We start from the raw sequence: 144179 nt of genomic DNA, 5'->3' as shown, positions 1-144179 counted from the left end.
GTAATTTAATAACCACATGTATAAAAATAACAGAAAAATCATAGAGACTATACATGGAAACACGTAGAAACCAAACAGAAACTAAACAAAAATCCCAGGACATTCCAGATACACACAATAGTCCCATTTAAAAAACAAAAAAGAAAAAAATAATGTCACTGCCTTGGATATCTGTATGCAAAATGATTGGTAAGGAATACAACTATTCTCTACTGTTTCTATTTTATTCTTGAAAGAAGGAAGTGCCTTAAAGTATTTCAACTTAAGGGAAAATAAAATGATGACACAAATAGCTTATTACAGTGTGAAGTGGAAAAAGTAATCAGATACCACCACATGAGGTCAATAAATAAAAACGTTTCAGGTAACTTGCAAATGATACTTTCCAGGTGAAAAGAGAGAGACACAGTACAAAGTCAATACTGGTGGGGGTAATATTGCATTAAAAATGAATGGGACAGATCTGGTGGAAGAGCACTGATACAACTTGGCCTATCTCAGACTTTAAAAGTTAATGATCTAAATGAAATGTAGTAACTCTGGGCACACCCCACAGAATTAGACATTTTAGTTGCTTCGTATCCTGATTCTTTCTTTGGTGAAAGAAGAAAAGCTGGGAACAGGGAAGGAAAAAAGATTACTTAACATCCTCTAACCAAAGGACACATTGACACTATTACTATTCATACTATTATAGTAATGTGGTTTTACTTCTGTAAGGCAGTTTTCTCACATTCATGTATCTGTTGCAAAATTCCTTGATCTGTTGTAACACATTTGCAAAATGCATCTTTTCTCAAGAATGATTAATAAGGCTGGGCATTTAGTTCAGTGGTAGACAAACCACCAGGGTGTGCCTGCCTGGCAAGCACAAGGTCTCAAGTTCAATTTCTGGTACTCAAAAGAGAGAAAAGAGACAGAGAGACACAGAGAGAGAGACAGAGACAGAGAGAGATGCTTATGTCAAATTTTCAACAATGATTAACAATAAAATTAGTTAATATATTGAAAGTCCTTATGCCAAAAAAGACAAGTTCAATTCTTATGGACTATGTGTGATTCATTTTCAAACAGTAACTGTTTCTGCACAAAGAAAGCAAAATAAAATAGTCATTATATGTACTAGAATGTGTCTCACTTTGTATCAAGAGCTCAGTTTTATGACTTAAGATGTTTAAAAACTGTAACAGTAATTTGAAAATTATCACTGAACATCAGTTAGCTCAAAACAAAGTAACCAGGTGTCCTAAAAAAAGCTTGCAATTGTGAGCTTAATAAGTAAAAGATAGGGGCTGGGGATTTAGCTCAGCGGCATAAGGACCTGCCTTGCAAGCACGCGGTCATGAGTTTGATCCCTGGTACCGATAAAAAGTTTTAAAAAAAAGTCAGAAAAAATAAGTAAAAGACACATTCCAAGGTTATTTTAAATATGTCTAGGCTATTTTTTCTAGTCTTCCATACTGGGCATTCAATTTTAGCTACAGTTTGAAAATGTTAGTATTAATTACTTCTCTTACTACTTTATACAACTGCTTGTCTACAGCTTTTGATTTATCTACTTGCTACTTTCTATCATTCCTTAGGTATCACAACATTCTTGAAAGTATTTCCAGAAAAAGTACTGACTCCATAGTCATTTTTTCCAGAACTCCAAATAATGACAACGGATAGAGCAAGTGCGCCTTTGCACTTGGGCTTATCCTCCGCCTGGGAGGCCTCTGCTCTCTTGGTACAGCTCGCTCTGGTTCCTCTCCTGAGTGGACTTTCTCCAAGCCAGCCCAGGGCAGGCACAGCGCCCTGCCCACTTCTGTACACCTGGTGCACAGTGCAATTCTTGGCACACAGTAGATATCCCATAAATATCTGCTAACTGAATAAATTTATTCTAAGCGAATAACTTTTGTTCCTCACAAATTAAAATCCCCATTTTGCTATGGACAGAGGGACTCTATTATGCTATGGCATTTCCATTTTGCAGTTTTCTTTGTTCTCATGTTACAAAGAGCTTTTCGAGCTTATTGAGGGCACCAGTGAGAAGTCTTCACATCCCCTTTGAATAAATATTTGACAGACTGATCCAAGTGCAGGTGCTTTCCTTACACGTAAGTTCCAATAAAACTTGGGAATAATGTGCTTTGCAAGTGCTTCTGATAACAGCAGAAAACAATTTCATAGTAGAATGAAAATCAACTATTTCAAAATATAGCGTTAAGTCAGCTTTCTTCTTTTTCTCTTTGCTGTCTTCCTCCTGGCCAGCTTCTTCAAGTTTGGTAGTTACAATCTCTCCGTGAATGGAGTAAAGTTTAGATGCAATCTTCTTTCCTTGCTGAAGTTTGGTAACAAAGTGAATTACACTTTTAGTAGCCTGGGTCATTCTGATGGCACTCAGGAGTGCCATCCCACACTATCTGTAGGAGCACAGAGCAATGTAAACATGGTCCTGTGGTTGGAATATGACTTGAATGTGTCCCCTAGAGATTGGTGTGTTAGAACCTTGTCCTCAATTCTGGGAGGTTCTTTGACTTATAAAATAAGAGAGTCCTGGGGAGGTGTTAGGTGGCCAGGGATGTGCCTTTGGAAGGGACTAATGAAGAGAGCAGATTGTACAAAGGCCCTCGCTAGGGTTCCAGCTTCTGTTCAATGATGTGATCTCTCCCTCCACCATCCCAGTGTCACCACTGAGGTCCTCCACATAGTATCAGGCTGTTTGGACTCTCCACTGAAAACCGTGAGCTGAATAAACCTTTTTTCTTTATAAATGGCCCAATCTCAAGCACTACATTAGAAAGCGGGTAATATGCATAGCAAAATCAAAACCTGATGAATTTAAGTATCTATTTAGACTTAAAATGTTTCTGTTATGAAGCCTGACCTACACTGAACAAAAAACTGAATACAGCTTCTATGTCTCGTGGAGGAAAAGTAGTTAAATGTTATGCCTGATACACTTGAGCAGTTTAGAAGTTTAACCAAGAGACTTAGCAGGGAGTCAGGATCCTTACTTTGTAAATATCCTCATCCTGTGCAAAAGGAGGACAAGGAGATTTTGTGAGTGCTACACCTACTCTGCAGGGGACAGGTGGCCTGTGTAAAATATAAGGGAGAAGGAGAGGCCTGTTCCCCTATTTGCTCTGGCTGCTGCCTTGAAGTGTTGCCCCAGTGCCATGTCACCCTGCCTTGCAGCCAACTGATTATGGACTGAAACTTCCAATAACTGTAAGCTAAATAAACCTTTCCTTCTTTAATTTGGGTGTTGGGTATTTTGTCCCAGCAATGAGAGAAAAGTAATCAGCAGTAAATAAATCATAGAACCACCGATTACTAAAATACTATGCAGAAATCAAAACAGTTTGATATTTTCAGTATAAAGAATAGACCAAAAGAGTAGGAATCATATAGTGCTATTTTTATTGAATACTTATATAAGATATTACATATAATATAAATAAATTAACAAATGGCAAAAGTCTTATTTTGAAAGATCACAGTATTTCTACAATTTTTTCTGCAATTTTTTTCCTACACTGTGGATTGAATCTAGGGTCTTTATATAGAATTAAACCCCAGTTTTTTTATTATTTTTTTTGCAGAGCATTTTGTTTTTGTTTTTGTTTTGTTTTTTGTACCAGCAATCATACTCAAAACCCTGTGATTGCCAGGCAGGCACTGAGCCTCTGAGCCATATCTCAGATGACAACATGGCCTTATGTTTGTCATTTTGAGACAGGGTCTCCTTAAATCACTAAATTGCTTGGGCTGAGCTCAAACTTGCAATCCTCTTGCCTCAGTTTCCCAGAGTGCTAGACTATAGGCACCCTCCCCTACTCTGTGGAATAAGGCAATCTTAATTTTTATTTCTATTTTCCATTTTTTATAAAGACGGATTTTTTATACAATAATTTCAAATAAAATCACATAAATTTTTCCGTTTTTTCTTTTTTTGTCTTTTTATCAGTACTGAGGATCGAACTCATGACTGCCTGCTTGCAAGGCAGGTGCTTATGCCGCTGAGCTAAATCCCCAGCCCCTCCATTTTTTCTATAAAGATGGATTCTTTATACAATAATTTCAAATAAAATCACATAAATCAAAAATACACGTGCAATGTTAAATATGGTTGGATTTTAGAAAGTAAAATCTTTTGCACATAAAAAGAGGGACCAGATAGATTTAGTTCCTAAAAATTCTCTGTAAAGATTATAATCATGGCTTCTCCCTCTTACATTTCTGACCCTTAAAGCATACTCTACAAATTACGCATGACGTGGAGACAGTGAGAGGACAGAGAGACTGAATAAGTACGGAGGAAATAAAGAAACACGTGAGAAAATGGAAGACATTTCATATGGCAACTGCATGTAAAAAGAAGAAACCTGGGCCTAGAAAACTGGTTTTGACATCTGTAATTCACTACGTAAATGTAATAATGCATGCAACTATAATAGGCAAAGATATGATGAGATTTCTTCCCGAAAAAGAAGAACTAAAAATTCAAGGATGCTTTTGCTAAAATTAAATATATAATAGTCTAAGGAGTAAAAACTTTTCAGGCCAAGGAAAAAATGACTGATTTAGAATGTCAGTGTGAAACTCAGAGGGGGAGAAATCAGAACACACTGCAGAATTCCAACACATCTTGCATCCTACACAACCCTTTACACGTTCTGCCACTGCCATCTGATGGGCGCCCGGCAGGCTCCACCCCGTCTGCCAGCTCCATGGCCGCCTCCTTCTTCTCTTAGGTCCATCCAGCCTGCTGGCCTAAGGCCTGATGCTTCCTCTGGAGAGCACACTACGTTGCCGCTGCTAAAGGAGTGGAATGCTATCACCTGGAATTGAGGGGTGAGTTGCCTCCAAGATGGCAAACTGTGATCAGGGAGAAACTGTGGAGGACCGCCAGGACAGCTCTCTTTGAAAGAAAGAATTTGTCTCTATTTTGGCTAAACCTGGCCCTATTTCCATGTATTGATAAGTGCAGAGCTGGTCAAGATGCTTATCCCAGCAGTCAACTTTAAGCAACACAAATAGGTCTGGGGGCAATGATGTGGAGCCTTTAAAGTGATGTGACTGGTCAGTGGTGCCCCACATATAACTCCCAAGTAATATATGTGAACCAGGCCGAGTGACCAGTGATACTGCCAGCTGAGACTGAGGCTCAAGGAAGAATCTATGATGTCTCAGGGCATGAAGACTAAATATCAAAGTTCCTACCCCTATCCATGAAAGACTTACTCTATCTGGGATATGCAATTACTCTTTCTGCCTCTCTGTCTCTGTCTCTCTCCATATTGCAGTGAGTTCAGTCCTCCTACCTAGCCCAGCTCACAGCAACTCACATCTAGCTCTTAGAATGCCTTAAAATTATGTTAAAAATACACAGGTACATAATCCCCACCTCAGCCAATATAGTGAATGTATATTAATCATTGTAAATACACTAACAAAACCAGAGCAGTGTCTATTGTGTAGTCCACCAGGTTACTGTGCATATTACTCAGGCACCAAATCATTATAAAACCTTAAAGGAAATCTAACTATATTTTTACACAGAAAAATTCAGAATTTTATCTCCTAACATTTCTCAATAATCCATGAGATGATCAAAATTGAATTAAGATGGAAAGTAAATATCTCTTTGAAAAAGGAGTGATTTAAAGTAAGAGAACTGTAAGAATTAATATTGTTGGAAAGAAATTGTCTTTCATAACGTTGAAAAAAGAACAAAGATTTAGGGGAGGATCCATACTTTCAAATTTCTGTTTTTGAAGAACTGTAGAGCAGAATAAACTTACCTTCATTTTTGCTTGTTCAATAAATTCAAAACATTCTGGAAAATAAGACAGGATACTGGTTTCAGGCAGATCCAGTATAGAGATACTCTTATACGTGAACTCGTTGGGGAAAGCATTTTCAACTCCATATGCAACATTGAGAATATGAGTCACCTTAAAGAGAAAGAAAAACAAAAGATGACTTTTTAAAAGTCTCATGAATTAGGCTACCTAAAAAGAGGCTGCAATGGTATATCAATGACACAAATAATGAAAACTTTCAACGTGATTCACTTGAATGATACTTCTCCTGGGAGATTTCTCTGCCTCATCCTTCAGAGGTGCTCCATCTGGACTTTCTATTTGTGCCTCCATCTTTGAGTTTGTACACTGGAAACCCATCAGGGTAGGGACTTGCTGAATTTTCCTTTATAAACAACCCTTGAGTTAGCAGTGAGTTTAGCAGAGACAGGGGGTGTGGTCACTCCCTGCCCTGGGGCCCAGGGAGCTCCCTGAAGAGTTACACAGCTTCTCTGCCCTTGCTCAGTTTGCTCAGACTGGTTACTATGCCTCATAAACAAAACATTGGTGACTAAGGCACTCAGTGGGACCGCTTGCAAACTGACAGCCATCAGCCACTTGTTACTCTAAGGGCCTGCGGAAGAAAGACCACAGCAGAAACCACTTCAAAGGTCTACTTGAGAAAGACTCTTCAAAAAGAAGGGTTTGGAGAAATTAGGAAGGAAGGAAAGGGAGAGTTTTTAGAAGATAAAATCTGAAATACCTTTTTGCTTTCTCCAGGGAAGTTTAACTACATTACTGCTCTCTCATCTCCTGTGTATTCGGCTAGGGTGATGTGATTCTGCCCTTCCTTATAGATCTTCTTTACATGACCTTCCTATCTTCTGTAATACTTGTGTGTTTGCTTTGCCTTCACAACCATACCTATTCGTACTATTTAAAGAATGTATTAAAATGAGGCCATACTTTTTTTTTTTTTTTTGTCTTTTTGAGACCGGGTCTCTATGCAGTTCAGGCTGGCCTTGAGCTCTCTTTGTAGCCTAGGTTGCTCTCAAACTCGCAATGATCCTACTGCCTCAGCCTCCCAAGTGCTGAGATTACAGTTGTGAGCCACCACGCCCAGCTGAGGCCATACTATTTAAAGAACGTATCATTACCCTATATAATTTACAGGAAAGATATAGGGTTGGGGAGAAGAGAATTTTGGGGAAACACCTGGAAAGGTCAGAGTATGCTACAAATACCATAGATTTTTTTAAACTATCCAATGCCTCAGTGATTTCACTGTTAGGAGGCAGTTTAGAATGTTCCTATATTATGGTAATGCCCTTAACTATGCTCCATCTGTAAGGTCCCCTCCCCTTGTTCCCAAAGTGTTTCTATATTATGATAAACAATCCCTCTGTTTGAAGACTAGCCTGCCTGTCAACATAGGATGCAATGTATGTAGCCAATTATGTAACAGTTTGTCACTTGCTTTGTACCTCCCACTTCTGAATTCCATATACACTAAATTCTTCCTAAATTCAGCACTGTTGCCTTTGAGGAATTACCCCCACAACAGTTGGAGGGTGTAAAGATTAAGGGCTGCCTTCTTATCTCCTCTGTACAAAGTCTTCCTTTTGGTTTCCTTTGGCTTGGCTTGCTTTAGGAAACAGTAGTGGCAATGAAGGGCACAAATGAAAACTTTTCTAGTAGTAAAACACACTTCTAAAGCTTCATTGCAGGCCTCCTAACAATACTTGTTGTTCTTAGGTTGGAATGCACTTCTTATCAAAGACAAAAAGCCTAAGTCACTTTACTGGATATTTATTATATACCAGCCATATAGGTTACCTCATTTAATCTCCAAATGTAGGCATCATTATATCCATTTTAATAAAATCTTATTTCTAACTGGTTCAAAATTCAAACTGTTACAAAAGAAGAAACATTGGGAAGTCTTGTTCTCACCCTGTCTCTACTCTCCCTATCCTAATGGTAACCGCCTTCACTGGTTGCTTGTGTATTCCTTTGGTTTTTATTTATGTAAATAATTATTAACTTTCTTGTGGCAGGGGATCAAGCCCAGGGCCTCTGTGCCAACCTACAAGGAGTGATCAAAAACTGCAAAAAATATTTTAATTTACAAATTTATTACAGTAAAAGACATATTGTTAGGAATCCCTTCAGAATACTCCCCCCTTTCTTCAAACATACTTATTACCTTATTTTTGATAAAGTTGTGGAGGTCATTTTTTTTGTGTGTGTGTGTGTGTTTTTTTTGTGTGTGTGTGTGTGTGTGTGTGTGTGTGTTTTTCATTTTTATCAGTACCGGGGATCAAACTCATGACCGCCTGCTTGCAAGGCAGGTGCTTATGCCACCGAGCTAAATCCCCAACCCCCGAGGTCATCTTTTGTGAGTATCTTTACAATGTCTAATTAAAAAAATATAGTCAATGCTGCTGCTAAGCACTGTCCAATGAAAAGGCAAGCTTGTATTCACTGGCTCTGGCACCATGCAACTTCTGGCTCTTCCCCAAAGTCAAAATGACCATGAAAGGTTCGGAACCAGTTTGGAACCAGTTAAGTACATCAAGGCAACCACAACAGTGCAACCAAAGACACTCACAAAAAAGGACTTTCAGAACTGTTTCAAAAAGTGTCAAGAACAATGGGATAAATATTTTCAAAGCTGGCAGGAATATTTTTGAGCGGAATTGAGTGTCTTATTGTAAAAAACCTTTTAAAATTCAAACATGCATTGTGTTTTTCAATCACAGTTTGTACACCCTCAGCCCTTTGTTTTTTCTGTTGTGACAGAGAGTCTTGCTCCACTGCTGAATTACCCAGGGAGGCTTAAACTAGCAATGCTCCTGCTCAGCCTCCCACAATGCTGAGATTACAGGTGTGTGCCTACCTTACATATTGGCCTTCTTACACAAAGGACAGTGGGTCTATTTAAATATGTCCTGAAGATCTACTCAGGCTATAGAGAACCTTTTATAGCTAGTAGTATACTAAGGATGGGTCGACTGTTGTCTATTTAACCAGTTTCCTACTAATGGACAGGAAGGTTGTTTTCCATAATTTGCCATTCCAAGCAATGCTGCAAATTGGGAACTTAGTATATGTTACACTCTTCCAAGTTCCTTTCTAGGCAGATACCAAATATTCAAGGAGAACCTTATTAATAATGCAACCATTATTTTTATTTCTAAACACTAAAATTAAATTCCAATAGAAATTTCCGAGGGGATATAGGAAGGGGAAAAGGAAGGGAGAGAAAAGAATTAAGATATGTAATGCACATGTACCAGCTCCCCATGATCAATGTAATTATGTGAATGTTCTGCAAACATGCACAAATGAGAATTTTTTATAACAGGAATTTCTGAGGTAGTACTCCACAACAGCACTATTTATAGCACTTTACTTAAATCCTAACACAGCACTTTGAATTGTGCCATACATTTAAATCAACAATTTTGTTTAAGACACCCATGAATTGTTCTAGAAATTCTCTCTTCACTCCCTCCAGACATTATTAAGAGTCTCTGTATACAGAGGCAGCACAATCTTTTAAATCGCATCTAATTCCACATCACCAGGATGAAGCTGAATTTGAAATATCGTAAGAGGCAGAGATGATGAAAGCACTTGCCAATGCAAAAGTTTATCCCATTGTACTTGTCACTTCACCCTAAGGAATACTAATTTGTTAATGAAAGCAAGCCATGGACATTAGTTCTGCTTTTTTAGAAATATTGATATATGTATTCCTGATAGGATACACAGAAATTCTTATAATCTGGTATAACTGAAGCTATTATTTCTCATTGTTAGTGTTAATAAGTAAAACAAACCAAGGAGGATCCAGTTTAAACACAATTCAGTAAGGCGCAGAGTAAAAAGTACCAGACTAGTGAATGAATTAATAGCATTTTCCTTGGAGACATAACTGCAAGCATTGATCAACTAATTATTTTTATCCTCAATTCAAATCAAACCTTTCCCTCAGAGCTGTAGGTAACAAAGATGAATAGAACAATGGCCTTATCCTGGCATCTGTTAAATAACAGAAGGCGAAGCCTATTCATTGGTTTTAACAATGGAAGGCAGAAAGTATCAAGAGCTAGGAAAAGGAAGCCTTACAGGACCAAAAGGGAGGACAGGACCCGCTGCCCGCAGAGCCTGGACATAGCTGTTCTGTCTGCATAAACTGTTCTTTCTCCATCTAAGCCCTGGCCCATGGTTACAAGGTCTAAGTGAAATGTCCCAGCCTCTGAGGGACTCAGCTCCATTCCTAGCACTCCCCTGAAACTTCTCTCCTCCCTTGTTTTGATTCTTTTAGAGAGAAAATTCTTATCTAAAAGCATCATGGTTTTTTCCCTTTCAAATCTACTTTATCTTAAAGAGAAAAAAATGACACAAAATTTCAAAACAGTAACTACAGGGTAGCAATGGTATATGCATTGCATGTTGTTATCTTCAAATTAGAGTACAAGATATCTGCATTTAATTGTGCAAACAATACTTGTACAAACCTTTCCCATCAATGAACTCAAGAGAGATCAGTAGTATAACTATCTTAACTATCATACATATGTATGCACATATATAGTTTCTTTCAGTTTCTCACACTAGGGAAGCAATACAATGTTTATACACGCACATCTGATTTATTTCACTTATGAGTATGGTCTCAAGTGGCATCCATTTATCTATAAAAGTCTCAAGTTTATCCTTCTTTATGGCTGAGTAGTAGTTCATTGTATAAAAATACATTCTTTTTATCCATTCCTCAGTGGATGAGCATTTAAGTTGTTTCCAAGTTCTAGCTATTATAAATTATGCCGCTATAAACATAGGTGCACATATATCACTGTGCTATGATATTTTAATTCTTCCAGGATAAAATACCAGACACAGTGTTTCCTAAATGAATATAGCAATTAAAATACTTTCTATATGTGGTACCAGACTTGAAGTTTTTTTTTACCTTGTGCTTTTTCAGTACATCCAAATCATGGGCAGCATCTTGTGACCCTAGAAGAAATAAATCACATCACCTTGAACATAAATATAATCATCCTGACTTTTTATATAAATTTATGCTACTTAGAGAACTAAAATTCTGTTAGTTACTCTTTAAACACAACTTTTTTTGTTGTTGTTAGTTACTCTTTAAAAGAAAAAAGAAAAAAATGGCACAGGAAGACTTCAGTTCAATTTTCTGAAGGAAAGTTAGGTAATATTCACTATAAAATATTCACCTTCTACAGAATATATTCTTTGACTTTCCACTTCTAAGAATTTGTCCTAAAATTTATAGATACTTCAATGATTGTTTTAAAGGGTGTTCATCATAGCATTATTTGTTATACCAAGTAAAAACAAACAAAACCCAACCAAACAAAAAAACTCTAAAATCCCAACATAGGGGCTCAGTTAAATGAAAGACGGTATGATTATGCGCTGAAATACAGCCATAAGCACCATTAGAAATAAGAAGTAAAGAATATTTACGGCACTGATACATCTGCTCAACATACTAGGTAGCAAAAGTGCATTATGAAATACTATCAGACATTTTTATAAAAATCAAGTACGTGTATTTCCTGTTTAAAGTGGACAGGAAGTACACAGAACAAAATGTTAACACTGCTGTTACAGCTAAGTTCTCTATACTCATTTGTATTTCTTGCAATAAACATCTTTTTATTATAAAAGGGTATTAAGAAAATGAAACCCCCACAGAATCACAGCGCCAGCTGGTTTGGGAACGAAGGTCTGGAGGATCCACCCACGCCCCAGGTCCCACTTGGCTGTGCCTGTTCAGTCTCTTTCCAGCTTCCCGGATCTCCCACACTTTGCAATTAACTCTAGTGAATGAGCAGATTCCCCAAGGAGAATGAACTAACTCAGATAAAGGATGGTTCACTTTTCAAAAAAATGGGCCACTCATATTTAAAGATTTCAAGCCTTTTATTTGCCTAAATTACTTTTTGTTTCCTTACACAGTGCTTCTCTCACCTTCCTTACCTGGGATTCAGCCAGTGTTTATTATCTGATTTTAGGTACTGTGGGGGCAGCAAGTATGGCTTGATCATTACTCTCTTAATACCAAACTCACAGGCTCCTTACTCAAGGCACCTTATTCCACACTCACTCTGCTTTACTCTATTTAAAATTTGGTCTAAACCAGGCAAGATGGTGCAAACCTGTAATCCCAACACTAGGGAGGCTGAGGCAGGAGGACCAACATGAGTTCAGGTCAGCCTGGGCTACAGAGTGAGTTCAAGGTCAGCCTAAACTGCACAGCAAGACCTTGTTTAAAAAAAAACAACCAAAAACATTTTTGGGTGTATCAAAATACTAGCTTTTTTTTTCATCTTTTTCCTTTTTATTGGTACCGGGGATCGAACTCATGACTGCCTGCTTGCAAGGCAGGCGCTTATGCCGCTGAGCTAAATCCCCAGCCCTAATATTAGCATTTTTTAAAACTGCATGGTATTATTCTCTGTAATTTTCTATAAATCTGAACTACTTCACAACCTTAAAAAAATTCTCACTTTTCTACTGTGAGAAGTCTTAACTATTTCAAAGGGGGAAAAATTGGCTCAAGGAACTTAATTTAAATTTGGTGATTTAATATGCCTATTTTAAATAGTAATTTTCATTTCTTAAAGTAGCAAAAACTGAAATATGACTTAAATGAAATTCTTCCAGGTTTTTACCCTACTCCATTGTTATTATAAATACTCTGATCAATGCTGGACACTTTGATAATTTCCATTAGACACAAGCACACATCAAACAGGACAGACTTGGTTATGTTCCAGAGTTGGCTGCCATATTTTGAAAGTGATTTACAAAACATGATTATGCTGATATAAATTAAAGTCTTGAGACAAAACATGTAATTTGTATGTTCTGCCTTTTCAAACTGGAAACAGTGAGTGTTAACAGTGTGGAGAGAAAATTTACACTAGCAGAAGTGTGCTGTAGATAATCAGCTTGTGCTTTGTGTCTAATACTCAGCAATATTCATTTCAAGTTAATTCCCTCTACATTTTAGAGACAAACATCGTCTTTTCTCCCATTTTAAATGAATGCTTTTTGAGACAGTGTTGTGCTAATCTTTTAATGTAAAATAAAGAAATTATAATTATATATTATGAAATGTATTTTTTAAAATCTTTGTTTTGGAAAAGCAGAATGTTGCCCTTTTGTAAGCTATTTTAAGTAAGATCAACAACCAAAGACCACTTTCATAGGGTTGGAGAATTAGCTTAGTAGCATAAGTACCTGCCTGGCAAGCACTAGGTTGTGAGTTTGATCCCCAGTACAAAAAAAAAAAAAAAAAAGACCATTTTAAGAAGTTAATGATTTTAACACTGGTCCCATGACTACATGCATGTGTTAAAATGCATAGAACTATACCAAGTCAAGTTTACTATATGAAAGTTTTTAAAAAGAATTGAATAGGAATATAGCTCAACAGAGACCTAATTAATAAAAAGTTATATTTAACATTAACGCCCTATAATACTCATTATCTTAGACAAGAAACATTATACAAATTTATAGATGTAGTAACTGATCTTTTAAGTATATGCATACACAAAGACACCACTGGAGCTGGAACTTCTAACACATTTAATGTTTTGCTATTATAGCATATGAGTTGTAAAACATAGCCTTGGTAATAGCTCTAGAACTTTGTATCTGAAAGGGTTTTGGCCCAGACAGGACACTGTAGCCAGGAAAGCCTCAATCAGAAGCAGGAAGCCCTATCTCCCCCGCCCCTAGGAACTTACGCCATCTTCCCATCCCTGGAAATTTACATATGGCACCAAACCTGGGGCAAATGGGCTACCTGTGCATCCCTAATGCCCGCCTTAGGTTCCACCCCAAACGGAGGCTATTTACATGCCCCCACACCCACGTGTGGCAGGAGAGATCCCCCGACACCAGTGGGGGTGGGGGGAAGTGGGGGGGTGGGGGGGTGGTGCCGGGCATCTCTCTCCGTGTTGTCAGAATAAAGGCCGCTTTTTATTTTATACTTCTCATCTTTTGGAAATATTTTTCATCTTTTGGAAATAATCCTAGCAGTATCTAACTTTCAAAGAAATCACTTTAATGAAAATACCAAATAATGTGTAAATTCAGATGTAGCATGTAGACGTGACTTGTAAATTTAACTTTAAAATCTCGATTTTCACAGTCATAAAAAGGAATCAAGAAAAGTTATAACATTACTGCCAAGGAAAATAAATTACTTCTTTTGTTTTGTTTATGGGGTGTTTTTGGTTTTGGTTTTTTTTTTTTTTTTTTTTTGGTATCAGGGATCGAACTCACAACCTCACGCTTGCCAGACAGGAGTTTGTGCCACTGAGCTAATCCCCCAACCCCAATAAATGCCTTTTAAAGAAATGTTTTATTTGAAAAGTAACATTCATCAATGGATAAAAAATTCATCCATGGATGAAAATAGGAGTATTAATTACTATGAGGATTAATAACATTCCTGAAAAACTGACATAATAAAGAACTATAAGAGTTTAAAGTATTGGGGCTGGGGATTTAGCTCAGCGGCATAAACTCCTACCTTGCAAGCAGGCAGTCGTGAGTTCGATTCCTGGTTCCGATAAAAAGGAAAAAGACCAAAAAAAAAAAAGAATTTAAAGTATTTGCCTCCCAAGAATATTGGGTTTCCTAGAGCTCAGATATATAAACCTTATAAAATATCCCAATTGTTTCACCATGAATTGAAGAGTTCAAAATGTTACCATTTTAGATTGGTTTTTATTTTTTGACATCACAGGGGATTGAAACCAGGAGAACTCTACTACTAGACACCTGTACCGTTTTTGATTTTGGCACAGGGCCTTGCTAATTTGCCCAGCTAGCTTTACAATTCTGCCTCAGCCTCCTCAGTGTCTGGTATTAGTCATTTTGCCACCAAGCCTAGCTCAGATTAGACTGTTTTGTTTTGTTTTGAAGATGGGGTATTGCTATGTACTTCAGGCTGGCCTTGAACTGACTCTGTGGCTCATACTGGCCTCGAACTCATGGTAATCCTCCTGTCTCAGATATGCATGCACCACTGCATCCAATAAGGCTTCTTAATTGAATAGGTTTAAAAGTAAAAATTGTGTTCACCTTTTAACAACCCAGAAAAAAATGGAAATTTCTATTTATGGCTCAAAGCCATGGGCAAGGCTTTTGTCTTTGTGACTATACTTTATTTTTCCAGTGAATAAATCATTTCTTACACAAAATAATAATTTAATGCTAGAATTTTGGGGGAATTTTTTGTTTCCACTTTCTATTATTTGCTCATTTTTTCCTGCTTTTTTAAAAATTAGTGAATATTCATTATACAGATTAGTGGTTTTGTTTTAGCAGATTTGTTCACATCCCTACCGCTTTCTCCTCCCTAGTTTCACATGTTTTGGGAGGACGGTTAATGTGTATAATGGTTTTGTTGTTGTTCTTGGAAAGGTGACAGGAAAGAATCTTTAATGGATGTGTTTTCATGCAAGAGAAAGGTATTACAAAAGTACAACATGTTTGGAATGTTAACCAAAAAATAAAAGAATAAAAGAACTGAAAGGCCTATAATGACAAGGGGGAAAATAGGTCAGCATGTATAATGTATTGTGATTATATTCATACTCCCAGATTTTTAAAGTGGTACTAGGAATTAAACCCAGGACCTCTGTACTGAGCTATTTCCCCACCCCATTCCCTTTTAACATTTTTAAAATTTGAGACACAGTCTTACCAAATCACTAAGTAGCCGAGGCTGGGGTGATCTTGCAATCCTAGCTCACTAGAGATTATAAACTAACTGCAAACGACAGAATACATTTCCCAGCTGTTTTCACCACCAAAAACAAAAGTTGTTTGGTGTGTAGTACTGGGAAGTGACAGAGATACTGGCACGGGAGAGGGTGCTGTTAGAATTAACCTTAAGGGCTAGGGATTTAGCTCAGTGGCATGAATGTCTGCCTGGCAAGCGCAAGGTCGTAAGTTTGATCCCTGGTACCAAAAAAAATTAACCTTGAAACAGTTTTCCAGACAGAAACAAAGGGAGGTTTTGCCAGATGAAAGTGCCCTGAAGATTCTTTCAATCTGAGAACATTACCTTGATAAGTTCACTTTGGATAAATTCACAGAAGAAAATAGCACAGTTAATGAACAGTGAATTGATGAATAATACACATGAATTTTATCATAATTACTTTAAACCATTATAACTAAAATGGAAGCAAAATAACTGGGGGGAAAAATGTACCTAGACATATTTTCTTTCCTAGGCACAACAAGCCTTGGGTGAATGAACTTTCTGAATTAATTTTAAAAAATACTTAATTTTTTACTCGATGAGAATATGGTATGATTTTTTCCTTGGGCTGCAAAAACAAGTTGGAGACAATTATTCAGTGCTTTTTCTTTTTCAGTACTAGGGATTGAATCCAGGGAACACTAAGATATATTCCTATACCTTTTTATTTTTATTTTGAGACAGAGTCTAAATTGTCCTGGCTGGCCTCGATCGAATTTGTGACCCTCCTGTCTTAGCCTGAGTAGCTGGGATTACAGATGCCCACCAGCAAGCTTGGCCTACTATTTAATAAAAAATACTTAATAAAAGTTTATACATATGCTGTGGTTAATATGTCACACACACACCTACGAACACCTTTTACATCAATGTCACCACAATCCTACAGGTACAGGATTTTTAAATGGCTGATCTACATTAGAAGAATAGAGTGGAAAACTTGGTCCAATCTGAAATAGTTTGGTGTAACAGACAGCCGCGGTCCATCGTGCTGGATGCCCGGCTCCATTATTCACCAAGTGTGTTACCTTGGGCAAATTACTTACCCAATTCCCATTTGTGCACAGAGCTGATAACCCTGTTTAGAGTTTTTATTTGAAAGGACCGACATGCTGCAAGCTCCTCAGAGAGTACCGGGACATTTATGACCCCAGTTCACTGTTCTTTCTACTCAGGGGCCCTAGGATGCATACAGTGGCAAGCCATTACAACCTACTCAGGTCTTAACTTCTCTACTCACAAATGAAAAATAATTCAAACCCAATCTATTCTTGACAAGTTAGTAAGGTAGTACTTATACAATTTCGCTTCTTTTGCTTTGTGTGGGCTGTGCTTGTACAGGGATTCAGTATTTCACACAACAGGAAATCATAAAACCATCCGACTCAGCTGTAAAAAAAGTCTTCCTCCAAAACACTCCAAAAACAGCCTCGAAGCGCAGATCTGGCCACAGCAGGCCTTTACTGTATTCTATATACAGTTCCCCACAACTGAGCGGGGGGAACCAGCATATAGCTGCAAACATCAGCTTTTCTACAGCTTTACTCTTGTCATTTGTTGTGTTGCCTGATAAAAGCTACTGATTCTTGATTATTAAAAAAAAATCGATGGCCCTTTATCATGCAAAAAAAAAAAAAAAAAAAAAAAAAAAACATAACAGCCAGAGAGACATAACATCCTCCATAGAAGTTAGAAGAGGAAAACAAGTTGTTTTTTTTTTTTCTAAAATCCTAAGGGCCACTAGACTCCACGCTGCTGACGGATGGGCAGGGGTGGAGCACGCGTGTGGCTCTCTGCCAGGGAAAGTCCTGTCTGCAGAGGAAGGCAGCTCGTCGGATGGGGTGAGCCGGCAGGTCGGGTACTCACCCAGGAGCAACCAGGGCTTCACCACGCCAACCTGCAGGTCCGAGCTAAGGTCCTGCACGTAACCACAGCCAGCCCCGCCGCTCGGCTCTACTTCCTCCACCACATGAATGCGGGCCTCTTTCCACGTCTCTATGATGCGTTTTCCAGTCAGCGTGGTCACCCTGGTGCATTGCTTCCTGAGGTTACTCCGGGAGAACGCTTTGATTTCCTGGTTCAGGGAGTGCATTACATGAGCAGTGGCTGGGAACAAATACGAGCAAACTCAGAGAGCAGAGAGGTGGTTCCGGTAACCAATGCAGCCTCTCGGGTGCTCGGCCTTGCAAGTGACAGACGGGGCCACCTGGCTGGACCAGAGCCCAGCAGCACTTTCCCAGCGCTGCACTGTAAGGCGAGCTCTGATTGGCTGCTGAGACTCTGGCGCCGATTGGCTGATGGTTCGCTTTCTTCCTCGTGGTGGAAACCTGCATTTTCCATGTAATGTGTTCTGCTGGAGAGATTTCATATGTTACTCTTGCAGTCTAGCCTAGTTATACACGCAGCCCGGTAAATTTTAAGACAGAATTGGAGAGCGACTGATGTCTCCTGGCCCTTTGAAGGCCATGATTGCTGCCCATCATGGTGGTGACCTCTGAGAGCCTGTGCACAGTTCCCGCTTTGGAGCAGCCGCAGGGTGGAGTGCACAGAGCCTCAGCCGGCGTCGGATCCTGGCAACTGATGTGAATAGTTATTTCTCATTGCTTGTGTCCGTCTCACTTTCTGTTGTCACTGCCAACAGGAACATCAAGTAGATGAAATGTGCATATATTTGTGAGACAACTATTTAAATAAAATCTGAAAATGGTATTTGATTTTTCAAATTTGTTTTCCTGAGCCAATTAGCAAGGTTTAAAATGTGTTTTCTGACTTCACACCTACATTTTGGCCTGCTGAAGGATTACTGCAGAAGGCTTAGTGCAATAAAATGAAGCACTTTTCATCGAAAGCATAGTAGCAAGTCCATCTATACAGCTGAGAAAAATTAAGTGTACAATATCTAAATTTACAACACATAAGAAGTAAAATGATTCGGATTACAAAACAATGTTTTGTAAAAGAAACCACGAGATTCTTTGAATTTCCCTAGCCCTTATTAGAATAAAATCTAATTTTAAATGGATTTAGACACAACAAATGAACATGGTATAAAATGAAGTTGCATTTACGAACATTTGTTCTGTAACACCACATATTAAAAATTGTCACTGTTGTGGAAACTTTCTGGCATAAAGTTAAACTTCTTTGGACTGTTTATGGTCCATCAAAATACATACGTTGAAGGTGTAACTCCCAATATTACAGTATTGGGAACCCTTTGGGAGATAATTTGGGTTAGATTAGGCCACAAATCAAGGACACTCATGATGGGATTAGTGGCTTCCTGAGAACCCAAAGACATCTCTCCCCAGCTCTGCATGCACCAGGAAAAGGCCATGTGAGGACACAGAAAGAAGCACATGTCAGCAGGCTGGAAGAGAGCCCTCACTAGGAACCTTGAACAGGCCAGCACTTGGTCTCCGGCCAAGTAACCTCCAGACTATCAGAAATAAATTTTTGTAGCCACACAGTTTATGGGAGTTTGTTATGGCAGCATGCGTACATTGAGTTATAAACCAAAAGTTTTCCTCTCAAAAAGAGGAAATTATCAGCCCAGGTTATCAACAAGGCACTCTCAGCTGGACAACTGGAGAGATGATTTGCATTATCTACATAATCATAGGTTCCCCAAAACTAGCTATAGCCATAAACCATATATTTGTTAAAACAATGATTAAAATTATCAACTACTGAAAATTTGCTAGGCATTGTACTTAAAAGCAATGTTTAGATTAAGTTAGTGTTTATCCATTAGGCACCTAAGAGTGTTTTAGACATGCTACTCCTGTGATTTCACCACAAGTCTATTATATGCATACTGTGGGAGATGATGGATCTAAATAGTATAGATCTCAAATAACAACTGAAAATGTTTGGGCTTATAGAATTTATGAGTATTAAAGTGGTCTTTACCCATTATGATGCAAATCATTTTCTCATTTACTTTCATTTTCAGGCCAATTAAACTGTTTTCCTCTCCTGGTCCCAGATGAGCCCAGGAAACCATGTAATCAAATATTACATAGGCTAAAGAAAAAAGTCTGAAGACTAATTAGGAAGCTAAGGTATAGGACCTCAAAGGATATAAAGTATATGCAGGTGTAAGGGACAAAGCAAATTGAATTATGTTGATGCTCAAAAAACAGTTGTGACTCAACGGTCACTTTAAAAGGTTAAGCTATTGAAACAATATAGGTATTGAAGAAAGAGGTTATCAAAGATGACTTAATGGTATCTAGTTAGGGAAAGGTAGACACTAATTACAAGGGTTATGAGTTATATTCTTTTAAGACAGAGCTCCGCTTGTTTATTTAGTACCTGATACATTGTGAACTTTCAGAAACACTTTATGGGTGGATGAATGAGTGAAAGAACTTAAGACATCTGAGTTGAGTTAAAGTTATTTATAGTGAGATGATTCATGGGTGAATGAAAAGATAATAACTTCTCAGAGAAGCTAATTTGGAGAAAACCCAGCAATGGATAATGCCTTGGGGTACATACTTTGGAGATCTGAAAATAAGGGCCATGAAAAGATACCAGAAATGGCTAAGTTAGAGAAATTAGTTGAAAACCTAGACCACAGAACCAAAGGATCATAGAGTTTATAATGTCAAAAACCAAAAAACACAACAACAACAATATTTTCCAACGAGGTAAAAAAAATTACAGAAAGATCATCGATACAGAGAACCAGCAAAAAGATAAGTTGATAATGTAAAATGAGGTCAACTGTGTATGTGTTATAAAATAGTTTTAGAGTGTTAGAGTGGTAGGAAGTGTGTTAAATTAGATTGAAAGGAATTGAGGAACCATAAGTATCAGAACAGCGCACAATGGGAGGGACTAGAATATCTGACACCAAGCTGAAAACAAGTGAGAAAGGAAAGGGGTGTGTGTGTGTGTGTGTGCAACACAATGTGTGAGTCTGAGGTTTCCTGGCCTCATCTGGGACCAGGAGAGGAAAGCAGTCTAATTGGCTTGAAAATGAAAGTTAATGAGAAAATGATTTGCACCTTAATAGGTAAAGACATGGAAACATTGCTTAACTTTAGTGCTTGAGGATGGACAGATGGAACGCTGCAGGCAGGCTGATAGAAGCAAAAAGAGGAGCACCCCATGAAACAGGGTGATGACAGCAAGCAGCTCAGATGGGGACCACGACTAAGAAAATGCCTGAGGCAGCCGGCTGGGATGGAGGCACAAAACAAGAGATGTAGGTCCAGCTGTACCTGCTGAGATTGAAGAGTGATACAGGGTTGTCTTTTCATTTGACAGTGAGCACGGAGCAAGACGGAGCCCGGGGTCTCCTCCTGACTTTGGGAGCCCCGAGGTCTGCTGCTGCTCAGCTTCACCAGCCTGGCACTGTCTGCAGGTCTCTGAGAGCCAGAGCAGCCCCTACCTGGCACTGAATGACCAAAGTCTTCTCCAGTCTAAGGAGAATTTACAGGAAGAATCAAATAACAAATTTTAGCTAATTGGCAAGTGTACTTTTGATTTGCAATTTAAATTAATACTTTTGTTTAAACTGTAAAACATTTCTTGTGTATCACAAATTCTTAAATTGCAATTACAGGGTTAGCTTGCTCTTTGCTCTCTGTTGCTTTAAGCTAACTCTGATTCAAGGTTACTCAAAGGTCTACAGGCAGTTGGTCAAATTTACAAAGTAACCATCTGAGAAGAAAAAAAGGACACTTTAAAATCCAAACAGCTGGGGGCTGGAGGTTTAGCTCAGTGGCATAAGCGCCTTATAAGCAGATAGTTGTGAGTTTGATCCCCAGCACTGATAAAAAAAGAAAAAGACAACAACAAAAAAAATCCAAACAGCTGCAGTTAAATTTGTTGTAAAAGTGAGAGAGAAAAATACTATGAAGACCACAAATACAAGAGATACACTTTTGATATGAGAAGATTCTATATGATAAAAGTTTTGTCCTGCTAGATAAAAAGAGATACAAGACTGGAAAACTTATGTACCTTGAGGAAACTTTGTGTTAGTAGTTTATTTAAAAAACAATCTGTGATTGTTAATTTGGTGGAGCTCAAGTTTTTCCTTCTAAAAACTCACACAAAGAAAAATGATTAAATCACATAAAATAAAAATGCTTAAGAAAGTGATTTACATTACAACAGAGTAGATATGGGAGGGAAAACATCAAAATGTGTGTTGACTAACTTTAAAAGAGACTATACAGGAATCTATGAAATAAAGCTGACCAGCCCCTGCCCCCCCGAGGTTAAGGATTCTTTATGAAGTAGATTGACCCTCCTCTGATGAAAAATGGACCCAGGGACACGGGTACAACTGACAAACAAAATGTGTGTAAGTAGGATAGAGACTGAGAACAGAGGAAATCAGGACCAGTGCCCCTACATTGGTTAATGGCTAAATACAGTTCAGGCTAGACCCATATGGTTTTAGCCCTGTGTAGCTGCTTATTGATAAAAACTGGAGGGTTTTGTTGGCATAAATGTGACCCAGCTGTCAGAGGTGACTACCAAAGTGTACGCAAATTGTGACCAGGAGACTCCCCTCCCCCCAAAAAAACTGACAAAAGGCTCAGAAAGGAAAAAGGAAAAACCCAGAAACAACAATAAACAACAAAAATGATCTGTTGATAGTAGCACTCAGAGAGAAAAGAACAAGATTCACTAAGGGGAAAACGTGAGGACACTGACAAAACAGGAGTCAAGCCAAGTGGGGATCTGCCAGTGGAACAAAGCTAGATTGAGCTCATTGTGCACAATGTAAAAATATGGACACTGGGAAAATAAATGCCCCAAATGATGACAGAGACGATAAAAATTCCAAAATTAGGAGGATGTCTGCAAAAGCCTGTTGCTCCTGAGAAAAAAATCCAGATGCAGGCCCATTTTACTGATAGAAACTAAAGGTTAACAGAACTAGGACAGACTGGGCTCCATCCTCTTAGATACCCAGAAGCCCATGGTCACAATGAGAGTAGAGGGTCAACTGATGGACTTTCTAGAAGATGGTAAAACTAAACACTTGGTAAAGACACAGCCTATTGGACCATTTTCCAAAAGTCTATGAATACTGCTAGGGTCACTGGAGTCCCAGAAAGAGGCTGTGGTTTGAGAGATGTAGCATAAAAAATTAGGTCCAACATAAGTTCCTGTATTTTCCAAACTGTCTAGGTCTTTTTTTTATTTTATTTTGAAAGTAATAAAAATGCAACAGCACAAGACAGAACAAAGCCAATTGAGACAATGCAGTGAACCCGGTACAGGATTTCACAGTAGGATACTGGGACAGTAGTAATAGGTACTATGGTATATCTTGTTAACTTCACAATAGTTGTCCAGTCAATTAGGTGTAGCAAAATCAAACCAAAAATAGAACATTATAAAACCAATTGAGAATACTGAATAGAGCAAAAGAAACATCACAAAACAAAACAGTGAAAACAACCTTTGCCTTCAAACAGAAGATAGAAGGAAATCCCCATGTTTGCTTTACTGCATATGATCATCCTCCCAAGAGATGCTGATAGTTTATCCCCAGTAGCTATGGGGCACGCGGGGTGGGGGTGCTTGATTTTCAGCCCTCATGGCAGTAGGCTCACAGGTAATTGTTCTCCTCCAGACCCATACTGCAGGTGCTTACCAAGAGGGCTGGTGATTGAGCTGCTAAAGTCCCACCATGTCGGGGTCTCAGGAGTGCTGGTTCTTCTCCTGGCCCTCTCTGTGGCGCTTACCAAGAGGGCGGGTGAATGGGCTGCCTGAGTCCCACCATGGCCGGATCTCGGCAGTTCTAAACTGTCCAGTTCTTCTTCTAAAAAGGGATCTACTCTAAAACTACAGGCCCAAATTACCTTTGGGCCACAGGAATAAAGAAAGACAACACAGCGCAAGGTTGACAGTGAGGAATGCCTCACCCAGGGATGACAAGGGCTGACAGAAAACACACTGAGGTAACGGCAATGAATTAAAAAGATTTTCACACGAAGGTGTGCTTTGAAGAGGCTACTACCAACAAGACGGAGCTAAAACAGGAACAAGGACGCACCGCACCTGCGGCAATGCTGAAAACACATTGCACCACAAGAAACGACAAAACTGGGAGCTGCATGGCAATGACAGTTGGCAGTGGAGAAAAAAACAGTGATGCTAAGAGGCCAAAGCACATATGCAAAAGAGCCTTGACACCTGAGGAGGAAGCTAAGGCAACACAAAGCTGCCCTGGAGGAGTCAAACAACTCGAGGCCAAGGTGAAAGAGGCCCAACACCTGCAGGAGTGAACGGGATAAGAGTCAGCGCAACAGCTCCAGAGTTTGCTCAGAAGGAATTACAGGCAAAGGAGCAAACACGTAGCATGCTAGAATAACTACGTGATGAGACAGAGGCCAAAAGTATGCCAAAATAGGGCAATACAATCTTGCTGGCAGAAGAAGAAGCAGAGCAACTAAAACTGTTGACAGAGGCCCAAACGAAGGTACGAATGGAACTGAAAACACAAAATCTGCAACGGCACATATGAGAGGAGATAATACAACAGGAAAAAAACAACAGTAGACATGAAAACACAGTGTCTAGAAAGACCTACAACATTTGCACTGGCATTCAGAGGCAAAGATGCAAGCCAAAATTTAACAGGTGAAGACAACCAAAAACAGCAGGCTGCACATCAGAAGGAAGATCCACGTGGTACAGATCCACAGGGATGCTGAAGGGAGCCTTTGAAGCTGGAGCTGATCAGATGTGGGGCTAAAGCAACGCCAGCTCTACAAACTCAGAGAGCTCAAAACAAGCCAGACAAACAAGCCTTTCCAGCTCCAAGAAGGCAAGGGGTCCAGCCCAGCCAGGCAAACAAGTTGCTAGGCAGTGGAGTTGAAATTGACATTCTTCTTTGGAGGAGATAAATGAATGTGCTACGGAGAGTAAGAGATTCACCAGGCCCCAGCTTCCTCTCTTTTTCTCATCCTCTCACTGTCCTTCCCCCTGAATACCTAAAGCTGCAGGCAGCCGCCACAGTATGCCAATGGCCGGAGACAACTAAGCACCAGTGTGGTAAGGCTGAGGGTTAGCTACAGGGTCTGTTGCACTTACAGAGACAAATGCCAGAGGAGAGGCAACACAGCGTCCAGCAGGGAAAACTGGGTCTGCATGTGAAGACTAAAGCTGATACAATTCAAAACATACACACATGGGGCTGGGGATTTAGCTCAGTGGTGTAAGCGCCTGCCTAGCAAGCACAAGGCCATGAGTTTGATCCCTGGTACCAAAAGGAAAAAAAAAAATATTACACACACACACACACACACACACACACACACACACACACACAAGGCTCTTTAATCATTGGAGGAACTGCAACTACAAGCCAGAGAGGCAGTGAGGCAACTGGAGCAGACAGAGACAAGGCAAACACACCGAGGACAGGTAACCCTACAGACCACGCAGTGTAACAGAGACAAAGCCATGAGGCAAGCATGCCTCCTTTGCAAAACGTCTACACAGCTATAGGAAAAACATATAATAATGCCCCAGCTGCAAGAGAAAACGAAGCAACAGGAAGAGCAACAGACAAAAGCTAAATGTGCTCATGAAAAGGCTGAACTGGGACTAGATTGCTGACAACTAAAGACCTGTGAGACACTGAGGCTACACAACAGAAGAGCTTAACACGGGTCAAAGCCAAAACAATAACAAAAAGATTGGAAATTGTGTTAATTCAGAGATGCCACCAAAGCATGGAGAAAGGAGTTCCTCCTCTGGAAAGCTGACCAGGAAAAAACATTTAAATAAACCCAAGAGGATCTGACTCAGGCCCCAGCCTTAGAACTGTCAGATATAACCAAGCCTTCCTTCCTATATGTCCATAAACAAAAATGAACACAGGAGTCTTAACCCAGATCATGGGGTCCTGACTTTGTCCAGTGACATATTGTTAAAACAGCCTGCAGTCCTGGGATGGCCTCTGTGCTCTGGAATGCTTGCTGCCACTGCTTTGCTGGTACAGGAAGCTAATAAGCTGACTTTGAAACAACAACTGACCACTCCAGTACCACAGTCAGTTATAACCTTCATGGACCAGAGAGGACACTACTGGTTGTTGAATCTGAAGAAAACATAGTATCAGGGGCCTGTATGCAAAAATTCTCAGATAACTCTGGAGAAGGTAAAGACCCCTAACCCAGCTGCCTTGCTCTTAGTCGAACCAAAAGCACCCTTACCTCAACCCATGACTCTATGATTATACTAAAAAGAGTCCAACAAACAGAATATGTAATGGTAACTCTATGATAAAGACCCAGCCTTTCCCTGCTGGAACCTTAGTCCGGTAGGCAAAACTAATAGCCTTGACAAGGTCTCTTTTGCTGGTAAAGGACAAAAAGATTAACATCTATACTGACTAAAAATATGAAAAAGAGGGCTTATGACAACTAGGAGAAAAGAGATAAAATATAGAAAAAATTTACAGCTGCTAGGTATTGTATAGACCCGAAGGACAGTGGCCATCATACTCTATAGGAAACACATAAGGACTGGAACAATAGAAATCAGAGAAAACCAACTGATAGGGAAACAAAGTGGGCCACTATGACAGCCCCATAAAGGGGGAGCCCTAGGTGTGCCCTCATCTAGCCACCCCTCCCAAAGACCCCAAATTACTCTCCAAATAAAAAAGCCTGGCTTACTGGAGCAGCTGAGAAATACATAAAGAGGGAGAGCGATAATAAAAGTTTGCTGATGGGAGGCTAGCGATTCCCGAAGCTCTGGGACCTGGGTTCATAAAACAATTCTATCAGGGTTCTCATGTGGAAATACCAACATTAAAAGCATTACTAGCCCAGCATTTCTATGTGCCACAGCTCGCTGCAATCACTCAGACTGTTCACAGACAATGCTTAACCTGTACACAAAATAAACCACGGCAAGAGCTCAACTGTCCCCTGGGTATCCAGGATATAGAACGCTCATGGAAAAACTTGCTTATGGATTTTACTAAATTGCTTCAAGCTGGTGGTGATCAATATACGTTAGTGCTTGTCTGATGCTTCCTGGGATTGGTTGAAACAAAGATCCAAACAAAGATATGAGAAGTGACCAAGGTGCTAGTAGAAGATGTCATCTCAAGATTTGGACTACCCTGACCTTAGAGTTAGACGATGGATACACATTTGTGGCTGAGTGTTCAAGAGCCCACACATATGTTAAAGATAAAATGAAAGCTTCATGTGGCTTACCAGCGACAGCACTCAGAAAAAATAGAATCCCTGAACCAGATACTCTAAGAATTGCTGAAAAGTATTGCCAAGAAACCCATGTGAAATGGGACCACGTTCTGCCCATGGTCCTCCTTCACGTTTGGTGCACCCTCACTAAACAAATGAAATATTCCCCTTATAAAATTCTATTTAGCTGGTCATCCCCAATCATAGATCAAATTAAAAGAGATCTCTGTGAACTAGTAAAATTGTCTCTGAGGAGACAAATACAGGGATTGGAAATAGTCATACAGAATGTTATGATTGGGACAGGAAAAATTCCCGTAAGCCTGACAGACCCAGTACATCCATTCAAACCTGGGGACTTTGGGTGAAAAATAAAATAAAATCTAACAACTCTAAAGTGCACATGGGATGGGTCTCATGCTATAGTACTGTTTACACCTAATGCTTCTAAAGTTACAGCAACTGTGCCTTAGACACACCACAGTGAGCAGAAGCCAATGACCCAAGACAGGTGGACCAGCTGGCAGGACCCAGACCACCCAAACCACATGATCCTGTGATGAGATCAGACTGCCACCCTGTTCTAGGACCCCAGAAGCTGACTAGTCTATGCACAGTCAAAACTTGGTGATCAACATCCCAGTAAGGGAGCCAATTTCCCATTGCAAGATAAATTTTAGTGATAATGATACTCTATATTAAAACTTATTTTGGAAAGCATCAAAAGAGGGAATGAAACAGAACTTAAAGAACAATCCCCTTCGAGCTTCTTCCTCACCTAGAGCTGTAAGTCCTTGATCTGGTATAGATAAGATTGGCAACTATGTCCTGTAAACAGAGCTTACATCATCTTGGTTTTGTTTTTTTGTTTTTTTTTTTTTGTCTTTTTCCTTTTTATCGGTACCGGGGATTGAACCCACAACTGCCTGCTTACAAGGCAGGCGCTTATGCCGCTGAGCTAAACCCCCAGCCCTTATTAATTTTTTTTTATCTTTTTCTTCATCTTGTTCTTGCAGGATTCATAGGGCTCTGTCTTCTTTCAAGCTAAGTTGTTAATTGCTTTGTCCTGCTTCTGTACCCTCACTTACCTCCCCCAGCCCCGCCAACTTCTAAAAACTGGTCCACTCAGCCTAATGTATAAAACTAGAATCTTTCCTTTATCCTAACTCCAAGCACCCAGCATGAGTTCAACTAGGTCCATGTGTACCTAAAATTCTGGAAATAAATTCTTTGCCCATTGGTCTCTATGATCTCTTGGATTCTGCAACAAAACGACTAGAGAAAGAAGTTTGAATTTTAAAAGTATTTTTATGTCTACTAAAGGACTTGGGGTTAGTAAGACTGTCTACAGTGTCTTATCTGATACAGGCAAAAAATAAAATAGTATTCACATAACTTTAAAAATGTTTGAATCCTTGCAAGCAGGCGGTTGTGAGTTCGATCCCCAGTACCGATAAAAAGTTAAAGTTAAAAAAAAAAGAAAAAAACATGTTTGAATCATACATGAATTGATCCAGCTTGGTAAGAAAACCACCTATATTTCTGCAATTTTTAATGAATGAATTAGAAAACTTCAATATGTCTCCTCAAAATGTAATTTTGATTACCAATATTTAGCTGGATAACTAACTGGTCTTCTATTTCACCATTAATCCTCTGTTTTTTAACTGAGGTACTACTAACTTTTTCCCTTTAAATATAGTCTGAAATAACTGTATACTTTTCTGGAAACTCCACTGTAGATATTATTTAATGGTTAATAGTAAATCTAGAATAATCAGAGTTATAAACATAGGTGAAAGCACTCACTATTTTCAAACAGTGGTTACTAAAACCATATCATTTAATTTAGGATAAGCCTATGCAATGTACAAGTCTTTTTACCCTGATCACAGAGAGGTCTTTCATTCTATAATAAAGCCTTTTATTCCTGAGACTAAGATTTAAAGACATCAAATTATCCATATATTGATAAATAAGTACTTAATGTAAAGAGAGAAAACGCTATTAGAAACTGATGAATCTGGGGAAAAATACAAATTTCTCCGATTTTTTTGGAGCTAAAATTGTAGAAAGAAGTGTGACAGCAGTACTGAAGTGAAAGAGAGTAAAAATTATCGTTATGGCTGGTGTTTAGACGTCCCTCCCAAACCTCACGCAGTCATAGGAAGGACTGTTTAGAAGTGGCTGAATCTAGAGTGTGACACTGGAGTTAATTTGTGATGCAAGGCTGAAAGAAACGGTTAAGGACAGAGTGCTACCTACCCTAAGAAAGCTAGATAAGCTACAAGAGGTAAAAGGTCTCTGGTCAGCACCCTTGCTGCTTTGCTTCCTTCTGGAACCTTCTCTGTCCTCTGCGATGCCCGTCTGCCATGCCACCCCGCCTTAGAGCCAGCCAATGATGGACTGCAACCTCTGCACACTGCGAGTTAAATGAACCTTTCCTCCTTTAACTTTGGGTTTAGGGTATTTTGACTCAGCAATGAAAACAAGTAGGACAGTTACATTACCAGCTTTTCTTTTTAGTATTTTATTGATTTTCAGAAGAATTTATAGCCGCTACATGCATGATGCTTCTGTTTGAAAATGGTAGCAAATATTAAGAACTTCATATGGCTTTTTAAATAAAAAGACTATTAAAGATGAGATACTGTTTTTATAAGTTCGTTTTAATTTTTGAATTTTAACAATTCAAGTAAAAGTCAGCTAGTTAACATAAATACAGAATAAATTCACATAATTTATAGCCACTACATAAGTGCAAAAGTTATCAACTCTTTTGAAGTTCACTATTTAGCTATGATTTATTTCACATACACTGGGGTATACTTTCAAAAGGTTTATTAACTTAAAAACAGAACTAGAGTAGCAAAAAATCAGTGTACAGGTTAATGGGAAATTTAAATACACGATGCAGAAGAGATTTGAAAGGGCAGAAAGCATATTGTATTTTATGTAGTAAAATTTCTTTCAATTTAAATCATTCAGAAGGGTGTATATTCTTACAGTCATGATCAATACTACAGGAGAAAAAAGCTGAATTATTTATCAGCTCCAGAGAGGTCCCTAAAATACTAAGTTTGGACAGAAGAGCGTGTAAACAACGAAAGACAACAGGCATAAAAAATTCTAGAAAAAGAAGGGGTAGACAGATTTCTAGCACTTAATGCCTTCAAATTCAAACAATACATTTTGTCCCTTAAAACATATCTAAAAATGCCAAAAATGTTTATATTCTAGCAAAAGAGTTCATTACTGTATTTTGAATAACACAAACTCTGCAGGTCCTAACACTCACAATGAGTATTAGATTTTAAAAAACAAAAGGCCCTATCATGGTTTCAGAGTTGGAAGCATATTTGGGCCTCACCTAGTAGAGATGATTCTACAAAGTTACACAATGGGACTCATGACAGAGGCTCAGGGCAGTTTTTTCTTCTGGAATTTAAAGCACTGTGTAGCACAATCCCTGAGTTGGCAATTCTCAGATTTGGAACCATTTGCATGAGTTTCAGGCAGAGGAGTTCTATCTGCCATGAGGGTGTGCTTTCAATATCTACTGCTTAAACCTGAATGAGTTCAGATCAGTTCTCGGAGAAAACTGTAATGAAAATTCATACAAATCTGGAGTGTTGACCACTTCTATTATCAGAAAATTTTGAAGTTATCTGAGGGCAAACAAATGAATGCAACCCATAGCTTTAAAAAAATCCAACTTCCGAGTATGCATCTTTCTCCTGAAATAGAATCAATTTTTTTAACCCTTCAGAGAAACTATGCAACCCTTATACATAGTTTTCTTTTTTGAATTGTCTTTGCCACTTGTAAATTATGTCAGATTGTGATTAGAGGGAAAAAACAGTAAAACAGACTTCAGTACTGCTTCCCAGCTGGTGCACAAATAAAATCTGAAACTCTAAAATCCCTTTTCCTTCTAGAATATACATAATACTTTAAAAAACCAAAATACAGTGCACTAAAGTTCAATATAAGCTTTATTAGCTAAATGCAAACAGAAGAACACTTGTTATGAATTTGCTATAACTAAATAAGACGTTCCTTAGCTGCTGGTTTTCATATCATTCTTCGTCATTCATGGGGCACTGTGATCAGTTATACCAGGAAAAGTGTGTCCTACATTCAACACAGTAATATTTATGCATCTTCACAAGGCAAATGGTTCTGTTTTAGGCAGTATAAATGGCTCCTGAAAAGGCAAACATTACAGATAGAGACCTTCTTTACAGACTGAAGTTAGAAACTTCTGTTTTGGGAGGGATTTTCTTTGGTATGTTCTTACAATAAATTCAGAGTTGAAATTTATCAGAAAATAAATAATAATGAATGATTATTAATAAATTAATAATTCTGAAGATAATGACTAAATTTGCCTTTGCTCTCCAAGTAGATTAGAATATTTCAAATTCTAACTGAGCACCTCAAAAACTTTCAGTTATTGTTGGTTAAAAGCAATTCAAGGTGAGAGAATTTAATAGGGTATTTTGTTCATTAGCGGAGAAAGCTTGCAACAACATGACTTGCTGCTTTTCCATGTTGTGGTATTCTGTGTCATGTCATATTTTAAGATCTTCAAAAAATATACAACCAGAACCCTGAAAAGTGTTATAAACATACTGTTTCTGCCTAATACATGACCAATATTTTTTAAAAGTCTTAACATGAAATTCTCTTCTAACTCTCTTATGCTCAAAAAAGGCAATAAAGTACATTATAAAAAGTCAGTCTTAAAGCCATCGCACAAAATGTGAAGTTCAGATATATTGAAATGAGTACCAAACTGGAGTTTAACTGTAGAAATCCCATACACCAGGACACCAATATCTATAGGCAAAGTCTCTTAACGGATTATAGCAAACATCTTCATAAAGGCCATACATATGATACATTTTAAGTATTAAAAGGTACTGATGACTCAACAGCAAAATTTAAAAGTTATATCCTATTAGCACATTTAAGTCAAATTACCTGAATCTTTCCATGAGAAACCATTCAGGAAACTAGAATAGGATAAATTTTTTTTTTATCAAAATCAGCTGTTCATTTACAAAAGTCAATTAAGAACACAGCTTGCTGAGTTCGACAGCAGATGGCCCCTCTTCTATAATATTTATTCTGTCCCAGATATTAATATCACCTTCAAAAACTTGTAAAGATCAAACTGAAAAGCAACATTTTCTCTACCAAATTAGTGTAGCCTACAGTGACCTGGAAATAAATTGAGGTCCATATTCTTATTGTGAAGCAAACAAAAAATCAGAAGCAGTAAATTTTTCTAATTTAAGTAAATGATACCTAGATATGACAGCTAAGTAATAAAAAAATGTTCTGCTGAGAAGATAAATGCATTTATTGATATTCCATAATATTAGAGAAAATACTAGGTGTGTTCAAGTCACTGAAATGGTAAAAAATCAATAGATTATTGGTTAATTTTATATTCTGCAAGGTTCTATTATGGGAGTTATGCGCTAATAATTCTAAGTCCACATTATGCTAAAAAAATCAAGTACCTGTTAGCTGAAGACACTCAATCATTTTAAGGCACAAAACATATAGACTGTCTTTCCTTGGTTGCCAAAAACAATAATTACTGGTGCCAAATAATTAAATTAAAATGTTCCACATCATCTCAGCAAAATGGGGATGCTGGGGAATCGACCAATTATTGTTATCTTACAGTATTACAGAAGTCAAAAGCCAGAAATTAGACATTTATGTCGATACTACCTTTGGATAAGTACAGTATAGTATATATTTAAGGATGGCTTTGTTTAGAAGAGTAGAAAAATGCTCATGGAGTAAACACTATACTGTCAATGTTATAGGTCAATAACACACAACTGTATCTGGTGGACATGGTAGGTAAATGACAATTTTGACAAAGGAGTGCTTCCAAAGGCATTTTCTTGGGACAGGACTGAGGTTTTTCCACATTACAGAAAGTCTAAGTAATTGGTGTGGCTATCTTAACCAAACTTCCATTTAGTCATGGTGCATGTTCCCAGACTAGTAGTCCACTGCGCCGGCTCCAGTGTTCCATGATCCACTGCAATCTTTGGTCTTCCCTCTTTTGTAGCGTGGCAGCCTGTGCTGTTATCCACCTAGTAGATAGACTACGATCCATAGATGGCCATCCTCATGGAATCTGTCTTACCAAATGATTTGACCACTGTAGAGGGACTCATAACTTTCTTCCTGAACCATCAAAGGCCTGCAACAAAACCCTTAAAAAAGATCCATATTTTGCTTCTTTCATGCAAAATGTTTGTTCTTACAGCTTCATGTGGATATGCTACAGTTTGCTAAGTTTTTGAGGTGGCAGTAGCAAGCATGATTCCCACAATATCTGATGCTACTTTCACAGACTCTTCACCACTCTGTGTCATCAAAGCAGTCTTATGTTCCAGGAGTTTTTGCTTTATACATTCATGAATAACAAAACAGATAACCATCTCTGATATGCTAGCATAAGAAGCAGACATGTGCCCATAAAATCCTTTGACTCCATCTATCAGATACACTTCACAGACATATTCAAAAACAGCAATTTGCCTTTCCCCACAGTTCCTTGCAACAAGTCGTAACCAAGTATTTTTTAGCCAAATGGGGTTGGTTGCAGTGACTGTGGTAAAACAAGGTTTAAGTTAGTCCACATTTCTAGAGGAAGTGACCTGTAGATGTGAAGCATGAGATGACACAATCTCACTCTGTTCCTGAGAAAAATGCACTAAATGTCTATCATTGCAACTGACATTGTGTGAACCTGGGTAGAATCAGGATGAAATACACCACTTTTTCCTTCAGTGAGTGCAAGCAGCAAAGTATATTGCTCTGGAAAGAGCCTGCACAGCTCATGTGAGATTCTGGTTTACAGTTGCACTTTTGTGCACTTTTTTTAGCAATTGCTGGGTGTTTGCTTGCTAATCAAATATGGTAAAATAGCTGTCTTGAAAAACAAAGCAAAACCATATTTATTTAAGGTACATTCTCATGCTTTTATAAAAATAAGTCAAGGTATGTGACTTCCTTTAAATTTATTTTTAAATACATATGCACTTACTAGTCTTCAAAATTCATTACTGTATTAAATTGCTTCTATGTTGGAGAAAGTATTACTATGCTAGTTCTAGGCATAATTACTGACACTACTGAATTTATCACTTTCTACTGCAACTCTATATGTAATGAAACCTTTGAAATTTCAAAGAAAAGTTCAGAAAACTCCAAATTATGGAGTTTTATATTGGCAAACATAATTACTCAATGAATATTTATCATGATATTTTGCATTTGATCTAAAACGATGTGGGAAAGAGGTTTATAAATCAAACAGAATTAGCTTTATGAACAAGTATGGAAGTGATGGGTCCATGGGAAAGGAATTCATTTTACTAATCTGTCTGCTTTTGCTTGGATATTTAAAAATGATCATCACAGAAAGTAAAAATAGATTGATCACATAAATATTTATCAGCATACATGAGTTGGTGATCGCTTGAAAGTGGCTAGTCTCTTGGGAATGTAAGCATTTAATACAAAATATTTCTTGAAGGGAAAGTACAAACAATGCAAGGAAAGGAAAAGCATTATTTTTAAAAATGTAAAAGGAATTGCTTACCTAGTTAGATAAATGGGAGTGGTTATGCTTAGTGTTACTGTGCTTGGGGAAAAAAATAACTCAAGAATTTTTTGCAATGTTTTGAGGGCTTTTATCTTCTTATTTTTATACTTGTACTTTAAATAGCAGTGATGTCTAAGCAGTGACTTTCATTATTTATTTTATTGTTAAGTATATTATTAGCCATTTGACTTGACTCAGCCTATTTGAAGACGGCTTCAAAAAGTGGTTTTGATTCTACTGTATATTACTTTTTAAAAATGCCTAGAGTTTGCAGGCTTTTCTACCACCAGAGGTCAGCATGGCTTGAACTCTATTAGTATTATTTTAGGAAAAGAAAGGAACACGACTTCAGTGTGCACGTGTGCATGGGCTCTTGTGTTTCTGTGTGTACACTTAGCTATTTATGTCTTAATAGCAGAGATGATTCTAATTTGCCAGCTGTAGAATCACAAAATGTGTGCTCGTCTCTATGGTAACCATTTCTAAGATAAATGCACTCCTGAACAGTAACCCCAAAATAGTCTATTACTCATTTTTGTAGATTTCCACTGTGGCAGCAAAAAACAATTTTGAAAAACCTTGATCTATTCCTTAACCAACAAGGATAGAGGCAGCAAACACACATCCAAACCTACAGAGAAAACATGGTTGAGCATAACGATAATTTCTTCAATAAACTCAATATGGCACGGGGTCTGATTTTCATTTTATAGATCATCTGTACTTTTCCTGCAACTTTTTAACTTCATATGTTTACCTAGTTACCCTTCCTGAGATGTTTTATGTACAAAATGAAGGAGAAGAAACAGTTCCCCAGGCCTCTTTTAGCTCTAAAATGGTATGGCTTTACGATTTCTCCACTCATTTGAACCATTATGAGAAGGTGAGCAGGGACCATAAAAATAATTGAAACTTAAATAATCTTTTCCCTTTGCTAGGTTAGAAAAGGAAAGCTTAAAAACTACCGTAACAATGGAACAGTAGTCTTATAAACTCTAAATACTTTTCTCTTTCCTATTAACGTTGATTACATTTTCCTTAAAGTGTAGGACAGCTTAATTTCCTAAAATGAGGACTCCTACCCTGGGTCAAAACCCTTGGTGTAGTTTTAAAGATGCTCATTCTGTATATACCTAGCCAGATGCTGTGGATTCTCACTTAGCACAACGTGTCCTGTTGCTGAGGATTCAGTGTCTGGCTCCTCCAAGAGCAGTAAGACCTTTGTAACTCTGAAATGGCATAGCCAGATAAAATCAGTGCAGAGAATGGCAAAGCAGGGCTGATTCTACCCAGCCCATTTTAATGCCAGAGAAGCCCAGTGCTGGCTTCTGGGCTTGCGAGGACTATTCTCTTTTACACCACCACTTCCAGTGCCATTAAATTACCCCTCTTCCAAGATTTAGGGAGCGATAGGGAGGAGATAAATCTTTTATTTCTGTAAGGGTTAACTTTAAGAGCAGCCTTGTTAACCTTTATTTAGAGCAGAATTTTCATTCCATCATGTTTCCTTTGAAAATGATCCTTACTTCAAGACCAACTCTGAATAAGTTTCTTTTAAATGGTTTCTGGATGTGGGCTTTGCAGCATTCCCAAGTGCTCACAATTGCTCCCTTTGTGCTCTCTCAGGAAAGGAAAACGTCTTCCTTACCTTGTCAGGGCACAGGTACTTCTTAGAGCTCCTGGTCTGCCCACAGCCATCGCTGTTAGGTGGTCTTTATCCAGTCACAGATTCCTCCCAAATACCCTCACTGCTCTGTAGGTCCCCACTGCGCACAAGGCTAACAAAGGGAGAGGACAGCCTGGAGAATCCATGCCCAACTCTTGGCTACAGGTACATTTAAAAAGGAGCCCTTTGCTGTCAGTGCTCCTAGCTTTTCTGGCTAAAGTAAAAGACAATGGGGGACTTTTAAAGGGCAGGGAGGACTGCAGAATGGTTATGAAAGGAATGATTTAGGCAGCAGGGTAGTTATGGTGTAGATCTAGACTGTCGCCCCAATATCTTGGGCATTTGGAGGTCAGGATTTTGGAAGGTGGTTGGGTCATAGGGGTGCTGTACTCAGCAGTGGATTCATTCACTGATGAGTTCAGTAGCTCAGTGGATTATGGGGAGGTGAGGTCTGGTGAATGGGCCACTAGGCCTAACCTAGAAGGGTCTGTCTCCCAGCCTGGCCCTTCCCTTCTCTCTCTGTTTCCTGGTTGCCATGGGATAGAGCTTCCTTTCCTCTAATTACGCCTTTCCCATCCTATTTCTTTTTTTTTTTTTTCTGGTACCGGTGATCAAACTCATGACTGCCTGCTTATAAGGCAGGTGCTTATTCTGCTGAGCTAAATCCTCAGCCCTTCCCATCCTATTTCTTCCTTGAAGTCAGCTGATCATAGATTGAAATCGTGAACCAAAACAGAATTCTCCTTTACCATTATGTTAGGTATTTTGTCTCACTGAAGAGAAAGCAACTAAGGCAAGGACCCGCGATTTTTTTAAGGGGCCCTAGAGGACATAAATTATGCCAAATACAAAACTTCATTTTGAGGCTGGGGATTTAGCTCAGCGGCATAAATGCCTGCTTTGCAAACATGTGGCCATGAGTTCCATCCCTGGTACCAAAAAAAATAAAAATAAAACTTCATTTTAGTGCTCATAAATTAGCTCATAAATTTGCATATTACAAGTCTACCCCAGTTGTTGTGGGTCCAATGGGACAGAAGATAACTGTACCCTGCCTGTCCTCACCCTTTGTTAGAACCACCTGGAACAGGTGCCCTTCTCAGAAGATGTCTGGTCTGAATTATTCCATCATCACTTATAATCTTAGGATCTTTAAAGAGACGGATACATGTTGGTTTTGGTAAGATGTGGTATCCATGTTTTCTTTCATTAACATAGAATTGCTTAGAACTGTCTAGGTGTAAGTAACACTATAACTCTTTTAATTCCTCCCTACTATAAAAGTTTAGATTATGTCTAAAATTAGTGTATTTATTTATTAAAATAGTGTATTTATTTATTTATGTATTTTTCCTTGGGGACTATTTCCAAGAGTGGAGTTATTCAAATGAGTGGATATTCATATCTAGAAGTCATGAATAATTTGTGTGCCCTTGATAACCATATCTGAGTTGATCTCTAAAACCACAGCACTGTGTGGAAGTGTCCTTTATACTCAAAGGCAATTCATTTTTGAACTTAATTTTCTTGTTTTCTAAAGGATAGCGTCTCACCATTCTAATTTTTGAAGACTTTTTTTTTCATCCTGTAAACAGGTGAAGAAAGTAGTTTGGATATCTTTATAAATAAAATGACTTTGTAGTTTTTCTTGTCAATTGGTATAAATATTAACAAATGCTTAATACCAACTGAAATGATATTTTAGTCCATGAAATACTTCACTGTGATTCTGAATATTATCCGATTTTCTAAAGTTGTTTTGCTTACATTTACCTAGCAGAGAAAGAGTTTTTTACATAATCAAATTTCTTGCTCATCATGAAGTTGCCTGACATCAAAATGTACTGCCGTGGGTGAGGCCTACTGTGACAGGCAGGACAAGGCCTGGTGGCTTCATGCCTGTAGTTTTTAAAGAAAAGTGAATTACCTAGAGAGAAAAAAATGTGATTATTCAAGTGATAGTTTATCTTTCTCTCTTTCAACCAGTGAGTTAGCACAATGAAAGCAGTGGCTACATTTTTCATATGCTCTGCAAGAAATCAAGATTTAGGAAGCACAATCATACAGTCATGATATCACATGCTGTTCGTTAAGGTTCCGTTTGATAGAGAAAGAGAGATGTATTTAATTGATATTAGTAAGTTTCACCCCTTCGCATGGCTATTTCCAGGAATGTGTCTTTGATAATTGTTCTTACAGTCTCTTCTTTTAAAAAGTACCATTGCTAAAAATTCCATTAAGAAACGAGAAAATAAAGTTAACTTCATATTGAAAATATTGTTTTCAATTCCAATGTCTTTTTGAGCAAACTCAAAATAATCATCTTTGACAAAATAATTCAGAGATTACTTTCAAGAATATCCAATTACTTATAATATTTTATAAGTATATAATATTTTATATGTTTAATTATTATAAGGTAAATAAAAGTTTTGGCTTAGATTACTGATAGACTAAATGTCTCTACATTTAAATGAGGAAAAATATCATTAAGAGTCTAACCTAAGTGATGGGTATATGGAAGGTCATGCTCTTTTTTCTCTTTTTCTCTTGAAAAATTTTGTAATAAAAGGCACTTTTTTGTTTTTTGTTTTTAAACCTATAGCCAGGGCCAATGATATAGCTCAGCACCACAGCACGTCTCTGGCAAGCACAAGGTCTTGAGATCAATTCTTGTTACAAAAAAATATCATAAGATGAACATGATGGCTCATGCCTGTAATCCCAGCACTTGGGACGTGAGGCAGGAGGATCGTTGCGAGTTCAAGACTAGCCCAGGCTACAAAGTGAGCTCAAGGCCAGCCTGAACTGCATAGTGAGATCCTATCTCAAAAAAGACAAAAAAAAAAAAATCATAAAAACCTATAGCCAGATTGTATAACTCTTTCACTTTTAAAAGCCCACAACTGTGCTGCCATCAAGAAATCAACCAATAACAAATGTTGGCAAGGCTGCAGGTGAAAAGGAACATTTCACTGTTGGTGGGAGTTACACTGGTGCAGCCACTGTGGAAATCAGTATGGAGATTCCTCACAAAACTAGGATTGGAAGTTCTATTCTATGTAGCTATTCCCCAGGAAAACTGAAAAGTGATATATGTGCACCCATGTTTATAGTGATGCAATTTGTAATAGCTAAATCTTGGGAACAACCCAAATTCCCATCAACTGCAGAATGGATGAAAAAGATGTGGTATTTTTATATAATGGAATATTACTCAGCTATAACAAGGATGATCTTGAGGCTTTTATAGGTAAATGGAGGCAACTTGAGACTCTCTTCCTAAGTGAAATAAATGACTCACATTGGTAAATATCATATTGTCTCTCTAGTATAAAAGATAATAAAATTAAAAAACTGAAAGAGTAATAAGATCCAAAATGTCTAGTAGATATTGTAATAAAGCAAGCAAAAGTACTCTAAAGGATATAACTGCATGTATGTTTAAATGTGCAAGATAGATAACCATATTACTAAATTTTTGTTAGTTCATCTAACAGAATAGTTTCTACTGTCATTATTTGATTGCCTACTTTTTATGCTTTGGTTTTGTAATTTGAACTACTTCTTTTTTTGTCTTTTTTTTTTTTTTATCGGTACCAGGGATCAAACTCACGACACAGCACACTTGCAAGCAAGGCGCTTATGCCTCTGAGCTAAATCCCCAGCCCCTGAACAACTACTTCTAAGATAACAATATGTAATTTATCAATTAGTTATTTCTTACTATTTTTTAATAATTCTATACTATTTTTACTCTTTTTTTTCTGTTCTGCTTTTTTCTCTAAATAAAAAAACAACCACAACTGTCCCACTAAAAGCAAAAATACCTCATGAAATGAAAGGTCCATAAAAGATAAAAAAATCTTTCAAATGGATTAAGCTTGTTTCACAGAGAATTTGAGGCAATTTATCTAATACCTATTTACCTTGATGAGGTAGTCAAGTTCATTATTTTGTTTCCAATTGTTATTTAATGTTGAATGTGGACAGTGGTGATGATATTCATTATATATTTACTTTTTCACTACCCAAAAAAGCAACATCAGAATCAAACAAAGCCGTAATTGTGTGTTGGTGGAGTGGGAGTTGCCACCTGCCATACAAGTCAAGAGAGGAGGTGCTTTGCTTACAAGAGAATCTCCTCAACTCTTAAAGACATATCGAGGTATTTGAAACATAACCAATAGTGAATTTTCTCTGAATGGTTGCTGCTTCTTCCATTTTTGTGATCCTTCGCATATCTTATGCTTCTCTTTTCCTCATGCTGTTTTATTTCTTAGGAATACACTGTGAGTGAGATAGGTTTAAAAATGAAGAGGGTGTACCAGCAGCCGATTTCCAAATGTGCTGCTTTACACTGAGCAGCTTTGACAGCTGAGAAAGCTGGCTGGGTCTACTTTAGCAGCAGGTTTCTGAGACTAAATTTCCAATATTTCTGCAATCCTTCTGAGGCACACTAACTGTGGCTTATGTCGCGTGCGTCTTTGTTTTTTGTTTGTTTGTGTTGAGACAGGGTTTCTCTATGCAGTGCAGACTGACCTTGAACTCACTGTGTCTCCCAGGCTGACCTGGAACTCACATCAATCCTCCTGCCCTGGCCTCCCAAGTGCTGGAATTCAGGTGTGTATCACCACACCCAGCTCAGTTGCTGTATTTGAAACATTGTCTACTTCCTTAAGGAAGCAAACAACCTGGGGTTCCCTGTACAAGAAGAGAAAGGGACAAGTGAAGAGAAGGGACAAGGAGGCAAGTCAGATCTTGTAGACAGTTCAACACTTTGTGCCAGCTGCGGTCTTCATTTCTTCCTTTCCACTAAATTGTTTAGTTCGGGCGTTTGGCTGAAGGCAAAACAAAGCAACCTGAGTTTCATGTTTTCGATTCTTCCAGCTTCTGGTAAAAGTGCCAAAGATCTGACAGCCACAGAAAGGAAGATAAAGAGAGATTACAGTGGGATCTTTAGATAAAATATTGGTCACAGAGGCTAGCCATTTACCAAACGCTAATACACCGAGCTGATCCGGAAAAGTATACTTCATACAGCTCTGAATGATGTTATAAAGTTTGCTTTCTGTCATTATATCTAGTTAAACCTAGACACAAAGTGTGATCAGGTAGGTATATAACTGTTCCTATGATGCCTGATTCTGAACCTAGAGTCCTTAAGCCATTGTATAGATTTAGAGAAACCATGAACTCTTTAAAATTGTGCTCAAATTTTGTACTTTTTCTCTGTGTGCATGCGTTTGTGTGTGTGCGTGCATGCATGTTGGTGTGGGTGTGTGTGTGAGTGAGACAGAGGTGCTGGGGATTGAACAAAGGGCCTCATTCATGCTAGGCAGTCTCTCAGACACTTAGCTACACCCCTAATTGTGTACATTTTTTTGTGGCCAGAAGGCATCACTTCTTTGGACTTCCATAGCAAGAGTGCATGACCCGAAGCTAATAAGGAATCTTAGTTAAAACCAGCAGTTAATTTGGCAAATAAATACTCTATCAGCAGGTAAAAAAATTGATTACAGCTGTGTTCTCCTCGCTGCTTTGACTCCTTGGGGAAAGGAGTAGAGGAGCTGTTCACTTCATTCCTTCCTTCTGACTTAACTCATGGACTTTAAATCTATCTCACTGTCATCTAAAACCAGAATGTAAGCTAGACTGTGTTTTTCCTTTCGTTTCATATATAGCACAAATTAAGACCAGAGAGTGGGAGAAATGCGAAAATGTGGGAATGTGACTAAATTTTGATTTTAAAAATATATGAAAGAGCAATGAGGTGAAGCAGTTAAAAATAATGGCAGAAGGGCTGGGGATTTAGCTCAGGGGCATAAGCACCTGCCTTGCAAGTGCGCTGATGTGAGTTCTATCCCTGGTACAAAAAAAAATGATGATAATAATAATGTAAGAAATGGTAAAACTTCAATATGCAAATAGCCTGGGTGGGATAGTGTCTGTTCATGGTTTTAAAGCAGAAAAACCAGGGTTTCACAGCAGCAGCTTACTTGGTATGATTGTAGTTTAGTAACTGGGTTTGAATTTACATGAGGGTACAAAGTTGAGTTGAGTAGAGAGGTGAATTTAAGCACCAGTGAACTTAACTTGTTGTAAACATTTATACTCCAGTAATGTTTTAATGGGGAAAATCATCTTATAATGAACTTGTAATATTTTAATATTGTAATAAAAATGTAATATCCTTGTATTTGCACAAAATCAACACTTAGAAGCAGAATGATTACGGTGTGTGGCTAACATAAATAGTGAAAATGTCATTTTCAGAAACTATTACTTACTTAGAAGTTTGTCAGGCAAAGTAATTTAATACAGTTAGGTAGGCTTTTAATTTTTGTAGTTAAGTGGTAAAACACAATGAGTGACTTTGGTACTTAAGGTAGGCTATTGTTCTATAGACACTACTACCTTTCTCCTCTTTTCCTCTACGCCACTTATTTAAAAAGAACCCCACACCCTCTATAAAGCAATGTACCAGTGGCAACCACAAAAGTAGGCAGACAAGAGCAATAACAGCAATAATAGCAATAATCGTAAGAATAATAAAAACAAGCTCATGTAACTGTACAAGATACAACTGCTAAAAATGATCTTAGACATGCCTTGTAAAAATCTAGTGAGACAGGTATAATATCTCCACTCTGGAAAAAAAATTGAGGTTAAAGGGCTTTAGCCATAGGTCAAAGGTCACACAGGTGGAGGAAGCAAAGCCTGAGCTGGGCAAGGCGGCTCACACCTGCAATTCCACCACTCAGGAGTCTGAGGCAGGAGGATCACCCCAAGTCTGAGACCAACCTCGGCTACTTAGTGAGTTCAAGGCCAGTGTGAACTACATAGGAAGATCCTGGTCCTCCTCACCTCACCAAAAAAAAAAGGAGAAGAAGAAAAAGAAGAGAGAAAGAAAGAAGCAAAGCCAGTATTCCAACTCTCTGAGTTAACTCCAGAGCGTCCAGAGTTCAGGCTTTTCCTCTGTTAACTATTTGAATATATGACAGAAAAGTGAAACATTTAACATGTTCAGATCCATGTCACCCCTTTTAGGGTGAAGAAATATTTCTATTTTATTGAGAAGTCAGAAAATGCTAAAAACAATACAAAACTTGCTCATCTTCTCCAAGCAAATTGTGCTGACCTAAGCAGTTCACACAGCAAGTGGATAAGAGGGGGACGCAGTCTGTTACTGGCTGTGACCTTAGGTACAACTTCTTTATCTACGCAACTGGAATGATAAAGTGTACTGACTTCAAGACTTTGCTATGAAGCTGAAGCTCATTGATATGTGTAAGCCAGTTGGAACACTGCATGCAAATTATAAGTGCTTGACAAACAGGAGCTAATATCATTTTTTTTTTTTGTCTTTTTCATTTTTATCGGTACCGGGGATCGAACTCACGACCGCCTGCTTGCAAGGCAGGTGCTTATGCCGCTGAGCTAAACCCCCAGCCCCAGGAGCTAATATCATTATCATGTCTTTCCCTACTCCACTCAACCCTAGCCCCAGTAAAAAATTAATCTGGCCTATAGCATCTGCTTCCTTTTCCACTCTTGCCCTTATGTTCTACTACAGCTGCTGTTCCTTTGATTGATCTTTACTCCTCTACTGAATCATAAACTTTTCTCTCTTACAGGAGAATCATGCACCTTCTGTTGAGAACAAAATAAATAAGACCCCTGTCTTAAAACTGTAGGTACTGTCCCATTCTCTGGGCCTCTTCACAGTCAAAAGTCTCAGAAGACTTATGATATTTTCACATCTTTTATTTTTCATTCTAACTTTAACTAATCTCCTCCACTCTGCTGAAACTGCTCTTTTCAAGGTACAGAAAAACCTTATAGGCTACCAAGTTCAGTGAGTATTTTTCTGCCCAGCTTTATCCAGCTTCTTAGTGGTAGCCCAGCTGGTTGACCACATCTCTTTGAAATACTCTCTTGTCCAGGCTCCTGAATTCCATTTGCTTACAATTCGGTTCTATTTCATGGGTCATTTCCATTCAGTCTCCTTTGCTGATTCTGTTTCCTCTGTTTGATGCCTTGGAGTGCTCCAAGACTATGTGGACAAGACCCTGCCTTCCTTTTTAAAACTACTGTTGCCTGGCATGGTGGCACATTCCTGTAATCCCAGCATTCGGGAGGCCGAAGCGGGAGGTCATCATGAGTTTGAGTCCAGCCTGAACTACCTAGTTGAGGCACTATCTCAAAAAATGTAAATAAATTTTTTAAAAAACTAGTCTCAAAATCTGGTCTCTTTTATGCCTATGGTTTCAACCATATTCTGATGGTGCCAAAGTTGTATCTATCATCTAGACTTTTCATTGGGTGAAGGATACATCCAGTATACTCAATATCCTTCCCAAATTTTTGAAAAAAATGTTCATCTTTGGAGTAGTCCAGATGTAAAAATGTTAATAGAACATTTGTGTTTAGCTGGAAGTTGGTATCGTAAGTTTAATCTGTAGCCTAACTTGAATTTTATTTTTATATTTCCAAAATTCTGCATCACACTCTTGTTTTGTGTGTGTGTGTGTGTGTGTGTGTGTGTGTGTGTTTACATGTATGCTGTTGCAGATCAAGCCCAAGGCCTCACACATGCTGGGCAGGTGCTATACAAATCAGCTACACTCCCAGTCTCAAATTCTAATACTTAAAAAAAACACACCCCATATTTTGTGTATTGAATTGGACTCCATTATGTGTATGCTTATATGTATAAAGCCAAAAACTCTTATGAGTCCTTTCCATTGTGAAGATAACTGAGAAAAGATGAAAAGTATTCCTATTCAGTACATTAGAATTTTTTCCATAGAGAAAACTGAAGTTCTTTGAATAATTTTAAAAAGAAAGCTCAGTCTATCGTTAGTTTTGTAGAGCAGAGGCAAATAAACATGCTTGAGTTGTATTATCAAAGATTAGGCAGGCTATAAGGTGAATCTAATTAGATATGAATGGTCCAGATCGAGGCTGTCATTAATTTTTCATTGTTTTCTTTTTGAACTTTTCGGGTCGGTTCTATTTCTGGCATCTGCTGTGCTGACATCTTGGGTTTCGTTCAGCTCTGTCTTGGTTACTCTTCTGCCAAGGCCAAGTTGCAATCTCTGGCCAAGTCCTAATTTCTTGCTCCCTTTACTGCAGATAATGGGGTACAGTTATTCTGTTTTTCCTCCATTCTCTTTCTTAATCATGGCTCGTGGAGTAAATTTCATGCCTTATGAGTGTTGCCATGTGGAACATAACAAAATTCTGATTTAATGTGTGTTGTTGTATCTATTCTTTCTAGGACCACCATTAAGACACAGTGAGATCTTCTGTCCTTATTCACAGGTCTTCTCCCAGTGTTAATTCCTCTTTTTACATTCCAGTCTGACTATACAGGGCCTTTTAAACCATTTAATCCTAGCACTGAAGAGGCTGAGGCAAGAAGATAGTTGAAAGCTGGAGGTCAGCCTGGGCTACAAGCTGAGTTCAAGGCGACCCGAACTGCACAGAGAAACCCTGACTCAAAAAAAAAAAAAAAAAATCCATTAAAAAATTGCAACTTCTTAAAAAACAGAAAGCCTGCATTAATTTGATATTATGCCTGAGCTTTCCCACGGTTTGACATTCCTTTTCCTCACTGCATTCAATTTGTCAGAAAGTCGCACTTTGCCAAAGGAAGGAATGGAGGACATATGAAACTAATATATGTCTACAACCCTGTTCGATTATTTTGAACAGAAATTTGTTCAGATATTTTTATTCATACCAGTCTATCAATGACTGCTTTGAAGTCTGCTGGGGGAAAATGTTTCACATCTTTAAATTGCGGGGAACATTGCCTTTGGCAGGAGGCATCCCAATCAAAGGTTAGCCTAAGATGTGACTGTCATTCTCTTCCTTTTCCTTTCCTTATGTTACATAGGTAAGCAACAGAGGAGTGGGTCAGCTAAGATTTTCCTTTTTGTCTTTTTGAGACAGGGTCTTATGATGCAGTTCAAGCTGGCCTTGAGCTCACTTTATAGCCCAGAATAGTCTCACACTTGAAACAATCCTCCTGCTTCAGCTTCCTGAGTGCTGGGATTACAGGCATTTGCCACCATGCCTGGCTTCAGCTAAAAGATTTTTTTTAAAAGCAAACTAAAATATTCTGCATGGTTAGCAAAATGCATTACAAAAATAGTCTTCATTTTAGTTGCTGGAGAAAGCAAAGCTAAAGAAAGCCATCTAAAAGAGCTGGTATACCATACTGTGGAAAAACACAGTAGACATTAGCTGTGAACTGAACAGTTATAGTTATTTGAAGGTACCATTTATGAAGGTTTGGGCAGGATAAGGGACTGTGGAATCTTGTTCACCAGATGTACAAAAAACGTAGTGTCATCCTATTGGTCTTCAGTGCAGTCACGATGAATGAGCATCTATGAACTTTGCAGTCAGACTGACAAGAGACCCAGAGCCACACTTCACGCTTTGTATGTGTGTGACTTTTAACGACGTAAAAAAACCTACTGCATTTCAGTTTCCTTATCCATAAAATGGAAGATAACATCTCACAGAATTCTTGAGAAAGGTAGCTGAGATAGAACTGTTATATTAGCACTCAGTGCAGTATAAAATGCTTAATATATATATATATATATATATATATATTTTTTTTTTTTTTTTTTTTTTTTTTTTTTTTGGTCTTTCGTTTTTATCGGTACCAGGGATCGGACTGCCTGCTTGCTTGCAAGACAGGAGCTTATGCCGCTGAGCTAAATTCCCAGCCCCATGCTTAATAAATATTGATTACTATTCCGTATAGTTTCCCAGTAGAGGTACTCAAATGTTGGCTATAAAAACTGTTTGCATTTAGACTGGAGTTTTGTAATAGAACAACCCCTCCCCTAAAGAAAAATGAGTTTAAATCAAAGTTTATTTCTTTTTCACATAAAATCCAGATCCTCATGGGCCAGGTTCGACTTGGCAGTTCAGATCTAAGAAACCAACATACACTTTTTACCTCTATGTTCTGAGTGCCTATTTTCTTACAGTCGAAGATACTGGTTGTTGCATCCTTGTTAGAACAGATGGAATAGAGGAAATGGGGAAGAACTGGCGAAAGGAAAGCAGCCACAGTCTCTTATGCAAGGTTTTTGAAAGCTTTTATTTTATTGGCCAGAATGTCAATCAGAGGCCACACCGTGTTGCAAGGAAGGCTGGGAGATGTAGTCTTTATTTTTAAGGAAAAAAAGAATACACTCACAGCCACACAGAGAGGATCTTAATAACAAAATTCTTTTTGATGTAAAATTTAGAGAAATACAGTCGGGCTGGGGGTGGGTGTTGGTGTTGGTGGTGTATATATGTGTAACCACAACCAATCGGAGGGGTGAGGCAGGAAAATGATAAGTTCAAAGCCAGCCTGGGCAGCCCTGTCTCAAAAATTAAAAAAAAAAAAAAAAAAAAAAAAAAAGCTGGAGTGGTAGAGTCCCTGCCTAGCATGTATAAGTACTGGGATTTGGGTTCAATCCCCAGTACTGGCACCACAAAAACAAACATGTAGCTAAAGCAAAAACTGTGAAATTTAGACCTTCATCAAGTTCATATAGCCTATTTTAGAGTGTAAAGCTAGATGTCTAAAAATAGTTATAATAAAGTTAAATAACAAGGCTAATATCTACAGGGTTTTCTTCTACTATGAATTCAAGATAAGATGGAAATACAATAGAGGCTTTTCATAATGACTAAGAAGTGGGCTCAAATTTAGTAAATGATGTATTTTTTTCCTGTCTACCTAGCACTTTTTCTAAAAAGTGAGATAATCTTGCACTGGTATGATTTTGTAATTCATCTTCTAAAATTATTTGAGATTTCACCAAAAGAGCACACATTATCCCCAATTTCCACCACCTTTAGTTTTTGGTTGCCTCCCCCCTGGTGGTGGGGCTCCTTTCCTAGCTCTCCTACGATCCTAGGCTCCAGATCTTTGCTTTTGCTAAATTAATATATTATCATTTTGGAAAACAACTGGATAAATTAAACCCCCCAACTAGTTCATTACAAACCGTAAACGGATCTCTTGGAAGTGTGTGCAATTTTTTTTTAATTTTGAAGACTACATATGAAGTGTTCATTCAAGCTAATGCAACTCCATGACCAGAGTTCAAGCACACTTGCGGATATGATTATGACTTTTTGGGAGCAATACTACTCTTTTTAATATTCTTTAAATCCACTCCATCTACTCCCTCTTACTTTGGGATACTGAAATGAAACAACAGTGGCTATAACCCGTTTTAAAATGTTTTAAAAAACTATTATTCAGTTTTCCTTTTAAGAAAATATTTTGGTCAATTCAGTGATAGCTTATTTACGCCTAGACTGTCTTTTTTTGAAAGTGGTATGACATTGTTGATTTATGCACATAGCATAAAAGATTAATATATAGACGATAAAGCTCCGAGTACCAAATTGGTCTGCGTGCTCTGCGCAGAATTTTCCACCCTGGTGATTTCAGGTAAGGCCCTGACGCAGTCACTGTGGAGCTTCCTCTAAAGTTTGTGATCAGAGCATATAGACTTGGAGGGGCTGTTAGACTAGACTCATCAAAGGAGAAAGATGAGTAATTGAACCATCCAGGCCAGAACAGTGCTGGCTATGTCCCCGTACTGGATTGCTGCAGAGCTAACACTGCTTGCAAGTTTGCTGAGCTGAAAGAAAAGACTGATCACCGGTCTGGTAAGAACCCGGAAGATGGGCCTAAATTTTTGAAATCTGTTGCTGCTATTGTTCCAAGCATGCCCATGTGTGTTGAGAGCTTCTCTGACTGTCCACCTCTGAGCTGTTTCGCCGTTTTTGACTACACAGGCAGTTGCTGTCGGTGTCATCAAAGTAGTGCACCAGAAAGCTGATGGAGCTGGCCAGGTCACCAAGTCTGCCCAGAAATCTCAGAAAGCTACGTGAATATTACCTCTAACACCTGCCACCCCAGTCTTAATCAGCGGCGGAAGACGGGTCTCAGAACTGTTTCTCCCAATTGGCCATTTAAGTTTAATAGTGAAAGACTGGTTAATGGCAACAATGCATCGTAAAACCTTCAGAAGGAAAGGAGAATGTTTTGCGACCATTTGTGTGTGTGTGTGTGTGGCAGTTTTTAAATTATTAGTTTTTTAAATCAATACTTTTTAGTGGAAACAACCTGACCAAAAATCTGTCCTGGAATTTTGAGACCCATTAAAACAAAGTTTAATGAGGAAAGAAAGAAAGAAGCAAAGTGTAGAATGCTCCCAAGAGCGATTAGGGTGGAGGCTGGAACAAACGGGAGCCGCCCCCCCCCCCCCCCCGCCCAAGCTCTTGGCCAAATGTTTATTTATTTAAATTATTTTAGCCTCCCTTCCGCCAGAGGCGGTCAGGATCTGCTCCGGATAGGAGCCCCCGGGACACGTTCCAACCCGGGGAGCCGGGCTGCCCTCTCTTTTGATCTTCCTGCCGCCGATTGGAATGGGGTAAAAACAGCCCCCACACCTTGCCCAGTTTCTGCTGGTTTCCTTGAGCCGTGTTGCAGAGGTGCAACTTTTGGAAACTTGGAGCGCAGGAGACACACAGACCACCGGCCAGCGAATCCGAGCTCCGGACACAGACCAGAGCCGTGAGGGGGCGTGGCCGCGGAGGGGCGTGGCTTCTCCGACGCGAGCGGGGCGGGGCGGGGCCGGCGCTGCGCTTCTGCGTCCGGCCTGACGGGGGTGCCCGCGCGGCGGATCAGGTGACCGCGCGCTCGCTCGACTGGGGCTGCGGGAAGAGGCCTCGTTCTCAGCCGCCGTCGCCGCCGCCGCCGTCGCCACACCTAGTGGGGAATCCAGGGAGGCGGCGCGGTGGGGGCCGGGGCGGAGTGCGCCGGGCGTGGGCACGGGCACGGGCGGCGGTGGACGGCTGCCGGGCCAGCGAGGCGTCGGCCGCGGCCAGCTGTGTGGCGGCGCGGGTCGGGCGAGGCCATGGGCGCGCTGCCCTGAGGCGGAGGTCGCGGCGGGCGGGGAGGAGGCCGGAGAGCGGCGGCGGCGGCGGCGGCGCAGGCCGGGGCGGGGGCGCGAGGCGGCTGCACCGGCACCGGCACCATGTCGCGCTCCGTGCTGCAGCCCAGTCAGCAGAAGCTGGCGGAGAAGCTGACCATCCTGAACGACCGGGGCGTCGGCATGCTCACCCGTCTCTACAACATCAAGAAGGTGCGCGGGCCGGGAGGGAGGCCGCGGCGGGCTGGGAGGCCGGCGGGCGGGTGGGGGCGCGATCTGGGCCTGACGGCACCAGCCCGGCCCGGTGCCCGAACGCGCCGCGGCCTAACGCGGAGCCCGAGGAACCCTCGCCACCAGGCCTGGCTCCTGGCCTCGTCGCCGTCGCGGGCAGGGAAACTTGGTGGTCGCGGCCGAGGTGGCCGAGGGCCCCAGCGTTGGAGGCAGCGGCTTGCACCACCTCTGCATCTGGGTCCCGCGGGGACCGCGCGGCCCCTCGGAGGAGCCCCGCGATCCCCCCCGAGTCGCCCCTGGAGTGTGGATTCCTAAAGAGACACTCCGGAGAGCGCGCTGAGGATCAGGGTGGTTTCCTCGAGGAGATGGAGAGGAGGGGGAAGTGAGGGTGGAACCAGTTGTCCTCGGAAATAGTTGTAGGCTGTGAGTCACTGGAACAGGAATAACCACCTTGTCGCTCTCTATTCCTCCCCATCTGAGTTTTTCCAACACCATTTCTTGAAATATCGAAATACGTTTCTGCTGCTCCGGCTTTATAGCGCAGTTGGGTAATTAGAGTGATACATCTAATAGACTCAGGCCAAATGTGTGCAGTGCAGGTCTTCAGATTAAAGAGAGGAAGGCTGAATTGGAGTTAAGAAAAGTGCACGTGAAAATAGAAAAAAATGATATAAATTTTTCAGGTGAGACAAGCCGACCTCATTCCTTTTTAAGACACAGTTCGTTTAACAGGCTTGAGGATAAAGGTTGATTTATTTGTACATTTTGACTTAGTAATTTTAAAGGCTGTCCCAAGTTAATAAATAATTAACTTTGGAAGTTGCCACTCACCTGAAGGCAAGTACCTTGCGTTCCCTTCTGCCTGTTTTGGATGGCTTTGATTTCAGGGTCGTTAAGCTCCCTTCTTCCACCAAGGACTCTTGATTATAATTTTATATAGGTTGGGAGTTTTTTTTTTTCCTGGGAGTATGATTGCAAATTTTTGGATGAGATTGTGCTGCAAGAGAGATTTTTTACTTGGTTCCCATGTGCCAGCTTGTCTAAAAAACGAGCGAGTCAAACATTACTAAAAGTCACTAGATCTGCGGTATTGTGGTTAAAGGAAATGGTTATGATGGTTTCCAGAAGAGGAAGTGAGAGTAACATCAAAAGTGATTTGGGGATTTGGGTAAAATACTTTTTTAAAGTAGCTGTTATACATTGTTAAATAGTGTAAGTGCAATCAGAATTGAATATTCCACTTTCATAGGTAAGGTTAACCTAAATTCTAAGCATTTGAGTTGTTTGCATTGCAGTTCACTGTCTTTTCTCAAAGCACTTTTTTCATTTCCTGTTTTGAGAAACTTCAGGCTCTCATTGGTATTAACTGCAGAAAATTTAAAATAGGTTGAATGTGATCCTTGTTACTGCCAAGTGTCAAGTATCTTGAATTATTGAAATAGTGCATTTCAGCACTTCCTGTACGTTCACAGTTTTTTTTGGGAAGTATTTTCAATATTTTACCTGATTTTATGAGTTTGCTCTGGGTAGTGTAATTTGTTTTTGAAGTAATATTTAGGGCATTGCTTGGCATATGAGGCCATTGTTTAGGTCTTGTCGAAATGAGTGTGACAGAGGGAGAAACAGAGGGAGGGAGAGAGAGAATGAACAAGTGTATGTTGCTCTAATAGCTTTTGGTTTCTTTCCCTTGCATAATTTTGCCTATAAGTGCGTTGGATAGATTTTTTGATCTTTCAGCCTATGGAATTGTCTGTAAGACTGTTAAATTTCCCCAGCTGGCTAAGGATTGAAACATTTGTTCAAATATCTTGCCAAAGAAGTAAGAAAGATCTGTTCACCATGTGTTTATAAGATTCATTGCTTTTAGGATTTTTATGGCAAAGATAGTCCATGTAATCTTTTCTCTGAATTTCTTAATTTTCCTTAAAAAAAAAAAAAACCTTGCACTTCATAATAATGTCTGGCAACCAATTATCACGTTTTTATTATTACATTTGTGCATTAGGTTGTCTACCAAATCTGATTTTTGGCTTTATTTTAGTTGGAAGTAGAGGTTGAATATCCCTTATGAAAAATACAGAATTACTTCTAATTTTAGATTTATTTTCAGATTTTGGAATATTTAAATATATGTATGTATATTATATGTATATAAAGTCAGATATCCTGGTGATGGAACCCAAGTCTAAACATGAATGTTTCATACGTATCTTATACACTTGCTCTGAAAATAATCGTAGGCAGTATTTTTAGTGCTATTGCTGTTTTGACTGTGTCCTATCACATAAGGTTAGGTGTGGAATTGACACTGTGACATCACGTAGACACTCAAAAAGTTTCAAACTTAGGAGCATTTCAGGTTTTGAATTTTCTGATTCAGGGTACTAAACCGTATACATTGGAAGTGATGGTAGTGCGCATATACATCGTTAGGAGTTTGGTTGCAGGGCACTACAACTTTAGAAAAGCATGAAAGTCGCTCATACCCTTAAATAAATATTGCCTAACAAGCAGAGAAACTTTTTTTTACCATCTATGAGCTATGTAAAATAGGTTATTATAGTTAATTATATGCTCACACACTTAGATGGGAGTGTTAACATAGTTTATGAAAACTTTTTCAATACGTCAGTCAACATATTTGAGATCTAAATATTTACAAGTTGTGAGAATCTTAGGGAACTTGTGGTTTGAGGATGTAATAATTCATAAGGAGTATTTTAAATAAAAGATGTGAGTTAATAGACAATTTATATGTAAATATTCATTAATTCCTTATAGTTTTTTTTTTAATACACATCTTCTCCTTCTAAACTTAATAATGCCTCTCACTAATACAGTGATTTTAAACCCTTTTGAAACAAATTAACACTGGGCCAAAAGTGAGGAGTTTGCCTTTCACTCTTGAGTTTGTCGCTGCGAGTTCTGTAACACTGGGCAGGTGACTTGACTTCCTGAACTTCCTTTCTTCCTCTGTAAAATGGAGAAATTCAACCCTGAAGTCTGTTTGGCCCTAATGATGTTATGTTTATTAGTTCATTTAGAGTAGTAGAGAAGTTACAGGCGGATGGTTTTTCTGTAGCATGGGGATGGTAATGCCTGCGTGGCCTACTTCACAGGGTGGTTTGTGAAGGGAAAGAATGGTAAAATGTGAGAATAGTTTAAGGTTTCTATGCTTGTTGTGCAGTATTTTTTTATGGGTGTGAGCAGCTTCCACGAGCATCATTTGTTTTCCTGATGTTTTACTGTCATGTGACCAAACTCCTAAGTCCCAAAAGAAAATGTTTTTCTGAGCTTAAAATATACGTCTTCTTTGTCATTTACTTTTTTCTTTTCCCTTTTTTTATTAGGAACATGAGGTTGATCTTTGTATGAAAAAAGGTCTCAGCTAATGCTTGTATAGTTTTCCTCTTATTTTAAAGGGTAGCAAAGGAGAAAAAACCTTCCACAATTGTAAAGTGTTTATTACGAGGATTTCACACAGTTCCTTTTTAAGAATTTGGTGAGAGAAAAATTCCTCTGCCTGGAGCCTCTTCAGTCTTCTCCTGTTTTCAGATTGCTTATTTCCTGAGGGGGAAAGTTAACCGGAATAGTAATGTAAAATTGGAAGTTTTAAGCTGATAACCTGCTTCATGAATGAGGGGAAAAAAATGAGAGGGAGCATAGTGCTGGGTAAAGGCAGAGGAACTGGCTTCAGTCTTCCCTCTCCGAGTTGAATCGAGGACATTATTCTCTCTGCTGGTCAGTCAGGCGCAGGGAAATCAGGTCAGCCTTATTCCAAGATTGCATTGTGGCAGTTCTGTTCCATAAGAATTTTTCTCTGCGTATGATATTTCATTAAGAATCTTAAACATGGTGAGAAGGAAACATTACCCCTAAATAAAGTTTAGTTTAAATGACATATATGTGACTTTATTTTTCAAAGAAGCTGTATGTAAAATGAAATTTCAGTAATTTTTTGCTTCTTGTGCTAGAGTAGGCTGAGAAGATAAACTAAGGATCATAAGAGAATATGGGAGAAAAATACTTAAAAGATTTTTTTAGTAGCAATTATGTGATGATTTGTGTCTTGTTCTAATGAAGTCATTAAATAAACCAAGTATTAGTTTAATGAATGCAAAAGGAAGTTGTTTAACATAATACACATGTGACTTCAAAAATACATTCTTTTCATCTTGTGTTTTAAAAAATAAGCTATTTATTTTTTATACTCTTTTCTGTATAAATGTTAACATTCATGCAGGTTTTGCATTATAATTAAATTAGGTAGATTCTTTACAAAAATAAAATTTGAGAAGCAACATGGACCAGTTTACCTATAAATGAAGTTAGTTATAGTCCTTAATCTATTGCTTGTATATTTACATTTAAAGAAAATTAATGGAATAATCATATTTAGTGAGTTACATCCAGTATGTTAAAAAATGAAGAGGCCAAGATGAAAACTGTGTATGTGGAAAAGGTCTTGTCTTTTCAAGTTAGGATGATTGAAAATCTAATTCATGCTCTTTGGTAATTTGTAGTGAAATTACCACAATGATTTTGGGCCAGATTTAGTGGATGTGCATTTTACCTTAGTAGAACTGAGCAGTTGCGTTGCCTTTGACCTTCTTAAGACCAGTTGTTCAGTATTGCACATAATAAAAGTGCAGTATTGGCTGGCTGCCATTTATTGAGATTTTGCACTATGCCTTTTTTTCTTTTAGTTATCCTCAGATCTATGATGAAGGTTGCTATGTTAGAAAGAAATTGAGTTTTTGAGAGTTTAAGTAACTTGCAGATGATCACAGAAAAGCAAGACTTGGATTGGAATTTTCTTTCTTGACCCCTAATTTGGAGGTCTTAATTATTCTTGACATTAGAGTTACAAAAGATATTAGCAAATTGCTATAGCAGTTATTTCTTCTCAAACCTGCTTGTGGAAAGATATAGTTCAGCTTTGGAATACACAATAACCTTTTAAAGAAATGGGCAGTTACAGAAATAATTTTCTATTTTACTGTGAACTGCTGTGAAGTTTGTATGAAAAGACCCTTCAAAACATGTAATCAGTGTTACCAGTGTGATTCTTTTAACTTTTATGTTTTATGATACTGGCAAGCAAACCCAGGAAAATTTCACCAAGCTTCATTTCCCCCCCCCCCCACTTTTTTGGTACTGGAAATCAAATTCATAACCTGGAGCTTGCCAGGCAGGCACTTATGCCTCTGAGCTGACTCCCTGGTTCTCTTCCCCTTCCTTATTTATTTACTGTTTAATTTTTGAAACAGACTCCAAGTTGCCCAGCCCAGGCTTGATCATGGAATCCTCCTGTCTCAGCCTCTTTAATGGCAACTTCGCTTTGACTGTGTAGTGTTTTAAAATGCAAAATAGTTCAGAATTAGGTAAATGTTTAAACTTTCCTGGGGAAATGTATTTTTTATTGACTTTGCATGTTAAATGTATTTTTCTTATATGGTTATTGCTAATATTTATTTCTGGATGCATTTTATAACATACAAACTGAAAATACTAACCATATAATAAAATCAGGGTGAAATTTTGCTTGAAAGGAAAGATGTGAACAAAAACAAGCAATTTTCTGTCTTTAAAAAAGTGCACTCAATTCTTGCTTAAAAATATGTTTTTAATTTTGAAATTTCAGGTATAATTTTTCACTTCAGATTTTTATTTTTAAAATCAAATGTTAATGTTTTTACGTTGAAAAATCCTCTCACTTGAAATATAAGAAACAGTTAAGAAAGCATGACCAGTAATAAGTCCAGATCTTTCAGGGGAGGCATTATAAAATAGTACTTCATTACACACATAAGATTTATTTCAATTTTTAATGTTGCATTTATTAGTCAATCTAGTAAGTCTTAACTTTGATCCTGTAATTTAAGAATTAGCAACTTGTTGCTAGACTTTAGTAAACTGTTTAATTTTGTAGTGGTGAGAAAACCTAATAGGTAATCATAGGACTGGAATATGATACTTAAATGATTAAGCTTCCTAAAACTATAGTTGTAGGTAGATTTCTCCATGTGCTAGATTCAAAGTAATCTCTTTTTTTCTTTTCTGAGACAGTCTCCCACCTTGTGGTTCAGGCTGATCTTCAGCCTCGGGAGTGCTGGGGTTACAGGCAGGAGCCAGGAATCTCTTGTTTTTGCATAAAAGAGCCTACAATGGAAAATACTTCTGTTGTGAAGTTGATTAATGTAGATATTACATCTTTAGAACTGTTTTATAAGTTAAATGAGCAGGTCTTTCACGTAGTTGAGTGTTTCTTTTTTATTTCCATTTCATTTGTTGAATGTTGTCATGGCATTGGAGAAAAAGTGTCAATTCGGATGAAGTTTGCCATGTCTAAGTATTCATGTCTTACTGAGGATGGAGAGGCACAGATACTTAAAATGCAGTGTGTAGGTGGGATTGTGGGATTTTGAGAAGGGAGTTAAGGATTCTAGTCTGGGAGAAATGGGCAGGATTGTGAATTTGTGGTGGTTTTTGATGTATCAGTAGGAGCTTAGGCAAACATTGACAAAGGCTAGCCATCATTATTTCAGATTGCACACCTTTTGTTCAGTAGAATAGATAAAGACACAAAAAACAAGGTTATAAAATACCTCAGTAATGCTTTCCTTACAGACATTACATTGTAACTTTTTTTTTTTTGTCTTTTTCCTTTTTATCGATACCGGTGATCGAACTCATGACTGCCTGCTTACAAGATAGGCGCTTATGCCGCTGAGCTAAATACTTCTAAACTTTGCCACATTATTATTTTCTAAACTTTTTCCATATTAGATGAATATTCTGTAAGTTGAGAGCTATGTTCTAGAGAGAGCTTTAATGCTAATTTTTAAAAAAAATTTTGGGGGCTGGGGATTTAGCTCAGTGGCATAAATTCCTGTCTTGCAAGCAGGCAGTTGTGAGTTCAATCCCCGGTACCGATAAGAAGACAAAAAAAAAATTTTTTTTTGGACGTTATCTTTCTGGGCTATAGTTTATTTGGTTGTTAGGCAGAGAGAGAATGATCTTTTATCAATACACAATAGAATTATCTCAGAAAGTTTTACAGTGTTTTATATTTCTGGACCTGAAATAATAATGATGGTGATGATGATGCCCATGAAGTTGTTCTGATGTTAAGAACCAGAGAAAAAAGAACCTGGACTTGGTAGTGCAGGCCTATAATCCCAGCACTCCCGAGGTGGAGGTGGCGGCGGGGGGGGGGGGGGGTGTCACTGTGAGTTCAAGGCCAGCCTCAGTTACATTTCCAGACCTATCTTACAAAAGAAAGAAAGATGAGCTGGGGGTTTAGCTCAGTGGCATAAGCACCTGCCTTGCAAGCCCAGTTGCAAGTTCGATCTCCAGTACCAAAGGAAAAAAAAGAAAGAAAGAAAAAGGAAATATATAAAATGTTCGTAAAGTTTCTGTTTTCTTTCTCTGTAATTATTCTCTGTCATGATTAAGTTTTGTTATCTGGGTTATATGTAAATTTGTGGAAGGCTGCACATAGGCTGTTTTGTTTGGCAAGACCAGCTTCCTGGAACTTACTTGCTCTCAGCTCCAATTATGCCCAGCCTGTGTTTTTTTGGCTTTCTAAGCCATGCTAGTACTCCACCTCTCCCACATTGTGGAATACTCTTTTATTAACCTCATAGGTTGAATGTTAAGTGAATTAACACATATTATTAATACAGTGCCTGATAAAAGTAAGAATAAATGTTGGCTATGGATATTAGTTCTATTTCTGGAGCATGGAACAGAATGAACACTTTAATGTACATTTTCTACTAAATCAAGCTCAAAACTGTCAGGAAACATTTCTTGTACTATTCCTTTTTACTACTTGATGTTATAGTCTGCTATGTACTTGCTTTCAATACAGAAGTATTTGTATTTCAGAAGTGTATTCTACAGTGGTCCTTTGTAGAACCACAATTTAATAACAGAAGTGTGATAATATGTAATACCTGAAAAAAACCTAAACCTTTGCTTTTTTAAATTGATCTGTTCCTGTGAAAGCTGAGAAATGTTTAAGGACAGTAGTGATACAGATGTTTTCTTGTGGATTGAGTAGCAATTGGTAACTCATTTGAATCACTAAAAATTTTAATAAAGGATTTTGGAGGATGGAATGGGTTGAATAATTTTTTAGCTTATAAGTTTTCCAAAACTTGTGCTTAGAGGAAAATAACCATAATTTCTTTCTTTAGATCTGTTGTAACTGGTCTAATGTGGTTATTAATAAAATTACATTGTTTTGAAGGTTATTTCTAATTTCAATATACTTTCCTGTTAAGCCACTTAATCTGTTAACAGTGGATTTCTTTTTTTCCACCTGACCACCTAAAGTGCTAATTTAAATCACATGGGTTGGACAGAATATACACAGGAGAAAAACATTTGGGAAATCACTGCTGATACTAGAATCCAAAGTATGTTTTGCAGTTGATAGGTTTTAAAATATTTATTGGCCCTTTTCACACTATATGTGTTGTATTGCTTTTATTAGTTAGAACAGTGATGGCGAAACTTTTAGAACTTGGAGCTTTAAATGATACAGGCAGCCCACTGTGGTAACCGTGCTGTAGGCTTGCCACTGTGAATTAGGACACAGAACAACGTAATCTCAGGTTGTCATGTTTTGTGCTTTTCTGCTGTTTGACATGATTCAAATGGGGTTGGTTTCTGTTTCACATATACCATTCTTGCTGTGACCCTTGGGATTTTGATCTTTTCCAGTAGAATTTAAGAAAATTATTTAGTTAAGTATTTTTCCAAAGGAATATGTTCTACTGAGTTAAGCTACAATTTAAAAAAAACTGATGATATTTTTCGCCTGGATAATAACACTATGAATTTGCATTTGGTTCTGCTAATTAGTGGTTCTTTGTGTGTGTATGTGGGGGGAGGGTTTGAGACAGGGTCTTGCTGTGCTTTTCGGACTGGTTTGAACTCATGACCAACCTTGAGTTTACAGCAGTACCCCAGCCTCCCAGGTGCTGGGATTACAGGTGTCCCCCACCCATCCCCGCCCGAAATTGTCATGCTCAAGGTTAGTAGTTCTAAAACCTTGAGCATGACAATTTCTCTGAAGTTTCTTTGTATTCTCTGTTTTAAAAATTCATTTTACTGGTACGTCTTAGGTACAAGTAATATCACATTCATTATAGGGAATTTGTACCTGTATACCATGTATCTTATTTTTTTCCCATTCTCCTCCCCACCCTTCAGTCCTTCTTCCTTATTTATAAAAACTTTATTTCCATTTTTTCTTTTTGTTCTTTTTCTTTCTTTTCCCTTCCTTTTCCCCACCCGGCTCTGCTTGTTCTCTTTCCCATTTGAACATTTTTCCTATTTCACAGTATCTGTTACACAGTTTGGTCCTTTTATTTACCCTTTCAGTTTCCCTCTTCATACTCTCTTGATTGGTAGTTTAGGCAATTTGTAACGTATAGGTATTTTGCCCAGTAAAGGTTGTTTTTACTTTCCATGGTCTTGGTGTCTTGGATTTTTTTTTTTGGACACATTCTCACTATGCAGTTCAGGCTGGCCTTGAACTTGTTGTGTAACCTAGGCTGTCCTCAAATTTATGGCAATCCTCTTGCCTTGGTCTCCCAAATGTTATAATTATAGGTGTATGCTACCATGCCAGGCTTTGGATTTTTTTTGTTTGTTTGTTTCTTGATTTTGCTAATTTCTTATGAATAGAAGAATTTTAAAAATCTCTACATAACTTTTTTAGCACTGTAGTGTGTTCTTAGAAAAATAAGTAGCAATAAATAGTACAAATAAGTAGCAGTAAGTGAAATTAAGCCATGATATGTGTGCTTATGTGTAGCAGCCTGAGGAAAAGAAGAGGTTTTGGTAGTAGGATGGAAGATTTGTTTTAAAGTCAGACTTTAAAGTTCTTATCAAATCTAGTCATGATAGTTCTAATAATGACATTTATTTGGTAGCCTGAGTAGAATGTTTTTTGGAATTCGTTGTCTTTTGTTTTTTGTGATAACACAAAATTTGTGTTTTGTGAGAAAATGAATTTGGGGATCTTATATAATTGGAAACTCCATAATAGAGATCTTCATATTGAGCAGTTATGTTAAAAAAGAGAGGATAATTATTTAGAACTTACTACTTATGTGCCAGGCATTGAAATAAGCACTATCTGTGTTCTATTTTCAAAAATCTTAACAGTTCATTTGTGCAGATAGTAATGATATCCTTAATTAATAGATTTGGAAGGGGACTATCTCATTTACTTATTAGTGAGACAAAATATCCTACACTCAAAGTTAAAGGAGGATAGGTTTATTTAGCTTACAGTTTGTGGAGGTTTCAGTCCATAATCAGCGGCTGCAAAGCAGGGTGACATGGCAGACAGACATCAGAGGAGAAACAGTTCATGTTGGGTAGAAGGTGGCAAAGCCAGGGACCACCACAGCTCTTTTTATCCCTTATATATTATCCAGGCTATTTAGGGAGGGGTTAGCACTCACACCCTTAATCCCTAGTGCCCTTGAGCCTTTCATTGCACCATGAGACAGTTCCAGCATCACGTACTCTAGATCCAGCCATCTCTAAAAAAGCATCACCTCTGACCATAGGAGGTTATGGGGTGACCTAGACACAGCTGTTAACAGTGAAGCTTACAGGTCAGTTTGTCTCTAATCATATAAGATGTGATCCACTTGACTTGAGATAGAATTTTTAGTTATTGTATATAAATTTTTCCCTAACAGTACTATAATTTTATCTGCCACATTAAACAGTGCTAACCTTTTTGAATTTAAATAGTATAACTAGAGTATTTATGGAAAGTAAAGTTACAATTCTGCGGACTAGAAATTTGTGTAAGTATTTAAATTCATTTTAGATCTAAAGATCTAAATCAAATTTGAAACATTGAATCGAAATATATGAGAGGGAACACTTTACATCTGTAGCGCATATATAGTTTAGTTTCTGTGTAGTGAATAACCTCTATTCATTTTTGGTTCTGATATAAATTTCTGGTAGATACAAGCCTGGGGGACTTCAGTGTAATTTCGCAATGTGTTCATCGTTGGGAATGGTTGGGAAAGTACAGAAATTTTTACTAATACTTAATTCATAGTTTGTTAAATATTTTGATTCAGTCTTTGTGGTAAAGCTTTTTGAAATACGTTAGTAGAAATATATTACTAAGGTAGTATGTAGTTTTAAAAATTTTTTGTACTTCAAGGATGACAATTTTAATAGTGAATGATAATTTTGTATTAATATTATAGCTGTAGAATAGGTTGAGTTATAGTTTCAGATTGTACTAACAGCAGGCTATAGTCTGACAACTTGAAATTATCTTATAGTTTGTCCTCAAAATGAAATTTTGTTAGGGTAGGAAAGATTAATTTTTATAAGTAGACCTATGTTCAGTTGGAATTTTGCTCCCCTAGTTTAGTATAGTACAAAAACTACCCAAAAGAATTATAATAAAAGCTGTTCAGGATATATACTATCTGGGTGGTAACTTTTAGTCACAATAGTTTTTTTCATTTTTTGTATTTTTTCCTTTTTTGCCTGAGTATTCCTCCTAAGTCTCTTGTTATTAAGTAAATCAAGAGTTGCTTTTAGAAAAGATAAAATGTTCAACACTTCTATATACTTTCTGTGAGCCTTGTATTTTTTGAGTGCTTATGGTATGTGAAATACTCTAGCTTCTTTCTCTCTCATAGTGAACTTTTTAAGGTAATTTGTAATTATTTTCTCCAGATTAATAAATAAAGACACTCAGATACAGAGAAGTTAAAAAAAAAATCACTTGTTGTTATAAAGGATGGAGCCATGATTTGGACATGGATGAACCTAGCTTGCAAACTCATGTCTTGGCCGGGGGTGCGGTTCATTGGTAGAGCATGTGTTCAGCATATGTAGACTTCTGGGTTATAGTCTCTAGTGACAAAAAACCCTGTGTTTGTCAGGCGTGGTGGCCCACACCTGTAATCCCAGCACTAGGGAGGCTGAGGCAGCAGGATCCTTGCAAGTTTGAGACCAGCCTGGGTCACAAAGTGAACCCAAGGCCAACCTGAACTGCATAGTGAGACCCTGTCTCAAAGACAAAAAACTAAAAACAAACACAAAACCTGTGTTAATAACTGTAAGAGTAAACTCTTACAGTACAGCAATACAGTGATTTACACTTAAAGTAAATGAACAAAATATTGTATGTGTTTGAGAGGGGAATCTTAGTTATATAAGGAAGTTTATCCTTTATTGCTATTTCAATATACTATACTGTGATAAAGACTGTTACTATCGTGATTATTCATGTTAGGCTTTTATAATTGGGTGACTGTAACAGCAGCTAACATTTTTAGAGCAATTCCTATGCCATTTTTTGTCCTCTTCAAATCCTCAGGACCCTATGAGGTAATTATTTTCCCCTGCAAATTCACAAATAAAGAAACTAGATGTTATATAATATATCCAAGGTCCCATGGTTAGTAAGTAGTGAAACTTGAAACCCACCTAATTTTATTCTACAATCTGTTTTTATCCTTTTTGTGTACTGCCTCCCAGTGTAGGATATTTAGGTTAAGACCCTCTGGGCAATATGGATGAAGGTAAATCAGTTTCAAGGGAAAAAGATTCTACATATCTCTTTATTTTTCCATTGAAAGAAGTTTCATTTTTTGTTTTTAAGCATAATAAGAACTGTTTACACACACATACACACTTGGTTAAATTTCTGCATTGTAAAATTTATGATCATGGGAAGTGGGTATTGTAGTCTAATGTATTTTCTTTCATATTTGATAGTTACTAATAATGTTAGCTGAATTTATAGCTGGATTTCTTAAATAATCAAAACAGGAAAGATAATATATGTCCTGAAAGAACTAGCCATAATTCAAAGTCACTTTATGTTTCTGTGCTATCTTAGACACATTTATGAAACTCAATTTTAATTGTGCCACTGGTGCAAGGAAGTGTTAATCTGGAGCAGTTCATTTTTGACCAAATTCTTAGTTACATGATTCTTAGTAGTTACAGCTTGAGGAGAATAAATGGAGATTAATTTTAAGAAATAACACTTTAAAGCAGTGATAGTGTATTCTGAGGAACAATCAAATGTATGTTAATATGTTGAAATGGAATTTACATTCTAACTTTGTATCAGCCTTAGCCTGTGATTTGTAAATTTAAAAAAATTATCTAGTTATATTTGAGAATTGAGTTTTTTTTTTTTAACTGCATTCCTATTTCTAAAGTATAGGAATGTGTACTTTGATTTTTATATTCTGGCTTAGAAGCTAGGTGATATTTGAAAAAGTTTCAATATGAGTTGAAGTGCAAAAGTCATCCAATAACAATTTATTTTTATTCTTGGCTACCGTTTCTTTTTAAGGTATGTAAACTTTCACTGATGGTTTTGCTCCTGTTTCTATAGCTGCATGTAGCCTTTATTTTTCCTTCTTTCTAGTATTAAGTTGCCTTAAAGCACCAAGATACTGACATGGTTGTACACTTACACAGCAGTATTCAAATTTGAGTAGTATAAATTATATTATTGTATATGAAAACTCGCTACTTAGAATACTTTAAAAATTGTAGCACCATATAGTTCTAATCTTGTTTTGTTATTCCTAGCCTTTAGTACAAAAGTTTTCTACTGAGAAGTATGTCATAGTTTGACAATTATTGTTTACACGTAATTCTCTCTCTTTTTATTACAATGCTTCCCCAGCAAGGACAAGTTTGGAAGGTTTGCAAAGCTTTTCACCTTCCCTCTGCCCGCTTGCCCGCTTTCAGATCAGTTTCATGTTTCATAACTTCTCTTTCTGTAATCCACAACATAGCCAGTTAATAGTAAAAAAAGACCCATTAAATGCAGTACTGCATTTCCTCACACATAACAAACAGAAAGGACACATCCTTTAAAAAATAGAAGATAAATAAATAGGAGTGATACAATTTTAATAATTCCCTGAGAAATAATATCTCACTAGCAAGTAGTTAAATGTCACAAAACAAAAGTAAATAGTATGGAAAATTATATTGTGTTGCTGATAGTTCAGGTAAACAGCTTTTTCTAATAATACTTTACATATGTGTAGTGCTTTACAGTGCATTACAGGGAATGCTGCACTGCTGATGTGGTCAGATGTAAACATTTCCACTCGCTGTCTGCTAATGATATATGGAACAGATGCTGGTATAGAACAGTGCTGCTGGTATGCTGGAAAACAGTGTTATAATTCAGATGTTCAGAGGAACAGGCAACACACTTTAGCACCTTCCAGTTCTTTTGAACTAGGGCTCTTGTATTAAAATGTTTCAAGTGAATGACGAAAACATTTTGGAAAGGACATTTAAACATAAGCTTTTATTTTATAACACCTAGAAAGAAACATGTCCAGTACTGTACTTAATATTTAATTTTATAATATTTTACTAGCTTCAGATGAATACAATTCTACCTCAAACCAAGAATTTTTCTTTTCTTCTTTTTCTTTTCCTTATTTTTTATTTTTTTAGGTTTGAGCTTTTTCCTTCACTGCTGTTCTGCGCTAACTGCTTTGAAACTTTCCATGCATTTTTTTCAGTAGAAGAACATCTCTGTACTGTCTCCCATTGCATATTTCAGCTGTGACAATCCCTGCACTTTGCCTATTCATTTTATCACCTGCTCACCAAAAACAATAAATACCTCTCTAATTTCTGATTACAGATTTGCTATTCTTCATTTTGAAAGGAGGATTTATTTCACTTTTATTACTTTTTTTTTTATAGGCATGTGGAGACCCTAAGGCCAAACCATCCTACCTTATTGACAAAAATCTGGAATCTGCTGTGAAATTCATAGTCAGGAAATTTCCTGCTGTAGAAACTCGCAACAACAATGTAAGTCATCTTGATTTTTCAATTACTTGATTTTAGTCATCTATAAGCATAGCAGTGATCAGTATTGTGGTTGTGGCTCTTCTTTTGATTTTGATATTGCTATAAAGATTATAAATATTAATTAAGAGCTTTAATTATCTCTGAAACTGAAAAAAATAATTCTTCAGTACGTTGCCATTTTCCAGTGGAAAACATTTTAAATTTCTTACACAAAATTTTCTTTTGGGTGGTAACAACAGTGATGTTGGATATGTGTATAATATCCAAATATTTGTCTGAATACTAGATTTTTTTTGGTTTTATAAATTTTTAAATTTCTTTTAAAGTGAATAAATGACTTCATAGAGCTTTATTTTACTTAGTGTGTTTAGTTTTAAAAATATTTTCTTTACTAGTTTTGTAATTTACAGAAATACTTGTGAAAAGGAAATGTAAGGGTCATTACTAACCTCATGCTACTTTTCATGTAGGATTTTTCTTGGTATTGTGTAGCATTATTCAGAATCTTAGTGTATAATTTGGTAGTTCTTTATAATTTTTTAGAATAACACATTTTATAAAACTATACCATGGCATTTTTATATAAATTTTGCTGAATTGGACTCCTTTACATGTCTTCTCCTTTGATAGTCACATTATAATCTTTATCATTTTTGCTTTATGTATAAATGTAGTTTAGAAATATCCTCTCATAATTTCCATAGTTCTGTGAATCTGTTTAAAAGATGCATTATCATCTTTTTCTTTTCTCAAATCATTTGTGTTCACTGAAGATTTGTAATTAGCCTATTGATGCCACTTTTCCTGAAAAATGTTTTAATGTAGAAGGAAATGCCAGTCAGAGTTAATAAAAATGTCAGGTAAAGTGCTTTTTAAATAATTTTTTAAAGCCTATGCTTTGTTTTTGGTTTTCAAAATACTAATTTGTAGAGATCTTGGTTTTATAGATAATTGTATTTTTATTTGGTATATAAAGGTATCAAAGTTAGTTCCTGACTGCAAAATGAATGATTCAAAATACGAACTTCTTAAAAACATGACTTTTTCTGTGGAGAAGTCTTTTTTTTTTTTTTAGTTATATTATTTGACTACCTTATCTGAGAGTTTATATTCACTTTCAAAAAGAGGTTTATTATGAAAATTTCCTGAGTATAATCCTATGTATATTTCATTTTTCAGGCTCATAAATCTGACATGTACTCTTCAGAAATTTTAAAAATTTAACACGTTTATGCATACAATTTTTATGTAACATGGGTCCTGAATATGCAGCCTTTCTTGGAAGATTACCAAGAACTGATTAAATATATATTCACTGTTAAATAACAGTAATTTTTTGTTAAGGGCCAATTAAAAATTTTTGCTTTTCTGCATATGCTTCGCAAACTATTTACTTGCATAAAAGCAACTCTGTTACTTTTTGTTAATAGTTTTACTTCCCTTTACAACTTTTATTAAAGTAACAAATTAAATTCTTCTTTCTCTTTTTTGTGGGAGGACAGGCTTGGAGTGGTGATTGAATTCAGGGCTACTCTACCACTGAGCTGTGTCATCAGCCCTTTTTGTTTTGTGACACAGGTTCTCACTGCATTGCCCAGTCTGGTGTCAAACTTATGGTCTTGTTACCTCTTCCTCCCGAGTAGCTAGGATTCATGGAATGTACCACCAAAGTTGGCCAAAATTGATATTTTTAATAAAAGCTTTATTGAGATATAATTTATATATAAAGAATGATGAAATTATATGGTGAACAATTTTAAATTTTAAACAATTTGTACAGTAAAAGATACCCTTCAAGTGTTTCTTGTTGGAACACATGTATCTTGTTGTTGTTGTCACTTTTGGAAGCAGTTCTGGAAGTCCTCTTTCGTGAGTGACTTGATGAGATGTAATGGGGAAGGTGAGTTGTGGGAACACTACACTGAGTCCTTGTGTACTGAGTCTGGCATTGTGTGACTTCTGCTGTCCCCCAGTCAGAATGCCTAGGAAAGGAAAACGTTTTCATCTGTTTCAGACATCCAGGTGGACATGACAGTGCAACTAAAGACACAAAAGAAAACTTCAAAAGTGCTTCAGAAAGTGGCAAGAACAGTGGGATAAATGTGTTCTAAATCAGGGGGAATATCTTAAGGGAGATTAGTGACAGTGTGCCTTCCACTGTAATAAATTAAAAAATATGTATACCTGTACATATAAGCATTCACTGTATTTCTTGTACTGTATAATTCACCCATTTGAAATGTATAATTGCCTGTAATCCCAGCACTTGGAAAGCTGAAATGGGAGGATCATTGCAAGTCTGAGACCAGCTTGGGCTACAAAGTGAGCTCAAGGTCATCCTGCACTGCATAGCGAGACCCCATCTCAAAAAAAAAAAAAAAAGAAATGTACTATTCACAGAATTATATTGAAGCATAGCTTATGCACCATACAGTTCACTCATTAGAAGTGTACTAGTCATGGTTTTTACTGTATTCAGTAGCTCAATGAACTTAAATTTTTATAATCTCAGAAACTATACCTACTAATGTTCACGCCCAGTTTTCTATCAATGCCCCATTCCTAGGCATACACTAATCTACTTTATGTTTACTTCTGTGCCTACTGTGGAAATTTCATATGACTATAATAGGAAAATATGTGATTGCAAGGTTTATACAAGTTGTAGCATGCAGGTACAAGTGTTTCATTTCATGGCTAAGTAATATTCCATTATATGGATAGAACACATTTTATTTCATGAAATTTATGGATGTTTGGGTGGTCTTTATTTGGTTAGTATAAATGTCATATGAAATATTTTATGAACATTTGTATAAGTTTTTATGTGTACATATATTTCAATTTCTTTTGTAGATATAAAAGAATAAAATTGTTGGGTTATGTGATAATTCTGTCTTTAACTTACACGATTGTATAGTGTTGAATGTTACGACTGTTTGTAGATTTACTGTTTGCAAAATCTTGTGTTTAATCTTTTGAACTATTCTTTATACATGATTTGATTCTGTTATTTTTGACCTGCTGACGTACTAGGTGTAGTATATTTGTGAAGTTTGGTGATCTCAGTTTTGGTAGGGGACTGTTAAAATAATGCTGAGGGATTCCTAGTCCTCTTGGATCAGGAAGTGAACAGCGAGGAAGGAGTTCAATAAAAATAAATTTATTTATTTATTTTAATTTTAAAGTAGAGTCTTGTTATGTGTTATGGGCTGGCCTTGAACTTGCTGTGTAGTCCAAACAGGCCTCCAAACTTGACCCTCTGCCTCAGCGTTTTCAAGTGCTGGGATTACAGGCATATGACTTCATACTTGGGGTACTATTATTTTTTAACTTTATAAAATAAATTGATGAAAGTGTAAAGATTTGGGATGACAACATCTAGGATTGACAGGAGGATGCAGATTTTTGGCTACTAAGTGTGCTGTAGAAGTGTTACTGGTGTTGTAGTCTTGGATGTGTCATAGAACATGCTTTATCTCAGGAATCAAGGTAAGTGCTATTTTCTATTTTGATTTATGTTTTATTGCTTGTCCCCAGTTTCAGAAAAGGTACTCCATAAAAAGTTGTTTCCAGTGAAATTTCAGCTAAAATTTTTTTGAAATTTCTGTAATATGATTTGTTGTGTTTGTTTTCGAGACAGGGTCTCACTATGTTGAGTACGGGCTGCTGTTGAACTTCTTGTGTAGCCCGGCTGGCCTCAGACTCACGGCAGCCTCTTCTTAGTGGTGGGATAACAGGCGTGCGCCACCGTGCTCAGCTCCTAAAATAAATTTTTACTAAAAATTTAATACTGTTTTCAGCCAAAATTTGCTGATTTTGTTTTTATTGTTACTATTTCTTCAGTCGCTGTCCTGGTCACCATACATACTTCTTAGTTCTGTTAGAAGCATGAGCTCCTTGCTATGGTGTGCAGTAGAGGAGGAGGGCGCCGCTGGCAGAAAGCAGCGTGATGAGTGGACAGGGGATTCCAGTGGCCAGCGTGGATTACTGTCTCTCTTCAGTCTTCCTTGTGGCTTGTGTATACATAGAGCAGAATCTGTCATTTTTCTGAGGGGAGAAAATAGAAGAGATTCATTACATTAACATATAAAAGTTATTTTACACAGGGAGCTATTTAAAATGATATTTTAATATTTTTTTTTATTTTAAAGGGAATAAAGCAATAAAATCAAATGAAACAAAACAGTGAAAATAATACTGGATTTCACAATCAAGATAGAAAGAAATCCTCCATAGTTCCTATGTTGCATCTTGTTATCCTCTAAATAAATGCTCAGACTGCCTGCAAAAATCAAACAAACAATGCCATTAATCATTGAGTTGTTTTTACCTTTAGTTACTGTCATCTCAGCCTGCCCTCTGAGTCTGCCAGTTGCCTGCAGCACAGGGATGGGGGCTGCCTTGTCTCCTAGCTTGTGCACCAGCTGGCTTATGGGAGGACACAGGTACCTTACTGGTTCTCCTTCTGACCTACATAACAGGATTTTTTATAAAGAAGATATGCAGGTATATGTAAGACTTGTCCTACTAATTTTTTTCCAAAACGTTTTAAACTTTCTCCCTTTTTTTCTTTGTATTTACATCTGAAATCTAATTTGTGTTTTACAAAATGGTAAAGATATTTTCTGACATAACTATCACTATGAATTTACCGATTATACATTTGAGTATAACATTTTGGGATTAATTGCCAGAGTATTAGAAAAAAAATTATGTAAATGACCATGCAGAGTGTTAAATTAGATTTTGGAGTCAGTGAAAGGAAAGACATTGTTGGTGAGTAGACTACCACAGAATAATACAGGCATTTTGGGTTAAAACATAAGTCATTATTCAAATAATTTGAAAAGTGTGCTTTTTCTTTTTTTTTTAAATGATTTTGAAACAGGGTTTTGCTTTGCAGTTCAGGCTGGCCTTGAACTCGACTTTGTAGCTCAGGCTGGCCTCAAACTTGTAGTGGTCCTCCAGAGTGCTGGGGTTGCAGGCATGTACCAGTACTCCTGACTGAAAAGTATGTTTTCAAACTAAGAATATTTTATATTACAGATACTACTTATGTATACTTTCAAGGAGCATAGTATTACAAGATCCCATAAAGTGGGACTTATTTAGGGTAGAATCAGTACTTTATTCATGGTTTTTCTGTTGCTACAGTTTCTTACAATATGATTGATTGTGATCATTTGTTCATAAATGAAGAAGTTATATGCTATTACAGTAACTCTTATTTAAAAAGCTTTCAATTCACTCACCTATCTGAATCATATTCCAGAACAGCTAAGAACTGTGGAAGGAAGGTAATTCTATTCCTGGGACTCTTTCCAGGAGAAATGAAAGCACATCTACTAAAGACTTGTTCATAGAAGCATTCACTGTTCAGGATAGCCCCTAACTGGAAACAGCTCAAATGCCCATCACCTATCAGTGGTTAAACAAATGTAGATACATTTAACTGCATGCTATTCAGCAATTAAAAGGAACTGAGATAGATAGTAGTAAATACTGGAACTGTTAGAGTAGGTGAAGAAGCAAAGTGTAAACGCTCGATTGTTTTATAGGAGATGTCTAGGAAGGGGGAATTTATTGAAGCAGAAAGTAGATCAGTATTTGCTTAGGGCTATGATTAAAAGAAATGAGAGTAATTGGAAATGGGCACAGAGAATTTTGGAGATGATAGGAGTGTTCCAAATAGAAGCTGGATAGGGTTGATTGTTTTATAATCATAAATTTAACTAAAATTATATATAACATGATTTTCAGCACTAAGAAATAGCATCCTGTAATAGAGGACGTTTATTTAGAAAAGAGCATTTTGGTTTGCTTGCCAAGTTTACATAGGCAAAATTGTAGTACTTCTGATATATTACATTAAAGGATTCACAAGAACACATAATTGATAGGAAGAGCAAGAAAAACTTTGGAAAATGCAGAAGGCAAAGGACCGTTTAATGTTGCCAGATACCTTAGATGTGTCCGGAATGTCTGTTGCCATTTTGACAAAGTTTGATGCAATGTGATTAGCGAGGTGGTGGTTAAGGTTTGATTTATGTCTAGTGTACCCAGTTATGAAACTCAGAAGATATATATCAATGCTGTGTTTTATTTATAATCCATCAATCTGCCTTGTTACCCCTACGGCAAGGTGAAGAGGAGGAACGGGATAGAAAGGGACAGACTGCTGCTGCCCTTTGTAGACTGCTCACGGGTGCCGGCAATGGTGGCATGTCCAGCTTATTGCTCCAAGCCTGATTCTCCTCATAGGCTGATTTTCTGGAGTGTTTCGGTGAAGTTCTCCACCATCCCGATCTACTGCCTGTTGTCTAGGCAAACCGAGCAACTTGGCCCTTCTGGGTCTTCACTTTGTGGTCCAGCTTCCTTTGGTTCATGTAGGCCTGGGCCACATCCTCATAGAGCTGGTCCCCCAAAGCTTCTGTCAGACAGGTCACTGCGGTGATGGCTTCTTGATGCCACATTTCCCTGCAGCTCTTTGCGCTTGTTCTGTGTGGCCTGGTGTATTTTGAGCAGGTGGGACAGTGTGATGGCATGGGCTAGGGGGTTGGGCACCAATATATTTTTTAAAAGACTATTCAAATGGAATGTGAAGGTTCTAGCATATGTATTTACATTTCTCTCTGTAATGGAAAATGGTGCTATTAAATGAGGTAAGTTGTGGTATCCCAAATACAATATGGTATCTTTTATACAAAAATGTTACACCTGACCAACTCCACTACCTATAATTAGCAGTGTGTTAGTTAGTATTTACAATAAAATTAATTTTATCAGTTTTACCACGTTGTAACCAGAATCTTAAATTCCTAGGATTTTAAAGTGTGCTCAGTTAGTAAAAGAGAGATTTATTATTGAACGTTATAGTACTCGTTGTTACAATTACCTACTGTTTGAGTCCAAAACAGTGAAAACCAACCCCTTTTTATTTATTTTTATTTTTTATTTTTTATTTTGTCTTTTTGAGACAGGTCTTACTGTGCAGTTCAGGTTGGCCTTGAGCTCATTTATAAACTGGCAGTGATCCTCTTGCCTCAGTCTGTGAAGTGCTGGGATTACAGGTGTGCCCCACCATGCCTGGCTTCATTTTTATTTCTTAATGATTTTGTGGGTTGTCTGGGCAGTTTCTCTGTTGGTCTCACCAACTGCAGGGTCAGGTCTGCTGACAATGAACCCAGCTGGGTCAGCAGAGAGGCTGAACCTCATAGGATACTTAAGACTTGCTCACATGTGGCGCTTGGGGTGTATCAGCAGAGCAGAGTCTGCAGTTGTAAGCCTTGTTAAATTAAGCCCTAACTTTAAGTAACATAGTGTCACTTGTACTGGATTCCGTTGGTCCAAGTAAGATACAAGGCCAGCAGCCCAAAATCAAAAGAGTGAGAAAATGGCTTACAATTCGGTCTTTGTTTCTGTCCTAGAAGTCAAACATGACTTTGTGTGTGCAAGGCAGTTGCTGTACCTCCAGTCTATTTTTTTTTTCTTTTTTTGAGCTAAGATCTTGCTAAATTGCCTAGGTGTAGCTTGAATTTGTGACCCTCCTGCTTCAGCCTCCCAAATGGCTGAGATTACATGCATGCACCACCATGACCAGTTTGAACTACAGCTCTTAGTGGAAAGAGTAATAGAAACATGGGCATAACCTTTACTAGGATTTGTTTTTGCCTTTCAGTTCTTTTTAAGACTCAATTTACTTTTCAGAATTAATTCAGATAGATATTTAGCATGCAAAATTGGAAAAATCACTTCAGTATACAAGACAAAGGGAGTTTTTAAAGATTTCAGTGCCTCCGTTCACAAACTTAATTCACTTCACAGTTCTGGAAAAGATTATATTCTTGCAGAAATGATGGCTTCAGTCTTTTATCTGTCATCTGATCAGTTTGCAGACCTTTTTTTTTTTTTTTTTTTTTTTGCCAAGTACTTCTGTTTGTGAACCAGATTCCAATCAAAGCATGTGAACCAAAGAACCACTTGTTTTCTACAAAGGAAACAATGTTAGCTTTGCTTGTCCCACCACTACTACCTTTGTCTCATTGTGTAGCGACATAATTGTTCACAAGTATTGAAGAGGGTAGTCAAACCTGTAATCTAATAGCTTGGATTGGTATCTTACCTTTTCCTAGTCTGTTTCTGTGCCTGAGAAATACTAGATAGATAGATTAGGAAGATATAATAAGTTATGAAGATAGTGATGATCATTACATAGTAGTACAGATGTACTTAGTGACATAACTACACACTTAAAAATGGGTTAATGTACTACATTTTATGTTTTACACAAGGAAATGTACATTGAAGAGTAATTACATGGATTAAATTTAATAATGCATAAACACTTAATGCTTATTATCTAGATTAGTATTAGACTAATTCCTTCAAATTTATTTGCTACTTGTCCAGGAAATACTGCTAATAGAATTATCTTGTATAAATAAGAGGAAAAGAAATCCTCAAATGTTTTAAAATAGGGACTACTGGGGATGTAGCTCAGTGGCATAAGCGCCTGCCTGGCAAGTGTAAGGTCCTGAGTTCGATTTCTTGTATAAAAGCAAAACCTTGATGCCCACAACACATCCCGTTTTGGGGCTGGGGATATAGCTCAGCGGCACAAGCGCCTGCCTACCAAGCGTAAAGCCCTAATTTTAATTCCTGGTACCAAAAAAAAGTAAAACAAAACAGAGTTTTATGACCCTTTTTAAAAATGGCCAGTGTTTGCATTGATTTGAATTTCACATGATTTTAGCTTGCTTATATTTGATATAAGCATATGTCATTCTCTTAGTTGCTTCTCCTTTTATACTTTCTTATTCTAGAATGACATAATGAAATATTTTGCACACCTTAGACAATTTAGTCAAGGAGTTAAATCACTACTATGCTAGTATATGTTCGATTACAGAAACTCATGTACATATGAATTTATACCTGGTAATGAATTTATCAGTAAGTGAAGTTTAAGATTAATGGTACTGCACACCAGCAGTCCCAGCACTCAAGAGTATTGCTGCAAATTTGAGGCTACCTAGTGAGTTCCAAGCCAGTCTGGGCTACATGGTGAGACCCTATCTCAAACACTGTCCCTATAAAATACAATACAATGCAAAACGAAGAACTCCCTTTGTGATTTTTATGTTGAGAAACTTGAGGATCATTTATTTGTTATTATGTGCCTGTATTCTAGATGCTAGAGAGACAGTAGGAAATAATACAAGACTCTTTTGCCCTTGTGAAATTTAAATTCAACCTGGGTTATTAGACAAGTGGATGAATACTTTTATTTGGAAATAAATTGTAGGAAGAGATAGGATCTAGGATGAGTCAGAAAACACTGGGAAAGAAGAGATTATTTTAGCAAAGAGTGCTCATGCTCAGCCATAGCTTTCACTGTAGAGAAGCAAGATGGGGTGAGCTATGCTGGGAAACCGGCAAGGTTATCTAAGATGTGACAGCAAGTGCAAAGGCAGAGGCTCTAAGGTTGGGGACCAGCAGGAAGACCAGCATGACAGGTGTGACAGGTCCTGGGTGAGGAAGGAGGAGGGCAAAGGACATGGAGTTCCTGAGAAGGACCATTGAAGCACAGATGAGGATGTTATCCTTTGGGTGATGGAAAACCATGAGAGTTTAAAATAATACACAGAAACTTTATTTTGAAATAATACTAGACTTACAGAAAATTTGCAAATGTAGTAGAGAGTTCCTATATATATATTTCGGTGTTAACATCTTGCATTACCATCATAGGAATCATTGTTTTAAGATAGAGTGCTGGTTTGGTTGGATCATTGAACACAACTGTTTGCAGTCTCTCTGTTTGAATGTTCACTTTGTATGCTTTGATACTGTGACTTGAGCAACTATCTCTAAGATGATAATGTGTAATCTATTAACTGGTGATTTCTTACTGTTTTTTTTTTTGTAGTTCTGTATTACTTGTACCCTTACACCGCTTTGTTTTGTTTTGTTTTTTCTTTTTCCTTTTAAATAAAATTTTAAAAAAAGATAGAGTGCTGGATGCATTAAATTGTCTACTTTGCCTGGGAATGTGTGAAAAGAGAAGACAGCAGAAATGCAAAGATCAGTTAGGAGGCTACAGTAATAGTTTGCGTGACAGTGATAATTAGGTAGTAGCTGGAACAGTTTTAAAAGAAATCTCAGTACCTTCTTATTTAAGCCTACGTTGAGACATCATACTAAGAAAATGGGTAAAGCATTTCCTGTGAAACTGAAGTTCTGTATTGATTTCTAGCACAAGATACTAGTATAATTAGATACAGAAAAATAATTTATTAAGCAAAAGCAGTTTTAAATACAAAAGAATAATTGAAATGGGTAAATAAAACTTCTGCCTACCTTCTTATTGTGTTGAAAATCAATGAATTATATCTGTGAGATACTCTACAATTTGCCAATCCCTTTATCATAAAAGAATGACAGTAAATACTAAAGTTTCAGTGAATATTTTAGGTAGTTATATTTATTGAAAATCCTTAGCTGAACAAAGATTAGTTACCAAGAATTTTCAGAGCGGAAATATGATCCCTGTAGTTCAACTTGTGTAGCCTCTTTATTTTCAGATTTTACTTAAATGTTAAGAATGGTTCCTTTTCTAGAGATTATAATGTAAATATACAGATATTTTGACAAAATGCAGATTCCATAAAACATGGATATACACTTCAGGAAAAGAAAAAACTTGTATATATATTTTAATACTGAATTTATTGAGACATCATGAAATTAATAGGTATTACCATTGGCCCCTAAAATTGCAATAGGAGCTCAGGGTGTTGCCAGTAGCTTCCAGTCATGAGTGCTGCGAACTGCTGCTTGGGTAACCTTGGTCCCTGAGATCGCTGCACATGCATTTTCAGTTTCTTCTCTGAGGGTTGGCTGCTACGTACAACATCCTTTAGGGGTCCCTACATAAAGGTAACACCATCTGTTGAAAACAGTCATCCTACTTTTCTTTTCCTGAAGTATAGATACATTTTTGGCAGATTCTATATATCACATGAGATACTTTAAAAGAATTTGATCAACAAAAATTTTCTAAAATATTACTTCTCTAACACTCTGTTGTATAATAAGTTTATTACTGATGTTTAAAGTTAAATGAAGTGTTGAATTAAGCACACCTTAATTCTAGATGTTAAATCTGAACTTAGCACTGCTTGGTAGTATCTACTCTGTTTTATCTCAAGAACTAAAATACAGCGTTTCTTTTCTTTTGTAGTTGAAACCTGAGTTATAGTTGACCTCATATGTATAGGGCTTTATAGGACCCTAATTGTAACTATTGATAGAGATGTGAGGAACACATGAGATGCTTGTAAAATACTTGAAACAGTGTCTGACAAAACACTTGCTCAGTAAATATCTGTGTTTAGTAGAAGTACGATGAGTGGTATTAAGATGATTTATAATTGTTTTTATTTTGTTTATCTTGAAGAAGTGGTTTACATGGTTTCTTCATTATTCACGTAGCATTTAACAGTTTCTGGGTAACAGGCATAATGGTATGTTGTTGTGTACATTGTTTTGGTTAATAGTCCATGTTAGCCCCCATTTGATGAGAAGGGTGTTTAGACTGTGAGACGTTAAGTCACAATAAGAGATAAACTTTCTGATGTAACTTTTGAAGGCATGTCAATCTGACACAGACATACAGATGTCTTTTTTTAATTTTTTATTTATTTTTTGTTACCGGGCATTGAACTCACTACCTAGAGCTTGCCAGGCAAGCGCTTACGCTGCTGAGCTAAATCTCCAGACCCCTACAAATGTCTTTTAAGTTAGTCTTATAATCCCTTTATATGAGGTACTTCTTTGTGTACAAAGCTATAAAATATGGATGGGGAAGATTAAAAACTCAGAACTTTGTAGGTTGGACATAGCAGTGATAAGATAGAAAGTAAGAGCTGCTATTAGAAATCATATGCATTAAGAGTAAAAGTTTGTGTTCAAGAAAGTTACTCAGTACATAATTTCTTGAAAATGAGGTTCCATTTAAACTTCATAGGAGTAGTGAGATTTGGATATGTGTAAGTTGTGGGATTTTGATACCACATTAGGGGAACTCTGGGAATGAGATGTGTATAGAAAATAGTGTATGAGTATGTGAATGGATTCAGGGGAAATTTAGATAGGACAAGGAAATTAGGGCCAGATTGAGAGTTATTTCAAAGCTTGATTACCAATGTTCAGTTTAGACAATGCTGATTGTTTAGTAAATGTTCATGGCTGATATAGAACCTACAAATATATGGGTTAGGGGACAGTAAAATTGAATGAGAAATTTAGATCATGATGAGATTTTATTAATGAATTAATTTTATTAATGAAAGGGGAATTGTCAGACATGTGGAACAGTGGAATGAACACTGCTTTATAGAAAAGATGATGAGATTTCCAATCTCTGCTGTTACTAAGTTATTTAGATTTCAGAAGGTGCTTTTAAGTTTTATTAGTAAAATACTCCTGGTGTATAAAATGCAGGCTGTATGAAAGACCTAAGATGATGGAGTCATTAATTGACCAGACTGGATACTGAAGATGAAGGGTGTATGGGGGCCACTGTTAATTATCCTAGAGGGCAACTGAAATAAATTGGGATTAGTAAGACAGTAACAACCAGATTTTTCTCTTCATGTCTTATTTTTTTTGAGTCTACTTTTACTTGTTTTATCTTAAAATTCAAATTTTAAAAACTGCAGAGCAAAAAAACTGAATATGTCAATCTTGAATGCTTAATGCTGTTGAAGAAGGTAAAGGTAGTGTAAAATAGGAGGTTTTTTAAGGGCATGGTGTTGCCCCCTGGTAATTCCAGCACTTGGTAAGCCCAGCACTCAGAAGACTGAGGCAGGAGGATCATTGCAAGTCAAAACTAGCCTGAGCTATATAAAGTAAGCTCCAGGTGAGCCTGAACTGCATAGTGAGACCCTGTCTCAAAAAAAAAAAAAAAAAAAAAAAAAAAAAAAAAAAAGGTATTTATTTGTTGTTGCTGGAGTAATGATTAAAATGGTGCATACAACAGGATTATTCTGAAACGTATGTTTCTTGTGTAGCTTCTCATAAAAACAGTAATATATCCTTTACAAATACATGTTAATTTCTCTGACATCATGGGGAAGTATGAGATAATTTATTTAAATGTCTTCAGGGACTTAAGTATTGGTTTAGTGAGTCTACCAGACTGCTGTTTTGCTGTTTTAAGTTGATGTCATGTAGTTTTAAAGAATCTTTTCCAGATGTTAGACTTGTAGCTGTAAACTTTCTGACTTAATCATAATAGTTCAGTGTAATTGTGGAGAAATCTGTCTTCTAATGCGTCCTTTATAAATGTTAATAGCTACATGAAGGCCTCAGAATTCTGTAGACTTTGTAGCAAGTTTGCTGTGTTGAAGCTTTCTCATTTTCCTGTTTTTTTTACTTTTTAAATAAATGTGTCTTAGATATTCATGTATTTAGATCCCCTGGAGCAGGTTACGAAGCAGGTTTGAGGGGGGTTGTGAAATTTTGCTTTTCTAACAAGGTCCTAAATGTTGTGGAATCTGCTATTTTATAGGCCACACTCACAATCTGAATGATTGGTTGGAATTCTGGTAGTGCAATTAATACAGGGCCTTAAATATGATTAAATTCTGTCAGAAATTATATTAGTAGTTGATTTAAAAAATATTAGGGCTTATAAATTTAATAACAGTTGATTGAAATAATAGCTGTCTTTCACACTTTCCTCTTTCATGTCTTAACTCTAGTTTTGCTTCTTTCTCATTTGTTTTTTGTTGTTGTGGTTTTGATTTTGTTTACTATATTATTGTGTTTGTGGATCTGGTTAGGGAACCGTTACTGTATTTTATGTTTGTATCTACATTTTATTTTGCATGCGTAACGTGGCTTTGCCTGGATATTCTTTTTGGTAAGTTCCCGATTTATACAGCATATTGTTTTTTTTTGTAGTGTAAATTGTAATGTTTCACCTTCTTTTCTCCCACTTCTAGTAATAAATCATGCTCATGACCTGTTTTTATTTTTTTTTAAAGAGTTTATAATTGTTTTTTCCTAACATTTTCCTATTTTCCTTAATAGCACAATTTGGTACTAATCTGCTTTGATTTGTTTTATAGCCTCACGCTCTCAGTTGCTGATCACTTTTAGCAGTTGCTGTCTCGAGTATTTTGGTTTTTTAAAAAAGGCTGTGATGATTTAGAAATATTCTAAAAGCTTATGCTTCCATATAGCAATCATTAAAGAAGATAGTTGTAGTGAAGTTGAGTATTTCTGTTCTCTATGAAAATACATTTAATTTTGTTTTTACAGCAACAGCTTGCACAACTACAGAAAGAAAAATCAGAGATTCTGAAAAATCTGGCGTTATATTACTTCACATTTGTAGATGTTATGGAATTTAAGGTATGTATTTTAGTATATAAAGCTTAATAGTTCAAAAACAGATTTAATCGTTAATTGTGTAACTAGCTTTATCACTTGTACATAATAAAGTTGGAATTCTTTCATCAATGAAATCTAAAATACGTGTTACTAATATTTTTTGGATTTAAAATTATTTATACAGGACTGGGAATAAAAGCACTTGTCTAGCATATGTGAGGACCCCAGTTCAGTATGCAGCACCTGAAAAACACTGATATGAGTAGAATATTAAAACAAATTTTTCTTTTCAGGACCATGTTTGTGAATTGCTGAATACTATTGATGTTTGCCAAGTTTTCTTTGACATTGTAAGTTTGATTTACAGAAAAATTTCTGAATCTTTTTGTTTTCAAAAGATCTCGGTGAATCAGTTGCTTTTTTTTTTTTTTAAGAGAAGGTTGTACAACTAGTGTAGAACGTTTTAGTACTGTTAATTTGACTTGTTGAGTAGCTTTTATAAAAAGTAAAAATTTGGAATACATTTTTGTATCATCACTCAGTCTTATACATATTGAGGTATACTTATCACATTTAGTATTAAAAAAAGTGAAGTGGCTGATTCTTTTTCCTATAAAAAGCATACTTAGGGGCCAGGAGTTTAGCTCAGCGCCACAAATGCCTGCCTGGCAAGCCTGATGCTATGAGTTTGATCCTTGGTACCAAAAACAAACAAACAAATCCATGAATCAAAGGCATACTTAATAGGATTTTTTGTAGCATGACAGTTTGTAGATATGGGATGTCAGGGTGAGAAATGTCTACGTTGATTTGATGATGAATTTTTTTTTAAAATACTCTTGGTGAGGTCAGTACCAAACATTTCTTCTTATTCTGGGTTTTTTTGTTGTTCTTTTGAGTTGTTACCAGTTTGAATACAGTGGTCACAAGTTCTGCTTTTATCTGTAGAACTGTGTAACAAACACAAAACTTACCTGTAACTTCCAAATTTTAGATATTTGTTATTGAGAGGAATTTCAATTTCAGAAATGTGTGTAAAAATTGTATGAATAGAATATTAAAAATTTACGATTTTTAATAGCTGTTCTGAAGATTTTTGTATATGCTTAAAAGTTGGGCAAATAGGATTGAATTTGATTATTTTCTTCTAGACTGTGAACTTTGATTTAACAAAGAACTACTTAGATTTGATTATAACCTATACAACATTAATGATACTGCTGTCTCGAATTGAAGAAAGGAAGGCAATCATTGGATTATACAATTATGCTCATGAAATGACCCATGGAGCAAGGTAGTCCAGCATTGTAAAAATTACTCCAAATTTTTCAGTTTAATAATGTACAACTTACTGAAATTTCATATGTTTGTTTTAAGTGACCGAGAATACCCACGTCTTGGTCAGATGATTGTGGATTATGAAAATCCTTTAAAAAAGATGATGGAAGAGTTTGTACCTCATAGCAAGGTAAGTGCTTGTTTTTAGGTATGCTATAATAGGTATGAGGGATCACTTAAGCATGGATAAAGTGGTAACATCTTTTGGGAGAAAAATTATAATGAAATATAAATGAGAACTGTTGGTGATTTTATCTAATTATGAACTAGAGAACTGGTAAATGAGATTCATGGTAGTGTACATTTGGGAAAATATTGATTCATTGTAGTTTTTAGCTTCAGTCTAGTACAAAGAGGTAGTAGAAATGTCTTAACGCCATACCAGTCTCCTTATGTGTTAGCTTTCAGTTGCTAGTATGTAACGTTTGATTTACACAGTTTAAAGGAGGAAATGGTTCATTTTGGCTTATGGTTTCAGAGGTTTACTCATTGCAGAAACAACATGGTGGAAGGGATGGTAGAGAACAGCTTCTAGACGCACGGGAAGGGGAGAGTAGGAAGAATAGGCCAGGAATCAGAAGTAGTCCCCAAGATCGCACTTCATGATTCACCCAGAGAAACCCAGAAGCGTGTTTTACTGGTGTGCTTCTCGAGGTAATCAAGTTGAGGATTAAGATTAACCGTCATACCTTAGATTGTGATCTCAGTTTTGCCAGTTGCTGACTGGAATATTAACTGAGTTACTTAACCATACTCACTGTACTTCAGTTTTCTTTTTGGTGAGAATAGTACTTACATGGTTTTTTTGAACATTAAATGAATTACTTTGTAAAAGATGTTTAGATACGTAGTATGTGATAAATTTTAGCTGTGTTACAGTCTCTTCATGGGAAAAAACAATAGTTTGTGAAATTAATTGGAAATGTTTCTCTAACATACAATAAAAATAGTTCTTAATGAATTAATAATGTTGGTTAAAAGGAGTCTTAACAGGTATAAATAAAAATAAAAATCACCAAAAAAAGGAATCTTGCTATTGTGGCTTCTCTGCAGTAGGCTGGTTCAAGGCGCTGTAGATTAAGTCCTTTAGTGTCTTCCCCAGCCGCCTTGTGTATAGGTGAGTGCTGAGGACTACTGAAGTGTCATGACAAGGTAAAAACCATTTGAGAGATCAGTGCCCAAGCCCAAATTGAAGTTTTGAGTACTAGAATCTTAATCTGTTGTTTTCGATCAACAAGAATTACACTTTTAATAATAAAATATTCATATAAATTATACTTACTCATGAAAATTCTTAAGATACTTAAGTTCCTAGTTTAGTTATATTATACAGGTTGAACTTCCTAATCTGAAAATGTAAAATGTACAAAATTCAAAATACTTTTCACGTATTATTTGTATATTTTTTCATCTGAGAAGTGTATATTCATCTCAGATGCTCATTTTTTGGGTTGAGTTTTTGAATTTTGGGAGCCTGAATTTTTTCAATTCTTCGTTTGTACTAGATGTAAGTCCTTTGTCTGAGGGACAACTGGGTATAATATTTTGCCACTCTCTGGGTTGTCTTTTCACTCTGTTGGTGATCTCTTTTGTTGTGCAAAAGCTTTTTATAGTAAGGTGAGATCCCATTTGTTGATTCTTGGTAGTAATTCCCATGCAGTTTAGCAAAAGCACTTCTGGACAACAAAGACAAATCAGGCGGCATCACAATCCCTGACTTGAAATTATACTGTAGTATACTGTGATAAAATCAGCATGGTATTGGGGGGAAAAAATCATACCTGAGAATCATTGGAGCAGGAGAGAAGGTACAGCTGCAACTCCAAATACACTCAGCCACTTTATCTTCAACGAAGGAGCCAAACATGTTCACTGGAAGAAAGCTTTTTAAATAAATGGTTCTGGGAAAATTGGCCTTCCACATACTGAAGACTAAAACTAGACCCATGTCTGTCACTATATACTAAACTAAAGTCAAAGTGGATCATACAGCTAGATATTAAAACAGAAACACTAAATCTACTGAAAGAGAAAATAGGTAGAAATCTTAAAGATACAGGCAGAGACTTCTTGAAAAAAATCCTGATCTTGATTTTGCTGATGTTACATCGTAATCTCAGTGTTTCGATAGAATGACTGTTATACATCTGCCAGGATTAAAAAAGTTAATTCATACAATTTATTTTTAAAAGGATTCTTAGTCTGCTACATCAGAATTATTTGACAGAGCTTAATAAGATGATAGATTCTGGGATTCTACAACCAGAGGTTCAGATTTACTAAATTTAAATAGAGATCTGAACTCTGCACAAATTTGCCTGGTAGTTTACAATGGCTAGATTAAAGAATCTTAAGGATTTTTTTGGAAGAAAGGATGCAAAATCTAGAGGAGGGACAGTTAGCAAACTAACAGACAAATGATGTAAGTATTAAATAACTTGATGATAAAGCTATAAATAAATCAAATCAAAGTTAAATAATTTATTAAGGAAGAATGTAGGGGGCTGGAGATACAGCTCAGCGGCATAGTGCCTGCCTGGCAAGCATAAGGTCCTGAGTTGAATTCCTGATATTACCCCCCTCAAAAGAAAGAATATAGATGTTACAAGGTACTCTTTGGAGAAATGTAAAACATGCTAAGCTCTCTTAACATATTAATGATGGAGCTATAATGGTTATATTTTGCTGCCAAACTGCTTGATTTGAGCATGATATGTTCCTGCCAGCCGAACCACTGGTGTTACATATGTGAATGTCCCATTGGTTAGCATTGGACAGTCCCATGGGGTTGTACAAGCCACCTGATTGGATAGTTATGCATGTGCCATCAGTGGTCCAGGTCATCTGTTTGGACAGTTACATATGTACCACTGGTGGTTCAAGCCAGCAGGAACATATTACCACTTAGGCATACTACCCTGACATCTTTTCTTTTTGTAAGAATGGTCAGAACAGAAACTTAACATTGCAAGAAAGCCATGATAATTGATCTCCATCCCTTTTGAAATATTCCCTGGGTTGCTGTTTCTTTTAACTTTTAAGAAAGCAACATGATTTCTTGAGCAAAGGTCTTGCCCAGGAGTGTATAATCTATGTAGCTTTTGTAAAATTAAAAAAAAACCTAGCAGAGGAAAGCTGTGATCCAGCTTATTTGAAGAGCATGGTTGTAATTAGTTTCTGATGTTTTATAATATTATCATACAAATTTAAATGGAAAGAAAAAAGAATTATTCCCTACCTTTGTCTTTCTTATTTTAGTCTCTTTCAGATGCACTCATTTCTCTCCAGATGGTGTATCCTCGAAGGAATCTTTCAGCTGACCAGTGGAGAAATGCCCAGTTACTGAGCCTCATCAGTGCACCCAGTACCATGCTCAATCCTGCACAGTCTGACACTGTATGGTTCTGTAGCTCACTTCTGAATGAAAATAGACTTTTTTAAAAAATCACTTAAGTAGTGTTGCTACAGTTTCTTTCTGTTGCTCATTAGTTTTCATAATTTTTATTTTTGATGTTAACAAAAACATCAAATTAATACGACTAATACAAGTATGTTTGCTTGAAAGTTTTAAAAGATTGATTGACCCTGTATGACATCAAAATTAGAACATCTGGAAAAGTATAAAGAAAAAAAGTCACTCTAGCTATTACCAGCTAAAGCAAATCATTACTCTGTTTCTATTTCTTTGTAATCATTTCTGTCTGTATATGAGCAAAATTAACTGATTCTGGGGAGACAGTATCCAGGAACATACGTCTTTTTTCACTTGAATAAAATTCCATACTTTGGAATAATGTAAACTCTGAAATAGGATTAAAAAATTTTAGAAGTCAACATTTGCCACACTGAAGACAGTTTACTAACCAGATGTTTTAAAGCCAAGATTGCAGGGTGTGCACATCTGGGCTGCTCTTAACTCCTCTGTTGACTACAGTTTAAACATGTTGGGAAACTTTTATGTAGATTTTCAGATTTGTAGTATTTGAGCCACAAATTGAATATTAACAATTCCTAGGAAGGTGGAGATGGTAGCAAACACCTGTAATCCCAGCACTCGGAGCCTGAAGTAGGAAGATCCCATGTTTGAACCCAACCCTGGAAATTCAGCATCTTAGCAAAGCCCTGTCTTAAAATGTAAAAAGTTGGGGGATGCAGGTCATTGTGACTGCTCTTGGTTCAGTTTTTGGTACTGATTCCCCCTCCCAAATCCTTAGGATGAAGATGATGATTCAGTATGCAATTTTAAAGAAAATTCTTTTAACCAGAAATGTGTGTATATTTTCAGATGCCTTGTGAATATCTGTCTTTGGATGCGATGGAGAAATGGATTATCTGTAAGTAAAATGGGTTAGTTGGGGTTACTTCTCAGATTAATTAGAGAAAAATAACAGATAACATGTATTAATTCTGTTTTTGTACTATGCTATATGTTAAACCTCTATTACAGATGAGGAATCTAAAGCTTAGGCTACACAGCTAGCCAGTCACAAAGCCAGTTAACAACCTACCCTACCTTAAGTAAGGTTCATGAATCATTTATATTGTCTTTTGAATATAACTTTCAACACTAAATTCCTGTGGGGATTTTTGTGATGTTTTTAAAAATACCAAATCTATTCATTTAAGGTTTTTGGTTTTAATTTACTTTAGTACCTCTAACGAGTTATATATTTGGCAGTTTGCTAGATAGATAAGGGATAAAATTAGTATTTTCCGTACCTGTGGAACTCACAAATTATAGGGAAAGTAGATACACAGGTATAATACAGAGTGAGATTTGCTATTATATAGTTTAATTTCCTTTCCTATCCCTAAGCTTACTGCCATAGAGGAATCATTTTGAATAGTTTGTGTCTTTTAGTTTTTATAGTACTTTATTTCTTGATTTATTAACTGGTTATAAGAATTTGATTTTTCTTTCATTGTAGTGTTTCTCCATTTATGGTGAAGGACTGGTTTTTCTTCATTTTTTTTGATTGATATTTTAGTAAAATAATGTGAATCACTAAAATTCTCAGAAGAGTAAAGTAGTAAACAAAGACAAAATAAAAGATCATAGTTTTGATTACTAGATTTCAGCTTAATTTGACAACTAGATACTAGATTTCTACTTAGAAATCATCCATTTTATGAAAATTTCTAAATACTTTGTATACTTAACTGGCACTTTGAGTAGCATGGGTTTTAGTGTATTAAGAAGTGATTTGTTGCATATTTTAGCTGCCCTTGGTCATTTATTAAGTATATTATTTTTTACCTTAACTGGACTTGGGATTTTTTTTTATTTTGATCTGGGTTTGGGTTATTTAATTAAAAATAAGCAAAATATATCAGTTAACTAAGTACTGATTTTACTTCAGTGTGTGGTGATTCTTTGTTTTTGCTTCATTAGTTGAGTTAGCTGTCATGGATAACCTTTTGCATTGTGTGGGTAGTTTCTGTCCAGTCTTTACCTTAAATGAGAATACGGATTGCAAGGTTTTGTGTAATGAGCAGAAGAGGAATTAGGAAACTGGCTACCCTAATTGAGAATATGTAGGCATAGACAGGACATTCAGATTCAGGGTAACCACATTTGTGAAAGTATGGAATATTTACTCTCTCGAGTTGTGCTGTTTTCTTAGAATGGAACATTGACTAGAGCTAATATAGAGGATAAGAGTTATCTCAAACTCACACCAGGGCTTTTTCTTCTGAAGGTACTCTTATCTTTTTGCTCTTGATTAGTTCATAGTATGGTCCCTGGACTAGCAGCAGCATCCACAAACCTCTCAGATATGTAATGTAATCTTAATTCCCATCCAAGACCTATAGCATCAGTAATCTGTGATTTAATAAACCAGTAGATGATTCTGATGCAAGATGAAGTTAGAGAATCACTGCTCTAGATTACTGTTGCCAAGATTTATAGTAGGCGGACTATGCTGAAGATCTAGTAGAAATGCAGCTAGAATACCAATTGTACTGTGTTCTTTTTAGTCTACTCTTGCTCTTAGTTGGAATTAGGTGACTCCTTGAGAAAGATCTCTGTTTATCTCTGGAACTTGGAATGCTGATTCCTTTTTTTAAAATTGATAATCCAGATGTATTTATTTTCTGTCTTCACAGATTTAATCCAGCTTCCTTGTCTAGTCTTGATATTCTGTTTTGTTAACATTTTTGTTTGTTTGTTTTAAAAAATATCTTTTTAGCCTTTCATTCACACTTGGGTAGAGAAGAATTAATGTATTTAAAGTATACACAGTCTCTATTTTGTCTTTTTAAGCCTATTGTAAATGAGTATGTTTCACTTATAAGCTGTTATCTTAAAAAGTTACCTATGATTGATAAACTTTTCCGAGAAACTTTTTAATGTCAGTAACAATTAGTGATATTTAGTGATATTTTGTATGTTGTAGTACAGTCAGTCGTCCTTCTGTATGCATGGGTTCTACATCCAGGGATTGAGTCATTTACAGGTTGAAAATACTTGAAAGTAAGTTGTGTCTGTACTGTGTACATACAGACTTTTTTCTTACTATTCCCCAAACAATACAGTATAAAAATTTTATTCAAGAGATGATTTAAAGTAACACAAGAGATGTCTGTAGGTGTCTGCAAATACTCTGTTATGTAAGGGATTTGAGCATCTATGAATTTTGGCACCTGTAGAAGTGTCCTTGAACCAGTCCCCTGCAGAAACTAAGGAACTATACCAAGAGGTAGAAGATACTAAGTTAAATGAGTTTTACTGTAAATTAGAGCAGGAAGTTACACAAGGCAAAAATATTTTATTATTTGAGTATCTGTTATATTTTTTTGCCTGAGGTTTATTGCTTTTATAATATTACCAGACCAAATAATTGGCTTGCATTTATGGGATCCTGTCGATGAACAATGTTTTTTTGTATTTCAAGAAAGTCAAGGAAGTTAAATATACTTCAGTATTTATTACTCTACTATATATGCCTTCTTAAAGACTTATCTTGCTTGTGCACTGGCCTGTTTAAAGGAAGATTGAGCTGAGAATAAAAAGACAAATGACTAGTTGTATTTAAATAGTAGCAAAGGTAAAATATTCAGTAGCTTAAAAAATGGAATTCTTGAGAATCACAGGGAAATCTCTCAGAAAATAAGATTAGTGTGTAACTGGCCCAGTGCAGAACTTTTCTATGTATATGTGAATGTGTATGTATATGTACATAGCGGACAGTGAGTAAATGTTGAATGACTGGAAGATGAGATGTTAGTATAGAAGGCTACTGTAGATATTAACAAGCATATGTGGGATTATACATTTGTGTGTGATTTCCATACTGGATAACAAAAGGTTAAAAATTTAGAATTCTTATAATAGAAAGTAGCTTAATGTATTGGAAGGATATTGATCATTAAGGGTTAAGTTCTAGGTGTTACTTTAATACTATAATCTTAGATAAGTGATTGAAGCTTCACTTCTTCAACTGTAAAAGAGTACTACCTATCTTGTTTACTATACAGGATAGTCATGTGAGATTGTACGTGTGAAAAGACTTCAGAAAAGAAAATGTGAGATGCGTTATTCTGATGTCTATCATTTATTCTGATGACTTAGATAAGTAGGTTAGCTTTATTTTTCAGTTATTTTAATAGCTGGCATGATTATATTAGTAGTTGCTTATCATTTGTTTGAAATTATTTTTAAATGTACTTAAAAATAATTTTTATTAAAATTAACCTCATTCATAATCCAGAAGTGACATTTTGCCTTTTTTGTTAGAAGTGATTTTGCAGAATACAGAAAACTATAATTGGGAAATAAAAATACTGTTATTCATCATTTATATAAAATTATTTGTCCGTTAAAAAGTCGATTACTGATTTTAGTTGTTTGTCAATCTTAAAAACCTATTCTGTAACCAAAAGAACTTGATGTGGAATACTTTTACTTTTATATTTACTTTTTTTTTTTTTTTTAAGTTGGCTTTATTTTGTGCCATGGGATCCTAAATACTGACACCACAGCTCTGAACCTTTGGAAGCTGGCTCTTCAGAGTAGCTCTTGCCTTTCCCTTTTCCGGGATGAAGTTTTCCACATTCACAAAGCTGCGGAAGATTTATTTGTAAACATAAGAGGGTATGATATTTTCCATTATTTATCTTTTTTGGAGAAAAGTGGTAAGGGAAGTATCTTTACTGAGGTTTTACGTATAGAGAAATAGACACATCTTGCAGAAAGATGTTACCTTGTATTCTCTACTCTGGTTTCAGCAAGTTTTTAAAAACTATCCTAATGTTGGTAATAGTATTTTTATAGATAACTTCACAGATTAAAAAAATCTAGAGCTCTTTTCCTTTTAATGCATGTGTTCTAGAGAAGGAAGAAATGTAAATCATACATTGAATTATAGATAATTTTAAGTGTTACTTAACAGAAAGTATTTGACACAAAACATTTTCACTAGGTTTATGAAAGTAATTGTGGAAGTCGGGCTACTATACATAGGAAATCATACGTCCTTAAGATATCCCAAATGATTTATTTTCAGTCATTCCGGGGAAAGCAAACAAGTCTCTAAAATTTATTTATTTATTTATCTTTATTCATAAGAAATAATTTAAAAAGAAATCACCATCATTAATTGGTGATGCTCTTTCCTGTATGACCACTGTCTGCCATAGAAGATTTTCGTCATCCCTCGAAACTTGTTTTATCCTCTTTCTGATTTGCCCTCTCCTTCAGTTCCCCTGCCCCCTGTTCTTTTCTTCTGTGACCACTGACCTATGTTGGTGTAGATAGTTGTGATTTTCTCTTGCAAGTTGTCAATCAAAATATGAGGAACCTTATCCTATATGCTTTTCATCTGTTGTTTTATATGGTGGAATATTCTTTTTTAAATAGTCTTAAATACTCTTATTTATTAAAAATAATGAAACTTGTATTTTGTCATGTTACATTTGTCACCTTATTATGGAATCATACTTAAATACATGTAAACATTTAAAACTGGGTAGTCGTGTGTATACTGGGTGAAGCTATGTATATTAATTGGTACCACAAAGCTAGTTGACTTTTATTACTGTTTTTTAATACGTTATCATTTAGGAATCTATACTTAAAGTTGAGGGGTTTTAGTGTTTGGTGAGGTCAGTGTAACTTAAAAATGTAGATGATCATGGTCAAGCCACAAATATAAAAACTTACTAACTGTAGAGATTTAATATGTTTTCAACATTTGCTCAAAGAAGACATTAATCTTAAAAGTACTTACATATTTAAGTTGGAATTCATTTTGGTATGAACTGTGATAGCCAGTTTTTTTCTTTTTTAATATTTGGGAATTTAGAGTTTTTATAGCTAATATTCATGAAATTACTCACTGGTACCTATTTTGTTTCTTTTAATTAAATGATTTTGTTGTTTTTTAATTTGAAAAAAGCCTTGCTTATGGATAGCCTTGCTTAAAAAGTCAGAAGTGATAGTTTTGTCATTACTTTAAGTTCTTAAAAATCACTCTCAATTAAAAATCAGATTTTAACATCCATAGGACTAAGGAAGAAACAGATTTAAAAAAATAAAAGTCTACATGGTGAAATTTTATTGCTGGAATTAATGTAATACGAGATTATTTTTTCTGAGAAGTCTTGACTTAGGTACTAAGGTGCTAAGAAAAAATGTGGGTAGACTTCTTCCAGCAATTCTGTTTAAGGGCAAATTATTTGTTGTTGATAATAATATATTTTAAATTGACTTTTAGTATTTTACTCATTTTGACTGTTTATTAAGTTAACATTGACATGGTTCTTTTTTTTTTTTCTTTACACATAGCTACAATAAACGTATTAATGACATAAGAGAATGCAAGGAAGCAGCTGTGTCGCATGCGTAAGTACTATTTTATCTATGGTATTTTTCATAAAGTAGATTTCTTAGCATTATTTTGTTGGAGTACAAATTAATGATGTGCAAAATACAGAAGAGGGAAGGTTTCAGTCAGGGAGAAATAATGTATTACCACTAAGTCTAGTAACTTAAATTAGTGCAGACTTCAAACAGTGTTGAAGTACTGATAAAACGCTTTTAGGAAGTACCATGCAATGAAAGGATATTGTTCTGGGTATTCTGTCTTATTGGCCGCAGTGCTCACCATACCTGTAAGTTGTGTAGCTTTTTGTACTGCTGCTCGCTGTCCCAGAGTGCTGGGATTGATTGCAGGTGCACCACTCTACCACTTGGAGTAATGTATATTTTGTGTGTTATGAGGAACTGAAAAACAGAACAGTTTATGGTTTTTTCCTTCTGTTAATATATGAAGGTAAGTTCTAATTTGCATTTAGATTTTAAAATAACTAGGATAAGAATATAATTGTCCTTTTCTTTCCCCATTTTTGTTTTTGAGCTGACTTTTGTTTGGTCAGTTTCATATACTTAATAGGAATATGCTTAATGAAGACTATAGATAATCAGGTGTTTATTACATTGTATTTCTTTTCATGTGGAAGTGACAGAGATGTATATAGTAAGTCATTGATTGTCTTCAGTGACTTTGAAGTTCACTTTATAAAGTGCTAAACTATATGGTAAAAATACATAATTAATCCAGAAATAGACAACTGAATATTGGGAGATGCTTCTTCAAGGATTAATTGGTCTTTAAAGTTGGTGAAAAGCAACAATAAATGGTTAAAAAAGTAACACAGAGTAGAAAATTATGTTTATAGGAGGTTCTGCTTTCAAAATAAATTTTTAGAAGTTACCCTAATATACCAGACTACTTTAATTACCAATGGTAATTTTAATAGAAACAGATTAAACTATAATGGCATCTCTCCCTCTAGTGGCTCAATGCACAGAGAAAGACGCAAGTTCTTAAGGTCTGCACTGAAGGAGTTGGCTACTGTCCTCTCTGATCAACCTGGTTTGCTTGGTCCCAAGGTAATTAACTTAATTCTGATTTCTATAAGTGTACCATATGAGAATATTTTAAAACATTTCTCTTGCAAGGAATTTTCTGAAGACTGCATAGGATTTTTACATTTATCCAAGAGTGACTTAGCTATATTGACACTTACATGTCATACTTACGTGCATTGTTCTCACTTCTTACACTGTGTGTTCTCTCATATATATCTCCAAGTTCTCTTCTGTCATCCCATGTTAATCTTTTTCTCTTTCAAATTTAATACTTTCAATTTTGCTAACAACTTTTTACTTAGAGAAAGATAATGAATAGAATTTGTTTTCATTCTTTGAGTATAAATAACATTGTTCTTTTTTTTAATAGGCACTTTTTGTTTTTATGGCATTATCTTTTGCCCGAGATGAAATTATCTGGCTACTTCGTCATGCAGATAACATGCCAAAGAAGAGTGCAGATGACTTTATAGATAAGTAAGTTAGTGCAATAGGAAATCATGTTTTGTTCTGATTTATAGACTGTGAAGTCTGAGAACTTACATTTCTACTTTTTTTGGGTTTCTTCATACTTTGTGTAACAGGAATATTTGTAATATATCTTTAGATGATAGAAATTAGAATGTAAAGACAATTAACTTGAAATTGGGGATTTTAATGTTTTCTCCATGGTACAGTAGGTGGTGATAAAACTTATTTTCTTAGTATGCCCAGTATTTTCTATGAACTTATTTTTCAAAATTACTTACTACACAAACCACTTAAGTAAGAATTCTTATAGAGTATAGTTGCAACCCAGTATGTCATTTGAAATGTCTTCTCTTTTTAATCTCAGTCTCTCAATAAGAGTTTGACAATGAAGAGAGAAATAACAGCATAAAGAAACATTTTACTTCCAGTAATTCTTTTCATCTCTGATTTGTTAATGATGTAATAAGATATCCAAACTTTATTTTCCCTTTGGATTTCTTTAGTCAGCTTTTATTCTTAGCTTCCTTTCCCTTTCCTTGATTTCTTTATTCATAAGAAATAATTTAAAAAGAAATCAAGACTAAATATAAAACAGTGCTCCAAGAAAAAGTTCTAGAAGTAATATAAAAAGCATTTAATGTTTTGTTTCATAAAAATTTATTTTCGAAATATTTTTCTTCACTTGTTAAAAAGGCACATTGCTGAACTAATATTTTACATGGAAGAACTTAGAGCACATGTAAGGAAATACGGGCCTGTAATGCAGAGGTATTACGTGCAGTACCTTTCTGGCTTCGATGCTGTTGTCCTTAATGAACTCGTGCAGGTAAAAAGCATTTCATGTTTTTTTTTTTTTCTTTTCTGCCTTTTTAGTAGTAAATTTGTTTGTTCAGTAAACATTTATAAAATTCACCTATAGTGAGGTGTGATGGCACATGCTTGTAATGTCAGTATTCTGGGATCCTGAAGTAGAAGGATCACAAGTTCAAACCCAGCCTAGGCAACTTCACAATTAAATGAGACCCTGTCTCAATATAAAAAGTAAGAAATAAAAGGGCTGCCGATGTAGTTCATTGCAAAGTTCCTGGGTTTAATCCCAAGTGCTGCCAAAAATTAAAAAGAATTTGTCATATGTTGAGCACTAGAAATACAAGTATAAGTAAGTCATGGTCTTAAACTGTCAAAGAGATTATTTTCTACAGACGCAAACCAGTTGGTCATAGTCTAGTATGATAGCTGTTGTGCAGGTAATGTGGAAAGCTCAGTGAGACCTGGGAAGGAGGAGGAGGTTAGGCATAAGACAGGTTTACTATTCAGAAGGATCACTCCGCATTGGTATAGATAATGGATTTCTGGAGGCCAAGGGAAGATGCAAAAAGTCCAGAAACAAGAAAATTGCTGTTCCTAGCTAATGAGACCTGATGAGAGCTGGAATTTGACATTGGTTGTGGAGATCGAGATGCCAGAGACAGTAAATCTGGTAATTAAGCAGTGGAGGAAAAGTAGAAAAAAAGTTTTTCATAGTGTGTTAGAAGATACCCAATAAGTAAAGGTTTCATCTAGATATTCTAATTTAAATACCCTAATTTTAATTTCGAGTTTTCTTTATTGCTTATTAGTTTCAGCTTTTAAAAACATTTATGATTTTTGCTGACTTACTTTCATGTAAATTTCCTTTATTTTTATTCCAGATAAACTGTAAGGAAATAGTATTTTGCTCCATTTTATAAAATCAGAGATGTCTAAAACTACTTTAAGCCAATAAATAGTACAAATGAAAAAGCAGTGAAATTTATATTAAAATCCTCTATAGTTACTGGTTTTCTTAAAACACATGTACTTCTTATATCCACTAGATGGTGCTCAGACAACTCCTTTCTAGAATTACCCAAAAAAGGCTGGGGAGGGGGGCGCCACAAAAAAACGGGTGATATTCTCTATAGAGTATTAACACCTTTATTTATGAATAGACAAACCAGAGGCTGTGGTTATTATTTATTATTTATATTAGCATATGGTCAAACAAGGAAAGCAAAAATGCAAATTGTTTATACGAAGTGCAGTTTACCAGTACTGAGAATATTCTTAACATTTTTTGTGATTCTTTCTGTTTCTCTTTTTTTTTTTTTTTTATTTTTGGTACGGGGATCAAACTCACGACCTTCATTTGCCAGGCAGGCACCTAAGCCACTGAGCTAAATCCCCAGCCCTATTTTTTGTGATTCTGATGTTAATAGAAGTATTAACAGCAAGAATTTATGTTACCCTGATACTCAAGTTGTTCGACTTACTCGTATATCTTACTGTATCCATATAATAACTCTGTTAGTGTAATTACATTCATAATTGTTTGTTGAAGAAAAAGGCCTATGTAATTTTCTTAATATTACACAGTTCATAAGGAATAGAGCCAGTATCCAAACCTGTCTTATCTCAAGTCTGAGCTTTTTTTTTTCTTTTTCCTTTTTATTGGTACCGGGGATCGAACTCACGACTGCCTGCTTGTAAGGCAGGCGCTTATGCTGCTGAGCTAAATTCCCAGTCCCAAGTCTGAGCTGTTTATCACTTTCTTCAGTTGCAAAGTATAATCATAAACTATAGCTTTAATCTTTTGTTAGGATATACATTTAGACTATTACAAACTTGTTTATATAATTTTAAGGTTAGTTTTTTTTATTATGGTAAAGTATATGTAACAGAACTTAGCATTTAGCCATGTAAGTGTATAGTTCAGTGACATGGCCATATTGTGTAGATCATAATGTTTTGAAAATTATTTTTGTGTGTATTCCTTGTAACTCAGCATCCACTTCGTTAAAAATGGATTTTATAAGCACTTATTTTAGGTTCCATTTATTAAATATTTATTTTGTTTTTCTGGTTTGCAGTACTGGAGGTTGAAATATACAAATTTTGGCAGTTGTGTGCATTCATATGATTTTTGCTGTCCCACTGTCACATTAAAAACGCAGAACATTTCAAACACCTGTAAAAGTTTGCTTGCATACTTCTATAGTACATTCTGTTACATACCCCTAATGATGATTGATTTTCTGTAACTAGTTTTGCCTTTAAGACAATTTATCACATAGATAGAATCACACACTTCATACTGTAATTTTTTTTTCTTTCACTTTAGTTTTGAGATTCATGATGTGGTATATATAAACATTTCCTCCCTCTTGCCTGGTTTTTGCACTTTCGGGCACAGGGTTACAGCCAGAGCTCAGTGCCTGCTAGGGAAACACTGCCCCATGGAGCTGTAACTCTGTCCTTCATTCCTTTTGATTGCTGAACAATACACCATCCGATAGATGTACCAGGTTTTTTACTTATCCACTAGTTGATGTACCTAAAATTGTTTTCCAACTAATGTCCTTAATGTGACCTTTTGTTTTCCAGAATCTTTCTGTTTGTCCTGAAGATGAATCAATCATCATGTCCTCCTTTGTTAACACTATGACTTCCCTAAGTGTAAAGCAAGGTAAGTCTTTTTAGAAATTAAAGACATGATTTCTTCTAATGAGATTTTCAGAGTTTACTATTAAGGAGAAAATTTAACAGTTGACTTCTGTAGAATCACATATCTTACTTTTTGATGTATTTGTCTGTTCTCTTGTCTTGACTTTGTTTTCTTTGAAGCAGAGTTTTCCAAAATACGTGTGAGATGTTTACAAAAATATTAAGAATTTTATCATATTTCTTATTTAAGAGAAAAAGGCATTTAGAATAAAAAATAAGCACGTACTGATGTAATGAAGTATATATTTGGACCAGGCATACCTATAACAATGCTAAATACTGTGCACAAATTGTTTAGTTTGTGCAAGATAATTTGTAGATCAGTGATGGTGAACCTTTTAGAGACAGGTGCGCAAACTGCAATCTAAAACCCACCTATTTATGGCAAAGTGCCAACACTGCATTTAAACCTGAATACTGAGGTTTTACTCTAGAAAAAGCAGCTCAAGACACTTGGCTCTTGTCCCAGCAGAGCTCTGTGTTCCTGTTAGGACACACATACCAGAGATTCACTACCACTGTTAAATACCTTATCCCTTTAATCTACCTCATTTTTTTATTTGATAGATTTGGAAATAAAAGGTTTGAAAATACACCCGTCAGTTATTTGCCATAATTCATTCAAGCTTTAAGAGCCATTAAATAAGAATTGGAATTTGAGCTCAGGTCTCTCAATCCAAAAGTTGATGGGTCGTAACTAAATTATCTGTCCATTATTTAAACATTCATTTAGGAGATTGATATGATGTTCTAGTTTTATGGTCTTTAAACAGAAGGAGAATTAAATATGTAAGTATTTGTTATAATCAGTCTTTATACTTACTACTTTTAAGTGATGAAACTCCTATGATCTTGAGTGGTGACATTTGTTTACATGGAGTCATTCTTTGGGGTTTTAGCATCCCGCCCAAAGTTTCTATCTGTAAGATCTGTCAAATTTTATACTGTTCCTTCAAATAGATATATAAGCACATTGAGAATCAAACAATCTAGGAAAGAAGTCTACTTCATTATAGGATTTGAGAAGTGTTTTACTGTTCAGCTCTGAAATTTTTTAATTTTTGTGTTTTGATTGTAAAGTATATATAATGTAAAATTTACCATCTTAACCACTTTTGAGTGTATAGTTTAGGTGTACTCATGTTCTTAAAATTTTCATTTGTACACGTAACATCTGCATTCATCATAGGGGGCAGGTGCACATACTTCACATATCTTACTGCTTTGTATTTTCTTTCCCCTCCCTCCATCTCTGCATTCCCCTTCCTATTTGCAAAGGTTGTATTGCCCTGCTTTTTGTTGTCTCCCCCACCCTTTTTTAAAATTATATGTTTGAGTTTCTCATATAAGGACAGTTATCTGATATTTAAGCTTTTTTTGTCTGGTTTATTTCACTTAACATGGTCTCAGTACAACCATTTCCTTCAAATGACTCAAATTTATCTTTTATGGCAGAGTCGTGCTGCATTGCACATACGTACATTTCCTTTATCCACTCGTCTGTTGGATACATAGGCTAGTTCCAGGCTTTAAGTGTTAGGAATTGTGCTGTTATAAACATGGGTATGCATGTATCACTGTGGTATGTCTTTAACTTTTGGGAAGGTATAAGGAGAACAGCCAGTCGAATGCAGTTACTAGTTCTGGTTTTTGTTTTGGTACCGGGATTGAACTCGACCTTATGCTTGACAGGCAGGCATTTATACCATTGAGCTAAATCCCCAGCCCTAGTTCTGTTTTTTTGAGGAATCTCCATAGTGATTTCCTTTGTGGTAGTATGAGTTTTATGTTCACACCAACAATGTAGAATTATGTATTTTTTTCTGTGTCCTCAGCAGGACATATTGCTTGTTCATAAAATCTCCAGAAGTTTTCTGTCTTGAAAAACTAAAGCTCTGGCCAGTTTTTACAACACTCCCGTTTTCCTCTTACCCCAGCCCGTGGGAGCCACTATTTTCCTTTCCTTCCAAGGAATTTGATTGCTATAATTGCCCTGTATCTGTGGAGCCCAATAGCTTCATTTTTTTTGTTGTTGGTTTTTTGAGACAGTAGCTTGCTACTGTAGTTCATGTTGCCCTTGAACTCACAGTGATCCTCCTCCTCAGCCTCTCAAGTCCTGAAATCACAGGTGTGTACTACCACACCCAGCCAGACAGCTCAACCTTAGGTGACTGGCCTATTTCTTGTTTTGTCTGCCTGTCATACAGGGTTTTGCTCTGCTGTCCAGGCTGGCCTCTAACTAGTACTGAAGTTACCTTTTTGCCTCATAGTCCCAGGTAACTTGGGCCTCAGGTGCCTACCACCATGCCTGGCTCCATGACTGTTTATCTCACTAGGTAGAATGTCCTCAAGGTTCAGCCATATTGTGCCATGTGTCAGAATTATTTTTGTTTTAAAAATTGACTAAAAGTCTGTTATGATCATATGCTATATTTTATCTGTCAAAGGACGTTTAAATTGCTACCACATTTGGCTATTATGGATAACACTGATGTAAATATGATTATACATATTTGAGTCACCGGTGTTTTATTTTGCTTATATACCCAAAAATAGAATTTTCTTAGCTCACATTTACAATATTATAGATTTATGAAAACATTAATTTGCTTTAAATCTTTTTTTTTTCACTATTGCAGTTGAAGATGGAGAAGTATTTGATTTTAGAGGAATGAGATTAGATTGGTTTAGGTTACAGGTAAGAATAACTTTTCATTGTTCTGTTTTATTACTGAATACTTTAGTTACCAAAGTTTTATAGCAGGACTATATAAGTTATTGAATACTTATTGAAAAGATTTACTTTATACCACTAACTGTAAAAGAAGCATTTTGTACAGTTAATAAATACTTACGTACACTTAAGTGTACTTTTATTTAAGCCAATACAATTTTGGATAAAATAGATTATAATTTTAATAATATTTAGAAATCAAAATCGCTGTCACTCCCTTATCTTGATTCAGTGTTTTAAGGTGACAACACAAAATGTTTTTTTTTGATATAGTACATAATTGTCATGTAGTTTTTAGAACCTTTGAAATTGAAGCCTCTTTGTATTGGAGGCTTGACAAGAGACTGTGTTTTCCTTTAAATGTTTCTAGTAAGCGTGGGAAGAGGATAAGGGGAGAAATTCTGTGCTTTGAGGGTTTGTGTAAAACTCAAGAAGGCATAAAAGATGTTAAAAATAAAAGACAAACTTCTAAAATAAAAATAGCTTGTACAGGAAAATGGCAACAGTAAGTGAGGGGTGATAAAGAGATGTGTTTCACTTTCCAGTTGATGGGCTACATTTCAGATGGATTTTTAAAATCAGATTACCTCATTGTGTCATTTCTTTTTGATTTGTTTTCACATTGGTATTTAAATTCTAAGTTTTTAATGGAAACCAATCTTTTATAATTAAGGAAGAGAAGGGAATTGAAGAAAAAGAATTAAAGTATTTTATGTACATTCCCTAGGATGAATGTAGTCATTATGTGTATCTGAAATTTACCAATAAAATTAATTTTTAAAAAACTCTTAAGTTTTTAAAATAAATAGCAAATGTGAAGGTTTTTATTTGACTCAAGGCAATAAATGATTCATCTTTATACTCTAAAGCTGGTTAAAAGCTGGGTATGGAGGCGCATGCTGTAATCCCAGCACTTGTGAAACTGAGGCAGGAACATTAGAGTGAGTTCAAGACCTGCCTGAATTGCATAGCAAGACCTTGTCTCAAAAAAAAAGCAAAAGCAAAGCCAAAACAAAAAAATGGTCAAAGAGAAATCTAGGATCTGTTTGTCATAAATCTGCAGAGTACATCTTGATGTTGGATTACTGTCCTTATTATTCCTCATTCCTTTCCCTTTCTCGTCAGACAGACAGACAAAGTGTGTAACTGTTTTCTCTCTGATGTTGCTCTCTCACTGATGGTAACATCATCCACTTAGTCCCCTTACTGTTGAGTTTGAGATTTGATTTTTTGTCTTACAGCACGACAGTTAGTTTCTTACTGTTTTAAGAATATTAGTAGAAATCATGGTGCTCCGGGGGCAGAGACTGGAACTGAGTTACAGCACAGGAAGCAGCATGAGCATCAGCTTAGCCACACTGCATTTCCCTGTTCCTGGGTCTGGGCAGGTGGTACAGGGAAGCGCAGATGAGCGCTGTTATGCAGTGGAGTTGTGTGATAGCTAAGGAGCACTGGCTTTAGGGACTTTCTGTTCTGTCATCAAATATGCTTGCTTTTGTTCCAAGGAAAACTCTGCTTCATCACTCAGGTTTGATAGCTGCAAATACAGCCTCTACAAGCAGCCCAGGGAATGAATGTTTCAGGCCTTGTGTTCTTACATATTCAGCAATACATGTAGGAGTCCCTGAGACCCAATAAGGAGTGTCTCCACAGCTAGAACTCTGGGCAGCATCACATCACATTTGTCATTTCCCAGATTAAATTCTGTTAAACTACTTCCACTCTAGGTCGGGCCATCCAGTCTTGTCACATTTACTGCCAGCGGGGCCTTCTGACAGAATGCCTCCTTTTCCCCTCTTAGCTATATCTCCCAATCCCACCCCCATATGGTGCCGTGTTGTTAAAACCTGGCTCTAGTGCAGAACCCTCAGTGCACCAAAAAATTCAAATTATTGAATGTAGGCTGGTTGAGTCTCATTTTTCATCATTTTCTTTACCTTGTTTGCATTCAAAATCAGGCTATACTGAGTACTTGTTATTGTGCAGGAACCTCTTGTAATCACATTCTCTGACCTCATGATTCCTTCTGTGTTTTGGTATCCAATTTAAGGAATATATTTCCTCTCAACCTTCCTTGCTGATTTTAGTTAGGTTCTAGCACCTTTTTGCCTAACCCAATTTTTTCCTTTTCCTCCTCTTTTTTCTTTCTTTTCTTTTTAACTGTTTTGGTGCTTTTATAGAATTTATTGAACTAATACAATAAATTATACTGTTTGGTTTTTATTGATTCAGTGTAATTGAAAACCTCGCTATACTTTCATCTAGTATTTATAGGTTTTTGTTTGTTTTTTGAAACATTGAAAATTTCTTTTGTTAAAGTTAACATCACATTTTTGATACTGTAACTTCGGCTTATTTGGAACTGAAGATGAAAGACCTATGTATTAGATTTTGTTTTATAGACATTAGTATTCAAGTTTATTTGAAGAAATTCTTGATAGAAATTTCATTACAATTAAAAATGTTTCTGATACAACATCAAAATAGTTTCAGTATTTTTAGTAGTGTATTATTTCACCTCTAATAGAATGATGTTTGAAATCATGCATCTCTGTAAACCGCTTTAGTTTCGTTGTATTTTTGTAGGCATATACTAGTGTTTCTAAGGCTTCACTTGGCCTTGCGGATCACCGAGAACTTGGAAAGATGATGAATACAATAATCTTTCATACAAAAATGGTAGATTCGTTGGTGGAAATGTTGGTGGAAACCTCAGATCTCTCCATATTTTGGTATGTTGTAATTTTCCTTAAATCTGGATTTGAAATTTTTAGTATTTGAAGATGTATTTCTTTTTGTTATCCTTTCCCCACTTCTCCCTTTCTCTCTCTCTAGGATCTTGCCTTGAACTCACTATGTATCCAGGCTACCCTCAAACCCTTAATGCCAGAATGCTCTTAGTGCTAGAATTACAGGCATGTGCCACCATGCCTGACAAAAAGACACGTTTTTGTGTTAGCAGACTCTTTAATGTGTTTCCATAATAGGCTGTTAAAGAGGTCCCAGGCATGGTAGAGCAACCTGTAATCCCAGCTCCATAGGCCGAGGCAGGAGGATTGCTGGGAGTTAAAGGCCAGCCTGGGTTACATAGTGACTCAGGACCAGCCTGGAACCACACGGTGAGACCCTGTCTCCAAAAACAAAACAGCAACAAGAAAACCCCCAGAAAAATGGGAAGTGGGCTTTTACAAAAACTTGCCAACAAAAAGAAATTTATCAAGTTTGGATTTTATGTCTAATTTTATTCTCTGTAAGAATAATTCTTCCCAGCTGAGCATGGTGACACAGTCATGTAATCCCAGCACTCACAAGATTGAATAGGAAGATTGACATAGTTCGAGGTCGCCTGAAATTGCAAAGCAAGGACCCTTTTTTGCATGAGTATACTAAGAGGGAAACATTGTGGGTTGGGGTCAGAGTATGTGGTGAAAATTAAATATCTAATGACTCACTTGGGTGGTAAATTAAGTATTAATACGATGATGTGGTTGTCACCTTTCACAGTTTGCTTCACTCTTGTTTCAGTCATTTTCTTTTTTATTCTGCTGAGTGCTGTTCACTTCCTCTTCCTTTCTTTGACCAGAAATGTCTGTGACAGAAGCTTATGTTTTTGTTTCCTTCCTGTCTAGCATATAATGTATTTAAAAAGTGGTGGTAGTGTCTAGATATTGAATGAAGTCTTTCCATTTTACCCTTTTCTTTTTTACCCTTTTACCCGTTTTACTCTTTTTTTCTTTTTTTGGAAAATAATTCATTCCACAGTGATTTGAACAGCGATTTAAAAATGATTTTAAAAGAATTGCTAGTAGTAGCATTAAAGAAATCTAGAATAGAAAAACGTACCTCATAAAGAACTCATAAAACACAGCAATACTTATGCTGAGAAAATTAGAAGAATTTTAAGATTATTTGGAGCTTTGTATTACCTGCCCCATAACTGACTCTTGAAAGAAAATAGAACATTTTGAAGTTAAGTATTTTTTAGCTGTAGAAACATTCCTATTGCAAAATGATGCAACATTTAGTAATTCCTCTCCCCTTTCTCACAACTAGAAGCACTTTGAATAATATTTAAAATATACAGCTTTCAGTTATATTAATTTTTATCCATATTTTCGCAGACATTGATTTGTATGCCACATCTAAAATAGACATGCTTGCTGTTTTTTCTTACTACCGTGACACACAGTTTTATCAACTTATTTTTTGCACTTAGAGTTAACATATCTTAAATTTTAATGTAATTTATAATTGATAGCATCTGATTGCTAAATTGACAGCATCTGATAGATGTGCTGTGTGCTTCTGACAGCAATAGATAGCATCTGATTGCTATAATTGTTTCCAAATTATACTTAAAATGGCATTTCTTACAATTGATACTGTTATCTTTGAAATTTGATGGTGTAAAATTAGAATATCGTATTTTCATAAATGTTCAATAGCCATGGTTTTTCTTCTGTTTAGGTTTTTAAGTATATGTTAATATCATACAAATAATATTTGTATTATTTTGAAATGATTGTTGTCATGTAAAAGATACTTTTTTGGGAACCTAACTATTTTTATGAGAATAAATGCAACCAGTTCATAATTTTCACTTACTTGAAGTAGATTAACCATAGGATCTTGTCCCTTGCGTCAGAAATTTTTCATTTGTAGTATAAACTAACTCTACAAATTGTGATTCTGATTTTTAATTTGTTTCCTACTGCAGTTTTTATAGTCGCGCTTTTGAGAAGATGTTTCAGCAGTGTTTGGAATTACCCTCTCAGTCAAGATATTCAATTGCTTTTCCTCTACTTTGCACTCATTTTATGAGTTGTACACATGAACTATGTCCAGAAGAGGTAATCTCAGTGTAGTACTGTGATGTATATGGTATGCAAAATAGCTAGATCAAACTTACAGCCAACCAAATGTTTACAAATTACCAAATTTAATTCCCACTTAAAGTATTTCTATTGAGAATCAGAAAAAAATGCTTGAGTAGATGTGGATAAAGGCATAAGATAAAATATATCTGATAATGTATATCTATATGATAAAATAACTAAGTTTTTTAGAATAAATGGTGATATTAATGATAAAGATAAATAGTAATTGTATATTTTTGTCATCAACTGTAAGAGGCTTGAAAATTAAGTAGTGGGTTACTGAGCAAAAAACATCAAAAATTCCATTGTTAATATAATAAATATGTTAAGTAAAATCTAGATTTGCTGATCTTTATGAGACTAGACATACATATATACAGATATATACAATTACTAAGAAATTAAACTGATCTAAGTAGTTTTATTGATTCCAAATATCAAAAATACAGTCGGTATCAGAGGGTACAAAGTTTCAGTTTGACTAGAAAAATGTCTTAGTAACCTATATTACACTGAATGGCAATACAGTTAATAGTAATGTATATTTTTAAATTACTAAAGGAATAAAAGTTTTTCATGTTCTCACCACAGAGTAAGTTCGTAAAATGATGGAAGAGGTCTCATTTAGACTGAGTGAATCTTTCCACAGTGTACATCAAGATTGCTTAGGTTATAGGTTGCCAGGAGAGCACTTGCATACCTCTTTGCATATAATAATTCCTTAGTTTCCATAGGATCGGTTCAAGGACAGCTCCCCGGAGACCAAAATCACAGATGCATAGGTCTTTTTTTTTTTTTCTTAAATGTTGTTGTATCCACATATAACCCATGTATATCCTCCCCTATACTTTAAATTACCTTGATTATTTGTAATGCCCAAAAGTGTAAGTCCTACATAATTATTCTGTATTGTTTGGGAAATAATGATATAGAAAAAAAGTCCATACATGTTCAATACACATGCATTTTTTAAATTAATCTTTTCAATCTGTGGTTGGTTGACTTTGTGTGTGTGCCATCTGTGCATATGCAGGTGCAGCCGTACCCTAAACAGATCACGTCTTTCACTTAGATTGTTCTTCTAGTCTCCTAAGTGGTCTGTAATTGTGCTGTGTGCTTCTAAAATCTGTTCACTGCATCCAGAGATACAGGACAAGTATTAGAGACTTACATTAAGAAGCCTTAGGTTCTTAGGTCCAGTAGAAAATAGATAAGTATTTAGTTGTATTTGACTGCAAATCCTTTTGACTTGGGTTCCTATTAAGGTTATAAAAGTCATTTGAAATAAAATGCAGAGCATCATGATAGACCTAGAAACAGTTATTTTGTCACTATTTTTATATTTTATCTTGACATTCATTTCAACAACATAACATAGAGATTCTGTACTTTTGTGTTTGTTATGGAATTCTGGACTGCTGGGAAAGAATATTTAACACTTCTAGTTTAGAAAGTGTTTCTCTCTTTTGTAAAGTATTGTAAATAGGTAGTGCAGAAATTTACAGCGTTATATATATGCAGTTTTCCATTTATCCTTGTCTTGTGAATTATTTTATTGACTTTGTTTCCAATGCTTTTATTTGAATATTTGAGCAGTTTTTTCTACTTATTTGCTGAAGAATTTTTGCATCAAAATTTATGTAAATTTTAAACTGAAGTAATGGGAAGCAATTTAAATTTATTTTGTGCATATTTAATGTTAAATAACTGAGTTTAAGACTTAGTAAAATATGAAAAATGTCTGCATAGTATTTACATTAAGGAAGTACTGATCTTTGAAGATTTCTCCTAATACATTTCTTTTATAATCACTTTAGTACTTTGTATTTTATATTGTGTACAAATATAATATAGTAGGTTAGTTACAAAGATAAATCTATAATTATTCGTACTCTTTATTACAGAATAGGACTTCAACCTAATTTTCTGTTTTTTTTAAATGTTTGAATTCGGACCGCTTTCTTGTAACTATTGTTGTTGTCATCATTTTGCTTTAAAGCGACACCATATTGGAGATCGCAGTCTTTCCTTATGTAATATGTTCCTGGATGAAATGGCCAAACAAGCTCGGAATCTCATCACTGATATTTGCACAGAACAGTGTACTCTTAGTGACCAGGTAATAATTTAAATTTTTCTTACAGATAGGAAATTTTTGTATGAGAACATGAGAAAATGAGCTATAACTGTTATTCTGCTTTTTTTTTTAATTCTCAAACTTTCACCAAATACTTTTGCTGAGACTTCATTAGCAAGTAGAGTTTCTTGAAGATGTAAAATTTTTGGCAAGTCTGTATGCAGTGTTTATTCTTTCACCAGGAGGCCAAACCTTAATGTCTAGTTGCCTTAGTCTTGGTAGGATAATCAGCTGATTTCATTATTTTGTTGATGGTTGCAATATATGGCCTGGAGTCACTTTGTAGTCCAGGTTGGCTCAAACTCACAGAGGTTCTCTTGCCTCGGCCTCTTGAGTGTTGGGATTACAGGTGTGCACTACCATGCTCAACGTTTTTAATATTCTTAAACATTTCCTTAAATTTTTTCATTTTGTTTGATGAACTCCTTTTTCACAACACAAATGCAGTATAATTTCTTACACATTTCTTTTTAGTATGTAGCTTGCTTTTGTGAGTTTAGTTACCATTTGTGTATGACTTTTCTATGGCCAGCACTGTCCAGTGAAAACATTATGTGTACTACATATATAACTTAAAATTTTATAGCAGCTGTGTTAAAAATATAAAAAAGGAGCTGGGCTTGGTGGTGCTTGGTTGCCTTAGTCTGGTAATACCAGCATTCTGGGAGGCTGAGACAGGAGGATCACAAGTTTTCATCCAGCCTGGGTAACCTAACATTACACCAAAGGGTGGGGGTAGGGGGTTTCAATCTTTTATTTCTTTTCTTCTTCTTTTTTTTGGTGGGGGCTTTTGGGGATTGATTTCATGCTTGCCAGGCACCTTGGTTCAATCTTGATTTAATTCAACGTATTCAAAATACTGTTATTTTAGCATGCAGTCATATTACTACTAAATATATTACATTGTTTTATATCTAATCTTTGAAAATTTGGTGTGTGTTTTGCACTTAAACAACTAAATTTGGACTAGGAACATTTTAAGTATATAGCAACCACATGAAGCCTGTCTACTGTGTGGTACAGTACAACTAGTATTCTTTCTGCTTGGAAATGTTCTCATTTCTTGTTTGTTCCTTCTGTTTATAAATGTTCTTTCTCATTTGTTATTTACCTGATATGTTTGGTACTTTTCAAATTTAATTCCCCACTTGTTCCTTTTTTTAAATAGTGATATTAACAGTATGTCAGATGCAAACCTTTGTGTTAACTTTGATTGTTTTCTTTGTGTTACGTCTAAGTTACCAAAGCCTGGTAATTTTATCTTATAGTTCTATCTCAACGGCTATTTTTGTTTTTTGTTGTATTTATTCCATACCTCTTTTTTACTTCTTACCTGGTTGTCCTTACTACAGTTTTTCATGTTTAAGTGTTTTTTTCTCTTATTGTTAGAGTCTTAGAAAAATCTCTCCTCATGCTGTTCTTCTGTTTTTAAAGATTGTCACAGTCTTTAGAATTGCCTTAGTTTAAGAATACACCTTTTCACTTGGCATTCCAGGCTCCCTGGACAGCAAAACCTTTGTACTTGACTGTACTTTTTGCGCCACATCCTCCTATCTCTCACCAGGCTGTCAGCGATTGTGTTTTTGCATAGTTCTTTCATGGGCTGTTTAGTCCTAGCAGATGGCCTCTCGTCTTGCTTGCTTGCTTGGTGTGTTTTTAACCTGTCCTTTAGGTAGCAGCTCTACTGCCTTGGTAGTGTCTCTTCTCTGAAGTATGTGTTCACACAAAATGTATCTGTTTCTGTTTCCTCCTGGGCTGTGTGGCCTTCCAGGTTAGAGGTGAGCTCTGCCCCACTTACATCTCTGTCTAGTCTTAGTGTTATCTGTTACATGGTCTGGATCCAGCTTAAATTGGTTTGAATAGTTGTGCTTCAGAGTAATTTGTGTAATGTAAGATTTCATTCTTACCTAAATTTAGTTGCTGCCTAAGCATTGTGCCAAAACCATCAGCCAAGCAGTGAATAAGAAGTCAAAAAAGCAGACTGGTAAGAAAGGAGAGCCTGAAAGAGAAAAGCCGGGCGTTGAGAGCATGAGGAAAAACAGGCTGGTAGTGACCAAGTAAGCCACCTGCTTTCATTGATTGTCTTTCTATTCTGGCAGAGATTTTCCCATCTTTTCTATGATATATAGTGCTAAGAAAATGGTAGTAATTGTATATTCTTTATTTCCCAGCCTTTTTTTTTTAATTTATGAAATTGATTAATCTTCTAGTGCTTATTTAATTCTAAATAGGTTAAAAGAGGATTTTCAGTTTTAGAAAGAATATTTGGTAGGTTACATTTTTGTCTTGACATATTAAATATTAAAGCCCAAAAAAAAATCTCTCTGAAAATTTTTTGAGGCCTACTACAAGCAAGCTATAGTTTCTAATTTACTTCAAATCAGGTAGCAGACTTTTATTTTAGTATGTAATGGTACATTAGGATACACCTGATACCATTTTTTCAAAACAGAAATACCAGATTAGGTAGCACATTCCAGACTCTGTGTTGACTTGTTTGAAGGGGAGGAACAGGTAAGTGGACAATAATTGGGTAGATGCTTTGTGTTTCAGTTTCCTACTTTTTTAATTTCATAAGTTAAACAAGCCACTGCCAATTTATAAACAACTTTGCTTCTCCCTAACATACCAACAACTGGAAATGATGGTCTTGGAGTACAGAGTAAGTTTTTTCGTATTATACACGAACTCACTATAGTTGTTAGCAGAATGTAGAAATAAATAATTGGTCCTATTTTCTGAAACTTTTTCTAAGTTATTTATACTAGTAAAAAATTCAAACTTTGTCAGTTTGCAGGAGACGAAAATAAAAATTATTATCAGTAAGGTCTTGGTATATTTATAAAATTAAATTCATACTATGTATGGTGAAGTGTCAAATTTTTATTTCCTGGTTTTTTTTTCAGCCTTGATAAATTGCACACTGCACTTTCTGAGTTATGTTTCTCTATAAATTATGTACCAAACATGGTGGTATGGGAACATACCTTTACTCCACGAGAATATTTGACTTCTCATCTGGAAATCCGCTTTACTAAGTAAGGATATAAATGTTTTTGTTTATCAGTTCAGAGTTTAATATATTGTTGATATCTGTATAGCATTTTTTGAATGAGTAAAAGTATTAGTAGAAATGTATAAGATAAAGAATAATGAATTGGGAAGCATAAAGAATAGTAAACAGAGTTGTTGGAATTACCCTGATTTTCATCCCATACCTACTGTCTTGGTTATTTTTCTCTCATTGCTGAGACAAAATACCTGACACTCAAAATTAAGGAAGTTTTTGGAGGTTTCAGTCCATATTCCACTGGCCCCAAGGCAGGGTGGTGTGGCTAAGGGGCAGCGATCCATGGCAGCTGCAAGTGATGAGCAAAAAGGCAAAAAGAGAAAAACACACCTCCTTCCCTCCTTTATCTTGTATACAGGTTACCCGCCCCCAGGCAGGTGCAGCACTCACATCACCAATCCCAGCACTAGACAACGGACCAGTGACAAACACGAGATTCATTCTCTCTATGACTGTATGAGGCTTGGGGTCCATCCAATCACAATTCATAACTCCTACTCTTACTGATTCGTAATACTGGGAAATGAGTTATCTCTCTTAGTTTCCTTGTATGAACAATGAGAAGAATGGAGCAAGTTAGTGTACCTGAGCTTGCAGGTGGCAACTCACCAAGGCCATAAGTCAGTATAATTACTAGAAGAGCGAGGGAAGGGAGGAAAAAGAAATAGAAAATCCGTGCATTGGGTAGAGCAAGTGTGGAGAATTGCTTTGTTAAACTTTAGTTACGTGTTTGTATTTATACCAAGTTGTGGTATTGGTCATGCTACATATCTTGGAATAAATTGGTCACAATCAAATATTTAAAAATCTCAGGGCTGGGTGAACTCATCTATTCTAAATTCAAAGATATGCTGTTAGGTTTGTGGAATTCTACTCTGTTGAAAACTCAGTTCTAATCAGGATTTATAAGGTCCTTTTTCAAATGTTCCTGTTTATGATAGTCTTCAATTTAAATATTGTTTAATTTTTTTGTGAAGTTACGCACCTGTTAAAGACAGTGTTGACAATTTTTTTCTTGAAAGTCTTAAAAGGAATTTATAAAACAAATTTTTGCTGAAAGTTTCTGTGATCATTGACATATTTGTGTTTATACTGTACTAACAGTTTACAGCTCCCTTGTTTTCCATTTGTGAAGAGTCTGGTCTGTAATTACGCAAAAATAAATATTCTTTCTACTTGCCCTCTACTTAGTGATCAGGGACAAAGTGAGGGAAACTGTTCACCTGGGGAAGATTTTTAGGCAGAATAAATAGCTTGTCAAGTATTAGGGGGCTGATTTTGCTGATCATGTGAGCTCAGCCTTAGGAATTAGATAATGTGCAAGGGTAGCAGTTTTCATTTTGAGTCCATTCTGCTTGACTTATTTCTAGCATGGGATTTGTTTGCTGTTTTTAAAGATTTATCTCTACAAATAGTCTAAAATCTACAGATATAGTACTCAAGAGAACTTTTAAGTGAAATTGCCATTGTAGAAAAAGATCAAATTTGTGTTTCCTTCAAGCCCTTTCAGTTTCTGTATTTTAATGTTTTGTCAGTGATTAAAGAACAGTAACATTCATATGCTGCCTTGCCTGTCCCTACAGTACGTTATGCGAGTGTTAAATCATGCTTATTTGTGGTTGAATCCTCTAGACAGACTACTTGTAAACAAAGTGACATCTTTTAGTTTGTGTCATGAGCCTTAGCTTTTTAAATTTGTGAAGTTGTAATGGTTATTAAACATGAGAGTTGTTGTTAATCTACATAAAACCTAAAATATGTCTGACAAAAGTTTCAAATTAATTCAGACTGTGGCCTGAAAAACTCATTGTCCTTGCTGTAGACAACTTGCCATGTTAAGTAATTTTTAAACCTCTATAATGTTTATGTTACTTACGTTCTTAGGCTGTTTTTAATTATTTGTATTGCCATTTCATTTTAGGGTTTAAATATTTAGTATTTTTTTGTAAAATGTTTCTTACGATGATAAATGACAATAATTTTTGGCTTTGTAAAAAATTACTTTGAAGTTTAATTTTATTGCTCATTTAATATTAGATACCAGTAGGTTAATAGATTATTTACATAAATGAAAAAATAAGATCTGTTTTATGATTCGTTTCTTTCTTTCCCTAGATCAATTGTTGGGATGACAATGTATAATCAAGCCACACAAGAAATTGCAAAACCATCAGAGCTTCTAACAAGTGTAAGAGCATATATGACTGTACTCCAGTCAATAGAAAACTATGTTCAGATTGATATTACAAGAGTATTTAATAATGTTCTTCTTCAACAAACACAACATTTGGACAGTCATGGAGAGCCAACCATTACAAGTCTATACACAAATTGGTAAGAAAATCTATAATTTTTGTTTTGTTTTAGATAATGAACTGTGTAGAGAAAAAATATTTTTCTAGATAAGCACTCATTCATACTATTCAACTAGGAATTATGTGCAGGACGTATGCCACGATAAGTTCTGAATTGAACAGTTTCTCTGAGCTATAAATTTACTTTTCTTTTTAGGTATTTGGAAACTTTGTTAAGGCAAGTCAGTAACGGCCATATAGCTTATTTCCCAGCAATGAAAGCATTTGTGAACTTACCCACAGAAAATGAATTAACATTCAATGCAGAGGAATATTCTGACATATCAGGTGAATAATCCTATACCATGGTTTGGAGAATGTAAAAAGTTTGTTATGCTTGAAAACTGCTTCTTGAGTCTTGGTTTTTGATTCTGTTACAACTAATTTTGTTCAGTTTCATGCCTAATATTATCTTAGAATTATTTTTGCAACTTGTGTTACTTTTTTATTAGTGATTTTCTCAGGCTTTTATATTAATAATTTATTTATATAAAGAAGTTTTGCATTTGTTCCTTTGATTAGGATGGGGTCTCCTATCTAGTTCACCAAAGGCAAATCCAGGGGGCAATGAAGTGGAACAGTCTGAAGGCCCCACACCAGGCCTCTCTGAAGTAGTGACAACAAAGCAATTGAGTGAAGCTCTGGAAAAAATGAAGTCAGAAATAATCTCTCAGATAACTACAGAGATTACCAAAATACATACCATGCTTAGCAGTGTTAGAGAAGATACAGCCGAAAAGTAAAATGGGGCCTCACTATGTAGTTCAGGCCTGCCTTGAACTGAGTATGTAATCTAGACTTTCCTCAAACTCTTGGCAATTCTCCTGCCTCAGCCTTGTAAGTGCTGGGATTACATACAGGTGCCACGATGCCCAGGTCCCCATATGTTAATATTCATTTCTTACTGTATCTGCTCTGTCAAAAGTATGAAATTAATTATATTTTCTTTTAGAAATGAGGTCATTATCAGAACTACTAGGCCCATATGGAATGAAGTTTCTAAGTGAAAGCCTTATGTGGCATATTTCATCACAAGTGGCTGAACTTAAGGTAATGCAGTCTTTGTCAGTTTTACTTCTTTAAATACTAGTTTGTGGAAAAAGTTTCAGGAATTTGTACAAAAAGCCTAGAACACTACTTTAGCTTGACTAACATAAAAGCAAAATTACAGAGTTAACAGAGCCTTTCAGTACTCTTAGTTTAGCTATCTCTGGTTTACAAGTGAGTAACAGAGAGTGGAAAGAAGATTTGATTTGCAGGAGACTGAAATTCAGATTTTTTGGCTTTTTAGTCTTCTTTGCTTTATCATTACTAAGTCAAAATAGTCACCCCCAACTTAAAGGAGAAGTTTATTTTGGTTTACTTTTTCACTCTGTTGTCACCTTGCTCAGAGGCAGAAGCAGGATGTGGAAGCACTTGGGCAAAAGACAGATACATATTCCATGCCAGCCAGAAAGCAGAGAGGGGAGGAGCTGAGACAAGAATATGCCCTTCCCGGTCCCTCTGGCCAAGACCTACCTCCTAACAGCAGGCGGTCAGCTTTAGCACCCCTAGGACCCATTACCTTTCACACGCATGAGAATTTGGGGAAACATTATCATTCCTACCATCGCAGTCTGCCCCTGACTCATCTCGTTATGTACTATGCATTTAGTCCATCTCCTTAGAGTCGCCAGAGTTTTTTTTAACAGTTCCTGCACTGCTGAGAAGTCCAAATCCCGAGATTCTTCTGACATGTGAGGGAGACACCCAGCTGTAAGTCCCTATGAAAATCAGAAAGAAAGCCAGAGAGTGCCAACATTTAATGATATAGAATGAAAAGGCTTATTTCAAAAGAAAGAAGTAGATAGATGGAAAAGAACGGGAACGAAGAAGCCCATTAACCCAATGAAAACACTAAATCCTGAGCTCCATGTGCAGAGCCCAGGGTATGTAGTGGCCACGTGGGAACTCCAAATGACTTGGGCAGCCAGTTACCTCCTCATAGCCTTTATCTTCTGATGGCTCTGTTCATTGCTGTGGCTTTCCTCAGCAGATGTGCCGTGTTCTTGGCATTTCCAGTTTCCTGGGGTTGCTACTGTCCTTTCAGTTTCACTCTCACAGCTTTACTCACTGTCTTCGGGCACTCTGCATGGCCTCCCAGGCCTTATTCTGAAATCTGGGTGGAAACCTCAGAGACCCTGTAAACTGTAAATTTTCCAGGCTTGTAAAGCAACATGGATGATGTTAAAGTCTACTGCCAGCCTAAGCAATAGCCAGACCCCCTTGGATCATGGTTGCAGAGGCCTCCAAGTGGCTAGAGGACAGTGGACTGTGAAATGAATTCTGAGGCATCAGTTCCCTAGGTGGCCCTTCTTGAGCAGTGAGCCCAAGGCATGTCTTCACAAAGGAAAGCTTTACAGTTTTGCACCCTTCAGTTTGTGAAAGATAGGGTAGCTTTTTGGTTCCTGAGAATTCTTCAAGCCATTTTTCCTATTGTCTGATGCAAAATACTTGGCTTCTTTATAATGCTAATCGTTTTAACAACTATGCTGTCCTTTGCTTCAGATTTGGAGGCAGTTCCTTTCTGGAGAAACTGAAAACTTTTTGTTCCTGATTCTCGCTGTAGATCTGGCTGAAAGCTGCTATAAGTATTTCTGCCACAGCCTGAACTTTGGGCTATTTTGAAATTTCCTCTGCCAGCCTTAAACTTGAATTTCTACAAAATCTTAGGACATGGGCAAAATGTAGACTTACTTTCTGCCAGAGTGTAATACATGCCAGAGTGTATTATGTGTCCAACTGCCAGTAGAGCCCTGTTTCCAACAGAAACCTCCTGAACCTGACCTTTTCTGTGTATACAGTTAGCATTTTGATTTTCTGAGATTTGAACAGAATCTCCCATCAAACAGCTTCGAGCCTTCTAGGGCTTCTCTTAATAGAAACTTCTTGTTTCTTGTTACCACAATCTGTCCTGCTCACTTTCCCATTGCTGGGACAAAATATCCTACATCCACAATGTAAAGGAGGAGAGATTTATCTTGGTTCACATTTTAGTCCATGGTTGGCCAACTCCAAGGCAGAAATAGCAGGGTAGAAGGCTGTGGGCATAGGACAGCTGCTTGTCCCTTGGTAGCCAGGAAGTGGAAAGGGAAGAGACTGGGGACAAGACCATACCTTCCAGGTCCTGCTTCCAGTGATCCATGTCCTTACAGCAGGTCAGCACTAGCACCCACAGTGACCTAATCATCTTGCACACTTGGGAATTTAGGGGTAACTTTAATCTTAACACCTTCCTTCTATTGTGTTATCATGCTTTTCTTTGATCAGGTTTAAAATTGCAGCCAAAGTTACTTTTTCAGTTTATAGTATGAATGTAGTACTGTCCACATTATGACACAGACATTAGACTTGGTGTGTACTCTCTCTGTTTCCTTTCTTTCTTTTCTTTTTTGGTCCTGAGGATTGAACCCTGGACCTCACACATGTCAGGCAAACAGTCTACCACTGAACTACATCCAGTGATTTTTCTCACCATCTATAAATTATATAAAGCCTTGAAAATTATATATAGCCTTGATAATTAGTTTACTTTTTCAAACATAGCACTAGAATTCTAAATGAGATCTGATTAACTGAAAGTTCAGTGAATGTACAGATTAAGGTAATTCTCAACAAGCACAGTGATGTTCTGCTGAGGTAGTAAGAGTCAGTTTGACTGAAAGCTTAATGTATTTAAACTTTTGGAAAGAACAGGCAATGTTGCCTGTTGATTAGGATCTGAAGGCTTCCCTCTGCTTTGACTTGAGCAAATACTTAAATTTGCTAAGCTTTTCACTTTGAGAGAGTACATGTGAGCTTTTTAGGTGCTCAGCATAATATATCGTATGTAGTAAGTAGTGAGTAAATATTATTTTGATACATTCATAGCCCACTGAGTGTGTCTCAAATCAGGTTTCAGGTTGGGGTGTTATTGAAATGGCCCAGAGACAGCAGTGTCGTCAGAGACTAGAAAAATTGATATCAGCAAATAAATGTGACTAGAGCTGGATTTCTGATTAGGAATGATAATGAGAAATTATCTGGAGTAATATCACAATAACTTCAGTGTTTTAGGAAATATTTCTATAGCTTTTCTGTATAGTTTCTCATGTTTCCTTTAAATTACTTGTTATCAACATTTTGTTTGTAACAAACTACCATAAATAACACTTTAGCAATTTTCTGGCTACATCCTTACACCAAGGTGCCATGAAACATGGATATAATATTTAGAAAGCACTTCACAGGTGATTGTCATGTGTAATAAAGGCTACAAATCGCTATAGAGAGACAAAAGTGAAAATCTGAATAAAGAATTTAATAGAAATATGGAAGCCAGAAATTAACTCATTCATTTGAATAAGAAAAATATAGAGAACTGATAGTGGTGAACTTAATTATGAAAGCATTTGACACAGGTAACACAGAGTAGGATGTCATACTCATTTTTCTTCCCCATTGTTTTAGAAACTCAGCTTGTTGTCCAGGCTTACCTCTGCCAAAATGAAATTAATAGTTTTATTTACAATTTAAATGCAGTCACTTTTCCAGTGCTCCTGTTAGCAAAAGTATTATTAATGAATTATACTTTTCTTGAACAGCTTTCTTCACTCCCTTCCTTTATTTATATCTCTTCTTTCTTTTCTCTTCCCTCTTCTCAGTGCTTCCAAAGAGAGAAAACTAGATAGTTTGTGTAGACATTTTATAATTTATGCAAGGAAACATGGTTTTCATATAATCTTTACTAAGTAGTACCATACTCCAAGTTACTCTGCCTCAGGTTGATATATCATCCAGTATGTATCTGGAAATACTGTCTTAAGGAAATGAGCATGATCATTTCCTTAAGACACACATATCTAGCCTGTCTTTGATCAACTTTGTCTTTAGCAGTTTATTTTATTTTGGCCAGAATTTGTTGCCTTCAATACCCATGTTAGTGTTTACTCTGTATTAATGATACTGTTCCATATCTAAAAGTGTTCCTTAATCTTTTTTTCTTAAATTCTTTTTGAATTTGCAAACTGAAGAAAAATACTAAGATTATGTAATGAATTTTATGATTTATTTATCTAAACAACAAAAATATACAGCATAGAGCATTTGGATTTCCTGACCTGTGTTTTTTACTTGCCAGACATTAATTTCCAAGAATGCTTTTATTAACTCAAAGAGCTATGTGCCTGACCTAGGATTTTTTTTTTTTTAAAAGAAACTTGTGGTGGAGAATGTTGATGTGCTAACACAGATGAGGACCAGCTTTGACAAACCAGACCAGATGGCTGCGCTCTTCAAGAGGTTATCATGTGGGTAACTCACGTTACTTTCTATCAACATTAAGAAGATCTTGACACAGTAATTTACCCAAAACTTGTAGCATAAACATAAGCAGAAAATTAGGAAAAATACCCTTTAACTTATGAAGAAAACTAAAGAATTTTTGTAGTTAAGGATCTGGCTATTTCAGAAGTTTTTTGACCATTCTTTTAATATGTATCACTTAACTTAGTGAATATTATTATCAGTTACTTTTTGAACTCATTAAACTTAATGCAGCAAATCCACATTAATTTAGACTAAAAGAGAATTCATTCCTGAGCCTGTAACTTTCCAAAGTCAACTTTCTGAGATATAATTTATGTGTAATAAAATGCACACGTGTAAGTGAATTATAGATATTGACCAGTATATGCATCTGTCTAAACATTGCTATCATCAAGATACAGAGCAGTTCTGGCGCCTCAGAAAGTTGCCTGCCATCTTCCCTGTTCAGTCTCCGACCTCTGTTCCTAAACCCAGACAACCACTGATGTGGTTTCTGTCAGTAGATTACATTTATGGTTGGCTACCTTCACTTAGCATAGTGTTTTCTGAGGTTCATTCGTCCATGTTGTAATTTCTAATTTATTCCTTTTTATTACTTGCATTTTTGTTCTTATAATTTAAAATTTTCTTTAAATGTATTGTTGGTACTGATTGTGGGAGAGATAAGGTAAATGAACAGAAAATCTTAAGCATTTATTGAAATGTCTTTAGCTTAATCACTTTCAGATGTACTCGAACATTAGGTTTTTTTTTTCCTGTTTGTACATGAACTTTTAAAGTTATAATTAAGAATTATTTTGAAGTTATATTTTGATGACTTTAAAAGTCTTCCCAACACTGAAAAATGAATAAAATTCTGAATGAAATTTTTTTTGTACCAGAGAAAACAAGAAAAAGAGTTTTATTTTCCCAAACAAAAATTAATCCTGGTAACCGTGCCGTGGCTCAGTGGTAGAGTGCATAATTAACGTGGTCAAGGCCCTGGTTTCGATCTCCACCACACCAATAATGATGATTAGAAGCAACTTAAAGCCACACTTCCATTTGATACTTTTCTTTTACGTACTTTAATGAATCACTTTGTTAGTCTGTCTTAATGATTTAAAAAATAAAAATTTAAGAACTTCCATTAAATTAAAACACAGATTGTCGTATAGAACATATCAAAAGTTGCTAGAACTATGAAAACAGCAGGGGAGCTCTTCCGTGTAATGGATCTGTTCATCATAGTGTTGATGGTAACACAAATCTGCATGTTAAAATTTATAGAACTCTACACCAAAAGGAACATAAAGGTCAGATTGTACAGTACTTTTAAAAATAGAGTAAAGAGCTGGGGATTTAGTTCAGCGGTGTAAGCACCTGCCTGGCAAGCATGTAGTCCGTGAGTTTGATCCCCGTTACCAAAAATAGAATGAAAAAAGAAAGAATTACTTGGGAGTTCATAGGGAAGAAGAGCATGAATAAATAAATTATTCTTTTAAGTCTCTGATTATGTTTTTTTGTTCATCCTTTTACCATCTGTATTTTCTAGTCTTTTTTCATTTTTGTTTTTTTGCTTTTTAAATGTTTCTCTCATTTTTAATAATTGATCAATCACTTGTGTAGCCTTAGTCCTGTTTCACTTCCCTAGTTAATAAACAGTTTTTTGATTGTACCTTTTTGTTTGAAGCAACTTACACTGAAATGTTTAATATCTTATTTACTTAATTCTCTCATTTGTGAAATTGAGACAAAAACAGACAAAGAGAATTTGCAAGTTTACAAAATAAAACCCAAAAGTTTTTTATTTAAAATTCTGCTCACTTGAATTTTGTTTCTAACAAAATAATTGAACCTTTGTTAACCATATTCATTAAATTTATCCTTAAAGAGTGTTTGTTAAACCTTCTTTTGTGGGTTGGCAAAAAGGAAGATCCACTTGAGAGTGACTTATTTAGGGGAGTAGAGAAAGCTCCTCTTTTTAGCTAAATCCTTCCCAGACTGTCCTTCTTTATTTATCCTTGATCCTCTCTTATGCTTCATCAGTGTATGTCTGGAAGCCTGTTATTTTTGCAGGAGTTTTGTTTCACAGTTGAAAAAACACATCCTGTTAAAAAGAGTAAACATTTTGATTCATGAAGGATAGGTTTGAAGGGGTTGGGGATACAGCTCAGTAGCGTAAGAGCCTGCCTGGCAGGGCAAGGTTGTGAGTTCGATTCCTGGTACCGGAAAAAAAAGTTTGAATTGGGAGGCAGTCTGGAATTTGCCTTCATTTTAGGGTTTTCTGTGTGACTGAAGCAAATCTCAGTATTCCTGTTCATTGCTTTCTGTTACTTCCTTGTGGTTAGGATCATCGTGTTTTTAAGCTCCTGATTCTAGTCCAATGACCGATAGCCATTTTGGTACCAGCAGCAGTTTGTAGAAGGCAATTTTTCTACACATGGGTTTGGGGTGGTTTTGGAATAATTCAAGTATATTTCATTTATTGTGCACTTTATTTCTATTACTGGGTTGCAATAAAATGAAATAATTATACTGCTTAACTATAATCCAGAAAGAGTGGGACCCCTGAACTTGTTTTCAAGACAGTGACATCTGAAGTGTGTTGCCCACTTTATGTCCAGTCTACTCCATGATCTCTTTTTGGCTGCTGCCATTGCAAAAACCCTGCTTCACAAACACAGAACATTGAAAATGAAAGCAGGCTGTTGAGTGCTTTTGTGACAATCTCAGGATATTCTGTTTTGCCTTTAATCAAGAAAGTATAGAGATTTGAAGGTGTCTCAAGCATACTTTCAAGGCTGCCATCATTTATGTTCTCATGCAGTTGATTCTCTTCTAGCACAGAGTTGACTCACCTGGCTTATTCATAGGTGGATCATGGATCTATTTCTTCTCAGTTCAGGCATCTTTTGTAGTTGAGAAGTAATGTTCAGACTATTCTGAAAGCTGAGATAAGTGATCATGCACCAGCTGGGAGAAAGAAGGCCCTGGCTTAATATCTTTCAGACTCTCTGCTAATGTTTGAAGCATGTCAGAAATCCCAGAGTTTACCTATTTCCCCCTTAATACCAGTTTGACTTGGAGTGCAGCCAGTTTATCTGCTGGCTTAAACACAGTTGTTGTTCTCCCTTAAAGTAACGGATTGTGTTCCTTGAGCAGGTTGTGTGTAACACAAGAGTAAGCACATTCTGTGACCCATTCTGTGTCACTGAAATGTGCAGAGGTGACTGCTTTTGTAAAAGAAATCTCTAACATAGTTCTCATAAGTCAGGAACTCTGGCCAGTGACCTAACTTTAGAAAGCCATCTGACTTCTGTGTATAAGAGAAGATATGTGTACTCTGTTCATGTCAGCTGTGCGAACCAATGTGAGCTAAAGGCATGTACTTTAGTGTGGTTGATAATGTTCATCATATCCTGCAGAAACATTAAGTTTAGGTGCTATTATTGGGCTAGCCAGCATTTCTCTAGGGTGATGCATGGGTCGACTCACATTAAGAAGCAACCTCTGACTGGAGTAGTGCAACCAGAAAACCATCCAGTCTTGGCAGCCTCTCGGTCTGTACATAAACCGGCTCACAGTGACTAGCTCAGTGTTCCTGATAGGTAATCATTCAAAGACTTGGACGGTTCTGTAGCTGTGTTGTTAGATGGCAATAAAACTGCATTTGTCCTCACGCAAATCTTCCTGAAAGATGCTTTGCATACAAAGAAGCGTTGTTGTCTTCTTGTCAGTCCAAAGTGCTTTTGAAGTTCTGAATTTCCATTCAAATCCAGACGTGGTGGCATATACCTTTAATCCCAGCATTTTGGAGGCTGAGGCAGGAAGATTGCTTGAAATTTGAGACCCAATTTAGGTTACCTAGTGAGTTCAAAGCTAGCTTGTCTGAAAAAAACAAAACTACCAATTTCTCTTTTGAGGGAACACAGCAGTTTTGGGATGGAAGAAAGGAGAGCATATTGGCATTTTCCCTTACATGTAAGACTTAAATGTAGCTGTTTTTGCACCATGGGTATAGTTAAATAAGACACAGGAGAAATTGTTTTGCCTGAGACAGGGTAGTTGAATGGCTTGATTTCATTTCTGACATGGCATACAGTAAGAACCCCTTTAGAAACTGGCCCTCAGGCTCCTCCCCATCCCACTATTTCCTTTCTTGGAGAGAGCAGGAAAGGCAGGATTTCCCTCGTCATCAACTTCCAGCCCAGTCTCTCTCCTCTTTAGTATTTGTTTTAATCACATTGTTATTAACAATGTCTTTTTTGTGTGGAAATTTTATGACTTTACATTTTGTCCAAGATTAAAAAATAATCAGGTTCACTTTTTTTTTCCTTCTTCCTGTTCTTCAAAATTAGCCGTTGACAGTGTGTTGAAGAGGATGACAATAATCGGTGTGATTTTATCCTTCCGATCATTGGCACAAGAAGCACTTAGAGATGTAAGAACCATTATGAGCACATCCCCTATATACAAGTGATCCTTTTCAGTTGCCCAAAAATTATTTTTTAAATTTAACAATTGGCAGTGATGTAATTGAAATTCCAGCTTTTGTATCTATAGAAAAGAAAATGAATGTAAAGAGTTTTTAAGTTAACCTTTGTTTTGTTACTAAACCTTGGAAGATACAAAACTTACTTGGTTATTGTATTTTTATACTTTGCTATTAATTAAAACATTTTTCTATTTTGACTATACATGTATAAATTGAATGCATTCTTCATACTTTAGAAAATCACGAGTGACTTTCCAAAACAAGAATTAATCACATGTAATATTTTATAAATTTAGACGTTGCCATTTAAAACTAATTCTGTGTTCTTATTTGTGATCTGTCTAGGTCTTGTCCTACCACATTCCTTTTCTTGTAAGTTCAATTGAAGATTTCAAGGACCATATTCCAAGAGAAACTGATATGAAGGTAATAATATAACATCTTTTACATTTATAGTTTCTAAGGTAAAATATTTAAGTAGTGTATGAAATAAAATGTAATAAATCCTACACTGTAAAGTTTTTCTTTCGCAACAAGTGTGCTTGACTTTGGAATTATCACCAGAGTACTTCTGGAAGATGTTTTGAAAGTCAGTCTTCTTTGATCATCCGCAGCCGTGTAAAATTGATTTTTCTCTTAAACTAATAGAGCTAGATAAGCCAATGAAGTGAGAGTTGTTTTAAATCAGTTTTTCAAATTAGATATTGGAAGTGTTAAAGATGATAATTATAGAACAGTAAGAAACTTCATGTGCCAAGTACACAGAAGAAATGTGAACATTAAAGTACTGCAAATAATGCCTAGAAAAAGGAATGAGGAGGCAGATTGAAAAAAAAACAAGAGTTACGTTGTTTTATGTCCATGTACCAACTCCACACAGGAATGTAAACATGTACTACATATGTGTACGAGTAAAAAGTTAAAACCTTTTTTAGTGGTTTTACTTTAAATTAATAAATATAAGAAGGTTGACAGTATTATGTGAGTCCACAGATTTTCCTTGAAAATTGGTTGAGTCATAAAGTCCAATCACTGACTTAATCTTAACCGTTTACCATAGGGACGTGTGTCAGGAACTCATAGTTTGTGTTCTAGCTTCGAATTTCTTCGAGGGACTGTCTGTTATACATGTTTCGAAAAGCCCTGGTTTAAAAAAAAAAAAAAAAATTTTACCCCTTTTTGTATGCACTAATGTATCAGATCGGGGCCATTGGAACTTTCTGAGGATTTCACCGCTTGTTCCTTCTCCCACTTGCTTCCCGCGGCTGTGACCTGAGGGGAGCTGTGTGCATTCTCACATGCATGTTTCATTTCTTTATGTTCTCTGTTTGAAAACACTGGCCTTTTATAGTGTGGCCCTTTGAAATCTTGCCAGTCTTTCTAGCCAGATTTAATTGCCCTTTTTGGTGACTGCCTTGTGGTTTGAACCCATGAGAATGGGGCTTGCTAAGTTACCCAGGCTGGTCTCACACTTACTGTCTTTCTGCCTCAGCCTTCCAGAGTGCTAGGGATGCCGTTTTCTAAGAGTGATCCCTAGATTCTCCACTGATAAAGAATTTCTTTCTTAGTGTATTTGTATTTATAGTTGACTGTGAACGTATTAAAGACTAAGACCTAATTTCATTTAATTTTGTTTTCCCTTTACAGAAATAAACATTTGAGATCCAAAGTTGTTCTTTGATTTTATTACTGGACACTAGGTATAGCTCACAATGTCCTAAATAGAAGCTATGGAAAATATAAAGTTAAGAAAACTTAAAAAATTAATCAGTCATTTAGAGGACACTGGATGCAGGTTATCTGAATATTGATTAATTTCCTGGCATATGCAAGTAACCAATTCTCATCACTTGACAGTTACATTTACTTTCTAGCAAATTTTCAATAGAATTCACTGTTTTAAAATCCAAAATGATTTTCAACAACTTTATTGACTTATATAATTCACCTGTCATGAAATTTACTGCCTTAAAACTATCATGATTCAGTGACTTTTTTTTTTAATTTTAAAGAGAATAAAACCAAACAAAACAAAACAGAATAAAGTTAATCAGAACAGTGAATGTGATACAGGACTTCAAAATAGGAAATCAACAGTGGGTACCATAATGTCTTTTATTTTCTTCAAAATAGCTGACTATACCATCAAACATAATAAAATCAAACAGAGCAAAACCATTGAAAACAAAAGAATGAAATGTTATAGGACTTCAAAACAAGGTGATAGAAAATTAGCAACATCTACCATAATACGTTCTGTTATCTTTAAAAAAGTTGCCCATACCATCACACACAGTAAAATCAAACAGAACAAAACAGAATAAAACCAAACCTAACAAAACTATGAAAACAGTATAGGAATCAAAATAAGATAATATGAATTTAACAGTGGTTACCACCTTCCCTTTTTAGATGTTTTCCTCCCCTATCACCTTCATAGTATCTGTTGTACATTTTAGATCCCACTATCTCCTTCAGTGTTTTACACTAGGAGATAAGGTGATGTTCACCCATGTGAGTCTGAACCATTTCACCCATGAGCATGATCACAAGTTTCATCTTATTTACCCACAAGAGCCTTGAGATTATCCTTCTTTTTAGCTGAGTAGCTTTCCATTGTATGAAAATAACATATCTTTCTTATGCATTCTGCCGAAGATGAGCAAGCTACCCCTGCTTTTTTCTGGTTTCCTGTCACGTGGAACATTGTTTTCTTTCCTTTGACTTTGCCTATGAATTTCCTTTTGGAAATGTGTTTCTTGTATACAGCATGTTGATGGACCTTTGTTTCTTGATCCACTCTCCCTGTGTTTCTTTTTATTGGTGAATTGAGGCCATCTACATTAATGGTTACAACCAGATGCATTGTCTCGTCTCTATCATGCTGTCCTCTTGCTGTTGGCCCCCCACTTTTCCCTGGGGTTCAGTAGTCTGCCCTGTTTTTGTGAGCCCCCTCTGTTGCTATTTCTGGAGCCATAATCAATAATCATCTTTATCTCTCTAGAATATCTTTCAGCACTTTGTAGAGTTGGTTTAGTGGTCATGAATTCCTTAACTTGTTCTTTATTATCAAGGTATGTTATTTTTCCATCAATTTTGAAAGATAGTTTTGGTAGGATACGTCAGTCAGGGTTGGAAGTTGTTTTCTTTCAGGATTTTAAACACTTGACTCCAAGCTCTTATGGATTAAATGATTTATGTTGAGAAGTATGTCATGACTCTGATGGGTTTTCCTTTATAGGTGATCTGTTTCTTTTCTCTAACAGCCTTTAATGTTCTGTTCTTGTGCAGAATATTTCTGGAATCTTTATTATTCTATGTCTGGGTGTAGATTTATTTTGGTTATGCCTAGTTAGTTTGGTTATATACCTCACTTACCTATATATCATATCCTTTTCCTATCTGTGGAAAGTTCTCTGCTGTTACTTCTGTAAATAGTCTCTTTTTTTTTTTTTTGTACCAGGGATAGAACTCATGACTGCATGCTTACAAGGCAGCACTTAGGCCACTGAGTCCTGCAAATAGTCTCTTTAATCGGTACCCAGCCCTGCAAATAGCCTCTTTAATTGGTACCGGGATCAAACACAACCACCGGCTTGCAAGGTTCTTAAGCCCCTGAGCTAAATCCCCAGCCCTTAAACGATCAGTTTTTTTGATATAGGTTTGTTGCACTTTGTTATCTATATAGTTTCTGCTTCAACCAAGTTTCATAAATTCTCTAGTGTTTTTTAAGTAGACTCTGATTAGACCAATAAATATTTTCTTACTAAAATGAACTTTTTCAGATATTTATTAGAATGTTTTATATTGTGTAATTGTATTTTTTCAGGTTGCAATGAATGTGTATGAGTTATCATCAGCTGCTGGATTACCTTGTGAGATTGATCCTGCCTTAGTGGTAGCTCTTTCTTCACAAAAATCAGGTAAAATGCATTTATAAATGTATAACACTATTATTAAAGTTGCCAGGGCCAATAGGTATAGGTATGATATCTGTTCAAATGCCTACTTTGTATTAGACTGTCACTGGTGATTAGAGTACTATGTGTCAGTAAAGAAAAGACTAAGATCCCTGTATTGTGGAAGCTTGTGTTGCATACAGTGTAGTGGTTACGCAGACGTCAAGCCTTAGGGCTGGATGAGGTTAATAAAGCCTTTAAATTGGGTACATGCCGCAGTGAAGAAGATCAAAGTCTAAACCTTGAGCCACTCCAACTTTAAGACCTCAGAACAAGAGAAAGAACTACTGCTATAACAATAATAACAATATCAACCATAAAAGAGAGAGAAACAAAGAACAGTGAGTCCATAAAAACTAGAAAAGTAGGAGGGGTACGATCAGTTGTATAATAACATGCTAACAAAATCAATTCACCAGAGGTTAAATGGCAAAGGACTGATTAGAGAGCACTTATGAGTAGGGAAAAAGAATTGGAGATAGTAAGTATAAAATACCCCAAAGAGTTTTATTATAAAAGGGAACAGAAACATGCAATTAGTAGGTAGGGGCCAGGATAGTGTTGGTGCTCAAACCCAGGGCCTCATGCATGCCAAATACTTTTGTACTGTTGACCTGTACTCCCAGGCCATGAAAAATACTCTGTAGGTGAAAGATAACAGTATTTGTGTGCCAATAGGAAATGGTCCCTTTAATAGCAAATAATACCTTTAAAAAGTGTCCTGTTTAATAGTGCATTAGTTATTTACCATAAAGACTTTGTGCTTTTTATGTAATATTCAGCATTTACACAATTTTAATGTCAGCCCTTTGAAATGTAGCACCTAGAATGCTCTAGATTATTGATGGAAAACCTGCGGCTGTTTACTGTCACGAAAGCTGTAAAAATTCACCATCATTGCTCTAGATAATTCTGGATTTGTGTGAATACAAATAGCATTTTATCTCTTTCTGGTACTAAGATGCCCCTTCGGGCAGTAGTATTACAGTACTTGCCTGAGTTCATCAGATTTTTTTCTCATTTAACAATGACAATGCCTTTTGTTTCTTTACTTATTTAGTATGTTGATTATAGTTATATCGATAAATATCACCAGATTTGCTACTATATATATAAATCAATCAAATATCAATCAAAACTTTGAAACATGTTGTGGCTTTTTTCTTAATGTTCAGTTGTTAATTATATATGATGATGGATACTAGGGTGACGAGAAATTCCCAGGTAACAGATAGGAGGCCTAGTTGACTCGGGGTATGAGTACACATTACAAGGACTGTTTGAGGAATGATTATTATCTTAAAGCTTTAGGGCCTTACTAGATAGTTGCATTCATAACTGAACCCTCTGTCATTAAAAAAGAAAGACTAGAAGTTCAGTCCATTTTCCGTATTTATATCCTTATAAATAGTAAATTTTTAAATCATAATCAGCTATTTCAGAAAAAAATTACAGATTTTGTGATTTTGCAGAATAATTTATATGATAAATTTTTTATATATAAAGAGGATTTTCTTGTGGTAATTTCTCATCAGTTTCAGATAGGAAATTTTAGAATTAGTTTTCCTATCTATAATTTTTTACTCTTTAACTTACAAATAAAAAACATAAGTAAAATCTTGCCTTACTAGATTTATTAGAGGTTTTTGAAATATGATTGAGTAGATAATAGTACTGATGGGTGTATTTCTATTTTGTACAGCGTTCTTATAACATAATTGTGGATGATTCTGTGAAACTACTGAAACACTTTATTTTGTTATTTTTTAGTAAAATAGTGAATAGATTTTTAAATAAGTAATTTTTATTAAAAAATTTGTATAGGTTATCAGCTCAACCAATCTTGAAGAAATAGCTTTATTTTATCCTTAATTATTTTTTCTCTTAGAAAATATTAGTCCAGAAGAAGAATACAAAATTGCCTGCCTTCTCATGGTATTTGTAGCAGTTTCTTTACCAACACTGGCTAGTAATGTGATGTCTCAGTACAGCCCTGCTATAGAAGGTAATAAATGGTTCTAAATTGTTTGGGCAGTGGAAAATCACTGGTGTGGTATAGATGATACCTTTCTCTTTAAGTAATTGATCCTTGTTTGTAGTAAAATATGACTGACATTCTGTATAATCAGCTGTATAACTGATGCAGTCTTCTCTTTTTTGAAATTTCAAATTTCTCATATATGAAATGTATAGAAGTGAGCTCAGGCATGCCTGAATGTGGTATGGTAAGGGATGTGGGGGACTATCCAGGGTCAAATAGGATTACTTTAAGGAATGAATGATACAGTGTTCAACTCAGCTCTTTTTTAAATTTCCAAGATGGTAGAAATTTTGTAAAGTACCTGTTTGGTATAATATAGAACTGTTGCTGCCATGCTGCATGATTTTTAAAAACAATAGTCCTAATAAAAGAGCAAGTCACTTTGTGTCCCATCTCCACTGTTAATCATGGCACTGTACAAACTCTGGAATCATTAAAGCATTCCCTGCTATGTGTCACTGAATAATCTGTACAATCCTGCTGTACTTTCTTAGGGCACTGCAACAATATACATTGTTTGGCCAAAGCCATCAACCAGATTGCTGCAGCTTTATTTACAATTCACAAAGGAAGCATTGAAGACCGTCTTAAAGAATTTCTTGCAGTATGTATCATTAAATAAAATTTGTAACATTTTGTAAAGAAAACTAAAAATTATGACTGCGAGGTATGACAGAACAAATTCCCTTTTACTTTGTTTTACTTTATTGCATTTTGGGGTGGTTTTTGTCTTTGAATTCTTTCTCAAATATGTGTTTCATTTTTCTTTTTAATTTTTTTCTTTCCAAGGGAGGAACTGGTGAAATACTTGTATATGAAAATTAAGGAACACTTTATGGTTTTTCTTTCTGAATTAGAAGTCTCCCTAATTTCTAGAATTCTGCATTAAGCCTGTGATTGGACTGCTCCAGAAATTTGCCTGTAGTTTGAAAGGGGGAAAACTAACTAAGGAAAATAGATTCAAAGATAAATGTTTCTTCTAAAAGATGTTTGATTTATTTCCATTTATTTAGAAAGAAACCTGTTAATAGTGACATACTTGACAATAAAAATGTACAAACTGCCCAAAAAGATTAGTGGTAAATCTAGCCTTATGGGCTGGAGATTTAGCTCAGTGGCATAAGCACCTGCCTTGCAAGCAGGTGGTCGTGAGTTCAATCCCTGGTACCGATTTAAAAAAAAAAAAATCTAGCCTTATAAAATATTGCTTTTATCAACATACTGTGGCAGTGTATTTCTTTATCTCTCATCAATGTTATCTTTCAATACTTGGCTTAAAGGAAAGAAACACCAGGATATAATAAATTCTAGAATATGCTTGTTTTCAGTTGTGAATCCTGTTTGCCTTTTAAAAAAAGAATACATACTTTTAGTTTAAAAATCATAGACAACAATAACTTGAAAGAATTTCCACTTCAAAGAAAACATTTTAAAATTTTCTCTCCACTTGCTTCATTTCATTCAGAAACTGTCTTCATCTCACAGTGTCTGAAGTGTGGAATTGTCTTCTTATTTGGGCCCTAAGATATAAGTTGTCCCCCTTACCATAGTTAGAACTGAGTGATTGGTAGGTAGGCAGATAGGTTGCAGTATGTATTATTTATACTCTATATCATGTACTATGTTTATATATATATACACACTTTTACTTTACATACACACCTATGATAAAGTTTAACAAAAATAACTAGTAATAAAGTTACACAACTGTGGTCTCTCTAAAATGAAACGATGCAGTTCCTTTGGGATGAGACTGGGTGAGGTGGATGATGTAGGCATGGTGACAGAATTAGAGCTCTCATCGGTGTCAGGTGATCTGGGATCATGGAACCATTACAGTGTCAGTGGTTGCGCTTTTGAGGATCCTCAGTACTGTTGTTATTATTTTCTCAGAAGCCTTGTGGAAGAACATTGTAATCAGAAGTGTTGTCCCTTTTTCCTTATCAAAGTGTTACTGCTGAGTTTATAATCCCGGGGTGCCCAGTGGACCACACTGACTTCAGTGCCGTGTTCTGTCCGTAGACTGTATTCATACCTTTGTCCTCAAAGTCTGTGCAATTTGAGACACATTGGCAAATTTCAGTCGTGTCCACCTTGCTGGCTCTGCTTCATTTTTCTTCCTTCTCTTCCTCATTATGAAATTCAACAAGTTCTTCCAGTTCCTTGTTAAGATTTAACTTGAAGTAGAGTTTGCCAACATATGAAGACAGTATTCAAGTGAAGGTAAAAACACATTTTCTACATTCTCATTTTCACAGTAGAAAGATGCAGGTTAGTGCGTTGCCTGTTACTAATAGGACCTTAAATTCCAGCCTTCCTTTTTCAAGTGTTTTTTCATTCCTGGGATGTATGTTTGGTAGAACCACTACATATACAAGATGACTGTCGCCCACTCTTTTCAGGTCATGTTGCCAGAACAGTTGTTTTGAGATCATACATTCTTCATTCTGTACACTGTAACTGGCTTTGTTACCTGCCCTTCAGCATTGCCACAAAGTATTAATCTTTCTCACCTTGTTTTATGCCCTGGTGCCGCAATTGCACTTTTATAAAGTCAGTTCTTTTCAGCATCTCTTGCAGGAGATCTTGATTTTGTCACAGTTGAAAGCTTTGGCAGAGGTAGCTTCTTTAACAGATGCAGGCTCTCATAATTTTGATGGTTTTCAGTCCAGATCTGTTCCTGAATCTGCACAGGTCAGCCCTTCCATGCAGTAAATGGTTTATGTCTCATTTGAAGAAACCTTTGCTGACATCTTTGTACTAGCTCAGTGTTATATTTTTCTCTTAGTATCTTTTCCATCTTAAGCATTCATCATGCTTTGAGATATCATGGCAAAACTTGCACAAATTTTTCTTTCCTTCATAATTTTGTGGTGAGAAGATCTATAGTAAAGATTTTAACACTCTTTAAGCGTAGGATTATTTTCTTCATTGTTGTCTTCTTCCTCCTCCTCCTCCTCCCTCTTCTCCTTCTTCTTTTTCTTCTTTTTTTTTTTTTTTTTTTTGTCTTTCCAAAACTCAAAACCTTTACCTTTAAAGGAAATACTGCTTCTCTTTGGCATATTTAAATTGACAGTATCACTCCCATTGTGTTCTGGGGACATTATGAAAAGCATTACTTGGACACAAACAGCATTACAGTGACAGTGTTATAATTGAGGCAGGCAGCAAAGGGATGGTTCCTATGTGTCCCTGGCAGGATGGAGCAGGATGACACAAGATTTCCTCACCTGTAGTTTAAAGCGTGTGGATTATTTCTGGAATTTTCTATTTAATGTTTTTGACCATATTTACCTTGGAAAGTAAAACCATGGATAAGGGTGGGTGAGGTGAGGGGTTAGGAACTACTGTATAGTTAATACAGATGTGGGAAGATGAAAATAATTTTAAGCTTTTTAATTTGAAACTTGTTCTGGAAAATACCAGTTTTAAAGACTTATAAGAATGTTTGATCATATTTAGACCTTAATAGTTCTGAATTATTGCTTGAATGTAAGGTATCAGCACATCTTGTTATTTGTTGTATATTTTATATGTAGCACTGAATGATTGAAATGTTGGAAATTGAAGCATTCTAAAAATAAATAGGTGACTAACGAACATTTTATTTAAAAACTTACTTAAATATGTACTTATATTTTTAAGCTTGCATCTTCCAGTCTACTGAAAATTGGCCAAGAGACAGATAAAACTACCACACGAAATAGAGAATCTGTTTATTTACTACTAGATATGGTAAGTCTTACTTTAATTTTTATTAGTAACAAAACTGTTTCAGTCATTTCTTAGTGTCATTTCTTGGCAAGCTAAAGTGGTTTTTCATGTCTTGTGTTTTTTTTCCTCCCAAGTTGTACCATTTCTTTGAAAAGATGTGAGTATAAACTCACATGAGCCTTCTTTTACCATTCGGTTAACCTTAGAAAACAATGAAATCAAACACAAGCGTTTACTGTGTAAGGTATTCTTTTATGAGTACGTTTTCAAACAGTTGGGAAACAGTTGGATCTTACTTTTTCCTGAAGTATCAGTTTCAGTTCTTTTCCAGCTTCTTTAGTTTTGTACATCCTGACTCTGTTCTGCCCATTTAATATAATCTCCAGTATCTCACCTTGTCAGTTTCTTCTCTGCACAAATGGCTCTACTTGTTTCTGCCATATGGCTCTTCCTTCCTGACAGTCATTTCCGTTCCCTACCTGCAGAGATCTGTGTCTGTCTTTCCTGAGTACTCTGGTCTTACATTAAAATCTTTTTTCCTTTTGAACTCTAGGATTTCTGTCCATTTATGGTTAGTCTTATATTTAATTTTGCTTTTTAATTTTGAGGCCCTGGTTAACTTTAATGGTAGAGACATTTCAAATACTGTCTTACTTTCTTTTTATGTCTTGTATATTGTTGAGGGCAATGAAATGATCATTCTGTTCTGATTGATTTAATTGAAAATATTTTTAAACATTTTGGTAGGAATCACTATGGCATTTTTACATTCTAGATTTTAAAGTAAAATGAAATAATTTTTTTCTATTTCTATAAGAACAGCGTAGGAATTACTACGTTCTACGTGTTAATAAAGTGTTCCCATTATAAGTGACTTGAATTTTAATGCATTTTTGGGATTTTCCAGATTGTACAGGAATCACCATTCCTGACAATGGATCTTTTGGAATCTTGCTTTCCTTATGTGTTGCTGAGAAATGCATACCATGCTGTCTACAAACAAAGTGTTACATCTTCTGCATAGAATATCTGCTTATTCAAGACAAGCACGCATTTTTGTTGCCTTGGTTTTTATCTGTAAACTGTGGAACTATTTTACCTTAAGGCCTGAAAAACAATTTTGTGGATTACAAATTTCTTTCATACGGTTGTATTTTCTGATCATTGGTTTCCTAATATGGTTGTACTACACCATGTTGTTTGATTTAGATTGCACATTCCCTGAATTCACAGAGATTATTCCTATAATTTTAGAGTATCATTTGTTTGAAAAGCATACATTATATGTTTTTGATATTTGATAATGAAAGCAAACTCTGCCTGTTTATTTCTGATGCCTGTTTATTTCTGAAAAAGAACTGTATTTAGTGATTATTTTAGATAGTGATATTATAGCATTCATCTGTGTGTAAATTATTTCATATAGGGAAGAGTTCTGATCTGTACCTATGGTTCTTACTGAAAACAAAATTGGATGTGCATTTCTGTGATGTTATGAATACATTTCTACTTTATTTTGAAACATTTGCCAAACTAAATAACACTGTATAACATTAAAAATGGTAAAGACTGCTTAGCACTAGAAGCAGAACATGTCTGGAAATTGTAACAGCAGCATATGTTGTTGCTTGTATAAAGCTTAGTGATAATTTCTAGATTTAACATCCATGGTGCCCTGTTGGCATTAGCACTACCATTGTATCCTGCTGTATAATAAACAATCTTAGACATTTATCAACTGTTGATACAAATGTTAGTCCCTAACCACTTTTTATATGTTTTAAATTTTTGAAATTCAAGTGTACCTGCCATAACATAAAATAAACACTAGACTATATCACATCTTGGTTGATTTATTTAATGATCATCTTTGAAAAGTGTTACTCAGCAATGTGAAGGTTTGTTTCTTGCTTGTTCCTGGGTCTGGATGTGTATTCCAGGATAGTTTTGAACTCACAGTCATCCCCCCCCGCCCTCAAGTGCTCGGGTTCCAGATGCTTCCCACCACGCCAAACAGCAAGTTTTAGTTTAAAATTTGGTTTAAAGTAAACTTGGTTTAGGATTATCTAAGGAAATTTGATGTGAGACTCATTTAAATGTTTTGAAAAACACTCCACTGGAATAAATATTAAATGTAAAAAATAAAATCATACAACATTGTTGAAAGATTATGAATTAAAAGATAGCCTGTGTGCCGTCAGTGTGGTAATTCTATCTGGTTACCGGAGCATCTGAAGGGATGGGAGAGACTGAATGCGGAGGAGATTTGTGCAGATGCTGAGGGTTGCCACACCAGTGTGCGGTGAGTAGGACTGACTGGCGTGAGGGCAAAGCCGTGTTTAGTTTGAAAACAGCCCTGTGCTTCGCTGCTCACTTGGCACTGTAAGGACCGTTTCTCAGCAGCTTTGTGTCTGGGTGTCACGGCTTCCTGTGTAGACCCTGCTGGCTGTGTTAAGGAGAAAAGGGAGCTGCTGTGAAGTCAGTGACAATATTTTTCTTTGTCCACAGAGAGTGGAATGAAATCAAGGCGCCACGTGATGAGGCTGCTAATTTGTGTATGATTTGTACAGTTTCTGTTTAAAGCAGGGAATAATTGTCACTGTTGAAAAAGTTTAATAATTCCTGAAGGATTTTTTTATTTAAGAAAGATTTTTAAAATAGAATATTTTCAGGCTTAAAATAGTGTCTCCTGTTCACTCTGTAATCATTTTAAGATTTAAGGTTGTTTGCTTCAAAATACTGGGATCCCAAAGTGGTAATAAATTTCTTGCCAGAACTATTTAGATAAAGTGGGCATTTGAATATGTGCACTTTAGAATATATGGGAGAGCATGAGGTCGTAAATAAGTCATATCCACCCCTGTTAGGCCATAGAAAAATCACCTTTTCATAGTCACCTGGAGCGTTTCTTGTCCAAAGTGTGTGTTCTCATAAAGCAAGACATAGTGTTTAGGTATTCTAGTCTGTTTCATTGTTTTTCTGTGCCCCATCCTCAGATTAAAAGCTTAGGAGGTGGTTGGAACAAGAATAACCTGTGGTAAGCAGTTAAAAAGTAAGTTAGAACCATTATGTTTAATGTTCTGTGTTAGCCTTGCTCATTTTCTTCTGAACATACACTGTCCCGCACTGTGATACGATCATTCCGTACACACTGACTTGGTTTCCTTTTAATGCTTCCATATATGCTATAAGTGATTTATGAAGTTTATGTGGTTTAGACGTTCAGGGTCAGGCAAGCCTTGTTTTTCATTATTAATATCTTGTGTCTATAGCTTGGTGAACGTGACCTGTTATTTCCTTAGGATATTTCTGAAAAGTAAATTGCTTGATTTCTGCCACTTTTGCATTTTTCAGCAAATATTTTTAGATACCTGATACAAAAATAGAGAAGCTCCCCTTTTACAGATGAGTTCACAGTTGAGGGGTGGTCAGTAGTAAAGGCGCAGCTCTCGGGTAGGGAATGTGCGGGTGCTGCCCTGGGAGGAAGGGTCAGCGGGGAGAACCTCCAAGGAAAACATGTAAGCCCCGCAGGAAGGAGGGGCGCGAAGCAGAAGTGACAGTGAGGGTGGAGGCTCAGGAGGAGCTAGAAAGAAGCTGCCAGTTAGTGGCTGTCACTGGTGCTGAGCGCCTCTCTGGGCTAGTGCTTTTGCTTTTCTTGTCTGGCTGCCTTCTTTTGGCTTATATAGTCTGAGTTCATACATCCAGTCTTTACAGGTAGGTCAACTGAAGAAATGACCATAAATTCACTGGTATGCTGTGGCATTAATCTGAAAACTAGTCAAGTTTATTGTGTGCCCCCCAGCCCTTCTAAACCAACCTCAAAATCTATCAGGTAATGTGTAATCAGTGCCCATTTTATTATAGGGATTCGACTTAGTGAGATTTCAACTATATGATTTGTGTGGTTTTTTTTTAAAAAAAATATTCATTAAAGTAGTAATTCCTTATCTTTCTTACATCACTGTTTATAGCCATGACAGCATGCACCATTAATCACTTTGATGGTCTGAGCTTGAATTTGTGAACAGACAAAATGCCCTCATCTTTTTAACATTTGCTAGGATCTCTGCCTTTGGAGGGAAACATTTACTCCAAAGTTTGGATTTTTTTGCTCTTATTACTTTGTATTGTTGAAAGGAAAATTAAATAATCTCTCTGACTCATTTGGTGTTATTTTCAGAGTAGAAAGTTGCTTTTAAAATTATAAAAATGTTATCCATTCTTTCATGAGCTGAACTTTGCATACATATTGCGGTCATTAATGTCCAGTTCAAGAATGCTTCATTTGTAAGAGAAGTTTTCAGTATTGTCATTCTGGCCTAAGAATAACAAAATAGGATAAATCAGCCTGAAGTGAATCCAGCCACAGAGGACCATGTCTCATTTCTGGTGTGAATGTGCGTGCGTTCGCCCCTTTACGTTTAACTCGAGGGCACCAGTAGAAGGGCGCCCTGGCTGACTTCTGACAGGAGGTTCAGGTGCCTGGCAGGGGATGACCTGGAGGTGCAGTGGGCTCACCTGAGAGGGAGATGTCACTGATTCCCGTGCTTCTCACTGGGAGTCACACTCCTGCATTTCAAGATGCACACCAACAAAATCTCAGTGGCTGTGGCTTCCAGCTAGTATTTAGCCAAGGCTTTAAACTGAAGGTTTCATAGGGTAAGTTTTTAGAATACTGGGTAACATACTGCAGGTGTGAGGAAGTGAGGGCCTAATCTTGTCAATGTAATACTTACTCTCAGTTCTTGTCACATCCCTTCTTCCTTATTTGCAAATGGATGAAAAGTCCGTTGCAGCCTCCCTGAAGATGCAGAGCAGTTACTCAAAACGGTTTGCAAAGTATTCGATACAAACCATCACAGGAACGTTCGTGGAAACTGATGTGCTTTTTTGCTTCGTATCTCTTTAGCTTAAATTTCCTAAAGTCCACTGTAAAATTCAAATTTTAAATTTTGTAGCCTTACTTTAAATTTTCCAAACCAAATATGTGTTGATAAAAATAACTTAAAATTTGTAATTCATAAGAGTACATGAATAAATATGAAATTTTATTCAAAAAGTTAGAACATCAATTGTGTTTTTAAAATTCAACACTGCAGATTCATTAATTTCTCAGCATTGTCAGCTTTTCAGTTACAACCATTAAACCATTCATTTAGGAGAGTAAATAATTATTTTATGGAGTGGGAGATAGGGAACAATTTAGGATGAGACTGCTACCACATTTTTGGGATTACTTTTCCTCATTACCTAAGGTAAATGCATTTCCCCTTAACATGCTTGAATTTGCAGGTTTGTAGTTAATGGTTAAAATGGTCTCACAAAATTTGTTATTTTATAAAAATTTTGTTAAAATAGTCTCACAAACTATTTGATATTTTTGAAACCTAAGATAGTTGCCCCTTTCTAAAAAAAACAGTATGCCTGTACTTATGGCATTGCACAATCGTTTGAGAATAATTGTCCCTAAATCTTGTGCTGTGGTCTCTATTTTTGTATCTCCTCAAAATACATGTGTTGAAACTTAATCATCCTTGTGGTAGTACTACGAGCTTGGACCCTTGGAGATGGTTGTCATGAGGGTGGAGCTCTCATGAATGGGCTCAGTTTTTGTAAAAGAGGCTCTTACTCGTTCTGCCAGATGAAGATGGCAAGAAAGGTGCTATGTCTGGACTGTAAGCAAACTCAACAGATGTCACATCTGCCAGCACTTTAACCTGGGGCCTCCCAAGGCTGAGAACAGAAATTTCTTCTATGAGCCACTCATGCTTTGGTTAAAGCAGCCCCAGTGGATTTGACATCTTGGTTCTATAAGTATGATGAGCTGTGGAACTGGCTCTCAAGGTGAAAATAAATACTGCTTCTGCATTTGCATTGGCGTATTTTTAATTGTGTTCACACCGATTTCAGTGTCTTTAGTAGAGAGAATGGCAGGTATGTAAAGTCCTCTCTAAAGGCACTTTCATTAATGGATAGAATTCAGTATACAAAGGACATGAGATTTTCACTCAAAGATACATCGTTGATTTGAAAGGAAACTGACTATAAATAGATGCCTTCCTGCTTAGATATGGACTGTGTCCTTTGTAGTCAGATGGTCATTGATTCCACACAGGCTCTGGATGCCAGAAAGCATAGCCATGTAGACGCGTTACTCACTGTCAGACCTGGCGAAGGCCGAGACTGGTGCTGGGGAGCAGATAATGCAACTCCCAGTTGTGGCTGAACGTAGGTTCATTCTTCATTCTTTCCGTCAGTTAACATGTAAGAGGTCTTCATATGCAGCCTGGTGAAAGGTCCAGGTAGCAGACCTTGAGGTGGCAAGGAAGAGAAAACCTGACCTTAGGTGGTGCAAGGGGCTTGGCCAGAGCCAAAGATCTTGGCTAGAGGAATCACGTTTACTGAGAGCTAATTGTGTACCAGACTATAAGTCCTATTTCTTTGCATGTTGCTCATTTAGTCTGTGGAACAACCATGTACAGTTACTAGCCCTGTTACTGACACAGAGTCTGAAGCACAGAAAAGAGAAGGTCATTTATACCAACTCATCCTGCAGGGAGGCAGCGAAGGCTGAGATGAAAATCTAGCCCCACAGCTGAATTTTTTGTTTCTATTTATCTTTGTAGTGGATGTATGCAGAACCTGTTTACATTCTTCTCTGGAGTTGGTACATATGCATAACACATCTTAATTCTATTTTCATCTTTTCTCTTGTGCCGTCTTTATCTCTTGATCCCCTTCCCATTTGAAAAAGCTCACTACTTCCTGTTACCTGTTTTATTTTGCTCTTTATTACTGTTTTGGGCTTCTCATATAAAACCATGCAATATTTAAGCCATGTGTCTGATTTATTTCATTTAACATTATGGTCTCAGGGTGCATCCATTCTTCTGCAGTGACTCACGTGTATGGCATGGTAGTATCCGGTGGTATGTAAGTACCGTGTTTGTCCATCTGGTGACAACATGTATACACGTGGTTCTAAGGTTTAGCCATTATGAACCGTGCTGCCAAAGCTGGATTCTCATGTCACTAACACTGCCTCTCAGACCTCTCACATACGAATGTGGGTTTTTCTATCAAACAGCATTTGAAACTGCTTTACACCCATTTATAGCTCCGGGGACAGAAATAACAGTGCTTGGGACACCCTCGATACAAGAAACTTTTATGCCCATTACTTCTTAATCTGCACAACCGAACTGCTCAATAGGATCATTCTTTATCAATTTTCATAAATGAGTAAGGAAACTAGTCTCAAAACTCGCCCAGTGTGACAAATTATTGAATGATATTACTGAGATTAAAACTTGGCTGGCTGTTGGATTGCTAGCCTGTATTTTTACTAATGTGACTTAATCTCCTGGGTTAGATTTCTCTCCAAGTCCCTCTCCATCCCAGTTACATATTTGGCAATTTTGAAAAATACTCCCTTTAATTTGTAAGTCTTACACAATACTTACTTTCTGTGTCAACAACAATTATGTTGTGGCTATTCCTTGAAGCTAATTTAGCTAAGTTGAGATCCTCTTTTAGAATATACAGGCAGGACCTGACCTGACCTAGTATTAGTGAAGGGAACTCTCAATGTAACCGATTGATTGACTGATTCTGCTGTTAGGAAAGATGTTACTGTGTTTTCAAAATAGCTAACCCTGGGAAGAGCAACTCATTGAAGCATTACTAAAATGGAGTACTTTAGTGTGCTCCATTTTAGTGTGCTCGCATTTATGGCTAGACAGAACCTTAGAAACGTATTGGAGGGCTAATTTAACCAAAATCACAGAAAAAGTGTGGAGATCGACTTTGGCTGCTTGATTTTCGGTTGGGTACTTCTTCGGCTATGTCATGGCCACGCATGTCTTACGTTGCTACAGTCACGCACGCTTGTCTTACGTTGCTATAGTCATAGTCCTAATGCCAAGGAACGTTACCAGATGCTTTAGGGGTGAGCATGAGATAAGGGCGCTCTGGCATCAAACAGATCTCGTGGTCCAACCCCAGCTCTGTCACTTGTAGGCAAGTTACTTGATTTCTCTGGAGTTTGTGTCCTTCAGTATAGAATAGGTCAGTAGCTACTTCAGAGGAGATTCCAAGCCCAGCACGGGTGTTCAGTAAGGGATGCTTATTCCTCTGACTTTCTTTTCAGTATTTTGGTTTTGCTTCTTAGGAAATTACTATCAAAGAGTTTATCCTGTTTCTTTGAGTAGCATGTCAGAATTACTATTCATGAGCATAGGATCTGTTTGTGTTAGTCTGTTCTACAGCTCTAGTTCAGTAATCTTTAATTCCCTTAAATGAGAGTGTTCTCCTCAACTTTAATATCAAACAATAGTCAACTTTAAGACTGTTCTATACTGTATATACATTATACTGTGTTATGGGGGCTGGAGATTTAGCTCAGTGGCATAAGCGCCTCCCTTGTAAGTGTGTGGTCGTGAATTCAATCCCCAGTACTGATAAAAAAAGAAAAAGACAAAAAAAAATACATACTGTGTTATGTATCCTGTATACAACAGGTGTGTAAGATGTGAAGTTTTTATTTTGGAGGGGTTCTTCATTTTTCATATGTTATGGTACAGTTTCGATCTACACAGTGATAACACTCGTCAAGGGAAATTGTACCTGTACATGGTGTGTCTTGGTAAAGCTATACATTCAAATGTCATTGTAGCACCCCAAACAAGTGCCCCATTGTTCCTTGGAAGCCACTGTGCTTTTCTGCATTGTTGGAGAGCACCGAAACTGAATACACATGCAGGGCTGTGGTGTGGCCCCGGCACGATTGAACTGAGAATGAGGAGACACCTCAGGGGGCAAGAGAGGCCACAGCTGAGGCCACCTGGAGACTTACTGATGGTTTTCCTTAGTTAGCATCATCTGTTGCTCTGAGAGGTCCTTGAACCCCACCCAAGATCCTGTTCAGGTTTCCTCCATTGTTCACTCAGCTCCTTGCTTGTTCCGATTAAATTTTTAAAATATGGGCTGCTTAGTGTCAGTCATCCAACCCGCTAGCAGAGTTACAAAAGCTCTGCAGAGGATTTCACTCCTGCAGCCCTAAAGACCATGCCGTGTGTCTCATTCCTTGACCCTTGGCATGCACCCATTTGGGGGTGGGGGACCTGGGCACAGACCCCAGCACCACATTTTATTTCCTAACTCTGGAATAGAATGTTCTCTTATATCCTCTGACAAATTCTGGATCATACTGTAAGCAATGATTAAAATGGGGAAAGGAAAGGGAGAAAGAAGGGAGGGACAAAAAAATGGAAACGAAGCTTTCCTAAATAAGGGGAAGGAGGTTGAAGATATGGGAAGGGAAGCGGGGGAGAAAGAATCAAGATACATCGTGCAGGTACAAAATCCCTGTCATGGGTGTGACCATTGTGGACTTCTAAAATGTGCGAATAAAATAAATCTAAATACAAAATATCACTAATCCCTTTCTTTCAAGGGCATCTGCTGCTGCTTCTAAACCTTAAAAATGCCCTAATGATAGTGTAAAAATGCCCAAATCATAGTGTAATTATTACATATTGCTCTCTGTTTTTGAGAATACCTTGAGAGCAGGTCTGTGTTTATTTCATCTTTTTCTCTGATCAAATACCCAAGCCTTTTAGTTCTCAAACTTATCTTCGAGGTAGAGCTGACCTCTGTGTAGATGCTACAGACCTCCGCCCAGTCTTCCATTGCTAGAGATGCCCTTTACTTCTCATGGGTATGATTATATTCTCTGTTCTTGTGGAGGAGCAGGGTGAGTTACAGGTAGATGGAGATTTCCAGCACCTGAAACCATAGCTCAGTGATTGCACACAAAGTGGTTTCTGCAATTTCTTCACTCATCTGGGATATTTGGGGGAGAAGAAACAGAATCTGAGCCTCACAAATAGGCATAGTGATGAGAGGATTGGCAAGGCATCAAAAAAGATGTTCCATGTTACAGAAAAATAGTTTTGAACCCTGAAAATGTCACTGAAGCACTAAGAGCAAAGATGGGCCCACAGAGAGAGTACAAAGTGACAGGTTAGGTTACTTTCCTGAAATTAAAAAAAAAGATCCTTTCATTCTGGTCACTTGTCTCTAACTCGGGTCAGGATAAAGGCAGAAACTTTGAGACACTTAATCGTAATCTTATCCCTTTGCAGAAATACTTCCCGCACTTAGGCTACTCTGATGACCTCATGTCACCAACATGAGGGATTAGGAACCCTTGAAATTTTACCCTATTAGTGTAATTCCTCACCTTCTCAAGCCTGCACTGGTAGTAATGCCTTTGGCAGCTGATCACACAGTGAGGACCGCAGAGGCTCAAGCTTTGGGGACAGCAGAACGCCCTTGGGGAATGAGTGCCTCTGCCCCTGGCAATCAGGGCACCCAGAGTGACCAAACAAACAGCTGATGACTCCTCTAGAGAGTTCTGATATTTCTGTTGCATCCGAATGCAGGTCCAAAAGATGCTGGCAGGTGAACTGATATCATACCTCTAGTCCGAAGGGTAAATCACACAACCCTGGATGATACTTTCTTCAGCTGTGAACCAGGTCTGAATATTTGCATTCTACATAGAACATTACAGTAAGAAAATAGGTATTTTTTCAGAAAAAAGCCCCAAACCTTCAAGCTACCCTATGCAAAACAAAGCCTATTCCAGAAATTCTGCTTTGCCAAACTTCAGTGAACTCCTGAAATAGAAGTTTCTCAAGGTGATCATTTATAGAAGTTTCTCAAGGCGACCGTAAATGACTGAATCCAGAATGAATGTGACCTGGGCGAGTAAAGAGACCTTTGAGGGCTTGTCACCTCAGGGGACACCCAAGTGGAATGCACAGAGTGTGCTCTGGAAATCCATGTACTTGAACTACCAGTTTAAATGATCGCATCTGGTCTGGGTTTTATCACTTTTTGTACAACTTAATTTCTGTCAAGGGAAGAGAAGAGAAAGGCTAGCACATTCTTGGTGGCCTCTCCCCAAGAACAGACAGAAAGAAATGTGTTTATTCTCAATGTTTTCCAAAAGGCACCTCAACCAGTGCAGTTCTAGAGCACCTATCTGGTCCTGCACTTTCCTAACCCACAGAATATTTTTGGGGAGTGGAACAGATTTTAATTGGCTTTTTCTTTTGCTTTGTGAATCTTGACATTAATGATTAGAATCTGTCGTTTTAAATCGTTTCAGTTTTAAAGGAAATCAGAAGAGAATACCTGTTGTGTTATTTTTAAAATGTGGAATGTCCTCAAAGACAGTTATCGTGGGCAACTGATTTCTAAGAAAGTATGTTCCCTCCATGTACTTTTAATGGTTTTAATTGATTCTCTTAAAGTTGCCTGCTGAGCATTTTTATTTAATCGCAGTGTTTCAGCAAGAAATTTGAAGCACTGGCTTTAAATCTACTTTACTTGGTAGTGGGTTATATTATAATCTTTCCAGCGTCTAAACCACAGCAATCCTAGTTCCCTACCTCTGTTGCCATCCCCATCACACGTAAATGATAAAATTAAGAAATAATACATTAGGGGCTGGGGATTTAGCTCAGCGGCATAAGCACCTGCCTTGCAAGCAGGCGGTCATGAGTTCGATGCCTGGTACTGATAAAAAAAAAAAAATAATACATTGTGCTGGAAACTAGCGTCAGTTCAACAAACAGAGTTTAAAAACAAATAGTGTGTCATAGAGACCAGAAACAGAGTAGTAAAGTAGAAAGAAAAGCAAACTAAAAACATGGCTTAATTAGACATGTTACCTGCCCAGTCCAGGGTTCACTGCCTGGAGACACTGTGAATGGGGGCCCCTTTGTGACAGTGTTGTGCCTTCCCAGTAAGTCCCATCCTGGCTACAGCTGGTTCCGAGACGTGGAAACCTGGTCCAAAGGGACTTCATCCAGTGGCTTGAAAATGGTAAACTTTTTTTTTTTTTTAAATCAGATTTTTCTCATCTAAATTAGAACCAAGAGGCCAAGGGTTGTGCTGGCTACGTAGGCTGAAAGTTGCATGGAGGAGGGCTTGGGCAGAAATTGTGAGGTTTCCTATTGCTCCCAAGTTATCAGAGATCAACAGTGAAAACTGATCAAGGAAAAAGAAAGGAGCAAATGCATAAAAAGAAGCATGGGAGGATAAAGATATGAAAACACCCAGAGGCACTTGACTTGAGTTAATTCGACCGGATTTATGTTTCTTTCAACTAGAAAGACCTTGTGCAGAGAAAGTCCTCTGTGAATATTCCTTGAATGAATGAAAGCACAGGATGTTGTATTCTCAGTGCATGGTGTGTACATAAACCAGATTTAGTCCCTAAGGTCACAGAGCCCAGAATGGAGGAGATGGATGTTACATTTGATCTTGGACATAACACTAGTGTCAACACCCATCATGTGAAACAGGAAGCAGACGTGAGACAAATAATGACTGTTTAACGTGGTTGTGTCAAACTGAACAGGCCCAGGTAAAAGGTGCAGTGTCACTAATCATGACCAATGGCTGGGAGCACCGAGTTAGAAGATTAGTATAATGCCATCAGCGAACAAGATACAGTCCACTTACCTAAAAGTCAGCTTGGCTGGACTGCCTCTCTGCCGGCCTTCTTTCCTTCGTGTCTCCCTCTTGGTTGAAAGATGGCTACAATATTGTGCTAGCATGCCTATTTTAATTTGTTACAAGGTATAAGTTAATAGAATAAATAAAAACTAAATTTTTACAGGTCATCGGGAAAGTACTGCACAACGGGATTATTATAATGCGCTAAAAGATGGTGCTTGTATCACATTCACATGTAGGGAGCTCATGTGAAACCTCTTTGATCTTTGCTGGCTTTCTGAGAGGATTTAGAAATCTTCTTGGCAGTGGGGAAAACAGAACTGTGGTGGCTCTTTATAGTTCCTTGATCTTTAGCCGTGGATAAGAAAGTCTTTGTTGAAGCAAGTTTGTTAGCGTATAGTGGGCAAGATGTCACTAAGGCAAATTCCCTGCATTTTTACTACTGTCCAAAGATATTTAAAAGGGCTCTGTAATTTCTTTTCCAGCCTGTCATGTGATGGGAAATATGACTGTGACCTTCTGAACTTCAGCAGTTTTTAAGTCAAAGGAATTTTTTAATGATGTAATTGATATCATATCTACTCAGTTGGCCACAAGGCTTTCAAAGGCTAAATCCACTTGCTGATTTGTTTGCATTTCCTACTTTACCTAAAAGAGTTCACAGACATAAAGTGTCTCTTGTGAAATATATAAATAGTGCAAAATTCATTCTTAAGTGACCTTTTAGGAAGGTCATCAGTGAAGTTACTGCTTTCAAATAAAATCACATGACAAATGACAAAAGAATAAGCATCTTGAATTTGTTGAGACAATTATTAAAAAATAGTAAATAAAGACAAGTTTCTCCTGAAATCTGGTTTGTTTTTTCAGTAATCCCATCCACAGCAGTGTCTTTACCAAGAATAAAAAGTAGGCATCATTCTTCATAACGGCTCAGATAACTGGAAGGGAAAAAAAAATGGATTTTGCAACCTAATTCATGACTCTGAGCTCGCAGTCACAATGCTGGCTCTTCATAGGTGAGTCAAAAATTTAAAGTTTGGTGTGTTAGAATATTTGCTTGTATTTTGATGGCTTGGGAGTTTATATTTCAATTTTTTCATAATCTGTGACAGTAGTGTATAAAG

The 144179-nt window shown here is 36.5% G+C and overlaps 2 protein-coding genes and 1 pseudogene across 7 annotated transcripts in view; 1 reads left to right on the top strand and 2 right to left on the bottom strand.

Moving 5' to 3' along the window:
- Positions 1 to 17873, bottom strand: part of Dusp19 (dual specificity phosphatase 19) — a 21201-nt gene extending 3328 nt beyond the window's left edge. Inside the window, exons 1-3 of the mRNA XM_003478494.5 lie at positions 17494 to 17873; positions 10774 to 10820; positions 5793 to 5945 (exon numbers count right to left, since the gene is read on the bottom strand). Of these exons, the coding sequence (XP_003478542.1) occupies positions 5793 to 5945; positions 10774 to 10820; positions 17494 to 17719 (426 nt within the window). The 5' untranslated portion in view covers positions 17720 to 17873. The remainder of the gene's footprint in view (positions 1 to 5792; positions 5946 to 10773; positions 10821 to 17493) is intronic.
- Positions 17874 to 33049: 15176 nt separating this feature from the next.
- LOC100715273 (solute carrier family 25 member 36-like) lies at positions 33050 to 36165 on the bottom strand (annotated as a pseudogene).
- Positions 36166 to 49434: 13269 nt separating this feature from the next.
- On the top strand, positions 49435 to 132363 carry Nckap1 (NCK associated protein 1). 6 transcript variants are annotated; one of them, XM_063259404.1, is made up of 32 exons: positions 50093 to 50316; positions 64049 to 64066; positions 65095 to 65205; positions 79543 to 79629; positions 79902 to 79958; positions 80760 to 80902; positions 80986 to 81076; positions 84205 to 84342; positions 85232 to 85280; positions 88885 to 89041; positions 90734 to 90790; positions 91744 to 91840; positions 92190 to 92296; positions 92984 to 93116; positions 95693 to 95774; positions 98452 to 98510; positions 101133 to 101278; positions 103264 to 103396; positions 105423 to 105542; positions 107478 to 107617; positions 108467 to 108598; positions 110746 to 110964; positions 111142 to 111272; positions 111937 to 112034; positions 116218 to 116311; positions 120671 to 120753; positions 121153 to 121233; positions 124637 to 124730; positions 126655 to 126771; positions 127302 to 127411; positions 130453 to 130542; positions 131429 to 132363. In XM_063259404.1, the coding sequence occupies exons 1-32, from the start codon at positions 50209 to 50211 to the stop codon at positions 131543 to 131545; spliced, it is 3399 nt and encodes a 1132-aa protein (XP_063115474.1). In that variant the 5' UTR covers positions 50093 to 50208; the 3' UTR covers positions 131546 to 132363. The 6 variants fall into 6 exon arrangements, with proteins under 6 accessions (XP_023416897.1, XP_012997841.1, XP_063115474.1 ...); XM_063259403.1 differs by having other exon boundaries at positions 79537 to 79629; XM_023561129.2 differs by lacking the exons at positions 50093 to 50316; positions 64049 to 64066 and adding an exon at positions 49435 to 49602.
- The last annotated feature ends 11816 nt before the right edge of the window (positions 132364 to 144179 follow it).

The sequence above is a fragment of the Cavia porcellus genome, unplaced genomic scaffold (assembly GCF_034190915.1).
Source record: "Cavia porcellus strain 051 isolate PalLab524CR breed Dunkin Hartley unplaced genomic scaffold, mCavPor4.1 scaffold_12, whole genome shotgun sequence".
NCBI lineage: Eukaryota > Metazoa > Chordata > Mammalia > Rodentia > Caviidae > Cavia > Cavia porcellus.
This window is presented reverse-complemented; position numbering and strand designations above follow the sequence as displayed.

What these genes read in the sequence shown, in the direction of transcription:
- Nckap1 (XM_013142387.3), top strand. Translation starts at nt 49,459, where the DNA reads ATGTTTATTTATTTAAATTATTTTAGCCTCCCTTCCGCCAGAGGCGGT. An exon ending in GCCAAGTTTTCTTTGACATT is followed by an intron (nt 79,959 to 80,759) that starts GTAAGTTTGATT and finishes ATTTTCTTCTAG; the next exon opens with ACTGTGAACTTTGATTTAAC. An exon ending in ATGAACTATGTCCAGAAGAG is followed by an intron (nt 103,397 to 105,422) that starts GTAATCTCAGTG and finishes TTTGCTTTAAAG; the next exon opens with CGACACCATATTGGAGATCG.